This window comes from Erithacus rubecula, assembly GCF_903797595.1.
Source record: "Erithacus rubecula genome assembly, chromosome: 17".
In the NCBI taxonomy this organism is placed as follows: domain Eukaryota; kingdom Metazoa; phylum Chordata; class Aves; order Passeriformes; family Muscicapidae; genus Erithacus; species Erithacus rubecula.
In genome coordinates, this window is record NC_136669.1 from 2,712,475 (window position 1) to 2,856,653 (window position 144,179).

Below are 144,179 nucleotides of genomic sequence, written 5' to 3' on the forward strand. Positions count from 1 at the left end.
GCCAGGTTCATCATCTTCTTCCTCTTCTTTTCTCCATGGTGAAAGATGGGTGAAAGCCAAGGCAAACAGCAGCCATCTATTTGCAAGCTTTTTTAGGGACCCTGTTTGTGAGGAATTGTTATCAGCATTTTTGGCCAAATCTTGCTCACATGGCAGCCAGAGCAAACCTCTTTTGACCTGAATGGGAAATGAGTCAGGCTTCTGATACTTTTATAAGTTACATAAAATATTGCCTCTCCTCTCAGATATTTCTTCGAGCAGTGAAAAAACAAGAAAGTGTTTCATTTCTGTCAGGTTTCCAGCTGAAGTCCTCTAAGTGCTTTAGAGCTAGTGTGGATTTGGCCTCACAGCATCCCTGTAATTCTGGTAGCACTCATTTCAGCATTATGGATGGAGAGGTGAGAGAAGCCACTTGACATTCTTAGGCCAGAGCTGTAGGAGCACCAATCTCCTCTTCTGGCACTGCTCCCACAGTGCTATTTTTTCTCCTTGGCTGTAATGTGTCTCTACTAGCAAGTTGGATTTTTTCCCTCCAGTATGGGCTCTTGAAACAGCTGAATAAAGCATCTCAAAATCGTAACTAGGCCTGAGCTGCACAGACTTCAGCACTACATGACCCTTAAGTGCTGTCAAGGAGTGCTGCAGAGAAAGGTGATCTGCTCACCTGGGAGGCCAGTCTGCAGCAGGAAATAAAACAGGTGAATTTTGCCACACTCTCCCCAAGTTCTAAGGAACACCCTACTGCACATACTTATTCAAGCTGTCATCTCCCTGGAAACTCCCTATTCAGATAAAAAATCCCTTCAGCTTAAAATACGAAACAATATCCTTTACTGGTATAGAATGAAAGCCAAGGCTCCCATAACTAAATGATCATAGGGACTATAGCATTTAATTTCATGAAAGGAACTTGAATTTGATAACACAAAAGTGTTACAGCTGGTGAAAGATTGCTGGAATTTACATTTTTTATTTTCTTTGTAACTTGTTAATCAGTCATTTCATTGTGATTTAGCCTGTGTATACCACAGATGTGGGATTCTTGTAAAAAAACCATTTTGGATGCCTTTCATCCAGACATTCCACTTGTGTTTAGTTCATGGAGAAATCAATGCACTTCATGCACCTTCTTAAACATACAAAGAAGTGTTTCAGAGGGGATGAGAAACACCATTGTCAAGTTCTGGGAAAAATGCTGGCATCCTGGAAAATGTGTTTTCTGTAAACAGGATAAAACCCCCACAACCTGGAGGTTTTGTTGTTGTTCTTAAACTGAAAATAGCAATGAAGCAATTGCTTCTGGTTAACTGAATGTTTTGTTTCCATTTAAAGATTTTATTGTGAAGTCTTGAGTTGTTTTTGTTTTGTTTTGTTTTTCTTTTTGCTATAATCAACAATTTTCTAAATACATTTCATATCAAAAGAAAGAAAGGACCACAAACTTTCAAATGTGTCAAAGTTACTATTGGCAGCATAAGCCACCTTGAGCTGAAGTTTCTGGGCAAACCTGTAAACAGGCAAACACTGAAGCTGCATGAAAAGGGTTAAATAGGAGGGGAAAAAGAAGGAAATTTTGACTTGGCTCATGCTTGTGTAGTAGTAAAACCCTGTGAAAAGTTCAAGTCCTCCAGCACAGACCTTTAAAGTCATACAATCAAATTGATTTTCATGCAGGGGGAGCTGCCTTTCACATGGAGGAGATGAGCACATGCTTCATAGCACAGCAGAAAGTGGGAGGATAACTGGCAAATTGAATTCTGCTCTGAGCCTGATCCTGCTGTGACACAGTGGGGATGCCCTGTCCCTTTCTCTCCTGCTGAACAAAGAGAACTCACACAGATTATGGGAGCAGAATGCCTGGAGTAGTGGATGGTGTAACTGCATGTGCAAACCTGTTGTTGGTTTAACCCAACAAAGAGAAAAACACTCAGAGCCTCCCACCCACTGCCCCTGTCCCCAGTGGGATGGGGGAGAGAACTGGGGAAAAAACCTTAACATTCATGGCTTGGGATGTAGATTAACAGGACTAAACCAAGACAGAAAATAATGATAGAAATGATAAAAGAATGATAACATAAAAAACAAGTGATGCCAGCCAGCTTTCCCCCTGTCTGGGGGGCATGATGCTGTGGCATCCCTTCCAACCCAACTCAACCCATCCCATCCCTTCCATCCCAACCCAACACATCCCAACCCAACCCATCCCTTCCATCCCATCCCTTCCAACCCAACCCATCCCAACCCAACTCATCCCATCCCATCCCTTCCATCCCAACCCAACCCAACCCATCCCTTCCAACCCAACCCATCCCAACCCAACCCATCCCATCCCTTCCATCCCAACCCATCCCATCCCTTCCATCCCAACCCAACCCATCCCATCCCTTCCAACCCAACCCAACCCATCCAATGGTTCCATGAGGCTGCACATGGAACCAACCCCTCTGTGACATCAGCCCAGCAGGGGAGGGATCCCTGCCTGCCCTGGAGGTGACAAACCCTCCTTCCTGCAGTGACAGGTGCCACTGGCAGTGGTGGCTCTGCTGTGGACACCTGTGGGTGAGTGGGAACTCCTCTCTGGTGGGGTGGGGAGAGCAGCAAAGCTCTCCAGTGCTGCTCAGCAGCAGCTAGAACAATGCTCTGTTATCATTTTTCTCATCCTAATTACCAAACAGCACTATGCCTGATACTAGGAAGAAAAGTCACTCCATCCCAGCTGAAACTAGGACAAAATGTCAGGCAAAATTGCAAAAAAAGAAAAGAAGGAGATATTGATTCAGTGCTGTGCACCTACAGTCTGCAGTGGAATTTTTCCATAAAAAATATGGCACAGTCATGGCCTGTGGCTGCTCTCTTTTGCTGCCACTGGTGAGGTAATGGGATAAGGCAGAGAAAGGAGTTTATATTTGTTTTCCTTCTGTTAAAATGAGATTTATCCTTAAGAAAAGACTCCAATACTAGATTAAAAGAGCATCTTGAAAATGATGGAAGTGAAGCAACTTGTGAGATAATATTCAGCTCCCTCTCTCACTGCTGCTCACAGTTAAATTCAATCCCTTGAGAAGCTGTGTCCTTGTAGCAGTGTGTTTTAACAACACATTGCCCTGGGTTAGTAATGAAAATGTTTCCAGTACTACTGTGCTTGGGCAAAATGGTTTCAATAGCAAATCCCCAGCAATTCTCAATGTCTCCAGTGGCTGAGGTACACAGGTGTTAGACATGCAATGTTAGCCTGAGCTTGGTCTTTGATGTGTCCTTAAGGAAATGGGATTACAGCCACACTCAGTATGTGAAAGCCCAACACCTTCTCCCACAGGTTTTGAACCTAGGCTTTGATTTAAGCCATAATTGATGGAAAGTGGACTTGTCCAAAGTATTTAAGTTCATCCATCATTCTTCAGGAGACTAGATGATGATGGGAGGGCAAGACCTTAGAAATAACCTTTGCATGCTCCCCAACCATAGGAAATGGTTTATTTGCAGGTTATTAAATATGTTACAATCCTCACAGGAAAAGGTGACCTACATCACCTCCAGCCACATATATCTTTGCATGTGATCTGCTGAAAAAAAAAAGTGTAGCTGTGAATTAAATATCTTATTCCATAGAGCAGGATGAAATAGTGAGAATGTTATTCAAAAAACATCAAAATAATTGATCTGGTCTTTTTTTCTGTGAAATTCAAAATGGTAATAGGATATTGCAAACCAGCCAGTTGTCGTTATTTAAGTGATTAATTCAAATTTCTTGGCCAAGTTAAATCCTTTTTCCTTTATGAATCCATTTTTTGATTCTCCATATTCATTGCTTGAAGATGATCTCATGCCATTGCATGGATAAGACAAAAATATCATTTATCTAGGGCTGATCCCTGCCTCACCCTTTTCTCTGACTATTGATTTCTCCAGGTGTTTAATTTCTGGACCAGGTAATAAGATAGTGATCTGATTAAGGGGTGATGAGAAAATGAAACACTTTGATATACAATACATTCAGAAAAACCTGAATGAGAAATAAAAGGAAAGTATAGAAGTGAGCTCTTCTCAACATTGACATATAAAGAGAAAAATACAGAAAATCTTTTAAAACCCTCCAAATCTTGTTATCTAACAGAGGTCAGATTAGCCACTTTAGATGTAAGCTTGTACCCATTTGACTTTTTCCCCACTGCTTTTTGAAGTTGTTAAAGGACCTGTTGGTAAGTGAAAGCAGTTGAGTCACTGTTCTTTTAAAATGTGTTGGGTACCTCTGAAGGAATTTTTGTTAGAAATTACAATGCCTTTTAAGTCTAGCTCTAAATATATTTTAGAAAGCTACAGAATGTGCAATTCATTTTTGTGCCTTCATAAAAATGATGCTGAAGTGACAAGCAGGGTGACTCTTCCATGTGTGCAGGTTTTCCTAAACCCACTGGTGTCAGAAGGTGCTGGTAAATAGCTCTGTCTTCAAAGCTTTAAATAATTAAATTCCTCGGGCTAGCAAATAACCTTCTAAAAACTTGGCAATGCTTGAACCTTTTAGCAAACCTGATGTTAAAATGACACGATCTAAACAGCTAAATCTGAATTTAACTCCTCATGGCTTGATGGGCAGTTCTGGTTAAAAAAAATATGTCCAGCCAAAATATTTTCTCTGTTGTCAAGTGCATCGATTTTTTGGATGTGCAATGCCATTGCCAAGAAATAAAGCACAAAAATAACCCCTTAGAAAAACAAATCAGTTGTACTCCCTGCTCACACTAACAAATGTGTTCTGCCAAATCCTTGAGAGAGCAAACAGACCCCACTGAGCAAGTCAAGACACTGGCAAACCAGTGCATGTCCATGGGATATGAGGAGGGTTTGAAGGAACATGAGAAAGTGTTTGGAGGAACACAATAGTGCCATGAAACTGAGTGAAATGCCCCAAGCCAGAGAACCTGCTCAGATTTCTTTAGCAAACAAGCAGGCAGTGAATCTTCTGAGCAGTGAGATGCTCCTAGTTAGCTTTGCAGGAATAGTACATTTCCCTATGCTTAATTATTTAAAGGAAGCTGTATAATGGGTCTTTGGAATTGTGTGACCCACTAATCAATCCTTCCACTTTTGCAAAATGCATGTGGCATCGTTGTTTTTCCATTTCAAGATCACTTAGGAGGAGCTTTGCCAATCTGCTCCTTTGCAGTGCAAACACCAACACAGAGCTTGCAGTGCTGTTTGCCTCCTGTGCTTGTTCAGAGCCAGCTGTAAATGTTCCCAACAATTAGCATTTAGAGAAGAAGCAAGGAGTCTGTAAATTCCCAGCTTTGAAATCACTTTGGAGCTGGGGGAGGTCCCTTCCCAGTGCCGAGGAGCATCCTTGCTGTCAGATCCTAAATGGGAGTGAGCTTTGCTGTCCAACTGGGATTTCCCTCCCAAAACTTCTTCTTTATTATATATCTGAAAAACACCCCTTTTGGACACTGAGCTTGACCTTCTGGACTAACTCCTGCCCTTCAAATCCCATGATGTTATCTTAAGGAAGGTGCTGCCCATATTTAGTGCCTGTACCAGCCTAGCAGAGCTCAAACTCTCCATTTTCACCCTTAGGGAAGCATCTCATTGTGTCTCCAGAAGGAGGAGGAGGAGGCTTAGCTTTGGAAGGTGTGCTCAGGATTTTGGACATGATGTTGCTTTCCATAAACTCCAGGAAACTGTGTAGGGACTGAGAGGAGGATATGGAAACCATTAATTAAATCAATATATTAGATGCCTTTTAGTTCTTTAGTCTGTTACTAATTCTCTAATCTTGTTTTTATTGTATATAAAGGATGCAGGAGATTGCCCCAGTCCATTGCAGTCCTGCTAGAGACAAAGGGCTGTAAACATCCACTTCTAGGAGTATATAATATTAAACATCTCATGGCCTTGCAAAGAGGGAGTCAAAATTCTGTTTGTCCTGTGGCATCTCGGGAACTGCCTTTATGAACCTCAGTACTGTCCCCTGAAAATTAAATAAAATTGTTCACTCCAGTTAGAGCAATGCATAATTGGATGATACAATGTGCTATATTTTATCCAGACCTACTCTCCATAGAAGTGCATCTGGGATTATTCAATGAATCGATATAATAGGATCCTTTACCTACAATTGCTGATTTCTAAGTCTGGGCTGGACAAATAGATTCTATTATTATTATTATCTATGTTATAGATAAATAGACAGCCTGCCCTGTGCTGTGGAGGTGAATACAAGGATTGTAAAAGGGTTTGCCATGCCAAGATGCCTGTGCTGTGTCATGGGTAGTCACACAACTCCTGGTCTTTTTTACAGCTGTAATCACAATGATTATTAATGAGCTGTATCTCTTCAGAGCTTGAAGTATTTGAATGTATATTTTAATTTAGGATTATCTGTGCTGGGTAGGTTTTTTAGATAAAATCTTGGTCCTCACTGAAGTGGAGTTTTTGTCATTGACTTTGTAAGTACTAAGACTCTACCCATTATATCAGGTGGTAATGATAGGTAAGTGAACAAGAGTTTTTTCATAAAAAAATGCCCTGCAGTGCTTCTGAAATGCACAACACACAGAGAAATATATTGTAGCTTTAATGATTTATTCAATGAATGTAAAAGCTGGTTGCATAAAGGAGATTTAAGTGATTATTACCATCTGTCACTAGGTTTCACTGTGCTGCAATAAAAGTGTGTTTCAGATTATCAGCAGCTCAGTCACATAAAAACCCAAAACGACCAGTTTCTTGTGATGGCATTTCCCAGCTCTGCCCTTGGAATTGCCTCTGCAGATGGTGGGTATGTGAGGGCAGAAATGCACAGAACATGGATGAAGCTCAGCTGAAAAATTCCAGAATGGAAGGTGAAAAACTATCCAGGGTGAAAGGGTTGAGCTGGATTTCAGACAGTGGGTACATTCCATATCTAACTTCTACAGTTCCCTAATCCTCTTCTATCCAGTAAAATTATAGAGACATTTTTTCCCCCATCCACCTTTTTCCTTCTTTTGGTTTTGTTGCATTACTTATCATTTTGACTTGTTTTTTTTCTTCTTCCCTGGCTTGCTGAATCTTTTCTCCCAGATGCAAATACAGTTCTGGTAGGAGCTGCTCCACCACTGCCATGAAAATATGAAACACAGAGAAAATAGAGGGAAAGGGGACAAAATCACTGGCAGGAACAGGATTGAGTTGAATTTTAAAAAAATGAACTAGCACTTTATTTCATATCTCCTTTCTTCCTCTGATTTAGAATCTAAAATAGGAAAACTTGAAAGTAATATAACAATACCAAAGAGGAAAGGAAATGGTTAATAATTTTGTTTTTTTTTCATCTTAGATCAAAATTAGCAATACAGAAGGTTAGTGTTTTGCTACAAGCAAGGGATGAGGACATCAATCATGTTCTCTGTGCCCTGGGAAAACTAAGGAGGAGAGAGTGATTCTGAATCTTACCAAAGATTATTAATGAGTAACAAGCCAGAGAAACATGGAAAAAAGAAAACAACAACAAAAAAAATGCTATTACTGTTACATAGTTCTTATCTGACTTCCACTGAATCCTTTTCTTGGTACTTTTTTGCCAATTTCCTAGAACTGGGCATTTTGTATTTTCTCATTTTACTTATACCTAATTATTGCTTTGTTTCAATAGCTGTTACATTCCATGGATTTCTGTCTCTGATGATTGTGAGGGACTTAAGGATTTTGATTAAGGATCAATATTATACATATAAATAATATTTACTATTTTTATTGTTCAGACAGTTTTTTCAGCCACAACCTGGGCTGATTCTTTGGTGAGGTATTCTGCTTACATGTGCCTATCCCTGCCAATATTTTTTTCCCCTGTTGGGTTTTATTGAGCCACTTTCTTTCCTTGTGTTTGTGCTTTGCTCCTCTCTCTGTCCCCACTGTCCTTCCTGAAGACAAAGATGTAGGAGAGATTCATCATCTCTTCATCTGTCTGCATGAATGGAAGTGCTGAATAACTCTGACAGTCTGAAAAAAAGATCCAGTTTTGGTTCTGTTGTGAAAGCTGGAACCCTGAACAAAAATCTGATTATTTCTGATGTTGGATCAGCTCTTTGTGGTTTGCACAGTGAATATTGTTGAAAATCCTTCCCTTGGCTGTAAGTGCTGGGCTTGGGCTGTTGTCACTCTCTGCCTTTGGTCAGGGCTGCAGGTACCAAACATCTCCCACCCACATGGTTTGATGGTCTGACTGGACACAAGGAAACATCTTTGTGCTAAAGAAAATTTTTACAGTTGGAGGATTGAAATGGTTCATGGTTTCTGAGGCTGCAGAAAGATGGTGTTTGCCTGATTTTAATGTCCAGGCATAGTATTGATATTCCCCCATGGTTTATTTAGACCTCAGGTGTCTGAAATATATATTAACTATACATTATATATTTTAGATGAATGCTAAAAGCTTGTTACCATCAAAATTTGCTCTAGTGGTCCTATTCTGATAATAGCTCCACTTAGCAGACCACATTTTTTTTTAATTGCTTGAGCAAATACATTCTCAAGGATGGAAGGAAAAGGTAAAAATGTGTGGAAACCAGAATCTCACCAGTAGGTGAGTGCACAAGTGTGGGAACTTCACTTGGGACCTGGAATAAGCTGTGGTAGAAAATCCATTGTGGGCTTGATCAAACAGTGTTCTAGCAGGGGCACAGCTGGATCTGGGGTGCATAGAAGTGACCATAAAAATATTCTACTTCAAATTTTACAGTCTTGTCTGCAAGGGCTAAATCAACCTGCAGTAAGGAAAAAAAAAAAAAAAAAAAATCAACAGAAGTATTACTGTTTCCCCACTGGTATTCCATTAATGTATAATATCTTGTATACCTTTGTTCATGAAGAAGTTAGGCAACAGTCTAAAAATACACAGCAGGGGAAATGGTGAGCTGAATTTTTTATTATTTGTCATAATATTTGTGCTGTAGTTTAATAACTTTTCTATTGTACTTCAAAATTCCCTCATTGGTGAGAGAGCACAAACTGCAAAAGCAGCTTGTTAGGAACCTGCTTTGCTTATCCCCTGCATGTACAGCATTATTCTTCCAGATATAAGCTTGAAATGGTCTTTCATTTTGGGATATATATTTAGGATTGGGCCACAGATAGTTTTCTGTCAGCTCTGTGAAATTAATACTTCTTTATGACAGTGTTTTACTGCTTGCTGGATGTAATAGCTTCTTCCATTGGCACTTATGTCCTTTGCAGGGAAAGAAATTTGCCTCTGTGACAGCACACTTGGAGTGTCATTGGCTTTCATACTGTCTATTAGAAAAGGTAATTGTGAGGAGCAGATCAGACCTCAGTGAGGCCTTCTGAACTGAACCCATTTCAAGGGGGGGAAGCCAGAACTGTCAAGACTTTGACTTCCTAATTCCTGGAGAGATGTTAATTTGCTTGGCTGCCTGATCTACAGGGAGCAGAAATGAAACTCCCCTCGCACGACCTTTGGTGTCAATCATTATGGGAGGCATCTGCATTTATATTGTCAGTGCACAAACTTTCTTTACTTCCTGAAGCATGAAATCACCTTTCAGATGAAGAAAGAAATATAACCCTGCATTCTCAGGAGATGTAGCAGCTCCATCTAAGGCTTCTGCTGCACAGAGAAATGTTTAAACACAATATTCTGACTTCAACATCAACCAATCTCTTGGAAGTTGTTGTTTTTCAAGTGAAAGTTACACTATATTTTTTTTAAAGAGATCTATTATTATTTCATATTATTTTAGGACTTTTAATGCTCCATCTCTAAGCCAACAGGAGGTTTATCAGTAACTTTGATGCTGTCAGCAAAACTTGGCCCAGAGTGTCTCACATGAAGTTCTCAGTTAAATCTGTGTTCCTCTGGCACAGAAAAAAAGAAGGAAGTGTATATTTTAATGAAATTTTACAAAGTGGAATAACAGGGCTGGTTGGTAAGCTGCAACAGCAGGATATACAGCCTGTGCCTGTGATATATGGTCCTTTAATGCATTGAATTCACTGGGATATTTTATGGTGTTTGCTACCAGGTCTTTGTGATCTCTGCTGACATTCATTTAATTGGAGGAGTCACACAGAGAATTTTGGGGTATCTCACTGAATTCTTTCACTACAAAGTTAGCAAAATGAGACATACTTGTGCATTTAATTACAGTCATTGGGCAGAGACCATGAATTGGTTGCTGGGGCTTGTTTCTTGCTGGCTTTGTTAATACTCACGTCAAACTTCTCACCCATCACCTGAATGAGTCAGAGACTTCCTATTTGCCCTGAGTTTGCTTGCAGCTCTAAAGTTCTGATCCTAAAAAAAGAACTCAGTATGCTTCCAGTAAAAGTCTGTAAAGGCTAATTTTTAGTTCCAGAGTTGAGGAGATCACACAACAGACGTGCCAACTTTCTCATTCTTTGAAGCACAGAATTATTTTCTTCACTCTAAATGTGCCAACTGGAGCTTTGTTTGTGTCAGTACAACTTATCTTAAATACCTCTGCCAGACTGTGGCTGCTCATCCTTCTAGGTAGAGACTCAGTCATAAGGTGTGCTTCAAACTGTGTCAGCCCTCTAAAACCTATCCTCATTTTGAAGTGAATGGGAGAGAAATTTGATTCATTTTCTATTTTTTTTTTTAAATTTTGTAAGCTGTGATGTATTTCTGTGTCATTTTGTTGCCTGAATCATGTGGTAGAAAGACAGATAAATTAATACTCAGAGGTCACTGGAGATGCCACCATCAGGTTTGGGCCAGTGCATGGAGTAGAAGTTGTAGCCTCAGTAAAAGGAGGGAGAGTGGAAAAATTGTCAAGAAGTTCACTGCACAAAAGTGTCAGAACTTTCCTCTCAGAAGGACAGCTGTGCTGAAGAACAAGATTGGACTAATCCAGAGTCTCAGTCCTCTCTTGAGCCTGTTTAATAAATCTGCCACCTAGAGCAGTGACAGAGCTTTCAGGGCAGGCTTGGAATGTGAGGAAATGTATAAGCTTTAAAAATGAACCTGTGATTTCAGTTTCTGTCAGATCTCACAAGTGAACTTGCTGTGCTTGTTAAAATGTGGCTATGGAAAGACAAATTACTTAAAAAATGGCACCTCCTTTACAGAAATGACACTTTGGGAATCAGTCAGGATTGTTTTAATGCCCAGACCATACTCCTCCTGATCTTGGTTCTTTGCTGCCATTGGATTCTGTAACACTCTTGTTCCTTCCTTCCTGCTCCTCTATTGCCAGATTTCCCATGGGATGCTCACAGGCTTTTCATGAAAGATGGAAGTTGGTAAAGTAGAGAAGGTCATGTTTCCATGACAGCAGCAGAACAGGGAGCATACAGCAAAGAGCTGGACCCAACTGGGATGTTTCCTTATCATCTCCAGCATCCCCAGGACCTGTGCCCAAGGAAAAGGATCCTGTGAGCATCCCTGCACAGCAGTCTCCAGGGAAGGCAGCCTGGTCTGAAGGGCTCTGGGAGGGTGCTGGAAGGGAATGACTTAGGATTCCCTGCCTGGATAATCCAAGCAGATTCCATGGACTGTGTCTCTGCATCCTGACTAATCCTTCACATGAAGGATTAAACAATTAAACAGGGGAAAAATAAAACCCCAACAAAACAGTGCAGAAGAGATTTTTGGAAGTAAGAAGAGTAGAAGAGTCAGCTTTCCTTACTCTCTTCTAGGTCATGATGCACAGGGATCATGAGTCAGCCAGGAACTGGGAGGATGATGAGATTTGAAAGCAGGTTGTTTTGTCTCTGTCAGCAGGCTGCAAGATTGTTTATGAAAGGCACAAGTTGAACTGAAGTTTAAATCTGCCTGATTTTTTTCATCTCCATCTGTTGATAAGGACTGGCACAAGCCCAATGGCTTCATGGCATGAAGCTCTTTACCATCTCAAAGAAGTCTGAATTTCTCTTTCTATCCCTAGAAACTCTCTATCTACTAGAATCTAGAAAGAATAAGTATATATTTTTAGAAGCTCAAAGCTTAAAAAAAATTTGTTCCTTATTCTTCAAACCAGAAACCAGTTGGCATGACCTACTTTCCTATTTCTGATATCAATAGGATATGAACATAGATAGGCACAATCCTTTGTTAGCAAAGATAGCACGGCAAAGGACAAGAGAAAAAAGAATTTACATTGCAGGATTAACCTCTTTTCCCCCCTATCAACATGAATTCTTTCTGTGCCAGTTTTGTAGAGGATTTTCCATATTGCATTGCAGCTCAAGGAGCAGTTCCATACCTGGTGTAAGATGCCCTGCATCTCACATGACAGATTTTGGCAGCTTTTACTACATTTCTGTATTACAAGCACAACTTCTGTTGTCTCCTTGGCATAATGAAGATTCACTCAACCCAACAGTCCTTAGGTAATTCTGTATCTTAGCCTAATATCTGTCAAGTTTAGTGTGACTCCATGTTATACATCTTTTTACAAAAGACCTATTCTTCCTAGTCAAATAGTCTGGGTTCTATGCTTATTAGCACATTAAATAACCTGCTTAAAATGTCACCTGAAGCACTGCAGAAAATCATCAATACCAACTGTGAATTTAGCCCAGATGCTTTGAACTTGTATCTGATATGCCTCATGTCTAATATGTTCCACAGGAAAATTCAGGGAAACATCAAAGTAGTGCTTTCCCACGAGCCCTCACATCCTGCAGAGCCAAGGCAATGGAAAGCAGCCAAGTAACTTCACACTGCAAAGCTGGAACTCACTTTTCATTGAGTGATGAGTCCGTCATCTCTTGCAACTCACAGTTTTAAGAAGCAGGAATCCTTCAACCAGACCCCAGGAGTGCAAGCTAGTGACCCTGTTAATCTCTTCTCTACTTCAGTGGCATCTGTCTTTTTTTTTTTTTTTTTTTTTTTTTTTTTTATATAACCCATCTGTACATCCTGGCCAGCAGGAAATCAAAAGTGCAAAAGTAACCTGTCTCTTCTCAGTAAGTAGGGCACCTTCCATCATGTGAAACAAAGCAGTTGTTTTTAAACTGGTGCCTGAACTGGAAACTTGAAGATATCATGAAGAGTCTTTGTGTGTGGAAAGCTCTGTGCACAGCCCTTGTCATCACCCCAAATGTTCACCAAACTGAGAAAAGCTGCCCTTCATGCTGGGTTTTGTTCTGGTGGAGGAACTGGGATAGAGGGGGAGTGGAGGTGCACCTTCTGAGTTAGAAAAACCTGGAAACACACGTGAATAAATTAATATATGCATCTAGCTTGCAGTTATATGCATCCTCTTCTGTCTGGGCAGAATATGGGTCTGGTCCTTCAAAATTCCTCATCTGGCTGGAGCCTTTTGCTGGAAGACAAAGAAAACTGTAATCCGTCTTTGAGATGGTTTTGAGTTCTCCCAGTTCTGTCTCTGCTGCATCTCTCACAAGGGTCTCTCTGGGTCCACACCATGTTCAGCTCACTGTGATCTGTATTTTCAAGCTGGCCCTTGGCTTGGGACAGAAACTTTGCTCTGGAACATGTTGCAGGGTACTCACTGCCCTGAGGAGCAGCTCTGTGAGAGGTGCACGTGCATTCCTTTAGGAGAATTTGGGTACACAGAGAGTCTAAGCAGTCAGAAAATCTCAAGTGCTTTCAGTTACACTGAGAATTTTCTAATGTATAAAGAAGATATGGTCTCTTTTGTGCCATGATTATACTTTGTCATCTATTGAGTTTAGGAATTCTTTTGCCATTTGAAAGAGAAAACAAACCAAAGCCAGCTTTTAAAATTAGTGGCTTCTAAGACCTGTATTTTCTGTAATAATCTCCCATATCAGTACTGAATACAGATTTGTGGTCTTCTGGTGCAGTGAGTTTCAGATTGACTTCTTGTGTCTGTATTGCTGGAGAACCTGATTAAAGACAAACTAAATATGAATTTCTTGTTCAGGTCATGGCTGAGCCATTGACTGCTTTGGGACATGGAAAAATGGTTCCTCTAGCCCAGGCTGCTATAAAAATACTTCACCTGAAAAAGTACAGAAGTTTTGAGGCTCTTTGAGGTACATATATTATAGAGGAGAGTAGTGAATGGAAAGTAAATATTAAAGGTTTTTTTGCTAAGAAAGGAAACATTTGCCTAGGGAAGTTGTGATAAGAAGCTTGTCTGGAAGAGCATGAAAGGTACTCACAAGCTCAGCATCAGGCAGAAGAGCAAAGATACTGGCCTGACTCTTTGTGTACATTTTTATGAAGATGATTGCTCATACTGAAAGCTCTAAATGCAACAGGCAAAGCATGTTTATGCAGGATTATGTAGTTCTTGAAAGTCTATTCCTCATCAGAAGTTAAACATAAAATTTCAGCATTATCAGTACAAACAGAAGTAAAGCTTTCCACTCAGATAAAAAAAAAAAAAAAAAAAGAAAAAAAAAAAGAAAAAATAGAGGGCCATTTTTCTTTCTTTGTAAATGAAAATGGAAAATAATTTGTTGGCTTTTAGAAAATTTTTATTTTTTTACTCGAGTGCCTTTCTCTCTGGGTATCCTTTATGCAGAGAACAAGAAGCTCTTTTTGTCCTTGCATTATTTAGAAATCACAAGGATTGAGAATCTCAGAATGATGTCAGAATTACCAGTTGATTTTTCTGTGTTTTTTTTTTTTTTTCATAATGCCATGTAGAAGATTCCTGAAACTGGCAATAAAACAAGAATAGAGCAAGGACTGAATTCACACTTAGTGCTCAGTTCTTGATAGTGTCCTGCAGCCCCAGTGGTGTAAATTGTGATTATGGAGATCACAATTATGGATATTATAGCATGTATGGGAAATAATCCCTGGAGAGGGGGAGAATGCTTAGTTGTAGATTTTTTAATTAGCAGCCTATATTGTCTGTTGATAACAAAGTCTTACTGACAAAGCTGGAAACATTTCTTGAGCTCCAGATGGCTGCTGTTCTTTATGGCTTGCTGTAGGGCACAGACTTTGATTTTATATATTTTGATAATCTATCCTGATTATTCAACTAATACTCATTGTTCTCCCTGTGCTGCAACAAAACCCTTTGAGAAACTGCAGCATATGGCTTGGTGAGGGAAATCTCAAGATCTAGAAAAATCTTATTTATCTATTTTTCTCATTGTTTTGCTTCCTTTTCCTTAGAGCTAGGACCTGTAACTTTGATAATACTTCTTTAAATGTTTCCTAGAGACAATATGTGAGATAAAGTCCCAATCCAAACCAAGCTAACAGCAACAACAACAACAGATTCTGATTTTCATAAACCAATATTTGCTTTGTGTGTCCCAAACATGGATGCAGTTTTCCTAATTGTTTCAAAATCCTGCTGCTTTCCAGTAAAACTTTCATTCTGGAGTGGGTCACAATGTCCAAACTCTCCTGATTAAAAGCACTGATGTAACCCTTAACAAATTGGGAAAACCAAAATCTGTGGACAGAGATTCAGGAGAGACCACTCAGTATAAATTTTTCATTTGTTTGTTTCTATTTTGAAAAATGAAATTGAGCCAAAAAAAAAAAAAAAAAGGTGCAAAATATTTATGTTCCTTCAACTCTACAGTGTTGTTATCAAACTTCTGCTGTCAAAGCAATCAAAAAATAATGATTATCATTAGTTGATGAAATGGGTCTGTGATTTATGTACCATATAAATATTTTGGCATTTGCTCTTTATTCATACTGTGAAATAAACTTGCTGAACCTCTGCATTAGAACAAGAGTGAAAGGCAACATAAGGAAAAGTTTACATGGACATTGTTTTTCTTAGGGAAAAGTATTTCATTTATATATTTATTTTCATATTTTCTACAGGTTGCCTGGATAAATACAAATGCCATTCCCACCCAATTTAAAATATAGCATAAAGAAAAAAAGGACAACTTCTTAAGAAAAATATTTTACTTCACTGCACTCCAGGTGTTGTCTTGACCACAAGAAATCAATTGAGTTATTTACTATGGAGAGAGACATTCTTTGTTGTATGGGGCTTTAGAAAGTTATTCTGCACTGTTCAGCTGCCATTTAATTGTGTAAACTTTTGCCAGCTGTCTGCAAATAGGAAAATTCGATTATAGAAGATGGGAATGTCACTGATCTGAGTACAATTTGACCCAAAGAAACACACAAGGTTAAATATTTGAGAAGCAATTTTATTCAAGAGAAGATGGATAAATGAGAGGGCAAGCAAAGTTCAGTGGAGTAGGCACCATGTATTTATTAATAATATCTGTGTTGCTCTCTGGTGGGCCAACATGAATTGTAGGATCCTTGAATATTTGGCTCTTGGGAAGATGTTAAATCCCAGTGCAGGATTTATATTCTCTTGATGGCTTTGCTCTCAACACTTGCATTGCAATGGAAGAGACAAAAAGTTCTCTGCCATCCATAATATTCATTGAAGGGACATCACAGTGATTTTGATCAATTTTAAGAAGTTGTGCTTAGTTCTTGAATATTTTCTGCTGCAGTTGTGCCAACTATGAGAAACATGCAGACTATGACTAAAATTGTTCATGTGCCCTTGCTGGTGTTGTATTTACATTCCTGTGGGTGAAAGGACAAACTGTGTGTGATTCTCAAACAGGGAACACTCAGTGTGGGTTTGTCCCAAATGGCTTTTTCAGAGACATCCCTATAGCTGTGACTTCAGAGAACTTATAAACAAAGTGTAAATGAGCATGCAGCTGACTTGGCTGATGTATGTGTACAGCTTAATGCTGAGGTTTTTCAGTTAGTATTCACTTCACAAATGAGAGATGTACGATGTTTAAATTAAATGAATCAGAAAAAAAAATTGATTCCCTCCTTTCCCTCCATCTTTCTTACTAAAAGTTTTTGGCTCTTTCACATTAGTGGCTGTGCTATATATTGGCATTTACACTAATGAAGAGCCCATGATGTTTCCTAAATGTTCCACTACAAGGACCTTGTTAATAGCTTTCATTTATCCAGCAAAATAGGAGCTCCTTGCAATCTCCAACGCACTGTGCAATAAGCCAAGGACATAGAGGGGACATGAAACTGTCCTTAACTGTGCCATCCTTCATTCCAGCATGGCCAGGTGCTTTGTCCAGAACTGGGAATGCAGGGTAAAAGAAGCTTGGCCAGTGATTTTTGCTCCTCTCCAGTGACAGAGAGACAAAAAATTGAGATTTCAATGTGCCCTGTGGTTTGTTCTACACTGGTTACTGAGAATCTCTCTGATCATGTGGAGCTGATCATTTACCTAACACAAATCTGGGGCACTGATATTGGCAATTCCTTCCTTGCCTTGCCAATCATCCTCATTCCACAGAATTTGTGCCTAACCTTGGAGGTTTTGATCCAGGTGATCTTGTGCAAATCCAGTCAGGCAAGAGAAGCATTGCCAAGGATAAATAAATCACATGTGGTTCATCTCCCAGCCTGTGCTCTGATAGCTGTTGAACTGAAGAGTAAAAATCCTTTTCATACTCCAAATGTGATATTTAGTCACAAAGAATAAGAGTAATTATTTTATCTATCTTTTAACAATTAGTCTTGACACATCATAATGGGTTCTGTAGTCTTCATCTAATCAGCAACTTTAAAATGATCATTTAAAGACTGTGAGTGATGAAGATTAAAAATTACAAATACTAATAATTTCCTGTGATTTAAAAAATCAATTGGAGAGAAAACTAATTTCATCTCAGTGAAATTGCATTGTCTAAGAGAAGTCATAAAGATATACAAATATAAAGTAATCAGTGCCAAAATTTAAAACATCTTAAGGGGACATTAATATTATTTGCATATATTTGGACTAATTTGCCTTTATTATGCTGCAGAATGCAGTCTTTTAAGTTCCTCAAAATAATTTAAAGGTTGTCACTGAGGCTGCTGTTTTATAAATACTTGTTTTTCTTTGAAAGTAGAAGTACTTAGGAATTTGTGATCTTGGTTACTGTGTTAGCATCTATTTTCCTAAGAACAGCAAAAATAATTAAACACACTCTAGGTTGATCTTTAAAATTTTCTCTTCTGAACAAAGCAAAGTTCAGAAAACAGATTCATTTTTGGAGAGTGTTTTTGCTTGTTGTTTATTTCTCTCAACTTTATTAAAATAATAGGACAAACCTCTGAGAGTTCAAACTAGTCCTTCATAAATAATGAAAATCTCAGATATTCCACTGTGACTTCCCCATCCTCTGGTTTTGTTGGGCATCACTGTAAGGTGTGAGAGCACAGCAAGAATGCACAACTTCATTGTTTTAAACTGACCTGAGACAACCCTCTGGCTCTTTTTTATTAATCCACAGAAAATCCCTTTTCCCTCTATTTTGAAATTAAATGGAAGCCATGGAGCTCCTTGCAGGCAGGGCTGGACTTTCCTGTGCTCAAAAAGGAGATAAATTTGGGACTGAAGAAAGGGATTCTCATTGCAATATATAAAAAAGTTTTATTCATAATGTAGTGGTAATTAGCACAGAACTCTTTTACAATGAATCAATAATGGAAATAAATCCTACAGTGCACTCAATACAGGAGGAAATGAGGAAATTGCTATATCATAGTTTAGAAAGAGCAGGAACAATTTCTGGAAGCACTGCCAGATATCCCCAAAGGTTTCAGCTGCCTTTGCTACATGCTAGAGGCACTAATTTGAAAATGGAGCCGAATTTCTGCATTCTAACTCTCACTTTTGCAGAACTGTAGAAAGGTTCCTGTTTTGCTGTGTATCAAACATAGCATAGTTCTGTTGAGGCTGTGACACTGTTTTCTCAAATCTACAGTCAGTGCTCCAGATAATTTAAATTAATATGAGCTGCATGTTTGAAGAGAGAATTCTCTGAAAGCAAAGAGAACCCAAACAAAATGAAAGATACCATGTCCTTGGATGTTTACAGTGACTGACTGCTTTTCTTTGGTCAAAATTCTTGAAGAGCTAAAACCACAATTCCTTGCAGGACAACCTCTTCCTTTGGTACCTGCAGGAGCATTTTAACATCAGATTTGCTGGATTGGTAATTCTGGAATGTTGATGAAACCTGCTGGTGTAACAAAAAAAAAAAAAAAACCAACCAAAAAAACCCCCAAAAAAACAGATGAAAAGAAAAAACTACAACACCAAAAGTTTGACACTGACTCAGCTGAATGCTTTCACAGCCTCCTTCAGCATCTTCTTGGTCTCTTAGTGGAGGCAAAACTCCATATCCACTCTTGTCTGTGAACACATTCCAGACTTGAGCTGTGTTAATGAATTCACTTTAGAATATCAGCATTTTTAATTATCTAAAATTTGTCTTGTGGTCTAAGGAGTGTCTTCCAGTCCTGTGTCTGTACAAGTGTGAGGAAACACTGTCCCTGTAGAGGCATTTCCACACTTGAGCTTCTATAAAAGTGAATTAAAGCAAAATCAGCTGAAAATAAACTTCAGCTGGAAGAAAATGGGCTGACTCCATTTTTGACCAAGTTGAATCTAAATCAATCCTACACAAGCCCTAATTAGGCCAGATTTTGTTCACCTCTCAAGGCCAAGTCCCACATTTATTTTTGATTTTGGAGCTGCTGTTGCTGTTAGTTTGCTGAGCAGGGTTAGATGTCCTTGTGTGTGAGCAGGGCCCTGCTGAGGTTGATGCACCCTGATTATCCCAAGTGTTCCATTGCCAAGTGATTTTGTTATTTATCAATTTATCTGGCTTTCCTACAATCCTGGGCTGCTTCTCTGATAGCCTTGAACCTCAGCTCTGTGGAAGGAACAGATGATTTATTTTTGCTGCAGGTGGCTGCTGAAGTTGCTCATTAACTGTTATTGATACTTGAACACTTTTTGCTATAACAGACTTTTTTTGGATTATTAGATCTCTAGGAGTTTCAGGATTATTAAGGTTCTGAAGAGCTTACTCTTTTTTTTTTTGGTGTCTCTAACATTTGGGGTTTTTTTAAAATAATTTGTCCCATTTTTCTTTATTTACTAAAATGTCTATTGTAATCAAAAGATCTTCTATTTCATTTTGACCTTCTGGGGAAGATTTTTTTCAGAAGTTCCAATGATTCTGTAATAACTTGTTATAGGAGGTTCTATGTGTGGTCTGCTTCTAGGACACCAACTTGAAATTCTCAAAATGCTTGAAAGTTATTATATATACTGTCCTCAAGTAAATCATGTACAAATAATGTGTGGAGATGAACCAAACCTATTGTGATAGATAAAATTGACTTGGAAAAACAGGTTTTTGCTCCCAATCCTGAGATCTAAAGGAAACCAATTTTAAAATGAAAACGTGGCATTGAGCACAGCAGGTTTTCCCCACCAGCACTAAGCTCATCAGTAATAATTTTTATGTTATTTCTATTTGTGTTTTATCTGACTTCTGATTTTAGAAGTGATTAGAATTTTTCAATTCGTTTAAATGGGAACAGGATTGGACTAAGAGCTAGAGTAAACATACATCTTCTTTAGGATTTAGGGGTTTTTATAGCAGCAGTGATGCAGATAGGAATTCAAAACATGATGCAGCTCAAGGACTGATGTATCTGTCCAGACTTTGAAAATTACCCCTTTAATGGCAGGACAAAGCATGATTATACAACTTTTGAGACAAGCGTGGCTGTTTATTTCATGAAAAGCCCTTTTTTTTTTTTTTTTTTTTTTAAATTACCATTCATTTCTGCCACCAGGGAAAGCTACAGATCCTAAGGTATTGTGCAGATGGTTTGACTTTCTGAGAGCTGAACTTGGTTTGTGTGTCAAGATTGTGACATATTTCTCAGAAATTTTTAGTGGGAATGACTTGCTGGCTGACAACAAGTAGGTCTATTGCAGGGAGAAGATTAGAACAGAATTGTTCTGCCTCATGGCCTGGGCTTTTAACTACCTCAGAAAGCAGCAATCTTCCTCGTTCTGTAAAGCTGTTATAAAAAAATCCTGGTGGTTTTTTATTTTTGTTCCACAGCTGTCAAAATGGTACTTAGGATGTTTATTCAACAGACTGTGAACTGGAGGTGTAGTCACTGAGCTGATCCTGTTTCAATCATTGACCTTAAGTAGAAAGAAGGGAAAGATCAAACAAATATTTTTTTTTTCTGATCTTTGAAAAGCTGCCAAAACTAACGAAGTTGAATTCATTTGGGACAAGTGAGATGCTTTTGTTTTTCTACCTCTTTCAGCTTAGTTGTGTTTTGGATGGCACTCAGCTGTTGCAGCTGGAATACAAAACAACTGCATCAAACCCCTGTGAGAGCCAGGTCTACCTCATGTAATTGCAGAGCCACCCAGGAAACACTTGTTTGGGTATTTTTAGTGTGTATTTGCTCTTATCTTCTTGGTAAATAGCCCAAATTTACACAATGGGCTTGGTTTTGTATTTGTATTTGTTTTGCTTTGCTTTTGCATAGGGGAAAGAATTGAATAAATCATTTTCCACACTTTAGCTTTCCCACAGGAAATCAACCTAAATCAAGGGCTGACCCAAATACCTCTACTTTAAAAAATGACAGAAGTTAATTTTTAACTATGAATATCTTCCTTTTTTGGTATCAGGCAGACTACTGATATGAAACCCCCTGGAACAGTTGGTTGTGTCCTTACTCTCAATTCTTTGAGGAACTCACGTGTTCCCAGTTTGGCAACCTCTTATCCATCCACATGGCACAGCCTGTCCAACATTCACCTGTTCTCCAGGTTCCACATGCTGGGAATAAACCTTAAAGCAAATCCATGTTTCTCAAAAGGTCATTAAAGCTTTCCAAATGAAAATTGTCCAGCCAGGTTCTTGTAGAGAGTGAAATGATGCTGTGTTCGTGATGAATGTAATTTAAATAATGTGGCCTTTTAATGGCCCAAGACAATTCCATCCCATCTTGTCTGCTGTTGGAATTTGCTGCAGATTCGAGTCTGGCTGTGGCTGCTGGCTCTCCTTGAGTTAAGATGATTTTGGAGGTCACTGCTAAAAATGGGGGTGGATTGTTCATTATTGGAGAGGTTATTAACATATTTCTGCATGAATCGATGTGAATTTATTCACTGAATTGCAACTGAAAGAGCATGAGACTCTTAATCTCAGGGTCGTGGGTTCGTGCCCCACGTTGGGCGCCAACTGCTATAAACTTTGACTTCTTCCTATGTATCCATAAGAAGGAGCTAGGCTTAGCATGGAGATAAACACAAGGTTCAAAAGAGGCTCCTTGCCTTTCTTATTTCATGGTGGTCCCAGGGAAAAAGAGGAAGAGGATCTCAGGTCTTAGCTTTTTTTAGGAAAGGATCAGGGAGGGGTTATTTGGCTCTCTGCCAATAGGATAGGGACAGTAGGGAAGAGGTAAGACCTTCCTTATACCTCTGGTATCGGATTACAACAGAGCTCAGCTGCACCAGCCTTGTTTTCTTAGGTGCATTACTCTGTATTCTGGCCCTGTGATAGAATAATTTGATTTCCCAGGAGTGTAGGCATTTGTAGGTTTAAATAAATAAACCTGATATTAACACAAATACATGAAAAGCATTTAACTCCCTGAAAGTTTCATTGATGTTAAACCAAATCATCCCACAGAGAATGTGGACTTTGGAAAATTAATTTTATTCTGGAAAGTCTGTAGCAAGCCTTTTCTTCCATTGAACCTCAGTATTGTGTTGAGGAATAAGATTAATACAGTTCTGAAATCAGTTATTTTAACCTGAAATGTAAGGGTGTTCACCAGCAGGAAACAATTTTCACTCACCAAGAATGAAACTCATACACAGAAAAGAAATATTTGTAAAGACAGTACTTCAGAAATCTGATAAAATGTGTATTTTCAACTGAAATTTAAGAAGCTATTAAGTGCCTGTAAAAATTTTCTGTTATGTAAGTATTGCAAACAGACTGGGTTATTTTTTTTTTCTCTCTTCTGACCTCCTTCATTTAAATTTTTATCCCTCTGTATTGCACTTGAAGTCCAGACAGACTATTGTCTGTAATGGGTTGTTTGAGAATTCAAAGACCTTTCAGTTGTATTGAAACCAACATGCCTGGTTTATGGATATGTCTGTTCCTTTCAGTCATATTTTATCATTTATTCATCAAAAAAAAAAATCAGCCTGGAGGAAAACAAAAATTATTTTAAAATGGTTTTGGCTGAGTTGCATGAGGCAAAACATTTTTTAAAGCTTTAAGGGTTGTTCTGTATGAGTGCTGATTTTTTGGTATAAATTTCACTACCTTATAAGAGTCAAAGGATAGAAGTTGCCTTTGCATGAATGTGTGTGTGTGCTCCAAGAGAATTTGGTTTAAAAGAGCATTAATTTAAGGTTTGATAGAAATTCTCTTAGGGCAGTAGAAAAACTTCTATTGGTTTCAATAAATTGACTCAATCCAACAGGCAATTAACTCAGGAACCAGACCCAAGTTTTATGGTATTTACTAATTGATCATATTTGCATTTTGCTTGCTGTGGATTCAGAGACACTGTGCTTGTCACCCTCCACTGAGTTCCCTTGTCTCAGCTCTATCTGGTTCCTTGCTTTTCAAAGTTGAAGGGTGAACAAGAAGATCAGGAATTTCATCATGAAAGCTGCACGATGTAAAAGAACTGACACCTGGAAAAACCAGCAGAGCTAAACAGGATTTGACAGGTTGCAGAAAAGAGAGAGTGAACAGGATGGGAACAATGAGCAGCAACTAATTATTATTTCACTGGTCACCACAACACATTAAAAACTTCCAAAGGCTATGAAATTAATTGCATGCAGAACAGCACTCAAGGTGCTTAATATTTTGTCTCTCTGGGACAATTTGCTGCAGACATCGTTTGAACTACAAATACAAAGCAGGGAAGATGGGCCTCTCTCTGGCTGTGTCATTCTTCATTTTAATGAGGAAAAAATGTCACACAGAGCAGTGTGAATTTGAAATATTATAATATGTTTCAGTTTTATGTTGGAGTAAGTATGTTTCTTAAAAGAGCCCTAATGATTCTAAATTCTAGACCTTGTTGACAAGACATCTGCTTACTTGGCCTGTGGTTTGTGTCTCATCTAGAAGCTCATTAACATATATATTAAAAGAAACCTATTAAAATATTTGCATTTTAAAATGAATCATAACCCCCCCCTCCCCCCCCACTTTCCCTCCCACCCCCATCTTTTAGAAACTTGTTCTGGTCTTGCAAAACATTCCACTAGGGAGAGAGAAATATTTCAGTTATTTTCGAATCATTTAACATTTGGGTAATTCTTATAATTACTTTTCTCTTTAATTGTTAAAGCTGGAAGGCTTATATAATATTACTTTCAAAATTCATAGTTCAATGTAAATAATCTTTTCTGTACCCACAGACTTCTCAGCTGGGTGCTGACTTGATCCCTAAGGGTGCTCATTCTTTCTTTCAGTCTTGCTTATTATTTTCTTCTCTCCTCATCAGTTTTCTATTATTCTCTCTCCTGCCTCTTCATCTGTCTAGAGGCACATACACTGGGTGAAATGGCACTTGAAGCCATGCTGCTTGTTTATTTAAACAAATCATATTGAGATGAGGAGAGCAGAGGAGTGCAGAGATGTAACAAATCTGGTAGAGAAGCTCAGCAGGCTCTGGAGAGGTCTTGGCATTTTAAGGGAATCTCCCACCAGGATTTGTGGCTCAGAGACCTTTCAGCACTCCTGGTCTGTCTAGTTTGGAATACCACAGGTTTCACTGGGAAGAGCATTTCTTGGTGGCAAGACTAGCAAAGGACAATTTTGGCAGCTGAGGTTTTCATACCTGACAAGGAGATATTTCTATTGCCAGATACTCCTTTTCCAGTCTCCTCTTAAAAAACTTTTATAATATCAGTTTCTTAAAATATTTTTAGTGCCTTCTCAGGCTTTTAAACCATTTTCTTGCATATTGAAAGCAGCTCTATGGGGAAAGGAAAGCTCCTGCTGCTTCTCAAAAGCAGAGTGTGTAACATCACAGTGGGAAATAACATGTTTCATGAACTTGATTTATCCCCTCTGCTGTGCAGTATAAATCCTCCTCCCTCTGCATGGCCTGCACAGACTTTTTTGGAGGCCTCATCCTGCCTGGTCCTGAACAAAGTGCAGAGGAAGGATTTGGTTAAAAGCAAATATTTATTTTTGGGAACTGTTAACTCCTACACATACTCTGCAACCTAGCAGGGGGAGGCACTAGGCAAAATCACAGGAAACAGTAAAAATATTTCCTACTCACTGGGATTATTAAATATTTGCAGTACTTAATGTATTATTTCGAAATCACAATTATAACCCATGCAAAGCAGTGCAAGACAATGCCTCACTTAAGACAGCGTGGTCTGTTTGTTCTGTTTCATAAAAACTAGTGGAGGACAACCTCCCATGGCTTCTATTTTATGCTGGTTTTTTCCTCTTAGACAGAGCATTTTGATGCCAATTTTAATGGCTGCCAACCTTTTTATTTTATTTTGTTTTTAAATTTTAATGGGCAGCTGCTCAATCCCTGTTCTTAGAATACCTGAGTTCCTCACAGCCCTTAGCTTGCTTTTTGTCTCCAGTTTTAGTGTTTGTAATTTTCACAGAATACTAAGGCAGGGGAAAAAAATCATAATGTATGTGAGAATGTTAAATTAATAAAATCTGTGGGAGTTAAATATTTTCATCTGAGTGAGTCACTTGCTGTCATGCAGGACCAGAAGTAAGCAGTCCCCAGATGCAGCAATGCTCCTGCCTCCTGGCCAGGCTGCAATTTCAGTCCTGCTGCTGTCTCATGGCTGTCTTTGGATGACCCCATTGAATATCAAAAGCCAGGGAAGTTGTTTGCTGTTTCTCACCTCAGAAAAGCTGGTTGTTGATTTAGATGGCTCAACATCTAGTCCTGCAGTGGGTATTAAACACTGAGTCACCAATCCCTGTCTCTCTGTTGTGAGCAGTCTGTGCAGTGCCATTGTGTTTATGAAGGCAGCACCCAGACCATGACCAGAATCCCATCATGGTTGTTACTGCACAGACCCCAAGAAAGATGCCCTTGTTCTGGAATTTGAAATCTCTGAGATATTAAAGGGGTGAGAAGCTTTGCTGGAACTTTGAGGAGCTGAAAGGTGCTCATTAAATGTTTCACCCATCACATGGGCAGCTTGTGGTGGGGCTGAGAAACACTTGTGTCTGCAGTCTTAGGCTGTGTCAGAACATCAAAGCTCCTGTATACAAACCTTATAGATTTATAGCCCAGTGACAGTCACTGATTTAAAAAAAACCAAGCTGTTATGCTTTATGAAGTGTTGGAGTATTTTATGTCTTTGTATCTGTTGTGGTGTCCTTCCCTCTCAGCATGAGAGGGAAAGGGAGCAAGATCATCCAGATAACACTGTCCTTGTTAATGAGAAGTTCAGCCAAGCATGTGCTGGCTTTTCTGTCTCTGTGCTGTGGTTATCTGCAGAACAGGAATCAAATATCTAATCTTTAAAAAGGGCTTTGGAAGATTACTTCAACCTTTACCCTGCCCCAGCTGAGCTCCCCTTAAATCCTGAAGGGATGTAAATATCTTGTGTTTTCAGGATGGACAGTAGTGGACCATGCTGGAACCATCCAAAGCTAGCTGGTGAGAGAGATTTTCACATCAAAGTAGAACTGGAGAGTGTTGCCTTTTCAGCTTTCTTCTTTTTTAGTTTGTTTCTTTTTCCTAACAAAGAAAAGTGGAACTGTGTGTGTTGGAACAAACCAGTGGGAGTGAGTGAAGGTCAGATGAGGAGGACTGTTCCCTGAATATTAACCAGAAATGCAACTCCTAATCCAATGTGGGCTGAATTCTTTCCCCATGTCATTGTGACTTCATGGACTCCCAAACAATTATTTGGATCTTGATTTTCAGTGACACTTTTAAGAAATTAAGAGTAAATAAACCTTTAGTATCTGTGGGGATTCTGCTTAGATTAGCATCAGCCTTAATTAGTCCTGCTGCTGGAACATGTTCAATTCTGGTCTCCTAAGACAGCCTTTCTCCTTCAAGAGTGTGCTGACAATACAACCTGACTTTCAGGCTTACAAGGATGAGGTTGTATGACCTTGTGGCACTGCCTTGCACATATTTTCTGGCATTGCATTTAAAGCCTGGAAGTTACAGTATGGCAGAGAGAAGATGTAAAATATCACATTCCAGAAGAGAGGGAATGTTTCCTCTGCACTGTGAGAAGAAAGCAGACTAAACTTATGAAGTTTGAGGTTTGTCCTTTAAGCTCAATGTCTGTTAGGAGAGAATTGGTTGATTTATGACCACATTAATTAGATTTAAATTCAATACTAATTTCCCTGTATTTTCCCTCAGTCTGGGCTGTGCTGTCACACACCTTTAGGAGCACACCCTCTGCCCTCTCACAGCTGGAAGAACAATCCTGGAGTGCACTGAGCAGCCAATTGCAATGTCTCAGGATGTTGCAGTGAGATTTATCTCAAGTGAACACAAAGTGCCTCTGGCATCTCCACTTCATGAGGTCTCTACCTACACTCTGGGTGCTGTTCTGAGTGGCTCAGGCTTGATGTAACTGCAACAAAAACTGGATTTGCTTTTATGTCTGTACTTCTGGATTCAAAGCACTGTCTTTCCTCTCCCCCAAGCAAAGGCAGAGCAATGAAAATAACTGTAGTTTAACAGGTGCACGATGGAAATTGGGAATAGCTGTAGCAGCTCTCCCATCACAGCCCTGCCCTTGGAACACAGGGGCTGGGGAGTGCCTGCCATCACTCACAGAGCCTCAACAGCACCTGAGGAGTCAAAGGCACTTCATTCTTCACAGGAGGGGTTTATGGCATCAGTCTCCAGGGCACTGTGTGAATTAGAAAAAGGATCATGTGTGTACCTGTCCTTGCTGTTAATTACCTTGCCATTGAATAAAACAGAGCAACATAAAATGGCCTCAGGAAGTATTTAGACTGGCTGGAACATAAGGTTAAAGGTTTCTAATCTGCTTTATGATGGATGGTCCCAGTAGAGCTGAGAGGCAGGAAGCAGTTCTTTCTCTTTTTGGTTATAATATGGCTTGAGAATTTTCAGAGTGCAAACTGCCAGCACCTCCCCATCTGCAGTGCAGCTCCAGTCCCTCCCCCTGATGTTTGCACAGTATTGCAGAGTGTCTTGCTGCTGGAAGAGCAGAAGTAAAAATTCCTAGGGAAGCAGGAGCATGTATTGTCTCTCTGTATGTTCTCCTGAGAAGTATAAATGGCAGCTACTTTTTTCTTTATCCATCCTTATAGTTTAACTATTCACAACCAATTTCACTCTATAGAGCTCTCATGTATGTTTCAAAAATAGAACATCTTTAAATGAAAGTGAAATCTTGTTTTTAATTTACACAAAGGTTAGTGCTTCTCCTCCTAGGAGGTGTCTTTGAATTGCTGTGAGAAAGTTACCTTGTTCTTTCTAACATGCACCTATATCTGACAGCTGGTCCCCCTCTAAGAAACTTTCCAGCTCACTAATTTCAGTAAATAAATGATATTCTATGAAAAGATTGTCTTCTTTAAAGACAATCTATTAAAAAAAAAAAAAAAAAAAAAAAGGTCTTTTTTCTTTATGTGAAGAAGTTTCTTTGTGTATAGACAAGAACTTCAGTAGTGGAATAATATTTCATATCACATTTAACTTCCCTCAGAGTCCTTGTAGATCATAAAAATATAATTCCAAATTCTAAAATAGATTAGACATAACTGTGCAAAGAACCAGGGCTCTGGTTTTGAAAAAAAATCCAAGGTCAGAGGGGAAGAGTCTTCTGAGTAATACAAGGCAGCATTTTTCTGCTCAGAGCTGCTTGGACATTCACAGTGCAGAATGTCAGTCATTCCCTTTCCCCCTCAACTCTTCCCTCTTTCTCTTTTTCCATCAGCAGCTTTTAACTAATAATCTTCAGAGCTCAGTGATTAAAAAGTCTTTGTGAGCAGCATGAAGACACTGCCATCCTTCATGTTAGGCTGTGAACATCAGCAGTGATCATTTCTCTAAAAATGTGCACATTTTGTTAAATGCTGTCATTTATTTCAATGCATTTATTGCCATAAAACTTCAATGACAGTTTAATTAAGAGCTTAAATATTTTATACTACAAAGTAGAAATATTTATGAAGGAGCTTGTCAGAAGCAAAATATTAAAAGAAAACAGGTGCTTTTGCAGAAACACAAATAAAATGTCTAACAGCAAACATTAAAAAATAAATTATTGATCACGGCTCTTTTCATTACTATTGTATTGCCTTTTGAAGATGTTGTGCCTGACAAAGTCTGTGGATGTGGAAAATTGTCTTATCCAACCACTTGATTTTGCTATCTGTATCCTGTGGTGTGGCTGGACAGATTATTTTCTTCAGGAAAACATACCAGGACCAAGCTAAGGTGAAGGCTGTGAATTAATGTTGTGCAAGGAGGGGCTGAGAACCAGAAAGAGCCAACCAGACACCTGCAGGTGTGAAAAGCTCTGAGAGGGCACCTGAGTTGCCAGGGAGGTGTTTTTGTTGCTGTAGGTGGATCTGTGGATTTGGCAAGAACTATTGAACTGCCTGGTACAACTAAAAAAACCTTTCTGAGCAGGAAAAGCCTCCAAAGGGATAAGGGGTGAGGGTTGATAGTTTGGAGCTTTTGGGGACTGAGGCTGAACATTGGGGAAAGGGAGGTTTGCTCACCTTGGTGTGTGCCTGTGGAATTGTTCTTCCCTTGAGGATGATCCCTGACTTTATCTGGAGTTGTTTATTTTTGCCTTCTGCCCTTTGTATAAAGCTAAAAACACAGAGAAGAAATGTTATCTAAAGGCTTTACTCCCACAGTTAAACTGATTTTTTCCTGCCAAATGTTTTCTGAAACAGTCAGAAGGTAAACTAACCTTTGCTGTACCTTCACACTGATGGCAGAGTTATTTTTCCAAAACATCCTATGCCAGGTAAATGTCCTCTCTTTCACTGATGCATCATCCTGTTCCACTGTTACCAACTGCCAAGTGACTTTGTTTTCTCACTCCAAACTCCTAATGGAGCCATTCACATTTTTTCCAACAGCTATTGTTGAACTCAGTGGGTGCACTCAGCTGGCAGAATTCCCACTGGCTGCACTGGAGGCCAGATTCCACATATTGCTGCTTCTCTCTTAATTAGTGGATTTATGTTTTTTCCCCTTTCCAGTCTTCACAAACAATTGAAGGAGCTGCAGTGGGTGCTTCTCATGCTGTCTGCTGCTTAAGAGAGTGAGGGAAGGAATTAAAGTGTTTAAAACAAATTTATTCTTTGTGATGTAAACTCAATGACTTAATTCTAGGTACAAACCAGCCAGGGAGTTGTTCTGCCAGCCTTGCCAATGTCTCAGCACATGAAATAATGAGTGCCTGAAATACAGAGGGTTCCAGTAACTGAAACACAGGAAACAAATTAAGTGTAGCTCATGACTAGAGGCTCAAAACTCTGCATCCAGTGCTGGCTCTAATATCAATCCTGTCTTAATCTCGAATTAACAAAGAAATTGGGCTATTGGTTAAGAATCTTGCTGTCTTGAGATTCAGAGCATATTCCCCTCTTAATTCTTCCCTCCAGGGATGTTTTACACCAGTGGTGTAGGCTTCTTTTCTTTTTACTAAGCAGTCCTTAACTTTCAAAATACAAAAATACTTTCTCCTGCTTTAATGTCCAAAATCTTTACTGCTGGAAGTCACAGGGATTAAGTGGCCTGACTCAAAATAAAGGGTGAAGCTGTGGCTCCACTGGTGGGGAAAGGAGGAGAAAAATAGTTTTTGTCAGAGAAGCACTGGTTGGTTAAAAATAGGATGCTGCATAGTCCCACCTGAAGAGTTCCTTCTTACAACTATTTATTTTAGTCATCTACTCTAAGACAGCCAGTAAAATAAGGTGGGAGAGCCATGTGCCAGTTAAGAATCATTTATCCTGTGGATAATGTGCTCAAAACTCCCCCAGGATGGCATTGACCTTAGTTTGAGTCAATCAAAGAGCCCCACATGATTCCCAAGCTGCTGTGGGCTCTAGGTGTGAAGGGAATGCACTTGAACCTTGCTTATCTGCTAGCAGTGTAATTAATTAGGACAGGTTTTAGTTAAGAGTAGTATAGTGAAGATATTCACTCATAGGTTATAGTTTTTTAATTGCAGTACATCAGATTTTTCTTTCATCTTGCCTCTACTTTTCAAGCTCAAAAGCCATTAAATGTAAACTTCTTGTTTCCCTCCCAATCACCTGCTGTTTCAAATGCAGTTGTACTTTTAATTACCCACCAGTGCTTGCTTGACCAGCCTGAAAACTTTTCTTTCTTGTGATGGTGTGTTTTGAGATATACCTTATTAAATAACCAAAGAAAGGAAAATCTGTTTTGTTGAAGTCATTTTGCTGGACCCCACCAGCAGAGCAGTAATTTTAGAGCAGTGCTGGAGAGTAAAATGTTCCCTAATCTGAATGGGAAGAGTGGGCTGACATCAGAAACTTTTTAAATTTAATTTATTTATTTTTTTTTTTCCTTTTCATTCCTCCATGGTCTGCCTGCCTTCTAAAACTGAAGCATGTTTGTAGCCCTGGGAATATTTAGCTGTTGTCAGTAGAGTGTGTTCATCATACTTGGTGGGTTTTTTAATGAGGACTTTTTAAAGAAAAAAAACCCAAACAACCCAAACCACCCTTACTATTGTGTATGATTTATGGTGTCAGAGGAGCTAATTAAAAATAATAGGGAGGAAACTACTCAGAAGAATACAATTGGAATTAAATCCAAATGGAAATCTGTTCTTGGCCTGTCTTGTACTTTCTCCTGAATTTTGGAGCTCTTATTTGGGCATTAAGGAATGAAATTTATTTTATAATATATCTAAAGTAGAATAAGGAATCCAAAGTTGTCTGACTGTAGAATGAGTACAGAACTTTTGTGACTTTTGTATCTCCATCATTACAACCTTTTCAATGTGTTTTTTAACTCTTTAAATACTTAAAAAAATTGCATACTTGTAGAATACAGTTTTACAGCAGCTATAAGAGGAGTTTAGATGTTACTTTAGGAAAACTTTCTATTCCTATCTCATTAGCACTAGCTGCTCCTGATGTTCCTTGTTGCAATTTCTGTATAATTTCACTGTTTGTTTTCATTGTAAACCTCTTGTGTTCCTCCACAGAAAGAACAAACGAGCTCCTCGTGGGCTGGCAAATGACAAAGTTCTGCCCTCTTTACTTGTATTTCTGAGAATCTATTTTAGATGTTTTATGAACAGAGAAAACTGTATTTAACAATGACAATAAACCAAACTGGGAAGCTCCCAGGCACGTAGACACTGTGCCACAGGTTATAAATATCTGAGACATTTCAGAAGAGGGAACAGTGTGGACTCCTTTGCAGTTAAGAAAGAAAATTCTTGTGGCCAGTGGTAATTGATCCAGCTGGCATTTGGATTAGCTCTAGATGAGAGACTTGCATTCAAGGTTTTTATTGCCATTGCACAAGCTGTCCAAGGGTTTATGCCACGTCCCCATGGAAAACAAAAGATGATGTATATGTAATTTGGTTCTGGTGTTTTTGCTGCTACAATGAGTGCACGTGCTGGCTTAAAATGAGAAAAAAACATCAAATGGTTAGGGCTTAAAAATGTTACTTAATAACCTATTTTTATCAGTAACCACGTTTATCAGGCTTTATAAAATGCCTTTTTTTAATATATGTATTTTAAATAGCTCCAAAGACTCCAGCAGTGAGTTCAGAATGCAAATTAATCAAGGGTCCTGTGGATAAAATATTGTGTGATCATATAATTAGAACCATTCCTATATACAGTGGGGCCAAATTGAAGTTGCATGGGCAGTTCTAATTCTGGCAATTCTTAATTTTGGAGTGCTCAGCTTAGCAATAAAATGCTGTTTTATTGTAGTTCTTGGATGTAATCAAAAATCCACTGGAAGATGAACAAGTGAAGTAGGAAACAACACTGAAGATAATTACAAGCAGATCTTAATTTCAAGCAGAGAAGTTAATCTTCCTTTGGACTCTTGGGTCTGTTTTAACAGGGTAATTAGCCATGGACCCTGTGGCTTTTGACTCCCAGTCCCAGCTCAAACCTCTGTGTCCTATAAATGAGGACACACAGTTCTGTGACTGAGAGGAGCTGCCAGAGGCACATGTATTGTACAAGTTTGAACCACAGGGAGAGCACTGGAGTGAGCTGAACTCCAAGGATGTGCAACCAGCTGGTTTCAGTGAAGGGAAGAACTGAAACAATTTAATTAATATGCAGGGATGAATTATTTTAACCCTCTTTCTTGTCCTTTACTTTGTGCTTTATTTGTAAAAGTGTACAGTAATGGCTGCATTCAGCCTGACAGAGCTGTAACCAAATTAATTTGGTTTCTGCTTTCTTCCATGCTTTCTTTTTGGGTTCTCATATTCAGCTTGTTCCCTTTACTTAGACATTGCCAGAGGTGAGTCACATCTGAACATCCTTTTGTTGTGAATCTGTGCAAATTTTTTTTCTGTCTCCCTGTTGTTCAAAAGCAGCTTCAGTCTTCTAGATGTTTTTCCATTTGCCTCTGAGCCTCAAAGGCCCTTCCAGGAGGGGTTTCTTCAGAAGATGTTTGGGGGAAGATGAGATCTGACCACCACCGTGCTGTAGGAAAGGAGTTTGTGGTTTTGCACTAAGAGGAAAGATCTTTGACTATAGATTGCTGGCCCGTTTCAGATGATCAAATCTGGCCCTTTTAAAACCAAATGGACCTAACATTGTGGGGAGATTTGAACTGTATGATTAGTGGGCTTGATTGCTGCAGCCTGTGCTGACAAGCCCAGCTGGATCATTCTGCAAAATCTATCAACCCCAAAGTCCTGGCTTTGGATTTTTCCCTTTTTCTTTTCTACTATACTTAGAATAGGAATGGGTAAAGATGGAGGGGAAAAGAAAGTAAGGATAGTTTGTGACATGTATTTCTCCCAGGCAACTGGAAAGGCTGAGCCAGAAAGATAAACAGTGAATACAAATTTTGAAAGTTGAAAGGGCAACCTAATAGGGTAGAAAAAACAAACATTCCTCTCAGCTTCCTGTGAATGTTAACATTTTCCTCAGGTTTACACAGTGATCAGTATTTAACACTGGCTGATCCTTATTTTAAAACTGTTGACATGAGCAAGCAATGTGGGGCTTACCATGAACGTCAGTGGGACCAGGCTCAAACAGCCACCACTGCTCCAGCTTTGCTCTGCTCCTTGGAAGGGGGAAGAAGTCAATGCTAAAAGCCTCCCAGTGGGGCTATTGCAGTGAAAACCAAAAGAGCTCCTAGTTCTGTGGGAAGATTATTCCCTGTGGCAAGATGTGTGTGTTGAATAATCTACAATCCAGCCTTATTCTGCTCCCAGTTTTCTTGCAGAGAACTCGCTGAGCTTTAACACTTTCCCTTTTCCACTTCATTTTGAGGGATGCTGCTCTCAGTCCTGCAGCTAAACCAATGTGCCATCAAAAGATGATCAGCAGAAACACAGAAGCCAGTGCATCATCTGTCCCACTCTCTCTCTCTCTGGGGAATTTCTTACCCTTCTGTTCCTTAGATGTGTCAAATGTTCTGTTCTGTAGGTAGCAAACTTCAGCACACCCTTTTCCAAAGGAAGCTCTGTTGCACAGCTCTTTAAGGCTGCAGGAATGCCAGTTAGCAGACACAGTTTGCAGCTAAAGAAATGTTAAGCTGCTTGGTTTTTCTTGTCTGTGTGCTATAAATGGAGGAGGAAGGACTAAAACTTTACACAGTCTGGAGGTAGCTAAATCTACTAAATATTGTATGACTGTCTTTGCCATCAATAATTCAAAGAGCTTGAGTCCAAAATGACAAAAATCTCCCTTGGACAGCTGTAGCTGCAGGCACAACAAAGGTTCTGAGCTAGTTGCAGACTTGGTGCTTTGTTGGCCATAAAGGTTGAAGAACACCTGATGTCCCTGCAGTCATTAAAAGAGAGAAAGGTAAAGCAGAATATTGCTTCAGAAAAGGCAAAGTACACTTTGGCATTTGCTACAATCGTACTGATAGATGTGAGGGTTCTGAACATCTGCTGCAGCACAAGGAGTGCTACCCTGAAATGCTGGATTAATTTAGGAATGTACTGAGCCCAATTATATCCTTTTTGTGTAGTGACATCACCCAGCCCCTGCTGTCCTTTAATCACTGGGCTGGATGCAGAGACAGGAAGGTGGAGCATGGATTTGTCACCTGTGGGATGCAGTATTGATCCCTGTGCACACAGTGCCAGCAGCAGGATGGAGAGCTGTGACATTATCCCAGCCCTGCAGGACTGGCTCAGGGTGTGCACAGGGATTTTGGGCTGTGCTTTCCTCCCCAGCCTTTGCTGGGGGATGCAATGTTGTAACATGACTGTCCCAACACCTGTGGACCTCAGCCTTGATGAAAATGGTGCATGGATTGTCAGAGATGTGCCATTGCTTGTGTACTCCATTCTACTGACTACAAGCTAGAGCTTGAGAAAACACCAGGGGAAAATGAGTGAATTCTAGCAAGAGGAAAAAATTGCTAACTAGCTAGGAAACATGGTGGTTTTATGTTAAGAGCCTGATCAGGCTTCAGTCCTCCTTGGCTCAATAATTATTTAACTGAGAACTAATTCCATGTTCTGAAACTTGGTTATTGACAGATGCAAATTTAATTTCCATCTGGAATGGGTTGATGGGTTGGCCCTAAAAAATCCTGAAGTGTTAAATCCAGGAATATCTTCCTTTTTATTCCATCTATTCCTAGAATTTCAAATGAACCTTGTGCCCAAAAGAGCAGAGTATTGACTTCACAGCTCTAGTCTCCATCATCAGAAATTGTTCTTGCAATATTTCTGGCTAAAGTGAGCAGACCATAAAAGCCTCTTCTCACAAAATTTTCAGCCCAATTTTATGTTACTGCACAGCCTGGAGCAAGTTTTTTTCTTTTCTAAAGTTCTTATCTGAACTTCATTGATAAAAGTTTGGATTTTTTTTTTTACTGACTACTAACTTGCAAACCTCCAATGTATATGTGAGCAATTCCATTAAATTTAAACATCAATGAAATTACTCAAGTGAATAACTTGAAAAGATCACTCCCTTTAAAGCATGTAGATAAAATTCTGATCATACTGCAGAGCTCTGTTTGAACTCAATGACACTCCTGAGAGCAGAGAATGAAATCCTGGTTGAACATGATTGACATTTTGATGCCATGTATTGTCTGACTTCCTCCAATTTCATAAAAAGCCCAAAGAAAAAATGGGATCAGCTCTTAAGTGTGTGGAGCAAGCTCTCTCTCACTTCAGGGTGAGAGTGGGTTCAATTTTTCCCCTTCTTTGAGGTCCTGGACCAAATTCTGTGAAGTCCCTTGGATTTTTAGAGTGATGTGTTGTCTATGTAAATCACAAATCCTGAGCTGGGAGGGAGCCCATGAGGATCATGAAGTCCAACACCTGGCCCTGCCCAGGCACCCAAAAATTAGACTGAAAAGTAATATGTTTAAAACTCAAATTGTCAAAACTTCCCCTTTAATAGTCTTTCCATTAATATTCCATTTAATATTCTTTACTCCTGTTGGCATATTGCTGGCTTTTAAGTAAATCTGTGTTATGTGAGTAGCTGATGCAAAGAGCAAGTTTAATATGAAGCATTTTCCTTTAAGCACCATGGCTAAGGATATAAGCAGTGTATTTAATGTAGCTGCATTATATATTTCACTTAGATTTTAATATAATTATAGGCACAAATTGTTCACATTTGGTTTTATGAAGCCCTGAAAAGTTATGTCTTATGAGTCAACATGTAATTTCCTTCTGCACAAATTGCAGAATTATGCATTGAAGCTAAGTACATTGAATAATGGTAATTTAAAATTGAATTCCTATGGATTTACATATTACAATCACATTAATGCTGAAGGAATCTGCAATATTGTCAAATAGGTTAATAATGGTTACTGTTAGCACTGAGAATACCAATGGAATTAATAATGATTAACCACTTACCTTAAATGTATGCAAAATTATGCTGCTACTTTGAAATTACAAAATGGCAAAATGTCATGGAAAATAAAGGCTGGAAAGCCAATTAAACACATGTTAATGAAGGGTTACCCAAACACAACTCTGGGCTTTCCTAGGGAGTTCTGTTCATATCTGAAAATTACTAAAAATTTGACTCACTTGAAACTGTAGAATTTTTCCTTTTTTCCAATGTGTTTCTTGGAATTTAGAGTTGCAGTTCTGCTGTCTGCTCCACTCATCTTTCTCATGCCTTTCTTGCAACACCCAGTGCCAGACTGACAGAATTATGCTGCTTATCCATGTGCACCATCCTAAAAATCCCTTTCCACTATTTCTTTGCTGTTTAAAAACCAAAAAAGTTCAGTGAGAGACTCCTTACTTAGGCCCCCTCTAAGAAGAATTACATTCAAATCCATTCAGGAGATAAATGACACTCCAAATGAGTGAGGCCTGTTATTTGTACAGGCATTAATATTTAACTGTCCTTTTTCACAGGCTATTACCACTTGAATTTGTAGGATGTCAAAGTTTTTCTGCTTTGGATGAAACATGGATTTATTCATGGCAGACTTGGAAAGGTGCTCAAGTTTTATTTTCTCAATCACAACATATCCAGTGTATTTGAGACATGTTTAAAGCCACAAAGAATCCAGCCCTGGGTCTTGGCTTTGCTCTGCATTTCATCTTGTTTGATTAGCTGGGGGAACAGAATCCTTCAGAAGATGGGAGATTTTGTATGTGAGTATTTATCAATGCTTCAGTCAAAGCAGCAAGTGATTTTTGCTCATTGTCTCAGTTCTTTTGTAGTGGATGACCACATCCATAAAATAAGGGGATTGAACAAAACAGTGAGAATTTCCCCCTGGTTTTTAAAAAGAGATGGGGAAGGATGAAATAGGGAATGTTTGTTTCTTCTTCTGTCATTTGGAGTGAATGATTGCTGTCAGCACAAAAAAGGAATATTGAGAATGCCTTACTGCCAAAGTTGGTCTTGAAAAAAAAATGTAAAATTATTTTTACTGCCTGGTCTATGTATAAGCAAATGGTTAATAAGCCACTTCCAGAAAGAAGTTGGTTTGCTTTCTTTAGCAGAAAAACAAAAAACATTCTTAAGCTTGGATTTAGGACAACATTTTGGTGAACAGGAACAGTATAAGGAAAAATATTCTAGTCAATTTGCACATTTTATGTGGATCTGTCTAGAAGGTGGCTGTTACAGGAAGATAAGGATTCTAATTTTGTAATTGAGTGCACTTTGAAAAGACAATTAGGAGCTAACGTGATAAGTAATTGTAAATTATAACAGCAGAAGAAACCTGATTCACGGTTCTCTGTGGAAACTGTATTTGTGTATTCAAATGCTGTATCTGTACTTTTATTTCCCCTGCATGTACATTTGATTTAATAAAGCTAGAGAAGATTTCTGTATGGTTTGGTTTAAAAAAAAAACAGGAATTAAAAAAAAATGCAGATGCATCTCACTCAGCTTCATTATAATCTCAGAGCAGTGCTGGAACTGTGCGAGGTAGGATTTGGCAGCTCTGCCACTTATGAAGAATTATATGGATGTGATGCCTGCTGTCTGCTGTCTTGTGGGTTTTACAGGGTTTTTATCTGTGTCTCTGTCTGGGATAAACCCCCCAGCCAGGGGAGAGCAGGAGGAAGTTTCAGAGTCTTTTTTATGGCAGGAGCACCAAGCTGGGGTGTGTCTGTAAATCCTTTTGCTGCAGGTCCCAGGGGCTGAGGCTGCAGGCTAAGGAAGATGATTCTCTGATTTTGGTGCTGCTGCTTCTATTTCTGAGTTTATTTCCCAGGGAAACACTGTGGTTTTTAGGGAGATAAGTGCTCCATGCCCATGGACAAAGTGTCCCAGCTGCTCTAGAGCTGTTTTCTCTCTCTGGGTCTGCACTGGCACCCTGCAGATGGTTCTGCTTAGAAAGGTTTTGGTGACACCAAACTTCATCACACTTGCTGCTTCAGGCAGAATCAAAAATTTCCAGGACCCTCTGTCATACACAGGTGGAGCAGGCAGTGTTTGAGATCTTTTCTGCACTCTGAATTTTTTAAATTTTATTTTTAATTCTCCTTGATTCTATAAATGAACTATTTGAGCACCTTCTCCCAAGGGTTTTATCATAAAGTAAAATGGACTCAAGGAGCTGGAAGTTTATTATGAAAAAAACAAGGGTCCTGCTTTCTCACCCTAACTAACTGAAATGTTGATCTGATTTTCATGAAGTAGAGCCCTTGGATTTTTTTAAAGTTGAGAAATAACAAATATTTTGAATTCTTGGTCTACAAGGACATTTTTGAAAACTTATACCCTATTTCCCACATGTTGCTGTAACTGCAGTTGATGGAGTTTTTGTATGCAACCACAAAATCTCTAGAAGTAGCTAGTTATATGTAGTTTGTTGAAATATCTTTGATTTTATCCCTATGATAAAAAAGGTTCTCTAAAAATCTGGAGACAGCAATAATTATTAAATTAATGAAAGTGTAACTTTTTCTCTTGTCTTTGTAAATGTCATGGCCTTTTTCAGGGCATATTAATAAAAACACTTTTTGAAGTGTCTGATTTATGAAACTGTCAAAACAATTAATAAATTCGCTGAAAGGGAAAAAAAAAAAACCCCATGTAAACAAAATTAAATACTTGCATGAATGACCTGATGTGAGGTTTAGGAAAGGGCCCATAAGAAATGAAGCTTGACTGTTGAAAAGAAACAAAGAGTAAAATTGCTCTGGAGTTCTCACAGCCAGGTTAGTCTGAAAGTCATTTTTGAAAACAAAACAATTCTTGGGCAGGGAAGAGGGAAACTATGATCAGTTTATCACTGCTGAAATCACCCTAGTGCTAAAATCAATCAAACCTGTCATATTATTATTCTCAATTTCCCCAGCCTCTAGACTCAGATCTGCTTCACACACAGCAATGCCCATTTAGCAGGTGCTAAACCTGCAGTAATTTTGTGTATCAGCACTTTTTTTCCACTTGATAATAAAACTTCCACACCAGTTGGAAGCTTCTAGTACATGGAGACTTTAGTGCCACCATAAAAACAGCATTGTAGGAAAACTGCCTTGAGGTGAGGATGGATGAGCAGCTCCAAAGTTGTTATACAATCCTCTAAACAGAACCAGGGTGGGAGTTTTGAACAGAATCCCAAATGTTATCCCTCTCTGGAGTTTTGTTGATATAGTGTGAAGGACCACGGTGTGATTTAGTGGAGGATGTGCTGCTGTGTTGCAATTTGTCACATAAAGCCAAACTTCCTGTGAATTGCATGCAGTTCTTAGTTCAAAGCTCACTAAACTGGTATTTACTGGCACTGACTGTCCTCTTGCCAGGCTTGCTCTCTGTGATTTGTCCTATGGGGTCTCTTCTGGTGAATATTCACTAGAAAGGAAATAAAGGAAAGCAAGACTGGGAAGCTGATTTTGCTAAAAGGAATTATAAGTTACAGGCAGACTTGGCTACAGAAACTGAAGGCTTTGGAAATCCTGAAATGATTTATCAAGCTGGGGATTGTTAACCCTGATTTTGGTTATTTCTTGAGCTGACCTCAAAATATTTCAGAGCTTTTATTATTATGAGGTCTGGTAACCTAGAACTATTGCTGGACTCTATCCATACAGATAAGGATTCAGTATACAGGCTTGGCAGGTGTCTGGAAAGCAATAAATACATATATTCCAAATGTGCAGTTAGCAGGATAGATCTATGCAAAGCAGATAAAAAGCCATTGTCATCTTGCAAAGAGCAGTGGTATTAACATATATAAATACTGTGTTGCTCTGGAAATCAGGTTTAATACTTTATTTCTGTACACATGTTCAGATTTTTCTGTTGAATGTCACTGATTCCATCAAATATAAATCCTGACCTCAAGCAGCATCCAGTCAGGCACTAAGTGGGGATGTGTTAACATTTCTGAATCCATAGCAGCATTAAGGTTTTGCATGTCTCCTTTAAAAACTAGGGGCAGATTTGTGCCTGTTAAATGGTTCCTATCAAGTTAATATCATGACAATTACCTGAGTATTTTGGTGACTGTTGCTGAGTATCAAAGTCAGTAAGGCTCTTCTGTGGCTGAAATCAGAATAAAAGACATTGCAAGGGTGCTGTTCATAAATACATGCAATAGTTAATCAGATGAATTTTTAAAATATATATCAGTCTCATTTGACCTAGACAGACAAAATAAATCCCAACAAAACCAAATCTATCAAAATGTTTTTCATGAATATTATCCAAATCCCTGCTGATGAGGAAATTGCCATGTGTACCTAAGAGCTGTGGTCACTGCTTTTCTCACGTGCTTTTCACTGACATTACTTTATGAAACTCATCAAGGAGCACTTTGTTATTAAAACCTGTGTTGATTGTAGAGTGATTTAATTACATTCAATTAAATATCTCTTGCTAAAAAGATTAAAAAAATCGCTTGTGTGAAGAATTGCAATTCTCATCTAAAAATGCTGCTGAATCTGATTCCTCTGGGACATTCAAATCGTTCAGAGGAGCTATCTGGGATATTGTTTATTAAACAATAATAGCTTTATTAGTTCTTTTTCAAGCAGGTAAAAGCCTTTTGGCAATTTTACACTGCTGAAATTCCTGTCACGTTCAGAACCTCACTCAGGAAACTAAAATGTCAGTAGGAAATTAAGCATTAAAATTTAAAAGGTTTGTCAAGATTCTGCACACTCAGATTCTTGTGAAAATATATATATTATCACACATGCACTCATAAATATATGTATTTCAAAGGAATGTTTAAATTCTCTTGTGGAGACATATAAATTTAAATGTATACACAGACAATAAAATAATCATGATAGGGAGTTCATTCATTTCCATACTTTTTTTTTTGTTGTTTTTAATTCTCAAATTCCTAAACCTGGCTGCTTAATTACTCTGAAACTTCTATTCTTTTTTACAAAAATAATTGCTGGAAACTTACACTGAGGATATGAAGCAGCAGAAATTATCCTGAGTGTTTGATGTGGTGTTTGTTTGGAGCTGGTGCTCACTAGAGGGATGTGATGCTTTGGGTAAGGCACAGATGAATTCCCCTCTGCAGAGCAGCTACCAGCTGCCTCTCTCACAATTTAAAAAAACAATCACTCACTGCCAAGCCAGGAAAACTCATTAGTATGTTCATTACCCAAACCAGGAACTAATAAAGAAGAGGGTTACTTCTAAATAAAATTTCAATCCATTACCACCCTTCTCTTGAAAAGATTACCCCAAATCCAAAAAACCCAAACCCATCCAAACAAAAAAACAACCAACAAGAAACAACCCAAATCCCAGAAGAGTTTTTTCCACTTAGAATTTGAAGAAGGGGTTTATGTTTCTAATAGCTTGAATTAAAATATTTCTCTGTGTTTTTAGCAGTTCCTATCAATCTCCCACTCAATAATTAGCTGTCTGCTATGCCTCAAACAGGAATTTTCTCACTGTTCACCTGTCCTTAGTGTCACTGCAATGGAAACCAAAATCCCATTTTGATTTTTAACCACTGGGGCTCCTCTGCTGCCTGCCAGTTGTCACCAGATCAGAGCACCAGGCTACTGCTGAGGAGGTGAATTGGGACTGCTGAGCTGGTCTGAGTGTGTGTCCTGTCTAAAAATATTAATTTGTATATGTGCCATGATGCTGCAGTGAGAATAGAAGCTATATGTGATAAAAAAAATCCTTGCCAGTTTGAAAAGCTGCTTGTGAAAATCAATTATAAATATTTTGGATGGATCTTTGGAAATTAATCTCTTATATGTGTTTTGTTTTATACTTTGTTTCACTTGGAGAAAGCGTCTCTGGCTTTTAATGGATGTCCTTGAAGAGAAGTTTATTAAACTTGTTACATTTCCTTTCAAATGACCTAATAATCTTTTTTTTAAAAAATCAACATTACATGTTAAGACACTGTTGTTGCTCATTTTTTAGTTGATTATGCTTTTGCTTTGATAAGCTCCTGATGTTGTAGGCCTCTGTTTTATACCTGAAAACATATAAATCCCATGAATAGAACCTGTTATTGTAATTGTGATTCTCTAAAGAAGGAATTATGAGCCCAGTCATTGCTGCCCTTGATTTATCTAAGCACAGTGTTCATCCTGAGAGTGGAAATAGCTTCAAAGGAGTGAAAAAAAAAATATCCCTGACTCCGAAAGACAAAGTGGAAAGATTTTTTTTTTTCTGTTTTAATAAAACAGAAGAAACAAAATTTCTCTAGAAACTATCACAAAAATACTCTACTGAGTGTGGTGAGTGATGCAGGAAAGAGTTAAATAATGAGATTTTTGGGCTGGAAGCAAGGTGTGACTAGAAAGTTCTGCAGCCTCTTTCTTTTTGGGCCACACAGACAAAACTCCATGGAAAAATATTTTCAGTGCTGTGTGAATTTCTGTGACCACTCTCAAGGTTTGTGTAACTTGGATCAAGCTTTTGTATGATATGTTTTTCTATTCACACTGAGCAAGGAGGAGAGTCACCACTGAAAGTATGTCTGGGTAATGAAACTGATCATGTTGGAAAAGAAAAAAAAAATCACTTCTAGAGGTGCCAACAATGCAACAAGATTTTCCCAAACAGTGACTTTATTTTGTACCTGAATTTTCAGAGGAAAAAGCAGAAGGAAGTGGAAGAGGATCAGTGCTCTAGGTGACAACTGGTTATTCCCTGCTAACAACAGGTTTATGTTAACATATTTTAGTTTAATAGGGTTTTTAAATGCCAGCTAATTACTCCTTTGTATTATTAGTGTTTTAGCACTCCAAACGTAAATTAGGGTATATTAAAATTTGAAGCTCTTGTGTGGCTATGCAGGTTATTTGTTCAGGGTTTCATGAGCATCAATTTGGTTCACACATCTAATTATAATCATCCTATCAAGAGTGTATGGAATGTTCCAGCACATGAATCTCTAATATTGAGTAATTCCTTATAAAAATGAGGCAGCCCATATGGGTGAGCAGATGAAATGCTGATAAACACTGTGAAATAGAGCAGATGCATGAGTTACACCAAAGGTTCCTCACTCCTAATATTTGCTGTCCGTGAGGAGAGAGAATTAATTTATTGCACCCATCTGAAATTCTCTGCAGTAAATACAACAATGGCTTTGCAAGCCAGAATTACCCAAGGTATTTCTAGAGACTGTGATACTGTTTGAAGGGGTTTTTTTTTTGGGGTGATGGTGTAAGGCTGGTTAGAGCAATAATGAAGGGAGGGTTGGATTGTCAACCTGGTGAATGCCATCTAAATAATGGAGCAGAATGCTGCTTGGACAGTGCTCTCTGTAATGACATTTTTTTCTTTGTTCAGAATAATTGATGTAAATTGAACAATTTTGTGTAATGTATATTGCAGCTGGAGAAAACCAGTTGCTTATTAGAGCCTGAGCATATGCATTTTTGGTGTTTATGAATGACTTGATGCATTTGTAATGAGTTGCTTTAGGCAAATACAGTGGATGGGTACATAGTCTCTCTTGGCTTGTGTGTAAAGAATGAAAGGTTCATGAATAAAAGGTGTTTGAAGTGTTTGTAAAACTTAGGTTTTGCATGATTTGGTTTTGTAATAAGGGCCAGTACCTTGCAGGATGATACATAATTTTAAGAGGTTTTGGATGGCAGCAGCAGCATCACCAAGCCCTGGCTCTGTTGGCCTTGGGCTCTGTCACACTGGGTGAATATTTCTGTTCACCTGCAGCTGCTGCCTGTGCAGCTAGGGCTGAAATGCACTTTTATTCTTCGCTACAGTGAGAAAAGGTTTAATTAGTGAAGCCCAGTACCTTGTTTGGACCTCAGTTGCCTCACACCTAAGTCCATAGATAATTGCATATTGTTTTAACTATAGATTAAACTTCCATGTGGTTTTTTTGAACAATACTGTAAAATCTTATGGTTTGACACATGCAGGTTTTAAGACTACAGGTAACAGAGATAGAATCTGGATAATTCTGCTCTTTTAGAGTCAGAGGAAACTCAGGCTGCCTCCCAGCAGTCAGACACAGACTGCTTAATGCAATAATCTGATTGACTGAATTTGATATTGTTCATGAAGTCTTCTTTGCCACAAAATTGGAAAGGGTGTTTTGGGATGTAGATATTAGAAGTGTCTCACAGCACACCCAGATAGTGTTTCTATAAGCATTAGAGTCAGCAAGATTTATTTCAAAGATCCAGCTTATTGGAGAAAGCCAGCCTATTAAATGTCTGTTACCAGTGATGGCATTCTGGAAATGGAATTGGTTTTGCTCAGCAAAGAAATAAAACCTAGATTGTTATATGCAGGCTATGATAGGCACTGGTTTCTCAGCATAAAGACTGCTTGGTTGCTTAGGATTTATTACTGTTTAGTTAAAATATGTTGAGTGAAAAGGTTGATCTGTCCAAATGATTTGCAAGAGAAAGAGATGAAAGTGTGTTTTATCAAAGTTAATGAAAAGCAATGGGGAGATAACTTGAGAATAATTTATTCATGAAACTTCATTTTCGTTCATAAATTTCTTGCAAACAGGTGGCAATAGTCTGATGTATTTGAATTTCTTTTTACAACTTATTTGACTAATTCTTCATCAGGGGCTCACTGCTAAGTTGGATGAATTTTGCATGATTTGAGCAATGTTGATTGGCTCACCTGAGTCACTGCAGATCCTGCTCCCTGGTGAGAGACATGAAATTCTTGGTGCAGAGCTCTCCATTCAAACCCTGGCTCATTCCCTGTGGTATTTTCCCAACCTACTGAACAGAGATGGTGTTTTTATCTGAGGGCCAGGCAGGGATCAGCAGAGAAAAATTAATTAAACTAGATGTGCAGAAGAGGGAATGTCTTTATTTCCAGCCTTCCCAGCTTCCTCTCAAGGTGAAAGCAGGTGAGTGGCACCACTCAACATATTTTAACTAAACAGTAATTTTCACTCAACACATTTTAACTAAACAGTAATAAATCCTAATAAATAAATAAATAAATCCTAGCAAATAAATCCTCACACAGAATGGAGGGCTGTAGCCAAAACCACTGGCAACACTTTGACTTTTCAAATAAGCATTTTCCTGATGCCAACTGATTTTCTGCTTAATCTACACCCTGCACAATAAAACCATAATCTGGGATTCCTGCTGCTCCTTGTGCCAGTCAGTGCATGTCAGAATACTCCTTCAATTGGTTTGTTTTTTGTTTTTTTTTCCCCCCTCTAGTAATGAGTGCACAATCTTTTATGTAGAGCACTCTCTGTCATGCTAGGTTGTTTACAGCTGCTTCCATATAATATTTAATAATACCTCTGTCAATATTGCTGGAGAGATGTATGTTTTGTTTTCCTGGAGACATTTAGGAAGTGTTCAGGAGTAAGTAATATTTCCATAATCTGAATTCATGCTCTACCCAAGAGGGCCGTGTCTCAGGTACACAGAATTATGTCTCACAAAATATGTTTATTGCTACAAAGATATTGCTATATCTTTTTTTATAGTTCAGTTGTTAAGCTAAGTAATGATGTATAGCTGCTTACACCAACATAATAACAATTCTTTCACATCCTTCATTCTTACAATCTCTTGCTCTCCCCCTTAAATATACTCATTGAGGGCTCTGTTAAATGAATTCTCAGTGACATATTGGTAAGAGTTTCTCTTTTAAAACAAACAAAACCAAACCAAGAAAAAAAACAACCTTCTAGTTACTGTAGCTGTTGCCAAAAGAAATGAGACAGCATAAAACAAAAGCCTGCCCTGAATGGATTTTTAAAAAAAAAATTCAGACTTTTAGAAAGCAATACTGACATAGGAAAAAATGGCTTGGACCCCAAAATAAAATAAGAATGAATTTCTACAAGGTAGTCACCTCTGAAATGGGACTACAGTAGAAATTGCTCAGTAATATTTTGCTTTTTTATTTTACTGACAAATGTAAAACCTTGAGACCAGGTCTTCAGCTGTAGTAAAAGGGAACAGCCAGTACTTGACTTGTGCTTGTGTTGCACTTCTGGATCATCCTGAGTGCAATAACTACTGAGTTTCAGAAGTCACACGGGGAAAATCTTTCCCTTTTAATCAAGGGAAGAAAACTTAGAGGTAAAAAGAAAAGGACTTTCTATATTAAAAAAAAGAGCATCCTACTGGTCTGACAGTCAGTATTGTTCTCACCAGTCGAGCTAAACCAATTTTTAGATTATTTTTTCCCCTTGGATGGGGTCAGTGTAAATGGCACATATGAAGCAGCCTTGGTCATGGTGGCCTAAGGGCTTGGTTCCTTTTGGATGCAATTGGGATTTTAGGAGGTGTTTGTGTGAATTTCCCTGTGTGTCTCAGCAGGAGGACATGGCTGGTTGGGGATGGCTGAATTGAGATGAGATGAGATATGAGATTTGAGATTTCTCCTTGTTCTAGTGCTGCTGCTGGTTCTGAGATGAGATTTCCCCTTGTTCTAGTGTTGGTTCTGAGGGGTGACCTCATGCTCCTTCAGCCCCAAACTGAGTGGCACCAGGCACCAGCATCTGGAATTTTCAGAGCTCTGTGTGTGTGACAAGAGTGATAAATCCACTCCCACTCCTGAGGCAGCTCCTGGAAATGGAAGAGCTTTAACTGACAGTGTTTTCAGTAGCACAGGCCCCAGGGAGCTTCAGACAAAGGAAATATTCCATGAGACTTTAGGAAACAGAGTCCTATTCAATTATTCATATTTTCACTCGGTTTTCATTTCTTGAGAATTGCATAAATTGTTTGACACAAGGCTCGGTTTAGTTTTGAGGATTGTTGTATGATTTCTTTTGTTTAAAGGATGTTAGAAACATTGTTTGAAATGGAAACTCTGCTGTGAATTTCAGAGGGGTTGGGGACTGCCTGGAAGTCAGATGGAGCTGGGAACTCAAACCCTCAGGCAAACTCTTAGTTCTCACGTCCATCATTAAAATTGACCTGTAAATAGCTTAAGGGCAAACACAAGGCAGTTTCTCCCCCCTTATTTGCTAGAATATGCACATATAATTCAGGAAAGGGGTACATAGACTGAAAAGGAGAAGCCAGTATCACAGAATACTAAAATCCTTTAGGGAAAAAGAAGTGAGGGGGGATGATGCTATTATCAGTTCACAGTATAGGTGAAAAGCACCCAGAATTTTGCATCACCATCTCTTTGTTTCATAACTTTCTCCGCAGTTTTGACAAAACCACCAGTTTCATCCTGTTAAAAATGACATTTCCTTGGCTTTATGGTGCTTGATGTCTGTGTTTAAAAAGCATCATCTGTAACATAGAGCCATCATGCTTTTCTGCTTTGAGTTCTCATTGTCAGAAGAAGAAATTCTTGGGGTTGACATATTTTGGTGTAGGCATGAGGAGTAGGAATGGTTCAGGGGCAGCTGTGGTGATGATTGAGCACAACTGGGGAATACCAGGGTAATGCTCCTTTACTGTAGAACATGTGAGTTTATTAGAGGGGATTTCCTAACAGGATGGGAAAAGAGAGGAATGCTGGAGATGGGAACTGCTTGTTGGAGAGCAGAAACCTCAAGTTTCCAGACTCTTCCTGAATTTTGGTTGAGGAGGAAACCCTGAGCAGTCACAGATGTGAGGGGGGTCAATCCCTCTCCTGTGGGAGGTAGTGGAGAGGATTTTCTTGCCCAACACCAGAGAGTCTTGGAGGGAGATCTAGATATTCACACACTTCCTTGGATTGTTTGGAAAATTAAGGCTGCCTTGGCTATCCCCAGGAGACAGCAATCTCCAAGTAAGAGACATATGTTAGCACTGTCTATTTTAATATTGTCTTTCTGTTATGTCTTGTTCCTACTGGGAGAATAAACTATTTTGAGTAAGAGCAGATTCTTTGTTTATGGCACGCAGCAGGAGGAGCAGCCTGGATCCAACAGACATGGAATGCACAGGGAGCTTGTAGGACATGGTGGAAGCATCAAATATAGGGAGAGACAAGCACAGAAAAGAGCAAATAGCTTTGAAAACAACAATTACAACCCAAACTTGTTTGCATGTCCCAGTTCTGAGGACTCACAAGGTCAGAGGGAATTTTTATCCTTGGAGGCAGCATGGAAATATGGATCCCCTCTGCTCCCAGCAGCCATCTGACTTTTGTCTTGTTGATTTTGAAACTGGGTTTCTCTGTTTTATGAAGGATAAGTTTTAAATCAGAATGGGGCAAATGTATTTATTATTGTAGAACAAATGCAAATATCATGCCTTGAAATGCTGCTGCTCATTTATGTGTTATGATCTAATTATTTAAGAAACTGCATCTGACTGTTATTGCAGTGTGCTGAGGTTTCCTAGTGGAAACCATAAACATTCTTATGATCCCTCCTACATTTTTCTAACATGCCAATGTCTATTCCCAAGGTAATTTGGAAGTTATTAGTAATTCCTGGAGTTTTTTACTTTGCTTTCTGCTGGGTGGTAGAGCTGTGCAAGAATCACCAGAGCTTGAGAGCTTGCCTTTTTTTTTTTTTTTTTTTTTTTTTTGTTCTGGTAAATTAGAATTCTGGTATTCCAGCCATGGAATGACAAAATGTTTGGGATGGCTTAGGAAGTATTTTCACAACAATATCTCTTAATCTGTAAACTAGTTACTGAGCTAAAGGCATCTTCTCATCCACTTTGGGCAGGAGCTGTGTAGGTTAGCATTGGTTTAGTTCTAGTTACATGAGTACAAAATAAACCAGAAGACTCTAGGGTGTTGCAAGCTGCACATCAAAACTTGCACAATGTAAATTTTTCCTGGATGATTTAGATGTTTTTCATAGCCAGCACTGGAAACATCTCCCACTAACCACTTTGTAAGGGTTCCTGTAAGTCATATAAAATCATTTGAGAAGCAAACCATCTTGGATTTTAGCTGAAACATATATTTGGTGACTCCTCACAATTTAAAGAGAATTCTTTCCTGGTATGAAACTCAAAATTTTTAGAAGACATATGCCAGGAAAGGTGTATTTGTATTTAGATAGGATTTGACTGCTGTGGAAAACATGGAAAAATGTATGTCTGCTGCTGTGTTATGGCCCTTTAAATTATTCTTCTTTGTCATTTTAACACCAGAGAGAGATTAGCAAATTAAACTGGAAATTCCTGTGCAAATCAATGTGTAGATTTGTTATATTTTCAAGTTAGGGTGGTCTCAGGAGTGAGAAGGCAGCACAGAGCACCCTTAATAAAATTGCAAGAGTCAACCTCAACATTTCTAATATCTGACCTGTGTCAAAAGATTAGAGCAGGAAAAGAGAGAAGAAAGCCAAAGGAGAGGCAACAAGGTGGAAGAGAATGGGAAAAATAGAAGGATGAGGCAAAATAGAAAAGGTTTAGTAGCAGTAATTAAAACTTTTCTGGGTGAACATAATAAGATGTTGTTGAAAAGACAGTTAATCATTTATTGTGAAGTGAGATGAATTTATTTTGTGAGATGAATGGAAGTTGAAGAGTGTGTGGTGTCCTGAATAATGCTTCAGCATAGAGGCCATAATTAAATATGGAATCTGGAAACCAAATGAGTTTGGTACCTGTGCCCTAAACTCCAACATCTCTGGAGTTGATCAAAGGCAATGCCATTGTCATACCTCCTGTGCCAGGCAGTGATGAGAAATTATACATTGGTTTTGCTTGAAGTGCTTGTGTGGCTGGGACTTCCTTTTTACACACAGGCAGCATCATAATCAACTTTCATTAAGAGTAATGCTGACTGTTGATTTACTACAAAGAGAATTTCGATTAAGTTTAGCATCCTGGATGGGACATGATAATTAGCTGGTGTTGACATTCAATTTTGTAGGCCTGAAGTTTACAAACAAATCCCACATCTTTGTTAGGCATATTAGCAATTGAAATACCCTCCTAAATCACTGTCTGTATAAATGGCAAATCTCTGCAATCAATCCTTCTTTTCTTTGAAAATAAATTTTGGAGGAATTTGCATAATTGGCCATGCTTGATAAAAGTCTGATGTATAATGTTGTCTTTTAAATGCACTGCTACCTGAAATCATGATGAAGTATCAACATGCAGGAGGTAAATATAAAACAAGCATTTAGTAAAGGATGCAGCTGATCTCATGAGGTGAGAAATGGCATCTAGTGGTGTTATAATTTGAAGTGTCTTGATGTAGGTATTTTGCTATGAAGGATGTGAGAGAAAAGGACAGAGCTCAATCACATCAAAAAGCTTTGATTTGCACTGAACTTTGAAGTGAAATCTATGCTGAAAAGTGCTTTTAAAATACAGTGAGAGTGATGCAAATGAATGTCTTTGCTTTGCTGCAGATGAAGAGCTGACTGTACAGAGCCTGGGTTTCTCTGGGGCTCGGTGCTGCCCCAGCTGTGCTCTGCACCCTGAGTGGAATCAGGAGCAGGATTGCAGCAAGGTGTGCTCTGGCAGGTTATGTGGGGTCGTGTCCTGCTGCTGTTTCCATCCTGAGTGGCACAGCCAGCTCTGTCCCCTCTGCAGCTCCAGCTGTCACTGTGAGCTCCCCACTCCCCTGTGGCCAGTCCATGCTCCCCACCACAGCAAAGCCCTTGTGAGGCACCAAGTGCCACATGTCAAAGTGCTGCTGCTGTCATCTGCCACGCTGTGTTCATGCCCAGCAAACACCCCTGTTAGTGGGGATGGGCATCCTGGGGATGCTGAGATGCTGTGCCAAGGAACTGACCCAGAGCTACAGCAGGAGGGATGGATGTGCCTGCTGCTCACCTCTCCCTTCCCTGGGGGTTGGGAAATAGATGTAATGAGGGATATCTGCTTTCCTGTGCTCTGTGATGGATGTGTTATCACCTGCTCTCTGCAGGTGCTGTGATGTGCTTACTGTAATATGCCTTGGGCTTTTACTTTAAAAAACCTGCTGGAAAATTTAGGAATCTGTATTTGCCCTCTTTAAATAGTGACATCTGCTACACTGAGTGCTGCTGCTATTCCAGCAGTTTCTTTTGAGAAGTTAATAGAGTATCTTGCAGCAGCCTGGCCATTTCTAAGGCATGAGTGCAGGGTCAGGAGTGACTAATGGCACGTGAGCAGTGATGTGCAATGCCCTCAGCTGGGAACTGGGAAGTGAAGGAGCTCAAGTAACACTGCAAGTGTGATTAGATATTTGATAATGCTGACAGTCAATTGTGCTGCATGTGGTATCAGTGTGGGGATCTTAAATTACAGGAGTAGCACAAAGCACTTAATTTCCATTCTTCTGCACTTCTCAGGGAATCTTTGACTTCTTGTGAATGGTGTTCACACTGTGGGCAGGCATTTCTCTACTACATTATAAAAATTGCCTATTGGAACCCAGGAACTATCATACAGCATTATACACAGGCAGAGTTTGGATTTTTGTTGTTGTTGTTTTACATTTGAACCATTATGGTAATATTAAATAAATCTTTTTTTTTATTATTGAAATAATTAGCCATGCCTGTTTTATATTCTAATTCCAGTTCTTTGTTTTCAATATGCTGGAGTTTGGATGTGCACAACACAAAGAATTGAGTTGCTGGGATTTCTGTCACTTTTCTAACATAAGGCATGGCAAGACAAAAACTGTTTCTGCAATGTTTACAATATTTTGTGGAAACATCATTGTCATCCTGCCACAGTAAATGCTGGCACATTGTTATCACAGCATTGCACAGGAGTGTATAAACTCCTGTATGCACTGGTGTTTTGGGGAGGAATGACAGAAATTGTGTGTGTAGGCAGATGGGGGACAGAGCCCACCAGAGCAGCAGCTGCTGTTTTTGGGGTGGTTTTCCACACCTCACTAATATGTGTGCACTGATGAATCAGGAAGGCTTGTGAGTTTTTGGGGATTCTCTAAAGCCTTAGTGAAGGATTTTTTTCAATCCCTTTCATTCTGTTCCCATGAGAACAAGATGACCCACAAGGAGCATACTAGTTTTTAAAATACAATAGGTGATTTTTTTGTTTCTGTTGAGATCATACAAAAAAAAAAAAAAACAACCCCAAAAAAAAAACCCCAAAAAAAACCAAACCAAACCAAAACAAAAAAACTTGAATGCAGGCAGCTTATTTTCCTTTTATTTTTTTCTCTTAAAATCATAGTTGAGTAGACTGGCAATGTCAGCAGGCTTTGCTGAGACAGAGGTGGAGGTCAGCAGCACTGCCCTGCACAGTTTTGTGCTCTCAGGTTCACTTTGCAGCTCTGTCACTTTTGGATGAGTTGGAGCAGAGAGCAGAGGAGGGATGGGAGTTGGGGAGCAGGCATTGTACTGTCTTATTGATCAGGGATTTCATTAGTTCTGCAGATAGAAACACTGATGGCTTCTCTAAGAATCCACTTCACTTTCTGTGGCTGCTAACACAATGGATTTGGGGGAAAGACTTATGGAAATGAGAAGTAATTGGTAGTATTGACAGAGATGCCAACTTCCACTATTTTTTTAGCTCTCCTATTGACTCTGACTGGCTGTCCAGGCCAATTAATGCTCTGCTTTTTTTGGCCATTTTCTTATTTCTGTAGGGCAGGCTGCAGGAATCTGCCTTCTCCTCTGGTGTAAAGGAAGGCACATGAATATCTCTGAAGCACTAATTGTACTCTTCATATTTTAAATATGTGGGTTGGGTTATGTGATTTCGTGCCAGAAATATATTTTCTCTTGTCATGTGTGCAGTCAAAGCTGCAGAGGGAATCTATTATCTCCTCACAGGTAAAGTGGTGCTGAAAATTCCATAGGCTCTTACTCATCTTTTCTGTCCCTTGTTCACTTGAAAGCTTGACATTTGTACAAGCAGAGATGTGCAAATAAGGAGATGGTTTTTCCTTTTATGTTGGTTTATTTTGATGGCACAGCTGTTTTATTATCTGAGTTGGGGATGAACTGGGCCAATAGAATCATGGAGTGCTTTAGGTTCCAAAAGATCTTTGAGATCATCAAATCCAGCTGTTAGCACAGGCAAGTCAGTCACCAAACCATGTCCCCAAGTGCCACAAATACACATTTTTTAAATATCTTCAGGCATGGAAACTGGACTAGTGCTAGTGCTTGACAGCCCTTCCAGTGAAGAAACTCTTCCTGTTTTCCAGGAATCTATCTGGGATAAACTGGCAGCACTGAAACTGCTCTGATGCTTCTGAGCAGAAGTCCAAAATCTTCTTTGAGCACTTTTGTGGTTTTTGTGGAGTCTGAGTGGGCAAGGCAACTACTGGTGTGTGTTAATTTGCTGTGCTAAGACATGCTTTTTGGCAAATATTCTTTTGCAAGACTGGGATTTTATTTATTTATTTTATAATTGAAACAAGGAAGTGCAATTTGTGGTGACCTGTGCTCCCAAGGCAGAGTTGGGCTCGTTGATCTTTGTGGAAATGATGAAAACATTTTCTAAAGAGGAGCAAGAACTGGGAACTCCAGAGATTTCTCTGACTAATTCTAGGGTCTAAAAGGTGTAAGAAAGGAACATAATCTCCATTGCAGTGCTTTGCTTGATGAACTTGAATAGATTAGTGCATAATATTCCTTCTTTCCTAATTACAGTCAAACAGAAATACTTCAACAGGATATAAGTAAGACACACAGGAGGCAAAGCACCTTCTCAATGACCTCAGTGCAGTGAGTGCTGTGAGATCAATGTACAGCAGAGCTGAGTATCAGGATGGCACTGCATTGATTCTGGATCACAGCTAAACTGTAAACACTCTCATTTGGCTGCTCACTCTTCATTGGGATTGTGAGCAAACAGCTTTTTAAGGACATGTTTGCTGAACCTTTGAACTTTTCACACAATGTGTTTGTTTTTTTCTTTACCCATCCATTTGTATGAGTGTGTGGAAAGAGTTCCTTTCTAGTTAGTTAAAATGTGCATTCACTATGGACACATTTACTTTTCAGAGAGTTTTTAAAAGTTTTTTTTGCTTCCTGATATCTCTGGGATTGAGTACTTTTTTGTTATTATTATGAATGTACCTACAAGTATGTGTGCTGACTCCCACTGACTTCAAAGGAATTTAACCAGAACAGAGGAAACTTTCTGGATCAATTCCTTCTTAAGCTCAGTGATCCTTGCAACAGGTCAAAACAAGATGAAGTGAGGCACATACTTTAGGGTGAACAACTTTGCATTTTTGATCTCTTTACAGCCTGTACTAAATTCTGAGTTGGAGTGGCTAAAACAAATGTTCGAGCTATATTTTGTGCAGAAAAATAAAAACCAGTGTGTGCTGGGGCTTAAAAGTGGGAATGATTACTTAAATCACCATTAATTTTTAATAATCTTCATGAATCACAATATCCTTGACTCAATCCCCTGACAGATTGTTTATGCCACGGACTGCTTGGGTCCTGCCAGGACTAGATGACTTCTTTGTTCAGGTTATATTCAAAGAATTTAATCCCCTGACTGTGAAGAGAAAACTTTAAAACCATATTAAGCTTTTCACAGTCAGAGACAGAACACTTACTCTTTTAAGAATTTTCAAAATTGACTGAAGATAGTTATTAATGTTTGGGTTTTCTTTTACCTTTGTGCTTTCATTAAAAAAAAAATCTTTTTTCTGTGCTTAACCTCAGTCAGCAATGGATTGATGATGTGAAGACAAATCCCTTTTCAGTGTGCTCTGCCTGGGAGTGAGCAGAAGTTTTGGATAAGTGGAATTACCTGCTTCAGCTGCATAGATCTTTACATGTCCCACCAAACTGCTCTTCAAAAACATCTAATGGGTGTGGCAGGGATTTTTAAAATGAGGTTTGTCTATCAGATTGCTTCTTGCTCTCAAATCAAATTCTAATGATGCAATGTGGTGGCCATCACCTTGCTCTAGTTTTCCTATATATATCCTATATATTATATATTATTTTGTGCCTTCATACTGAGCACACCACTTCTTCTACTTAAACTCTTTGGGTTACCTTGAAATGGTTTAAATGGAAAAGGCTGAACTGGCCCTGAATGCCACTCTGGCAGGTTGGGAGAACAGGGATCTATGGCTCTGCTGGAGTGGAGGATGATTGCAGCTTGAGGTGCTCCATCAGCTCCAGATTTAGTAAACTCTTCATTGAAGTGACTGAAAAAGGGCAATAATTCACCTGGGTGTAGTTTGGGGGAAGTAAAAGGGGCCTCCAAGACTGGGATGCTGCCCTCAAACAGAGTAATGAGTTCTGTTGTAGTTAGAATGATCTTAATTGCAAGCAGTGACATTTAATGCCAACCAGCTGATCCTTCTTCAAGGGGATTCAGAAGCAGGCAGGAAAATGTCACCAAGTATTTTTCTAGGAACAAAGGGCACACTTTCAGCTCTGCTCTCTGTGGCCACACCTAATGATTACCCTGAGGAGCCTTGTCTGTCAAAAACATGCCACTCATCACTGATCTCATTTAGGCTTTAATAAACCATATGACCCAAAGTCTTTCAATCCAGCTATGCAGATATGATGCCCTGTGCATTTAATTAGGGAGCTTAAAAGCCACAAGTGTTTAATTCTCTAACCTAGTTTGTCCCCTCTCCCATCCTTCCTTCTACAGGTGGAACTGTAGTTGTATTGTGGGGAAAGCAGATGGGCAAGATAATTGAAGGGCTGAGATGGGTGGTCCACTGCATGTGTCTATTTTTTATATTTTCATATATATATTTGGGTATTTTTAAGTGCAGTAGAGGAGGCTGAGCTAAGGAAGTTCAACCTAATATAAGTGAGACAAGGCAGGTGACTGGAAGTGGCACAGGAGAGTTTTGGAGTGCTGGAAGACTGAAATAAATGAGAATTTTAGTGGAGGATTCTGTGTTGGTTTCTTTGCAGATAAAGGATCCCACCTTTCTCACTGCCTAAGAAAAGACTATTTTAAATTAAAGTACAATTTGTTTAAGCTGGCAAGTGTTAGAGTTTTGGAGAGAATCAGTAACCAATAATTAGTCAAAGTAATTGAGGTTAGAAACAACAATCTTTTCACAAGAAATGGAAAATCATATTTTCAGAAGATTATGGGTAATAAACATTTCAGGAACCACTGTCTTGGATTTACCAACCAGGCAGAGTGTTGAACTGATACTTCTCCACATCTCAGTAATACAAAGTTACATGCATTAAAAGTGCTATATTAATCCTTCTTTCCCCCTTTTTTGACCATTGTAAAATTGTTCCCTGCAGTTTTTCTCTAATGCTTTTTCTGCAGTCCTCTTTTAAATGATGCAATTGATAGGCTTCCAGGACTGATTCAATGCCTGAACTGCAGGTACTAAATCTCCTTGAACTTCTGCCTGAGCAGCAGAATTGAGTCACGATTCTCATTTATTAAAAATTAAAGGCCAGATTTCCTTTGCAATTTGCACCTCCAGAATTCCTGTTGAATTTATGCCTTCTTTTTCTTCTTTTTCATTTTTTATTTCAGTGTGAGACTGAGATTCTTAATGGGCTTCATGTCAAGTTAATAATATTTTTATCAAAAACTTTGCCTAAATCTTTAAGCCTAACATCCTGATTCTGACAGAATCTGTGGTGGGCAAGAGGAAAGTGAAACAGCAGCAAGCTGTTTTCGTTTTTGTTTTTTTTTTTCTCTTTTTTGGTTTTTTTTTTGTTTTTGTTTGGATTTGTTTTGCTTGTTTGTTTTTCTACAGAACTTTTTTTCAGTGGAATTAGAGATTTCTGAGTGAGTTGTATGGAAGTGCAGCTTCAGAATCAGTCTTTTGGCTTTTGCTGAGGTGCTGGGAAAAACTTTGATGTTTAACTCTGGTTCTCCCTGTAGAGCAGATTATGAAGCTGTGCTACATGAGAGGGGAAATATCTGTATCATTCAGTGAATTTGAAAAGGACAAACACTCTCAAGATAAGCAAATAAGTTAGTTCCAGCCATATCAAATATAAAAACTCTTCTATTTTACTTCAGAGGCTACATTCTGAAAAAAAAATATTAGTGCTGTCTGCCAGGACATGGAGTTGCCACAGCTAAAAGGAGCAAAATTTCCTTTCCATGATGTGACTGGCACTTCTGAGGTATGGCTCCTCTGCCACTGGATGATCAAAATATGATAAAGTTACATGGTCCTAGTCAATAAATCTTAGTGCCTTTTATCCTTGTGATGATCCTTGCTGGTAGAAATGAAAAAGGAAGGCAGGAGATGTTCCAGACTATGCCTGAAGTGCTCAAAGACTTTTTTCCTCCTGAGTCTCATCTCCTGCAGCTGCTGGGTTTTTGTGCTGACTTTCATAGTGGGCTTTGGAACTGATCCAGAATTTATTCCCATTTTGGGAGGCTTTCTGTCAACTCAAGATCACTGCTTGTTGCCAGCCACTGCAATAAAATGAGTGATAGTTCACAGGTGTGGGAAACCCACTCTATTCTTGGAGTTTTCATTTGATTACCTAATTGTATGGTTTTAATTTCACACACCAGAACTATCACACACAACCTTGAATTTTAGAAAATAACATAGCAGCTGAACATTAGGAATTTTGATTTCTTTTGTATTTTTCATGATGAGATCTTTTTATTGTAGTTAAATTTTTTTGCTTCAGTATCCTATGCATATGTAATGTAGAGATTGCTATTTCCTCAAGAATTATTTGAGAGGGGTCCATTTAAATATAAAATACAAAGTCAATGGGATTAAATTTATATTTTAAAAGATGGCATGACTTTTTAAAAGCAATACGCTTTTCAGGGCTGCTGTTTTCACTTTCAATAATAATTTCAGATGGTGACATAAGTTGCTTGTAAACTACAGAGCAGTGTGGTCATGGAATATGATAGAGAAAGTTCAAAATTACCCTCACAGCCATCCCCAGCATTGAGAGAACAGAGAACAGGCACAAATCCACCCCTTGTGAAGAGAAATACATTTTGGAGTTGTTATTGGGAACCCCTTTGAAATTCTCTGTTCACAAAGGAAAAGAATATAAAGTCTTTGCTTGGGGGAGAGCAGAGAGCTTTGCCTGTGATTAAATAGATAAGAACTTGAGGGAGCTACAAAACCCATTTAGGAGGGTTGGGGGAGGAAAAATAGCATGAATGTTTTAGTCAAAGAAATGTTCTTCATCCGGAGGGGGTCAAAGGAACTTGCAGAATTCAGGGCACGTGAGGATGGGAGCTCTGGCCTGGAGGTCACTGTGTGTACCCCAAAAGATGGATAGAGACCACAGGAATGCAAGAAACACAGAACAGACCAGGGAAAGACAAGAGAAAAACCACAGCTTTCCAGGTTGTGTCAGAAACTTAACAAAGAGTCAGGATGAAATTTCACCCCAGGTATCAATCATTTGTTGTCTCAATTTCTGGGCCTCCCAGTATTTCCAGGGATGGTGCAGACCTAATTTAAATTGACTGGGGAATTGCTTTGGTTAATTTTCTGTTCTGGAGCACTTGGGAAGTATTTTGCAGACCCTGGTGCCCTGCAGTGTGCCAGACCCAGCAGCTCCAGAGTCTGTTGTGAGCTCTGAGACAGATAAACCATCAGATTTGGAGAAAATGTTGACTGAAGTGCAGGATGCTGGAGTTACCTGACCTCTTCAAAGTACAGCACAACTGTGAAGTCCTCCTTTCCCCTCAAGGACAGAAAATAAGATCCTGTGGAAAATGGATGCTCTTTTACAGCTGCTGCACCTGGTTAGTGTCTGCTGCACAAAGGCCAGAGCAATAACAGTGAGCAAAAGGCCAGGGATCAAATAGCTTGTTATAATTTTCTCTTCCATCTCTCATCAATCAATGTACCAGGGTTGCAGATTTATGACTCTCTTTGCTCTGTGTGCAAACCTTCCCAAAGTTCAGGGTTGGTTGGATGGAGCAGAGAGGACAAGGCACTGATCTCTGGCACTTGTGAAGAATTCTGTCAAGGGAATTTATCTGCCTGCAGCCTCAGGTGCTCTGGAAATAATCACCCTGTGCTGGCCAGTAGGGTCAGGGTATCCAAAACCAACCTCAAAAATCAGCCCCTGGCAAAGGCACATTAATGAAGGAGATCAGAGCTGGGGCCATGTGTTTGGAAATGCACTGCTATTTTGTGCTTTATGGATAATCTGTACCCATTAGCCTATCAAAGTAAATAAGATGTGTGCTACATTTTTGCCTTGAAAACAATCTAAAAAAAAAAAGAAAATATTCCAGGAGCAAACAGAAAAAAACTCATGCTGCATTATGCTGAGTTTTCCCCTGACTTTATTGCCTTTATTCTGCTGCAGCTACAGAAAACTCATTTAAACTATGAAACTTCTTTGGCATGGATTCTTTATATTGATGAAACAGAGCTGACTTTCTCTGGAGAGCCAGAATGTTATTAAAGCACTTAACCTAGCACTGCTGTGGCTATCAATTATGCCCTTCATTTACACTATACAAGGCTGAAGGCTTATTTGAAGTTCAAGAGGTTTTTTAATGAGATGTTAATTGAGTACACCTGCAGTTGGCTAAAATTTTCATGGACAATTAAGTGTGATCTTTTGCCTTCCCGAATTCTTTGTTTTTTCCTGGGTTTCAATACTGTATTTCAGCAGGTGTGTCCAGTGTAGAAGTATGGACTTTTAGTACACAGCAGCCACAGCAATGATCAATGTTTGTGATTTGTGATTAACCCTTTAAGCTTATTGCCCAAGTCTTCTGTGTTGTGGGTTGATCCTGGCTGGACAACGAGAGAAAATATAATTCAAGGCTTGTGGGTCAGGATAAGGACAGGGAGAAATCCCTCACCCATTGCCACCACAGGCAAAACAGACTCAGCTTGGGAGAAATTAATTGAATTTGTTGCCAATCAAATCAGAATAGTTTAATGGGAAATAAAACAAAATTTTACAACATCTTCCCCCACACCCTTCCTTTCAGTCTGTGAGGAATTTTTCCTTCTGGACTTCCTCTGTAATTCTGCAGTTCAGCATATCTGACCTAGTTTGTTCTAAATTAAAGGGTAAATTTAGGACAGACTGTCTGCTGATAGGAGGAATTTTGGAGACAAGAAAATTGATCTATTAGACCAAAAGAAAAAAAAAAAATCCAAGGCATTGCTTTTTAAAATACCAGCTTCAAACAGATGCTTTCATGCTAAACAGTAACAAAATAAAAGTTTGTGAGTATTTCCATGTTGCATGAAGGAACTTTTAAGAATATTTAAGCCTGCAAGGATTTATGCACCTAAAAACTTTCATGTCCACTTTCTTTATCAACTCAGATGGAAACAGTTTAAAAATATTACTGGATTTACCATTATTACCTCACAGATCCAGTTTCCTAGGTCTGAGTGTCAAGTGACCATTTGCAGTGCAAAGGGTTTTTAGCAATGCACCCATTAGCTTCCAATTAAGAACATGCACATAATGAACTACAGAATGATGGAGATTGGAAGAGACCTGCAGAGGTCATTGGTCATTCTGGTTCAAGCTGTGTGATGCAGCATCTCATTTTTACTTTTGGAACCTGAGGATTAAATTGTTTTCAAGGTCCTGTTATGGAGATAACTGCAGGATTATAACAATTGCATTGTCTGAGAGCTCATGGGACCAAGGGTTGAAATATTTCTGGTTTGGCTGATGGGTTCTAGGTGTCTCTACAGGGCTCATCAAGGCCTTGGGTGTTTGGTAAAAATAAGGTCTTGGTGTCTGTCACTATTGAGCTTCAGATAAACTAAAGCTGCAGACCACCCTCTCCCTCTTCTTGTCTCTGAAAAGTTGTCAAATTCTGCATTAGGATATCATATTTCAGAAATGTATATGCTCATTATTGGGGAATAGCATGAAATAGCAAGTGATTTAGAAAGGCCAAGAATAGGTCAAAATATGGGGTGAACATAAGACTAGGACCTTGAAGCAATGAAGACTGAGTGAAATTAAAGGCATTCAAATAATGAAGAAGATGCAGAAAGGGTGTATGAAGCACTAGATTAAAAACTCATGGTGAATGATTCTTAATCCCTAAAAATCTTTAAATAGACTGGATGGTTTTTTGGCTGGGTGGTGAATGAGAAATATGGTTTAGTCAGTGCTTTTTTACCCTGAAAAATATTCAGTGGACATCCCAGCTAAAAAAAAAAAAAAAAAAAAAAAAAGAAAGAAAATTAGGCATATTCATTAAGTATGTCCTTAATTTATTCTGATTTTAGCTTCAAAGCATTGTCATGATCAGCATTATTTCCCTGAATTGAGTTATGTTTGTAGGGCAAACAGGTTGTCCCTGCAGTATCCCAGCATGGGATTTTAGTAGTTGTCATAAAAGGGGTCAGGCAGGGTTTTTGGTCATAGCAATTCCTGCTAAACTCAAATTACAGTAATTGACACAGAGAATTTCTGGCACTTTGTAGTGATTGTATAATCTGTGTAATAGGGGAATAGCATTTGTTAAAGCAAAAGTCAAGTGAAAGAAAGACTTAGAGAAAAGGAGGGCTTAAAATTATTTTTAGGAATACAATGGTTTTGCATAACAAATGAGCTTGTTTTGCATACATTTACTTCTTTATACTGAGAAGTCAGAGACCACTTGGATAAATGTGATACTTAAATCAAAAACACAGTGGGGGATAAAAAGTTGGTGTTGGCATTGAGAGAGCTGCATGAGAGAGAACTAGAAATAAAGCTGAACAATTATTTTTTGGGCAACACCATCAAACTTTTTGACTTGAAGTTGCAAATATTAGGAGGAGAAAAATGAGAAAACAATAAACATTTTGAACACTCAACACAGTAGTCTGATAAGTACATTTTGTTATGCTTTTGTTTGCATTAAGTTTTCATTTGAATGAGAAAATTTATTTGAGCCATACAAACCTGAAATTTATTTTAATTTTTGATGTGGATGTCAACTGAAATTTGAGTAATTTGTGAAATCCTGTTTCCTGTATCACTCACTCTGGTGAGTGTGAACACTGTAGTAAGGGAGAAAAAGTAGCAAATTATCTGGGATGGGAATTTTTATCTTTTGCTTTATGCAAGTAATTTTTGATCTGTGGTCTGTGGACTTTCTGAGGTTTCTTGCAACCTTCCTGAAGGGGTTCAGGAAAAGCAAATTTCCACATTCTACAGAATGTGAATCTCCTGTGCTTCCACTGGAACATTTTTTAGGGTCTGTAAATCAAGAGTTTGAAAATCCCTTCTCTAAACATACTAAGTGTACAGTAATTTTCCACAAGAGAAGGCTAAATTGCTCTGGTACAATGCAAACTAATTTCAGCCCTGGGTTCTCTGGAGTGTTTCCTGCAGCTCCCTGTGCCCCTGGAACAGTGAGCAGGGCTCCAGAGCAGCCACTGCTCATTTATATTCACCAAACTCTGAAACATAAAATAAATTATTATTTTTTTTTATTTTAAAAGGGAACCATTGCCCATCAGTTGATAATTTGCATGAAAATGCAAAATTGCACAACTTACTAGATATGTTAAACAGGATTTTTTTTTTTTTTTTTGAGAAGGGGACATAAATGAAAAAAAACAAACCCAAAACAAAATAGTCACATGCACAAAACCCCCCATAAAAACCAGCCCAACCAACCAAACACCAAATCAAACCAAAACACCATGTATGTGTAATATATATATTTATTTTGTGGTTTTTGAAGGTGCACTGCTACAGCCACTATGATTTAAGTGTGAGAGAATATATATTTTCAGATCCTTTCCAACTCTCTTTGCAGAACAGGAGAGAATAAGTGCAAGCTCACTTTGAGGATGAAGTGGGCAGAAATAAATGGGAAGATTTCCCAAAGTCCAGTGCCCTTTAGATGGTGAATTTTAAGGTCAGTGGTTCTGTAATTTGGGAGGTTTTCTCAGTGTTCACTTGGCCAAAGCCATGGGTTGTGTCTTCTGCCTCTGTTTGTTGCCAGTAGAGAGATTTTATGGTTTTTAGCTGAGCTATTATTATATTCTTTGTGCATAGTGAGTTATTTATTAATATTTATAGCAATCTCTGAAAATTAGTAGGTGATATTTTTGTTGTCTATTGGCTTTAAACAATTTTCAGGTTTTTTTTTCTTTAAATTAGGTTGAGTGTTGTCAGATCCTACTGCTTGTACTCTATTTTTCCTGCTCTGTGGAGGGTCAATAGTGTTTTCCACCCTGCAGTCAGTGAACCCTGTCACATTGAAAGGAAATTAGCTACTGGAACCAGTAAAAATTATTGTTGATTCCCATTTTATGTGGAAGAATGACTCTCCTGACAAAGACTTTTTTTCGCCTGGGCTTATAACAACCATCAGGATATTCAGATTGTTACATTTCCTTTCTTTCTCTTCATTTCTAGATATGAATGTGACAGAACATCACAAAGATGCTTCACTCTTGTCCCTGCCATTCTTGTACTTTTACTAAAATTCAGTCATTGGAAGAGTGAAGAAAAAAAAAAAATTGAAATCAGAACTCTGCAAAAATTTCACCAAGGAGCACAACTTAATAACTCAGCGTGGGTTCAGTGAAGAATGTTTGTGCCCTTTAATTGGACAAACATAGTTATCTTAATGTCACCATTCTTCTAAATTAACTTTAAATTGCATTTGTATTAATGATGATCATTATGTATTAATGAGAAATCATTTGTTCCTTCAATATTTTCTAATTGTGCCATGACTTCCATAGCTGCCAAAATGTTATTGGTGGTGGTGATTACCAATTTGAAAAAAATAAATAATCCTTTCTAGAAGAACAGATCACTTATTCAATATGACAGAAAGGATAAAAGAAGGAATAGATCTTGCTCATTTGCTGGGTTGTAATTAGAACCATTGCACATTGAGATCTAAATGTCTTGTGCCATGTCAGTCTTTATTTCACATGAGAGAATCTATTTCATGTTGTCTTGATCCATCACCCTCACACTGCAGGAAAACAACAGCAGAGACATGAGCCTCTGCTGCTGTGTTGTTAACTGCTTCTAAACAAAACTTTTATGGCACTGAAGACAAAAACATGCCAAGATGACTTAGCCTTGAAGCTATCTGGCTCCAGCTCCAGACAAGCCTTTGCTGGTGTCATAAAAAACCAGGAGGAGGATTTGCAATGTGTCCAGGCTTTTCCTGAGTGATGCTACCTCAGCTGGAAATGGATGCTCCAAGCCAGCCAGGGGATCTGATCCAAAGGAAGCCAACCTTAAAACAAAGCTCCTGCAGCTCCATCCAGCTTGGACTGAGACCCAGGAGGAGATTGTGGAAGCTTCAATTTCCTCTGGATGCAAAACCAAATCTGCTGGTCAAAAATTGGATTGGATTAGGAGAACAGAGGTGTTCCTCACTTGCTGGTTAATTTGTGACCTTGTACACTGCTAACCTTGAGACAGTAATTTAAAATTATTTATTAAATGGTAGGAATATATCAGTGAAATTCTTGAAGATAATTGCTTTCAGAAGGGTGAGGATTTTTTTTTTCCTTGGCAGGAAAAAGCCCCTGGGAGGCTTAAATATATATGGGATAAGTATATTGTGTGGGGTGGGATCAATCCTTGTCTCTGGCTGCAGCCTTGGATGGGACAGCAATTTAGCCCAATAGATAACAAAAAATAACCAAATATCAGTAGGGGTTCTTTTCCAAACAGCTTGATTTTCAGATACTTGAAACCTCTGCTGAAATCCTCTGGCAACTACATTTTGCAGGCACTGCTTTTTTTTTATTTTTTTTTCTGCTGGGAACAATTTCATCTTGTAAAAACAGGTTGCTTCAGGGTTTTCTTTCTGTTTTTAAAGATAGGTTAATATTTTTAAAAGTTTGTTTGGTGGGGTTTTTTTATTTTTTTTTTTTTTTAATCACTATTGGACTCCTAAGCTAGTTACCTATGACAGAGACTTAAAATATGTTAATTCTAAACATTTTCATTAACAGTGCCTTGTGGTCTTGCACATCTCAGCCATTCATTGTCCTAAATAATATTTCCTATATCCAAACAACCCAAATTCCTGTTTTCTGCCAGGGCATTGCCCTGCAGGCATCAGGAAAATGTCACATTCCCTACCAGGTGGGTGTGTCTTATTTAAAACTGTTCCTTTAGGAGTTTTCTGGACACTGTGCCCAAGCTAAAAAATCTGATTGAGTCCTGAAAAGGAAACAAGTGACCCCATTGACTCTGTTCCAGACCTTTTCCTGATTTCCCCCTATTACCCAGGTCACATATGGAAATCCAGATGTTCTCTGGAGAGCCCCAGATGTTGGCATCAGGGGATGGCCCACAGAATGAGAGGGCAGGTGGGAGGTCAAGGAAATAAGTAAAGAAATGGGGCAAACAAACTCAGCAAGGTCAGCAAAGCAAAAATCCAATGTATTTGTGGAAGAGCAGCAATTCTTGTGCCTACTGGGAGAACTTGCTGCAATTCCTCTTCCCAGCCAGACTGAGTTTATCTCATAATAGTAATAAAAGGCTTGTGCCCCTCCCCTCTGGTGGAAAGTGCTTTAACTTGACTCAAAGCTTTAACCCCCTTTTTTATTTTTTGTTTTTCTTTTGAAAATTTCTGAGCCTGTATGGCAGCTCCTTTTTCTGGTCTCAGCTATTAAAAATGTATCATTTTTTATTGGTTGCGTGGCAACATGCAATCCTTTTGTTCTGTTTTGTTTAAACAGATGCTGAGAACTCTGCCTGTCATAATAAGTAAAAGCTCTACCCTCAGGCTTCCTTTAAACTGAAAAACAGGGGAGTGTATGGGCCTTGAATTGATGTTCCTTCCAAAAGTAAAACTTTGGGTTGCAGCAAGGAACAGACCTGCAATTCACTTAAATATTTATGCTTCAAATGTACTCTGGTGCCATAACCTGGCTGATTTTGGAAGGTTAACTGATACAGACCAGGATGGGAGATTCCAAATGAAAGGCCACAGCTCCTCTGACCAGAACACTGCTTTTCTCTTAAACAGCTCCTACTGGGTGTTTTACTGGTACCCAGATTTCCTTCTGTCAGACCCTCTGCAATTAGTTACCTTTTGATTACCTATTCTGTTGTCTAGAGCCACTGGTTCAGCTGCATTTTGAAATGAGAATGTGAGTAGCAAATTTCACTGTGACTGTCCCAGCTGGTGCCAACAGTGTATGGAGAGAGGGAAAAGGCTCTGCCTTGGGGTGATTCCCTTTCTGCTGGGGGAGGGTAACACAGCCCAGGAGAGGACCTTGCATCCAGGAGAACATATCTGGAAGGGTTTTGTTGATGTCACATGAGTAATTTTGAGTTTGCAGGGGCATAGGTGAGATTGTTGTCTGACTAAAGTGCTTTGCAGAGGGAAAGCTGCTGTTTCTTTCTGGTGGGAACAGAGAGGAGCACAGAAATGTGGTTTCTTTTTTTTGCTCTGCTTTTTACCTCAGTTGTTGTAAGTGGAAGTTCTGCTGGAGGGAAGCTTTATCTAGAGTGCTTCTGAGTGTCATTTTAAAAGAACACATTTGTTGTCCATTCAGCTCAAAAAAGTGCAACAGTTTGTCATAAGGAGACAGTTCATCCATTGTCTTGACTCTCTGTATGCCCCCAATGTCATTACATTATCTAATTTACCAGGTTTCATTTTCTTTCTCTGTGCTGTGGCACTTCTAATAAGTTGCTTTCTAATCCCTTTGTTACATAAGCCATATCTCTAAAGCTTCCCTGAACTCTCTCTGGCTCAAACATCATCTGCATCTCCATTGCTCTGCTTACCAGCAGGGATTTGGGGGTCTCCCTCTCAAACTGAGTCCACCTCACACCTATCTGATGCCCTGCAAGAAATAACAAAGGACCCCCCATGTCACAGCCATGAAATTGTCTGAAGACATCAGGTAAATAAAATAAAAAAAAAGCTGATTTATTCTGATATGGAGGCATTGTTAATTAAGTCATGCATGGTAATGAACACTAAGCAAAGAATGCCACCTGACATCAGCAATTATTTTATTGATGCCTCCGCATCTCAATCAAATGCAGCTCCTGACAGGTGGTGTTTAGCAATGATGGGAAAATGGTAGCTTGGAGAGGAGGGGAAGTGGGGGGTCTCCAGTGAATGATGGATTAATTCCATTAGAATCAGATTTTCTGGATACAGTTTTAGTTGCAAAGCTGAGTTAACTCCACCTGGGCTGCTGCACGAGTTCATTGCAGAGGATAAGTTCTGAGCTGAAGCAATCCCAGGTATTGATCCAATCCTCAGCAGGATTTCCTGCTCTATAATCATCACAGCAGCAGCTGCTCAGGCCACCAGGTTCTCCAGAACCCTTCAGCAGGAACAGTGCTTATTTCAAAAACCAGTCCTTGATGGGCAGACAGGAAAAGCTCAAATCCTCTATTCATGCATTTATCCATCTTCAGTATGAAAGGATTCCCAAAAATCTAACTCAAGAAGGAAGCTGAGAAAGGCTAATAACTTTCTGACCTGGTCCCAACTATTGAGTGCTCTCTTACTGGAAGTTCTCACAGCACTAGTTCACAAAGCCTTTTCTTTAGAGGGAGGAGTAGAAGGTATCCCATGCAATTGAGAACAAAATGATCTCTTGTGTTAGTCTGGTGCTGCCTCATGTGTCTCTGTTGATTTTTGAAAGCAGCAAACCCTTGCCAAATTAGGCAGCTGGGTGTACCAGAAATATGTAAGTGCTTGCTGAGTTAGAGAGGAAATAAACTCCATTTAGATGATGTGAAAACTCTTTTGGTTTCATAACATAGCTCAGTGGAGAATCAACAAAAGTCTGAGAGCAAGGAGATGCTGATTTACACTTCTTTGAGTATGTCTAGAAAGTCTTTCCTGTGAAATGTGAGAATTCAGCAAAACCTTTTCCCAACAATTACTAGAACCTCTAAGGCTGGTTGCTGGTAACTGTTAACACTCACTCATTGATATCACTGTATTGTGCTAATTTTCTTCAAGTACAGGCAATATGTTTACTGGAAACATTTTCCTTTTCTGTGTTACTTTTGACCATTTGATACTTCAGCCTTTGGAGGAAGAGTGTCATTTTACAGTTCCCTTTTATTCCTGTTATATCTAAATATTTCCTTCCATTGTCTTTCTTTTTTCCTTTTCTTTTTAACATGGATAAAAGGAGAAATCTATAGTCTTTCTGTATATATTTGGCATTTTCTGTATTCTGACTTGCATTAAAACTGAGAACTTTGCCTTTTATGCATTTGTTATATATATGGTTTATACCTGCTTCTACTGCCCCATAAGCCAACTTGGTTTTTAGTTGTTACAGCTTTCTTTGACTCAGACTGTGGTTTTTCTGGACATCCAAAAAAATGTCCTTAAGCTGTTCCCAATTATTGTAACATTTTTCTTATAAAATTCTTTCTCCCAGCTGGCTTGGCTCTTTTGTTCCCTTTTCTCCTCTCTTAACTTCATGAAATTGATCCTTTTTAAGCAGCAAACCTGTACATTAGTAGTCTTTGCAAAGTAAAAAAGTTTTTTGTTTGCACTTGAAAAATGCAATCAAGTAATGATCACTTCTTTGGATAATACCATTTTTTGTGATCAATTTACTCCTTATCACACAGATGAGCTCTAATATAGAACCATTTTTTGTGATCAATTTACTCCTTATCACACAGATGAGCTCTAATATAGAATTATCTGTGTTGGATGCATCTTTTCTGAGTTAAGACTTTGTCATGCATAGATTCTTAGCAATAGCAAGGGCAATTTAACTCTGGCAGCATGAGTTCTCTGCATAAATCACAAATTTGAGCATTTTTTTTTCTTTATATATATTCTCATATTGATTTTTTTTCTGTGATTTTCTCTCCTTTTTGGGGAGAGCATCTTTTTAGTAATTACTTGTAAAGGGGGTTGACCTGACATGTTTTTACAATAAGATCATTTTTACTTTTAGCCCTGAGTTCAAAACAAAGACTTTATTACATTTGCATGAGACTGTGCTAAACCTAACCCCTGGCTTCTGTAGTCCTTAGACCTATCCCAAAACACACCCTCCACCCTTTAAAACAGGTATTATTGACCTCCTGACTGCTGATACCTCCCAGAAATCAGATAAAACCATCCTACAGACAGTCTCTGTTCTTCATGGGGGATTTGGCCATCCCTGATGAACTCTGTGCTGATCCTGAAACAATGAGCTTCTTGTTCTTTACATACTTGGAGATTTTTAATTAAATTGCTCTGAGAATGGAGAAATCTAGCTCAGCCCAGGCTGTGTGTTTGGCTTGCTGGAGCAGTTCTGCCTGTTTGGGAGAAGCTGCTGTCACATCTGTGAGCACTTCTGGCCAATCCTTCATGATTAGATGGGACTGGATCCTTCAGGATTCCTGCCTGGATCAGGATGTCTCACTAATCTGTGCTTGCTCTCAAACACATTCCCCCCATCCCCTCAATAACTAGTTTTCTCTGCTCTTTAAAACATGTTTCTATTAACATCAACATACAGAGTAACATGAAGATTTGTATCTGAAAAGAGTAACTTGGGGTCAAATCCTAGAATTATTGCTATGGTTGTTTTTAGTATGTGTGTGTGTTGAAGTTATTCTTGCAATCACCCAGGAGACACACAATGCACTTCATGCACATTCCTTCCTTGGAGAATACAGAACCCACACCAGAATTAAAATGCTTATTAAAAAAGGGTAGTTAGCATTAAATTTCTAAAGGGATTTATGAGAAGCTGTAACAAGCTGCCTAAAGAATATGGATTTGGCTGTGAAAGAAGGAAGACCCAGAATTGACATGAAGGCTTTTATTCTTAGAAATGGTCTTATGTAATGGAGATCTGTGGTATTAGCATGTTCTTTTTTCTTTCCTCAGGAAATAATTAAGCACTCCCTTCTGATCATTTTATGGAATCAATACTCTTTCAGCAGCGTTAGCATTATTTGTCTTTGGGAAGTGCACTGTTATGGATGGTAATAATTTTTAAATTGCTGACATTAACTCTTTTCCCCTGGCAGAGAATGGCATGAAGGAAGGGTGTTAGTTTCTCAGCACAGGCTGCCTCAGCTGGGTGTGAGAGGCACAGAGGTCCAGCTCCCTGATCTTTGATTCTGATTCAGGCAGGCACTTGTTCTGTTTCTTCCTGCAGAAGAGCAGGAGAGGTGAACCCTCAGTGTCTCACAGGAGTAATTCTTAACCTGTGCAGGTGTCTGAAATGTCCTGGGAGCATTGGGGGGATCTGAACAAAACTGAGCATGAATGTGGAGTGGAATAAACTGCTGGGAGCAAGGGAAATAAATACAAGTGCATGGTGGATTGCAGCAGAGAAACAGTGAGTGGCTGTTTGGAAACATGGGCAGGAATGAGGAAACAGAACAGTTCTTCCCTTGTCTTTTTCTTGCTCCAAATTCCACAGGGACAAATTAGTTTCTTCCCACAGCTGTTTGCTTTGCCAGCTTTCCTCAGGATGCAAAGGGATCAAGTGGGGAGGGCTGGAGAAAGATGGGGTGGCTGTGAGCACATGGGGGGGTTCCTTTGGAGCACATTTTCTGCTCCACAATTGCTCAGAGCAGAATCTGCTGCTGGCAGAGGGAAGAGCTGAGAGCAGGAGGCTGGGGAGGAACCCAGGGAAAGGTGCAGGATGGGGATGCAAATATCTGATGTGATCTGCTGAGCAGTTACCATGTTGTTCTCCCACAACCAGGGCTTGTCTTTTCCTATTGGGGGTGAGCTAAAGAATTTTCACGCTGCAGTTTGTCAACCTTCCACACATCCAGATTCTCACCATGGCAGTGACTTCTGCCTTCCTCTGCTGCCCCTGCATGCAGGGAGACAACAAGAATTTTGTTGCCATTTCTACTGTCCTTACCCTTTTGTGGGGTTTCATTCTCTTCAAAGCTTTTAAAAAGGGACCCCCTAAAATTGTAACACTGATAATTATCTCTGTGTTTTGTAATACTTGTAAATGAAACTTAATTTCCAGCCCGTTGTTGGAATCTAATTACAGGAATTCACTTGAGATGCAAGTTTCTTTGAATTTAAAGTTGGAACTGTAATAAAAAAAAAAATAATCACTGACAAAGAATGCTTTCTGCTGAGAAGAAAGTCTGACTGCTTCCCTCTCTGCCATGTCTCCCATGCCTAGCACAAAGCCAATATGTCTTTGGGATCTCAGATATTTTACTAAACTCTCTGGAAGATAAAAAAGGGCACTGGAAATACTGTGCTGTTCTGGCTTGATTCCCTCCTCTGCACAGAGACTGCTTTAAGAGTCTGCTGAGAGTGAAAGGTCTTTAGCTCCCACGGTGTTAGAGTTCCCATTTATCATGAAAGCTTTTTTGTGAAGCTCCATTGTGTGTGGAACATCCAGAGCTTCTCCTCGGGGCATTAACTCTGTGTCCTGCCTCTGAGAACATGCTCTGGGAGCCTGATGCTCACCTGTGCCAGGGCAGGTGCAGGGAGAAACAGTGAGTTCCTCACTCCAGTTTATGGGGGCTGAGCTGGGCAAGCAGATCTTGGCTGTTTTCTGTTCCCATTATGGGATGTAAACCTTGATTTTCATGTGCTGTGTCCATGTGATGGAGAGCAGCAGGGGTTTTACAGCTTGGCTTTGAACAAGAAGGAAATAGCAAGACATGGAAAGGAATTTAAGTGCAGTAACATGGAGACAAAGCCAAGAAGGGAGAAATTCTGCCAGGAATACAACACTGGGCATGTTTAAGAGCTGGTGTGAAGGGGGGGAAGCTGAGCTCCATGATGATGATTAAGCTGCTCACCTGTAGCCCTATTAGGGATATAGCAGGGAAACTGAGGTGATGCTCAGCTGAAGCAAGAGCAGAATAGAAGGTTTTATGTCCATAAGTGATGAATAAACCAGCGAGACAGTTTGAGAAAAGTTTCTGCCTCTCTGTTCCCAGCTGTGCTGTCAGCCTGGCACTGGCTGCATGCCTCAGAGCCTGTGTGTGCTCAGCCCTCAGGAGCATCCACTGGGGGATTTCTGTATCCATGGATGCTCCAGGGCTGGGCATGGCTGCCTCTGTCTCCCACTGACCTGTTTCTTTTGGGATGTGCTGCTCTGCTAATTCCCCACACTGTGCATGGTGCAGTTGCTTTTTCCCAGCAGTGTGGACCAACCCTGGGTTTCTGGACAAGCATTTGTTCCCTCCCAGTGAGCTTAAACCTTCCCTCAGGCTTAGCACAAATATGACATTCTCACCTGCCAGAAATAAAGTGCTGGGGGATGTGATTTCCCTAATCCCTTCAGATAAAATAAAATAAAATATCAGCAGTTACTATGATCTCAGGAAGCCTTTCTCAGTCAGAATAGTCAGACTACACTGCAAGAAACAATTCCTCTGCTGGCTGCCACTGTGCCCTGTCCACAGCAGCAGTCCCCCAGAGAGGAGGTTTATGCATATTTGATAGCATGCACTATGGAAGTGATACTGCAGTTAGTGTGTTTAGATAGCAGGTTTTTGATTATCAGTGAAATTTAAATGGCATCCAAGCTAGCTTTGTAATTCCTCTGAATCCCTTCCACAGAACTGGCTATTAAAATGTGGCATGACTTGAAGGGAAGATCTGTGGTGCTTGTCAAGAAATTTATCAAACAGTCATTTATTATTATGACTCAATATTATGAATACACAGGCACATAATCTTTCCATTTGCAAGACACTACAAATTTATCTCCCTGCTGAAAAAAAAACCCTTCCAACTCAGAAAGTGTGTTGGCAGAAAGAGAGAAAAAGGCTGTTAAGTGAATTAATGGCTTAATGATGATTGTTTATTATCTGCATTACACCAGTGTTTAAATTGAGACTGGATCTTTTATGTGTTCAGTGCTACACAAAGGCTGATTGCACAAGTGGCTTCCCCAAAGAGCTAAATGGAGAACAGATAAAAGACAGAAGAAAAATAGCTTTTCCTGCATCTAAGGAGTGGAGGAAGGAGCTGCCTTGCCTGGGGTTATGCAGCTAGTCTATGGCAGAGCTTGGATGTGAACCCAGATATATCAGTACAACTCTTCTCACACAAATTGATGTGGCATCTTGATTTTTATCTACTATTGCATTAACTACTTAGTGTCACCCTGGTAAAAGTGTCTGTGCTTCTCTGCCTAAAAAAGTAAAAGTTTTTGTGTGTGTACACAGGTATAGAAAGCTGATATTCATGTCTGAAAACATCTTTAATCTCTTATTGCATATGCATGTTTGCTAAGAAAATGCAGGCAAGTGTGAATCTGGTTAGTAATGCTGGTTAGATGCAAACTACTCCGTGTCTTAAGCCTGGCTCCTGCCAGGTGGGATTTGCTCTGGTGATGTGCTGCAGGTTAGGTTTTGGTTTGTTTTTTATTCTTTTCATTATTTTTATCACATCTTTCATCCTCACAGCACCACGACCATCACCCACAGCCAAACTAGGTCACCAAAATCCTTCATTCTTGACCTCAGCTGAGCTGCAAAACCTGAATATCTCCTCTCTTGCTTGGCTGCTTGGAAACCAGTTCCCAGGGAGCTGGAAGGGAACAGGAACAGGAGCACCCTGTGTGTGAGCACAGGTAAGAGCTGTGGGGATGGAGCAGGTCCTGCCAGCACACCTGGGGCAGGAGCAGTGGTGTTGAGCATCAGGGATGCTTGGGCACAGCAGTTTTGGCACTATCCAGCTTGTGAGTGAGGAAAGAGCACTTGTTCAAGGATGGGGTTTGCCCCAGATTTTCCAGCACCCAGAAAAGATCAACCTCCCCCCAGCACTGGCTCCCCAAAGCCTCTGCTCCAGCCCTCTGCCAAAAAAAAAAAAAGTGAACTGCTTTTTATTTCTGTGTTGTGCTATTCATAGGATCTGATTCTTGCATTGGGCTGGGCAGTGGGAGGGGATGAAGAAATCCTTTCATTGAGGGTTTCCTGGTGTTTGCTGCCACTTTGGCTCTGCACAGTTGGCACAGCAGTAATCTCTGCTCCATGGTGTTCTCAGTCTCCCTGGCTGAAACAGCCATTTCACTGACACTCCAGGCCTTGTGTTTTTGTTTTTTCAAAAAGAACTGGCTCATTTCCCAAGGCAGAAGTTGCTTTTAAGAAGGAGCTTCCTGCCGTGTACAGTATTTATTTTTTAATTAGTTGAGCTAATGTGCAATTAATGTTTATAATGCAAACCTGTCTGGGGCCATCTATTCACTTAATCAGGACACTTTTAATAGTTTAATTTTCTTTAGGATTTTTTTTTCTTTGAGAACAAAACACTGTGGCTGCATAGCAGCATTTTTCCAAACCTTGCTGTATGCTTGGCTGTCCCTACAGCATCTTGTCCTCCAGAGACTTTGATGAAATTTTTGTTCTTTGCTGTCTAACAGGTTTGTAGCCCTTTCCCAAAATACAATCAACCAGCAACAAAACATCTCACACTAACAGAAAAATTTTTAATCTGTATGATGCTTGTTTTTATTCCCAGCTCTGTAGCTCTTGCTCCTCTAATTTTGCTCAGGTTCACATCCCTCTGATCTCTTCAGTGGCAATGCAATTTTTGACCTCAGTATAATTTTTTGGCCAAAAGTCTATTGGTGTTGGGATTTAACTGGTATGAATGTGGTGCTCTCAAAATAACACCAAATTATGGAAATTGTGAGGGAAACCCCCCACAATATCCAGGATATTTATCTCCCTTCAGTGCAGGGAGTGAGTTAAATGGTTATTTTTACCCTGATGCCCCTCAGTTCTTTAATTCTAAATAAACCTTTGGAAGTAATGGAGGAATTTGAGGGTATAATGATAAAAAGGACAGAAATAAGAAGAATAGAGAAATAGAGAAATAGAGAAAGATGACAGATATCAGGGATTTGAAACTTTCAAGACATATTATTTGGTAATATCCCTTCCTATTTCAGATTTAATCCTGTTCAGTGCTGGGCCCAGTACTGTGTAAGTGAAAGGCAGAGATTCCCACTGTGCATTAATAAGTGTGGGGTCCAAATTTCTCCTCACAAGCCCCAAATTCTAGGGCTTGGCTAATGTCCTGTAATCATATCCCCTCTGTCCTGCTCTTACTGGTGAAGAGAGTAAGAAAATGACAGAACAGGAAAGTTGTAACAGCACCTGGAGCATCAAGTGGCCTCCACCTGGGATTTTTTGAGCTCTGCAACATCACTGCTGGTTCACCTTTTTTAGATGGAGATTTTGGTTCATCTTGAGATTGTGGTAGTGCCCTGAAGCAAGGGCAGATGTGTAAAGTAGAGATCTGATTGTACAGCAGTGAATCATGTTCATGCTATCAGTTTCTGGGCTGTTAATTACAGTGAAGGGTTTCATGGTAGGAGCTAAAGTAAAATCCATTATGATGTTGATCAGCATGGAAGTAATTACATCCTTCTGATTTGGTCTGCAGTGAAAAAAGGGCTCAGTAAAAGACTGATTCTTCTTCCTTCTGAAATAAGGATATTGCAAAATAATTAAAACTATCCTTGTCAGTGCCTTAATGGAGGAGAATCAAGCAAGAGACAAAGACCACTGGATGGGTCAATTTGTAGGGCATTGAAATCAATACCCAATTATCAGACAGTGCTTTAAAAACACTGGTAAAAAATTCAGAAGCAGGGACCTTAATGTGCAGTTAATTTGCTCTTATTAATTTTAGTAACATTTCTTCTGAATGGACACATTGAAACTCAGCTGAGGGCATTTATTTCAGGCATGCTTATGGGCTTTGTGAGTATGCAGGGAAGGAAAAAACCATGTAGGTTTTTTTTTTAGCTCTTGGTGCAGTTTTTCTGTGTTGTTCTGTGATAGACTGGGCTCTTGCATTGGAGAGATTGTGCAATGTGTGGCTCCTTGAGATGATACAGCCAGAGACAAGTCAAGCCCTATTTTGAGGGAAAAACAGAGAAAGTTTTCTCACCAAAATAGGAAAAAATTAATAGGAAAAAAAATAGAGCAAGTGTGGATATGCAGTGCTTCTTTCAATATATTTCAGCTCTTTCAGGAAAGGCATCCCAAATGACTTAAAAGAATTTTCTCTGCTTCAGAAGGAAGTGGAAAAGCAAACAGGGCTGTAGAGCATCAGACAGGTGCTGCCATAGCAGGGCTGCCTGTGGGGTGCAGGGGATGGGATGGTGAGAGGCTCTTGGGGTCTGTAACATCACCCACAGCCCCATGTGGGTCCCTCTAACAGCATCTGTGGGATTGATGCAGAAAAAGGGAGAGAGGATGGTGGAAACACAGCCATGGGTGGGAGGCCAAGGCAGCACCTGTGGCAGCTGCTTTGTTGGGAGGAGCTGGTAAAACTCCTGCACTGGGGACATGCAGGGATATCCCAGTCCAGGGGATTTCCTGGAGGGTGTGTCACACCTCTTTGAGGTGGAAGATGTGGCCACAAATGCTCCTGTTTCCCAGCATTTCTAGGAATCTGAAAGCCAGTCACAGTCAGCAGGAGTTTCTGGGATCCTTTATGGCCTTTAAAATATCAAATGAATGCAGTAAAGCAAAATTCTGATACATGTTATGTGGGAGATGCTAAGAAACAAAGAGAAGGAATAATAATAACTCCAACTAGGAAAATGGAATTTGTTCCATATGCCAAAGCAGCAAGGACAGAGTACAAACCCTGAGAGAGGCACAGAGTCCCTGTGAGCTCACTCAGCTCTCAACACAAATGCACATCTCATTTCTTTTATTTATTTTTTTTTTTTTTTCCTAGTGCTGTTTCCTGAATTTCCAGGGAACAACTGTAACAGGGGAAATACAATGATTGCTCCCATATTATCACTGCTTTAAAATTATCCCCAGATGCCTGTCAGCTCTAAGTGGTATCTCTGAAATGAGTGTGGGCTGAAGAGCTGGGTACAAATCAGGGTCAGAGCAGACAGTGCCAGACCCTGAGCTGCTGTGGGGTGGAACAGCTGCCCTCAGATCAGAAAGATTCTCTTTCCTTTTATTGGGTTGTGACAGGAGTAGGCTTTTTGTATTGGTCAAATTTAGAAGCTATGTAAATTAATTTTTAAAAAATTTATTAGCTGATGAATAAATGTTTTAAATTTTTGCACACTTTTGCTTGCTTCAAAATTCCTTTTAGTGCTCAAATGAGTGATTTTTTCTGCAGGCTTTCGATGGTGTTTAATTAAAAAGACAAGGTTTGGAGCTTGAACTTGCTGATTAAATGAAATGTTGCTGTTTTAAACAGGTGTCATAATCAGAAAAAACCCCAAAAATCATTAACCACTGAAACAAAGCTTATGCAAAAACACTTGGCTTCAACAATGATGACTAGTGTCCTGTCTAATTTTAATGCCAGGAGCATCTTTTCAAAGCAATCATGCTTTGAATGCTCAAGACATTACCAATGAGGAAGGATTAATACTACAAAATATTACAGCTTGTTTAGATTTCCATAGAGGCAAAATGCTTGTTTGCTGTAAGAGTTGCCCATCTTTTATTGGTAGCAGTGCCACTAAATCACAGCTGTCAGACTGAAAAGAAGCTCCCAGTTCTGAGTTCTTGCTTTGACTCCTTTCTCCCAAATCACAGTTCCAAATCTGCTGGGGACAGGGGCAGGATGAGAAGTGAGCTCCCCTCCCAGTAAAGAGTGCTGTTTGTTGCCCAGTTTTGGAATAAAAACATGCAGAAAAAAATGTCTCCATACTCGAGGGAGAGCTCTTTACATCCCCTGGAGGGCCAGAACTGTGAGACTGATGGGGCAGGCAGCAAACTGTGGAAATACAGACCACAAGGAGCCCCACCAGCTTTTCACTGCCATCCCATTGAAGCACAGTGAATTCCATTTCACTGTTTGTTTCACTGCCATCCCATCAAAATCCAGTGAATCCCATTTCACTGTTTGTTTCACTGCCATCCCATCAAAATCCAGTGAATTCCATTTCACTGTTTGTTTCACTGCCATCCCATTAAAGCCCAGTGAATTCCATTTCACTTTGTTTCACTGCCATCCCATTAAAGTCCAGTAAATTCCATTTCACTGTTTTCAGCTCAGCTCAGGGGAAAGCTGAGAACTCACAACTGCTGAGGGGAGGAAGATCAGTGATCCTGTGACATGCAAATGAATCAATTGAACCCTTGCTATATCTAATTAATTCACAGTTGTTATGAAGAATCTACAAATGATCATTATTGGGAATTAAGCAATTGATCCAAAGTATATAAACCAGGCAAAAAAAAAAAAAAAAGAATAAGATGTGAAGGCTCCATGTCAGATCCTCCAGCCACCAGCAGCACTTTAATGACCTCAGTGGGGCTTTGTTGAGTAACATCAGCTGAGAACAAGGCACATAAAATTTAATGTTCCTTGAACTGTTTTAGGATTCAGTAATAATGTAGCTTATGTACACACCTACGCTGAAATTTTCAAAACTACCCAGGGGAGCTAAATGCTAATTGTAATGGAAATGGGCACTCCAAATCCTTAAATGCCCTTCCAGATCTCGGTGTGCAGCCATTCCTAGTACAGACCCATTGCCCAGCTCCTCTCTGCTTTTTCTGGGTCTGTGGGGTTTTTTTTTCAATGAGAAATCAGCACTTTTTTCCTTCCTTTAAAGAGTCTGAATTGCAGTCCTCATGACACAAATATTGGATGCTTTGCTGTCAAACCTGTAGGTTGCTATGAAGGGCAGTGTAATATAAATTTTCCAGTTTTTAGTTTTAATGTGGCTTTGTAATTTAAAAGATGATTCAGGAGAGACATTTTGGGGAACTCATTGCTTTTTGTGGTCCCACTGCTGTTTCTTTTTTAACTGTTCAGAATTCAACCACCATATGAGAAAGAGAATGATACAGTTTAGTTGTACTATAAATTAATTTATTGCACAATTCCATTAAAACTAATGGAATAATGTCAGGATTAGTTTTGGCCCAATTTAAAATTTTTTGACACAGGGAAAAAAAACATATTATGCTTGTCATGAGGTGAAACAAGTCTGATACTACATTCTCAGAATTTGTGCTTCATCCTTTATTAATGTTAGAGGGCAATGATGTGCTGTGTTACTTTTCTAGCAGCTAAAATGTTATGCTGTTAAAAGTGATTTCATCCAGTCCTTCAGGGACATTTGCTGCTGCCTGCAGCAAAATTGGATGAGATGTGCATATATAACTGTGCTTGCATATGGGTAAACACACATATGTAGTTGTCTGTGAACACACAAAACTCCAGGAAAGCTCTGCATATGGAGGGTTTTTAAATTTTTTTTTTGAAGATAGATATCAGCTTTGGTGATATTCAAGCTGGTTCTATTTATTGAATAAGCCTTACAATTAAGAGCAGAATAATATCCAAACATGTTGAATCTTAGTATTCATCAAGCAAGATGAATTCCTAATGTTTAGCCACTTAGCTGTGCTGCTACTTTTTTGGATCTTGAGGGAATTTTTATTAAAATGCAAATAGTGTAACTTCAACACTGCTCCCTGATTAAATGGAAAAAGCATCACTTAGTACTCATTGAAGTCAAATGTAATCAAGATGGAATTGATTTTATATTCTGTTCATGTAAACACTGCTTATTCTAGCTCTTAAAAATCCATAAAATAACAAAAAATGCCAGGTTTATTTTTCAAATGGATACAAGGTAAAGAGAGAACTGCTTATATGAATTATGCATTTGTAATGGAAATGATGCTAGCCTAAGGTAAGAGCAAGAGTGATACTCCTCCACTACCACAAACTTATAATCAAACTATGGTTGTGTGATGAAATTTTCACAGCCTGAGTAGAGTTGAGACTTTTCAGCCTATTTCCAGCTTGAATTGAGTTCTTCATCCATATATTTCTTACCTGGGATTAGCTCTTCTTACTGGGAGGGTCCAGCTATCTTGAATTGCCTTGCAGGTATTGTGGTGGGGAGATCTTACAGTGTGCACCAAAAAAATCAGACATTTCTGTCTCTGTGTCTCCAGCTTCGGCTTTTAGGAGTCACTTTGTATTAAGAAAAAGAGTATTGTGCTTGCTAAGCAATGTGGGTGTTTTGCTTATGAAGATGTAACTGCTAAAATCTCCCTTAAGTCATAATATCTGACGAGCATGTGAATGGGAGATAAAAGCTTCTATTGACGTTGTGTTAATGCAAACCCTGGGAAATGTTTCTGAAGTTCTGAGTTCTCTGGAGTGTTAGCTGGCTTTTGTGAGGTTTGCTGTGTCATGAGCAATATTCAGTTGCCTTGAGTGCTGAGGAGGAGCTGTGGTGGAAGAGCACAGGTGGATGGTTTGTGTGATCCCATCACAGGGTGTTTGGGACAGGACACTGCAGAGATGGGAAAATCTCCCCAAATCTCTGCAGGTGGCTGCTCTAAGCCCATTTTCCCAGTGAATAACCCCCCATGAGCTCAGGGTGAGGGCAGAGCAGGCAATGAGCTGAACCTCCCTCCCTGCTTGCTTTCCTCCTTTTTTTTTCCTGTATTAAGGACAGCAGTTGAGCTTTTTGGTTGCTGCCTGGGGTTTTTCTAAGCTACAAAATAAAATACAAACATTAGTATTGATGCTATGATGGTCTTTTAGTAGCTAAAATTAGATTGTCCAGGAAGAAAATAATATTTTGAATTACTGTGAATTCTTGTGGGTTTATGTATTTAGGGTTTTTCCCTAGATGACAAGTCCTAATAACAACCATTATGCACATTTTGCAGACATTACACTGAATGATTTAGACTTTAAGAAATTTCTTTTTTAGAAGCCAGTCTTTAAAAAGAGAGTTGGAGTGTTGGATCATTTTTGCATAAATGGTAAAGTGCAAAAGAGGATTAATTCAGTTTGCAAAATGTGTTTCAGGATGTGTTTAAGCAAGTGAAAATCAACAAATCAAAGGTCAGTCTTAGAAGGTGCAGAAATGGGAAGTGAGTGTCTTGGAGAACATCTCCTAATTAAATCCCTGTGGAGGAAATCATGGTGAATTTAAAGACCAGTCATTGCATCTAGGACAGGTCTGCACATCCATTATCAAGATGATTTTCTTATTAGCAATGACTTAAGCAGAAGGTAGCATATTTAGGAGTAGCAAGATGTAATACATTCATAATATCTACTAATAATAACCTGTTTCACTCCAAGTTCCCTACTTCTATTTAATATGGCATCCTATTTCCAGAGATAATAGTGCTGCATTATAAGTACTGAAAATAAATGTCATTATAAAAGAAGTGTCATTAGAAAGGAAGGTGAGATCTCAGAGAATCACATTAATTTGTTTTCACATCTCTAATTTCCTAAGGCAGCATTTGTACCATGAACAGGTCTCAAACCTCTTGCCCTCTAAGGAGATCACCAAGTTAATTGTGCTCAAATCTTTCTGAAATTTCAGCCTGGAAACCTCCATTTTAATCCTTGTTTGGATTAGTCACTATTTGACTTGTGCTGTCTCCTTAGCTGAACAGGTTAAACACTGTGTAAATTTTTAAAACACACCCCCTCAAAAAAAAAAAAAAAAAAAAAAAAAAAAAGAAACTATGAAAACTATCTTTTTTGTTTGTTCATCTTCGAATTTTGAGCTTTAAGCATTGGCCTTGGGGAGTACAAAAAGCCCAGATGGTTTCTATAATTTGGGTCAGGGTTTCTTTTATTTTAAATCTCTTTAGGCTGACAAGGACCTGCCATCACCTTATGTTTTTGTTGCTCTTTTTGTAAACAGGTCAGTAGCACAGGTAACCTAAAATCCATGAAAAGAAGAGAAGAGCATTATCTGTTTCATGAGCTGAACAGAGAAAGATGTGATGAAATCGTTCCAGAGGCAGAGAGGAAATGTGATTTCCATGCTATTTTATGATTTATAGTGAAACATCCTCTGTGGTAGCTCAGCAGCAGATTGAGCACAGCACAACTTCTGTGGGATGCATACATGCTTTTTTTTCAAAGGAACTTTTCCAAAATTGTGGAAGTTTTACTTTTAGAATTGGTTTCAGTGGAGGATATTGGTTTCAGTGGAGGATGAAACCCATTCAGTCTTATGGAACTTGTCACTTGTTTAATGAGAGTTAATTGCAAGTTGAGTTAAAGCATTTAGGCTATTTCTACAGTGATGTGTGTTAAATCACAAGTTTGAAGGAAGGGAAACACATTTTTAGTTGGAAATCTAATGTTCACAAATTTAACAGGATTGTATATTATTGCCTGTTTTGCACAGGATATTCCTCAGATCTGGGCAAAGAGCTTTAAAATGTGAATTCCTTGATCCACCAAGATAGATGTCAAGAGGGAATTTTTACTGTCAAGACTGACTTCACTAGCAAAATTCAGATCTACAAGGATAAAACCCTCTCATACATTTTCAATAATTTTGATTTTCAGTCTTAGCATACTCAGGGTCACTGACAGACAGAATCAAGATAAAAAACTTACTCAGGTCATCTTTTCCATAATTTCCCAACTGTATTTTTTTTTTAAGACTTAACAGTTTTTAATTTTTTCTGTATTGCCTCAGGGGGCAAAATTTCCAGGCTCATCTTCATCCTGACTGTCTTGTGCTGGCATTTTTTAAAGTTGTTCTGCATCCCTGCCAAGGTGATGCTGCAAGCTGGGCACAGGACTGTCCCTGGAGTGAATAACTTCATGTGTGTGATTCTCACAGAGCTGCAGAAATTTTATTCTATTTAATCCCTTGTCCACTGCCTAATTAACATATTAAAAACCAAAATAATTCCTTAATGTGATTGCTCAACCTGTTTCATTGAAAAAAACATCAGATATTTTTTTCCCTTCTTTCTGGTCTTGGAGGGAAAAAACAATTTGAGCCATCCCAGCTCTCTGTTGTTGCTGGAAGTGGAGTTCTCACATTTGTTGTGTTGCTAGGGAGTGTGTGCAGCTTTTGTTGCTTTTGAATTATAGCTGCTAGCACTTATCTTCTCCTCCAGCAAAAAGCATTTATAGCAAGTTCTTTGAAAGCAGTGCAGTCATTTGTACTTAAGACAGAATTATGGCAGCAGCAAATAGTTACAGGGAAGAATGTAGCCTGATGCTGCTTCCACACACAGGAAACTCTGCTTACATTGCTTATTCATTTTTATAAGAACAGTTTTCTTAACTTTCTGGAAGGGTGGAACAATGGGTTTTTGCTAGTGCAGGTGGAATCAAAGAATTTCCCTTTACCAAATATGTTTTTTTGTTAAGCTGTAGTGTTTTGTAAAGACAGGTAGGTTGATAATCCACTGAGGTGAAGATCTAAGGAGTAAAAAAAAAAAGGGAAAATTGTTTTACTGCCATCCTGATCGGGGATGAGAAACATTCTTGAATTTTCCATATTCCTTCACAACAGCTAAAACACTCCTGGATCCTCTTTCCAAATGGAAAGGCATCTTTATTCAGAAAGTGGATATTATGCCTGGTTTTGGTGGGGGTTTTTTTGTTGTTGCTGATTGTTTTGTTTGTTTGTTTGTTTTGAGTTTATTTTTTTTAATGGCAATATTTTAAATGGATTTCTTTTTGCCCCCATGCTAGGCAGAAAACATTTGGAAAGTATTCTCCACGTTTTGTTGTGGTTACATTGAAAGTTCTTACAAAATGGAATTGTTGTCTGGTTAACTGTAATTTGCTGGAATTCAGAAATTACACCAGACAATTGCACATCCCTGTTCCTGTTTTGTGCACATCTTGTTTCATATTCTAGCAACATGTGTTTTATTCTGTAATCAAGACAAGAATGGATTGAATAGGAAGGGAAATATTTTGTTCAAAATTCCAAATGTTTGGTTATCCACTGGGTAGAGAAGTTGGTGCTAAAAATTTCCCTAGTGAGGGATGGACTCAGTTCTGATCTCTTCCTTCCTGTTGATACATAAAGATTGTGAGGACACAGTGAATTTACCCTGATGAAAAAGAGTTTTCTGACAGAACAGTCTATATGAAACTGTGGGTTAACTGAAAGGTTTATTGTTTGGGCTTCATATTCTTTTCAGCCTTTTTTGTTTTGAAATGCCAATCACTGACTTTGCCTGTCAAAGTTGAAGAACTTCATGTTCTTTTCAGAGAACCATTCCATCAATGGTTGCTTCAAATATTTAACCCATGTGGTGTAAATCAAGTGACAATGCAAGATTCTTTTTATTTTCTGTCCAAATTATAACAAAACCAAGATATAATCTCCCCATAATTACCCTAATTAGTTAAAGGCCTGTAAAAATAGCTGATGTCTGCTTGTGTTTTGGGGCTTGGTTTTTTGCTGGACTTTTTCAAATTTTTTTTCAGCAAACCATCATGACTTTATGATGGGACTTTAGAAAAGCAATCTCCCTCTACTGACCTGATCCATTCCAGAAGAATCTATCTCTATTAAAATTCACCTCATTCAGATCTAAATAGTGATGGTCATGATGTAATTTAGGAACTGGGACCTTAAGGGGGTGAAGATCTGTGTTCTGTATGTTTTTCTAAGTTTTGGAAGGACTTAGAGCAAAGAAACCCCTCTAAAGTGGAGGTGGTGGTAGCTGGGCTGGGTATTCTGGAAGGGGCAGTTCTGTGGCCAGTGGAATAATCTCTTTTGTAACAGTAAAAATAAACTGCAGGCAATGTATCTGGTATGCATTTTTCTTCTTTACTTATACCCTTGGGGACATGGAGTAGAAAGTTTCTCATATAAATTATCTGACATGCCAGAGGGGAAAAGAGCAGGGAGGACTTGGGCAGTATGATATGTGATCAGAAAAATCAATCACATCATCATCTTTCTGTTTGAATGGCTGAGGATGCTGCTGGCAGGGTACAGAGGGAATAGCTGCACCCCCTAACTCTGCATTAATGATTCCCTGTGCTGCCCTGCCTGCAGTGCCATGGGGAACCCACCCAGAGCTGCTCTCCTGGCTGGGAATTCCCTTTGGCATCCCTGTCCCCAGTGCAGGCTGCTGCCCCTCTGGGGACAGAGAACTGCCTGAGACTGCTGGAAATGCACACAAATGTTTCCAGAGTTGCACCTCACTGTGAAAAGTGCAGTGCTGGCTCCAGCAAAACACACAGATAAAACTTCTTGTCGTTTTATGTGCAGCTCCTGCTGTAATATGAGATTGGAAAATGAAACCTGCTTGAAGCCAGTGTGCAGTTCTCTGAATATTCAGGGAGTAAAATAAGCTTTCTAATTAAAGGTGTCTGTAGCTGCAGAGACTTTGGATATCAGTTCTATGAAATAAACTTTTTATCACTAAGTGTAGTTTATTCAGAATATCTGTGGCTGTATTTTTCCTCTGTGCTGCTTAGAATTTACAGTAAGTCAGGGCAGATCATCTGGATTCTCCACAGCACATCTGTAGTTGATGCCCATTACCTCCATAGTATTTTTATATAACTTGCAAGTCTTGCTCTAGATTTTTTCCTTATTTCCAGAGCTTTGGGATGCTCTGGAAGAGAATGTGACCTTCCAGAGAAATTTGAGTTCTCTAGAACAGCAATGCTGAAAAGGTATTTTCATGCTGAAGTGCTTATTTTTAGGCTCTACTTAGTAGAGGTGTCTTAGGTATCTTAGATCTAGATCTAGAGATACTGAAATAACAGTTTCTATATATTTTTAATGATTTTTGAAATCTCTGTAGGGCATTCAGCACATGCAGTGTGTTACCTGCAGCCATTGCTTTTCCCAGTGCTTTTCCATACAGCACAGACTGCTTGGCTGATGTTTCTACTTACTATTCAATTCTATTCCATATTATACAATATTTGTATATCCCTGTGTTAAACTAGAACTGCTATTGCATATCCTGAGCATTTTTTTTTGTGGCTCTCACCATGTTCCTCTGCCTGAAAACACCGGAGGAGCTTTTGAAACAAGAAGTGAACCCAGGAGAGAAAACTGCAAATGTGAGGATTAAAGGCTCATTTAAATGGAAGTAAATAGAATAAGGAGCAAAAGCATTTCTCATCTCATTTTCAGGTGTGTGGAGGCTGCTAAAGCTGGGGATCAGGAAGGGGGGACTTGAAGTCTCTAAAGCACAGTTTTTAGCTGTTTTCAGAAGAGGGAGGAAAATGCCCTGAATGTTTTGCTTCTCCCCTTGATGTGGGAGTGAATTTAAGGGAATGGGCAGAAATTGTGAACAGGTCTGTGAACAGGGTGGGGTGTCCCAGCCTGCAGAAGGACAGGGGGGAATGAGCCAGCAGAGCTCCCACCACCATGTAAATACAGTAAATACAGCAAATACAGTAAATACAGCAAATACAGTAAATAGAGGGCCAGGGAAGGGTGAATACAAGTAAATACAGTATATACAGTAAATACAATAAATACAGTAAATACAATAAATACAGTAAATACAGTAAATACAGTAAATAGAGGGCCAGGGAAGAGTAAGATGTGGCATTGGCCCTTTGCTGCCTCCAGAACAGTCCCCTCATTGCTTATGAGAGCAAAGAAGGAGCTCAGGTGAGGCCATACCTTGATCCCCAGAACTTGTCACCCTCTGGAAGTGGCAGAGGGGACTTTGTGCTGAGCTGTAGCATCACTCACCCATGAGGATGTGCAGGCTGCTTGAAGTGGACTGATATTGTCATCTTATGTCATCATCATCAGCACACATCCTGGCATCTCAATTACTGACTGAAATAATGAAAGGAGTTGTCAGGTCAGATGGGTTAGATGAATTACCTAGCTCTGTTATTCCTATCTAAAATAATCTGTATCACTTACTGAGCGTCAGCATGTTGCTTACATGAAAAATTGCACTTTAACACTAGTTTGTCTGAGACATAAACAGCCATTAAAGAATTCTTTGGGGTATAGGTACACACGATAGAAAATGTCAAACCATTTCTTTGGAAAATATTTTAACATTGGCAAAAGATTTAGGAAAATAGTAGAGGGAAAAAAAAACTACTATAGAGAAAATAAACCTGCTCACAAAACAGGAATTTTAATAAGAGTGAGCACAGTGATTTCTGAATTTCCCTTTATTAAAAAAAGTGGTTGACTATGCAGTTTAAAAAATATGCAGCACAGATCCTGCACCAGGGAATCCAATGGCACTAATGCTATTATAGTTCATTTTCACACTCTGTTGTGTTAGCCACTTTCTGAACCTCTCCTAACAATGCTAAGCTTTGTATGGACAGGTAAGAACACAAAGTCCTCCCAGGTCTGCCAAGCAAATATTCAGAGCACTGCAAGGAGAGCTCACATGTCATTTGTGAGGAACAGCAGAAAAATTTAAAAAGTAAATAGAGGAATTTTAAGAAAGAAAGGCAGAACAAATAGAGAAATTGCAGATGATGATTTACTGTAATAGGTGAATGTTTAATTTACATTTATTATTTGTTTTTTAGTCATGCTAAAGAGAGTAGGAGCACTTTGGGTTGGTGCTATACAGAGGCAGCCCATCCCTAGTGTGTCACATGGATATAACACCTCTAGAATTCTGCACTTTCAGCTGCAGCAGGATTTACCTGAAGATTGGTGCTGCAGAGAGATGTGGGAAGTTAAACATCAGTTAGAGTCAGATGGCAATTTTTATTTGTGATGGAGAAAGCAAAGAACACTGATTTTTTTTTTCTTCGAAACCCATATTTTAGAAAGAAAAAAAACCCTACAGAGATATTTAGATTAAAAAGTATTTCCATCTGGATTACTGTTGAATTCATAATTAAAAAGAGTATAGCATTAAAGTATTTATTTAAAAATAAAAATGTTTCTGAAATGAAAAATCAGTTTTTCACAGTCTTCTCCCTAAATAAGAATTTCACCATAATTTACATTTTCCTAATAACAATGCTGGTAATAATGAGAGCTGTAATAATGGGCTGACATTTATTGATAAGGAAATGTTCCCCTAGAAGCTGGCTGTTCTGTGGCTCAGGGCATTTTTATTTTTCCCTGTTTCAGAGGTAACAGAGTTCAAGCTCTGCACAAGCAGTGAGGGCTGGAGGATGGATTTAATCCCAGTTTCCCTTCTAACAGGATGGGAATGGATGTATGGAAACCAGCAGTCCCTTCCCTGCTGAGCCATGTGGTTTTTGTGCTAGAGCAGGGTTGGTTCAGTGACCCCCCCCCCCCCCTTCTCTTTCCTCTCTCTTGGAGGTCTAATGGAATTTTAAAAAACAAACAAAAATTATTTTTTTTCCCATATATTGTATATGTATATTGTATGTTTTCTGTCACTGCTTGGGTTTTGTGCTGTTGGTAAGGCTAAGAAATGTCCAGGTTTTAGTTAGGGGAATATAATCCAACACAGGGAATAGCTCAACTTGGTTTTGAGGAGGGAAGGACAGGAATTCTTAATACAATCTAACAAAGTAGTACTTTCCTACTTCCAATTAATGTTTTTCTACAATAAAGTTGCCTTTCTCTGCAGTCATAGTTTGGAGAAACTCAAATTAGAACAGATGAATCTGAATATCAGTAATGTTCTGAGCTCTGTGGGATGCCTAGAAAATGAAAAACAGAGTAGATTAGCATTGGTCAAAGCATGGCTGAGAGAAGAGCAACAACTTCCAAGAGCAAATGTAACCAGATAACATCATACTTGAAATGAACCAAGGTCAGCTGTTGACTAAAACAGTTTAGCAAAGATAAATGAAAATAATTGAGACTTTATGTGACTTTATTGCATGAGTCTTTAAACTACTGAACTGAAGTAAAAGGGGCTAAGAGTCAACAAGTTGGCATTTCATATTACTGAGTGATACAAAATAGAAAACCAGAAGGTGGGTTTTCATCTCCAAAATGATGAGAATCTTTTAGTTCACAGAGGTTATTCCTCTGGTGGCTTTCATGAAATACAAAAAATGCAAAATGTCAAAAGGTAACTAATTTGACAAAGCAGAAGGAAAATTCAGGTGTCAGGAACATCTTAGGGAGATGAACATGAGTGTGTGAAAAGAGGAAAGCTGCTTGAAAAGATGCACAGAAATACACTTAAGAAACCAGTACCAGTAACCAGCCCATCCTCATTTCCATTTTCAACCCTGAATGCTAATTCTTCATTACACAGTTGTCCTCAGTAAAATTCAAAACAAGATAAAGTTGGAGTTGCCCCAAGGACACCCCAAAATCTGCTGGACACCCACACAGGCAGGAAGGGGCTGCTGAAAAAGAGGTTTGCTCACACACTGAGGCTTCAGGGTTGTTTTTCTGAAAAGCTGCAATTAGGGCGAAGGGATTGAGGACCTTGGAGGTGCTGGGGTGCTTGTGGGCATTTCACTGTGCTGGTGGGGTGGCACAATCACAACAAGCTTAGGAAAGCTCTTCTCACCCTGGGTAATCAGAGTGATTCCTCCCTGAACTTCAAGGCCACAAACCAGGGACAATCAGTGTCCTGCTGTTCTCACTCTGATAGCAGCATCAGGCAGTGAAACATGAAAATATCCAATAATCCCAGTTTCTTCTCTCTGGCTGGGTGCAGTGCCAATTGTGTGCTAGATTGTGGGGAAAAATGTATAGATTAGAGCTTCAAAATGAGCACAACGCTTGGCTGCACTGGCTGACAACCCTCCAAAGTGCTTTACCAATATTTCTTACTCAGTCTCAACACAGGCATGAGACAAAGATGCTCAGTGTGCACATTTCACAGTGGGGTGCACACAGGCTGGGAGGGATGGCTCTGGCAGATTCACATCGAGGTTTGCTTTGTTTTATATTCATGACTGCTGCAATTATTGCTCTGATTGAGATAAATTCTTATATATATTATATATATATTTGTACATATACCTCACACTAGCAGATGGCTGAGGATGCCTTGTGTAAATCCAGCTGATCTGTAAGTGAAGCCAAGTCACAGCAATGACATGACACAGGTCTGGCTGCACATTTTCTCTAGGGAGGAGCTGAAAACCTTGTGCAGGGAAGCAAAGAACCTGTCTGCAGACAAGTGGTGGCTTGCTGGGAGCACAGCTGAAGCTTATGGGCTGATCTTGCCTGTCAGCACCCATAGGGTGAGTCTAAACTGTCATCAGAATGAATTTGGGCAGCCATATGTGTCCTGTCCCATAATAGCATGGTGCCTCCATCCCTGGAATCCACACTGTTCAGTGAACAACATCTCAGCTGCTGCAGGAGGCAGCTCTCCACTGGAGTTAAATTGATAGAAGTGCTGCTTTCTGACGTTTTCTGGAGAAAACCTGATTTCTCAAGCATTAACTTGATCCAAAAAACTTTGTCAATTAGCCCCACAATCTTATTTTTATCTCCAAATATGAGGAGCACACACGTGTGTCTGGCTGCCTGACAGCTGCAGACCACTGGGGAAAATCAGAAGACAAAAAACAGAGCTGGGATTTTTGTGTGACTGAGCAGATGAGAATGATTTATATGTACAAGCTATTTATAGAAAGGATGTAGCAAGCTAATTAATTGTTTATAGGGAGAAATTTAAAGTGCATAACCTGAGATCTGACGTTGTGTGATAATAATAATTAGAGATGAGCTGGATTCAAAAATCAGGATGTGAACAGAGATACATTTTGGGAAAGTTTTGAATCTGATCCAGATCTCAACTGTGCAGCTTTTTGTAGCCATTAGGATAGGCCAGAACAAAACCCTGGGCTGGAATTTGGCCTTTTGTGTTTTGGTGAAGTGCAAAGCTCATCCCATTTATGTGATAAGGACCAGCTCCTAATTAGCATCTGGCATACATGGGGAACAGAATTAAATGGGGTTGTTATGCCTTTATTGGTACATATTTGTTTGGTTATTTTGGTGTGTGTGGGGGTGCTATTTTATTTTATTTTTGTTGTTGTTGTTTTCTAAAGTAACTTAGAAGGGCTCACTGAGTTACACATTAGGATCTTGAAAAGCTGTTCTGGACATTCATAAGGTCATTGTCAAACTTGCAAATTATTACATTCCAGAAATAACCTAAAGTCCTCTTGAGCTTCTGATAAAGGAGTGGTCTTTACCTTCAGCACCAAATTCTGCTAGTTTGGACTAAAAGATGTTGTTTTCCCTCATGCTGGTCACAGTTGGCATTTTGTGTCTTGGGGCAGCTTCTCCAACACAAAACTTGTTTCTGTGAAAACATTCTTCCACCCCAGGGACTTGGAAGGGTGGTAGCTGTTGTTTTTTTGTTTTTTTTTTTTTTTGCAATGCCAGCTGAACTGCAGATGTGAAGCACATTTCTGCAGAGTTCTGCTGCTGCTCAGGGAACAATCCATCAGCTTTGTCTTCTTCAGTGAATTTACCAGTCTGTCTGATAAGGACCTCACACACAATATTTATTTATGAAACCTTGTATTTATCAATGGGAGCTGAGACTTTGACCTTATTATGCAAACTTCAGTATTCCCAAGACATGTTGAAATCCAGTTTACTCTTGCAGCTCAGCCCTTCCAAACCTTTTGCATTTTCATAGCACTTTTCATTATGTAGCTAATTAAGCCATGCTCGTGTATAAACACCATTATGCAGTTTAACAGCTAATGAAAAGTTCTCTGATATATATATGTATATACACTGATATATAGTGTATGCAGCATGGGAATTTTCTCCTCAAGTAGGTCACAGTAGGTTCAAATCAAAATGACATTTTACTAATGGCATTGTAGGAAGACGGATTAATACAGTCTAACTGTGAGATTTCTTCTCCCTCTGGTAACAAAATGAGAATAAATTAAAGCACACAGTATATTTGCTCTCTTTTGGGCTTCTTATGTGCCTAAATCAAAATTTCATAGAATACAAACATGCCAAAATTGAACTAGCATGTAAAATTGGATTTAGCTATGAAAGTTAAACCATGAACAGCATCTCATCCACACACAAAAACTGAGTATGACATTGTAAGATCCTGCTCTCCCTGAGTGCCCTTTGCAGAACCTTTAAAGGCAGGAGGGGAATCTGTGGCCAGAGTGACTTGCTGTGCAAACCTGCAGCTTTGAGTCACACCTGGGCTGCTGTTTGCATCTGCTCTGTCCTGGATCACATCACAGCAGCCTTCTCTTGTCTTTCCCGTGGATTTCTAATCCAGAGATTTAAATTAATCTAACTTGGCTCTTCAGGCAAGTGTCCAAACACTGCAAACAGAAAACCAGAATTTGGTTTATGAGCACACTGTGAGCTGAAGCATGCAAGGTTTGTCTGGCTTTAGTTACCTGTTTCCAGGGATACTTGAATCTGCTTAAGTAAACCTCCATGTTTCTAATTTTCACTCTTCTTATCAAGAGAATTGTGCACATTAGGTTTCTTCTGCTGGCTGCAAATACTGCCTGGGGGATGAATGACATTGAAGTTCAGCTTCTGTTAAAGAATATAAGTGTGTTTTGCATGTTTAATTGTCTCCATGAGGGTACAAGGTAGAAGACCCACACAGCTAAATGCACCAAGGGCAAAATATGAAGAATAGTCTGTTGGATTTGATGCACTGTAAATAAAGCTCACTAGATTTATCCTCTATGGTGAGAAAAAGCAATGTATGTAATTCCCAGCATAGAAACACTACCTTAGGATATTGTGTTAAACCATGGGGTATTTATTCACAAGCATGAGTCCAAGTGACAGACTGCAGGGCAGGGACATGTGCTGCTGTGTGCTCTTACACTGGCTGTGTACTCAAATAATTCTCTCTCATCACTACATTCTCATGGGTATTAGTAAAATAAGCCCACTAATTTAACAATATTCTGCAACTTTGCCTCAAGTGCATTTCTTGTTCTGCCACGTAAAAAAAAAACAAATGAAACACACAGAACAATTTCTCATCACCACTGGGACTATGTGCCAAGATGATTTGTCAGAACTCCTACAGCTTCAGTGCCTTTCTACCTGTTTCTTACACCTTTCCCCTTTTCTTTTATTTTTTTACTTTCAATTTATTGTTTTTCTTAATTCTGTGAGATAACACACTAACCTCAGGGGAGGAATTTTACACCATTTCACGGTGAAAATGGAATTCTCAAAGTTATGCTGTTGCTTCTCAGCTTTTAAGGAGCATGTGTAAAAAACCAGGGTAATGAAAGTCTTTAACCAGACTGGAGTTTCTAAACAGCCATGGGGCAAAGTCCTTGAATACCATCAGGAAATAAAGGGTTACACTGTTTTAGACAGAGGTACCAGGGAACTGTGAGAGATCTTAATACCTGATTCTGAATTCTACTTTCTGTAAAAGATTGTCTCAGTCTCTGTAATTAAAACCTGTGACATGGGAACCAACTTTGGTAAATATTGCATTTTCATGTAGGTGGATGTTTTCTGTAGAGGATGTGAAAAGAGGTAAAGACAAAATTGGAGTCACACAGAGAATTTATTTCTGGCAATTATTCACAAATATGGAGAATTTAGGATTTCAGGAAAAATGGCAGGATTATGCTTGTTACACTTCCTTCCAAAATCAGATGAGATAATACATGGAGCAGTGGATTTCAGCACAGGTTTTGTTTCAGAGTGTAATGAGGATTGGAGAACCAAGAGGTGGTTTTCATTGAAGAAAGCAGTGAGATATTTCCCACTAGGGAGGGCAAAAAAGGGCCAAAAGCTAAGGTTCCTTTGACATATTTACAATAAGAACAAAGGAAAGAAATTGCCAGTATTGGGTTATTTTTAGATTTTGAGGGGTAAATACCTTGAGTGAAATACCAATATTTTATATAAAACCCCCAGGGTTAGGGTAATTGTTGAAGCAGAACTTCCTGAAATTTTTGTTTGTTTGTAGTGATCACATTCTGAAATTTTGTTTGCCCTGGAGCTTCATACAGCTGATCTCTATCAGAAGAAACCAAGTGTTTTTAGGTTTGCTATAATTTGATTATTTGTACAAAATTCCTTCAACCCCTTATAAATTGTGTGAATGGGGAAAACAAACATAAGCTCTTTGTTCTAATCCTAATTGAGTTGTAATACTCTCCCACTGGGTACTCCTCTGTCCCTGCAGGAAATTAAATCCCTTAAAAAAATCTAACCCCTAATCCACTTAATTTTCTTTGGAAAATTAAATTTAGCAGCCAAGTTGTACTTTTGGATACCTAAGTGCCTTTGTAACCCAAACCCAGGTGATGTTCTGAAGTGATGCTGCAGTTGTGTGTCCTGCTTAGCCCAGGTCTGAGCTGTTTGCTGCTCTCATTTCTTCCTCCCTCCCTCCTCCTCCTCAAGGTTCCCTGTTTCCTGTGCTGGTCAGAGCCACTGGAGGAGGAAAAGAGAGTTGTTTTCTCTGCTGCATGATCTAAACCACATCCCTGCTTTTCTTGTGATGTCACAACAATATTAAGGCTTTGTGGACAATGATGGGCTAAGAGATGGGGGAAAAATGAATTTTGTAGGTGTTGGTATCAATTTTTATTAAAGCAAGTGCTTAGCTGGACTCTGCCATGTGTTTGCAAAGTTGCTGATTTTGATTATCAAGTTACTGAAAGTTGTTTCCCCTCCATGTTAACCTGGCCCTGCTTTCCTTAGAGCCAAATCAGCAGGGACAGTGGCACTTAGAGCTGATGTTTGAGCTCAGTTCCTTCCACTTGAGGATGTCTCTCTTTCCCTACAGAGCAGCCAGCCCCTGAGCTGCAGTAGATGGGCAGTAACTCACTAAATTTTGGATGGAGGATTTAAAGGCTGGAAAAGAGGGAGGAGAATTGTCTGGGGATGGGGTGACCCTGGCTGCCAGGCTGCAAGAGAGTCCTTGGAATGAACACAGTGCTGAGTGCCCTTGGGTCTTTAACTTTTGCTGTTTACATCTCTAATTAGGCATGGATCTAAATCCTGAAGAAATTTGGAAGGCTGCAGTGGGAATGGGGTGGCTTTCAGTCTCTCTGGCTTCTGTTTTGTCACATCTCTTTTAAAGGCACCCTCCTCAAACCTGAGTTCAAGTGGAGAGACAAAAGCACCCTTCCACTCTTGTGAAACTCCAGCCAACCTTTTTCCAGCCAGGACTGCACGGATGGGCAGCTCTGTGGGTTGCTGAATTGTCACTGCAAAGGTCAGTGATGTGAAAACAAATGAAAAAACCATTTCTCTTGGAGTTCTTGGATCAGTGCAAAACATGTAAGGAGCAATTGCTAACTGCTCTGCAGTTGAAGGTGATGCCAGAGTATGAATCTGCCTGGGCTTGCCTAGCAAGGACAGACCTTGTCTGACAGAAAGGTCAGAGTTGTAATTCCTTGTAAGAGTTCAAATCCCCAGTGAAAGAGGCCAGGGAACATCTGTATTTGGGCAGAGGAGGTGTGGTGCTGGTCCTGCACACCCCAGACAGAGAGGTTTGCTGTGCCTGTGCCACTGGGACATGCCACTCCTTTTCCACCTCACTGGCCCGTGCTGATAACCTGACTGCAGATTTTCCTGACAGCACCAGGGCTGAGCAGCCCCTTTGTGACAAACAGCAGGTGAGATGTTCAGCTTTCACTGCTGCAAACATCTCCTTCTATCACAAATCTCTGCCCTACAGTCTCTTTCTGTAGCCTTGTGACATTTGAGGTGTTTGTCATTACACTGGTGCTCTGAGGCTCGTGGTGGTTTTTACAGCTGGGCTGGGATTTGCCTGTAGCTATCTGACATGTCAAGTTGTTTGGCTGAAATGTTTGCTGTGAGAAAAAAAAAAAAACCCAAAGAAACCCTTCTGTCTGAAGGCAGGAGGGATGATCACCTTTTGGAAGCACTTGTCTCTCAGTATGAACTGTAGGAGCAGTTTGTGCAATAAGATTAGAAATGCCTCACACCCACTGTCTCAGCAAAGTACAGCAGGCACAAAAGTACCCTCAGAACTCTGCTCTTGTGTTTAGTTCACAATGTCCCAAAGGAAGCATGTGGGAGAAGAGGGAATTGTGGTGTTCTGTGCAGGAAGAGCTGTGATCTGAGCAGCCTGCACCCCACTCTGCCTGCAGCTCACTCAGGGATTTAACCCCCTTGAATCATTTCAATATTGTCACACTGCTTTAGTGAACCTTATTGATTTTCTTCACCTCTGAGCTCTTTATAGTTGGGACAGAAAAAGTCATGAAGTATGGAGGTATGCTTGTGCAGTAATGAGGCCATTTGTGTCCCTTCAAAGTGCTGTTTTCATCTTTGTGTTGAAAAGATGTTTATTCTATTACTGGTTGTGGTCTTACAGGCTTCTGTTTTTCTAACCACATGTTTAACATTAATTACCAACCTCAGAGGGGATATGATGGCCTGTTTCCAACTGCATAAACCACTGCTTCATGTTCAATGGAGAAGTGGATTTTGGCAGATTTATACAAAAAAAAAGGACCTTAAAAATTTGCATTTCAATACAAAAGTACTCTTATTGGCTCTGAGTCATTCTGGTGTTTATATATGCATCTGCAGCTCCAAGAGCAGTGGTTCCAGAGCTAGTTAACACTTGCATAAAATCTCTATGATTTAGCTGAATCACCTCTAGCAGTTAGTGGACAAAATTCAGCTCTAGTCTGGTGCAGAAACTTTCAGGATTTCACCCACACAGGGATTCAGGATTTAGGGATAACCCTGTGTGCTGCAGGATCCCTGTTTTGCAGAAACCAGCCCATGAACATGTAATTTTTTCTTTTAATCTGCTGAGATTATTACAATTGTATGGAGATTCCCTATCTCCTCTGAAAATAAATAAGGTTCTTTACTTATCCTTTGATGATCTATGTATAGTATGGGCTACCTCTCCTCTAATTACATTTGCCTGATTCTTCAGCAAATCTTTTAAGGCAACATTAATCAAGTGAATTTGGAACAGAGAGCACCTGAGATGTCTCATGCAAACCCTCAGATTGAATTTAAGTTGTGCTCTTAGAAATGAAAGGCAATATCCAAAGGATTTTTTTAAAAAAATTAACTTCAAAGCCTCCCAAGTATATTTTATTTTGATAGATCTCAAAAAACAAAAAAACCCCAAAAAACCACAACCAACCAAGAAAAAAAAAACCAGAAAAAACCCCATTTTTATTGCCAATATATTCTGCTCTTAGATATATTCAGTTTACACCAGGAAGGCAGACAAGAATCACTGCTCCATCAAACAACATTTAAAGAGTTTTCAGTAGCCACTTGGGAACAATAAATAAGCTCCAAGCTTGTTGCAAGAACATGTATTTTATATATCCATAAAGCAAAGATCTCTCCTGGCTAAAGGGTTGTGTGTTTCAGTACATATTGCTGATCTGGTTTCTTTGTTTTGTTGGGGTTTTTTTCTGCCAAATTAGGCAAAATCCAAGTAATTTTACACTGGGAAAGAGGCAGCATGGAGATTCACTTTGCAGTTTGACAGCTGCTTCTCAGTAAGTTTGCAACAAAAGTCTCATGTGAGAATTCATTACAAATTCCAAACTCAGTAAAAAATTGCAGCCAGGTGTTTCTGAACCACCACAAAATTCAAGAGAAGTTACCCTTTATGTGAAATATTAAACCTGGAACATATCTGAGGGGTTTTTTTTGGTTTTTTTAACTTCTTAAAAATGATGGATTCATGGCTCTTAGGTTCAAATAAACTGTATTACTGAAGCACTAATTCTTCTGCACTTCCATCATCTGTGTGCCAACAGATCTAGAAACAAGTGGCAGAGAAAACCATGTAAACGTGCCTGACACAACTTCTATTCCCCCTCTTATTTCTTTATTTTCTTGGGTTTATTTTCTTCACTCAAGAATGCATTAGTGCTCTCAAAATAAATAAACCCAAGCACTTTTATAATGACTTCCTGGGCTTTGGTGTTTACTTTTCACTATATACATTTCTAAAGAGGGCTCACTCGGTGGTTTCAGCACCCTTGGTAGTATTTTGAAAGTGTAGCAGTAAAATTGCATTTTTTGGGTTGTGTGGGCAGTGTCTGCTCCAGTGACTTGCATCTACTAAGTGAAATGGAAAAAGAGGGTGTTGGGGAGCTGAGCTGTGACCTGGCTCAGGGAATGTGCACCCAAAGATTGGGAGAATTGTGCCCAGGGTATTAGAAATGTATTGATGTTTTCAGAAATAATTCACAGTGCCATTTGTGCTATTTAATGGTCCATGAAGCCAATGGATATGTTAGAGCTGGCTGTGTGCTTCAGTAGCTTTAGATTAGAGTATGTTCTATTTGGTTTTGGAAAAAATAGAGATTTTCACATTTTGATAGCAGCATTACAATAATTTGTGTTTGTTATGCCTTTACTGCTTTGCCTCAAGAATGATGTGGATTGTGCTGAAAGCATGGCATGACTGAGCTATGCTAAATGATGAAGTCTTAAACTGAAATTACAGCTTCTTGTTAGACATCACATGAAGGGGTAAAAAATGATCTTTGTGCACCTTTTCATAGAAGGAATGTGTGAGAAATGCAGGTTAAATTTCACTCACATTCACACCAAACCCCACTTGAGTTCCTGTGTGAACCAGGCTTGTGAAAAGTCGTGTTTATTCCAGGGCAGCACTCAGTTATTTGTAAGTGCAGGTGAATCCCAGCCCTGCAAACAAAATGCACCTGCACATCTGCACAGTGGCTCTCACCAGTTTTGTTTGTAAAGATGATTTTTTAAGCCCTGTGTAGGATCTTGACCTGACAAAAGCTGCAGTGTGTGTGCATTAACTACTGCCAGCTGTAGGTACTGGGGTAGGAAAGAATCCCACAGTAATAAGTGTGTGCATGTTTTGTACACAGCAAAATAATAACTTTATCTCTGTTTCCTGACTTGAGCAGTCCCAGATGTGGGGCAGCAGCTGAGCCCCAGGCTGTGCACACTGAAGTGCAGCCTGCCCTCCCTCCAGTGCTGGGCTGTGCCAGATTCCACTGTGCTCACTCCAATTCACATGTTTGTGCAGGGATGTTTCATGAATTCTGCATGCCAGCTCACATCACCTCTGCCCATCCCCTTGGTCAAATGCAGTTATGTCAGCTGCTGAAGGGAATCAGATATTTTAGGACTGTGTCCAAGATTTGTTTATTTCCATATTTTTCTTTTTTTTTTTTCTTCCCATTTCTTTTGTAAAAACCAGGAAAGAAGCCAATTTAAGCTATGCTCGTACTGTGTCTGGCACCAGAGAAATAAATCAGTAGGATTTTACTGAGACAATATGTAAATACAGCTCAACCTTCCTCATACTGATCACTTGATTGCCAATTTGGCCTCTGTGCAAGTACAGTGTGGCTGAAATGATACTTCTTTAAACTCACATGCTGCCACCATCCAGCTCTCCATATATAGAACATTTTTCTGGTTTTAATTAGCAGCTCTGATATTAAGCCAATTGGCAAATATTTATTTTATGAAGATTCTCCATTCATTAGCAAAATGAGAAAAAATGAATCTATAATAACATATAACTGCCCCATTAAGCAGCATTAGCTATCCATTTGAGAGATAATAATGTAAAATACAATTTTCCGACCACCAGATGTTGATGAATAAACTGGTGATAAATTGGTGGCACTAAAGCAACAAAGGGGTCAGAGGTCAATTAGTTCCACCAGAAAGAAGCAGCCCAGTGGGAGAGTGGCAGCAATGTCCTGATGGATGCTCAGGGGGTGCCTGGCTGGTGATTTATTCAGAATAATGAGCAGGCAGCTGAGAGAGACTGAGATTCAGGATAAATTGCTGTTTACCTTTATGGGTTACTGTTCTTATTGCAGCAGGAGATCCCAGCATGGCCTGGGGGTTTTGGCAGTGCTGTCCCTTCCCCAGGCAGATAATACTGGATGAAAATTTTCAGCAATAGCTGAAAAAAAAATCCCCTCAGCCCCACTGAGTCTCATAGAGTGTCTTGTCCTCTACAGATATCTGGAGATTGTTCAGCCTTGACATGCTCAAGTGAAAGTCACTGTGCCTCTCCTTAGGGGCCAGTCAAAGAAAAAAAAAGATTTATTCTAACACATAATCCCATCCTTCAAGAGAAAAACACCTCAGAACATGCTGAGCTTTGATTTTTGGGTGATTGGAACAAAGGAAGATGAGGCAGCTGATTTGGAGGAGCCAGCAAGGGTGTGTAGGGTGGTGCTGAAGTGCAGCCCCACATTACAGAAATCACTGAGTGTCCCCTCAGTTTGTAGGAAAAATGCATAGTTGAGCAGGGAGGATCACAGCCCCAGCATTATTCTTTCACTCTGGGTAATTAAGATATTCACAAGCAGTGAGTAGAGTCTTCTGTTCCAATAGATCCTTCTCAGAGAGTGCCACAAAAATTAATCAACTTTTTTTTTTTTTGAATCATCCATTTTATTCTGACCTATCACCTTCTCTTACAGCACTGGCATGTAAAGCTTATGCACACTGTGTTAAACTATGTTAATATATTCCACAAATCACTCCCAAGGTTTGCTGCATTATGTTGAGCAGAAATGTGATGTGACAGATAATAGAGAGGAGAGAACACAGGCACATTCCCAGAGACACACTCCAGCTCTAATTAAGTGCAAGTCTTGGAAGATGCTCATCACTACAAAAAGTGCTCTAGTCCTTGTGTTGGCCATTATCTCCATCTTTGACTGTCCCCTACAAAGTCCTGTCACCTTATGACAGTGCTGGAAACCAGACTTGAGGGCCAAGAAAGAGAAAATATCCATCACAAACTGCAAACTGAAATTGGTGGTGAGCTGGCAGCATTCTGTTCATGTTACCTGCAGAGGGGAGATGTCAGTGATCCACTCTGCTTTTTGTGCTGAAAATCATCTTAGTTATATTCAGATGTTTCATTCTCTGGAAAAACAGATCACTGTTTTTTTTGTCTGAAATGCTATTTCCTGCTCCTAGTATACAACACAAAAGCCATCACTTAAGTATAAAAGCTTCTCATCAAATCTCTGCAGGATTTTCTTTGCCCAAATCTGCTCTTTGAAGACACTTTTTTTGCAGTGCAATATGTGAATTATATCAGATACGTGACATCTTTTCTTTTTCTTCCTGAAATTAGCAGCTCTGAGCAGAATTTAGAGTTGGGGTGGACAATAATCTGCTAGAAGTGGCTCGGCAGAAAATGTTGTGGAGTTTTCCATGTAAAATTATATGGGTTTTTCTGTTTTTTTTGGAGCTCCCCTGCACAAGGTCCAGCCCAGGGCTGTGTCCTGGGGGCCAGGGGGTGTTCAGGGCTCTGGAAGCTGGGCTGGATCTCTGGAGGTGCCTGATTTCAGCTGCAATTCCAGCTGGGTGTGCAGGGATGCTCGTTGACATGCATGGCAGCAAGCACTCTCAAATGGCCTGTGCAGTTTCACTCTTTTTATTTCTTTCTAACTTCACTGAAGAAAATCACTTTCAGAATCTTTGTTTGAACATCATCTCCCTTTTCTGTCCTGTTATTTTCTCTCGACTGTGATTTACAGAAAAACCCATGTAAATATTTTATGATAGAGCAAATTTTATTCTCTCTTCTCTCTCCTTAAAGAAAGCACCAATAAATGTTGCTTTGTTTTTGATTCATCCTCTGTAATAGCTTTCTCCCAAGCCTAGAAAAATCCTATACACAGACAGATACACACTTTATTTCTTTCACAGAAGAGATATATTGACTTCTTAGTGTAGAAAATTGTCTTTTCTTCTTTTCTAATAGCATGGTCTTGTATTGTCCTGATATTAGCATCTGGATATATCTTGTTCAGTCAGATGGGTTTGCTGTTTTGAGTCAAACCCGATGTGAATGATCAAAAAAATTATTTTAAAAAAGGAATTAACATAGAGTTATTAATTTACAGTTCCATTTGTTTCCTTTTTATTTTAAATATCTATGTGCTAAGGCATACACACACACATGTATGTACATACAGAAAGAGTACCCTGTAATTTTAGCCAGTATTTCTCAGCAGATGCACACAGAGGAAAAAAAAAAAAAAAAAAAATTTGCTGATGCAGAGTTACAAGTCGATGTTAGTTTGAGCCCTCAGAGCTCCAGCAAGTGTCCTGGCAGCTCACTTGGACTGTCCTGTCAGCTCACATATGTCACAGGAAGGGCTGGTGACAGCTCCCTCTTGGTCATGACATCTTTTGCAGTCCCCTTGAACTCTCCTTCTGAAAATCCCGGCTGCTCTCTCCATTATTGATGCAGAGGGAAAGGGGGAGAAGTCATAAAAAGTATGTGCTTATTCTTCTCTGTCACCTTTTTTTTTTCATTGTTTCAAATTTGTGAAATGCAGGTTCAAAGAAAGGGTAATTACTTTCTGCGAGGGGCATTCATCTAATGGGAGAGTCATTTGCAATGAAAATATTTTAAGACCGGGGTGAAATGCTGCTAATGGTTTGCTCTGTCAGGTCGTTAGGGAGCTTTCAGCTTCACTGGAGGTAGCAGAAGTTTGTTCTCAGCATGACCACTGAGGAAGCATTGCCTTAATTGGTGATCATGTCACACCTGCTTTTTATAGGATGGATTTATAATCGTAATTTTGCCTCTTTGTGGGGGACAGTGGTGGGAGAAGGGGCTGCATTGCTGGGCTGGGGACTGGAGCTGCTCAAGGGTTCTTGTTGCATTAATGGCCTGACTGCACAGTCCAGAAATCTCTTTTAGCCTGCTCCTTTTTCTTTTTCAGTATTTTTGGTTGTTGTTAAGCTGTTGTAGCTCAGCAGGCTCTGGCTGCTTGTGTGCCAGGGGGTTGTTTGTACCAGAGCTGCTTCCCACAGGCTGTAACTCTGTCAGACTGACAGAATTCTGTGTAATTCCATCAGACTGACATTCTTACTGAGCACTGCTCAGGCCTCTGGCACCCAGTTGATTTCAAGGAATAAATTTTAGTATAAGAATCTCAGATTTAAAACATCTGCAAAGCACAAGCATCTCTGTGCCTTTATGAAAAAGTTGCTTACAAGGAGAAAAAAAATCTGGAAGTGACACTTCACCTGTACCCCTGCAGCCCCACAGGCAGCCCAAACCCACTGGCAATGTAAGAAATTGCAATTATTTAATTTATTTTTCTAACATACTTATTCTAAAGCACAGTGAAATCAGGTTTCCAAACATAGTTTAAAACATAACAATCATTTGTCACTCAGCAGCTTTGGCCAGGCTCCTTGAGAGGGAGCTGTGGGAGGGTGCTCAGTGTCACCTGGATATTTGTGATGCTGAACTTGCACAAGCAGAAATTAAAAACACTCAATTAACATGGACACATTGTGATGAGAAACTTGCTTTTTAGCCATGGGAACTTGAAAGATCTCTCACAATTTATTCCTGGAAGATAAATCTTCTGTCCATTCTGTGTCCCTTAATCTTTCTCACTCCTCCCCACTGCCTCCCCTTTTGTTTGTTATTCAGGTATTTAAGTCTTTCTAGGATAAAGGTCTAAAGAAATAATAGAGGTGAGAAATATTACAAGTAAAATACAGGATTAATGTGAATATGCTATTAATATTTTACAATTATTTTCCATAGGAACATCCATCAGACTGTTCCCAAATAGCTGCACTTGGGTGGTTCAGATACTGAGTACAAAACTGTTTTTAGAAATACTGGAAAATTTCCCTTTATCTTATTTAATCTAGTTAGAGACCTTGTCCTATCATTATCATAGTATGTTTCCTTATGGCTGGATCAGGCTTCACTAGGAAAAATGAGTGCATTTTTACAAGAGAAAATGCACACAGAAAAAAAGAGCATTTGGGGCAATGCAAGGAAACACCAGATTTCATGGCCTGTTTTCTTTTATTTACTTCTGTTTCCAAATGAACTTGCAGATCAGGCTGGGTATAATGTAATTTAACTCCTAAACTCACTTATTTCATCTCTTGTCAAAGTTGTTCTTTAATGTCTATCCCCAACCCTGGTAAAATTAAAAATAAAGAGTGTTGTCAGATCCGGAAATGTAACTGTTTCACTTGTCATTTCTTGTTAGTCCTTTCCTTCACCCACCATCACTGAGTGGATAAAATATTTAAAAGAAATGTGCTGTGTGTGTATCAGCAGAGTTTGAGATGAGCAACAGGGGCTGTCAGCAGAAGAGGTCATCAGGCAATTTCACTCTCTGCTGTCTGCTGGGGCCTTTGTGAGCCAAATGTTCTGAAAATGGGCCAGTCACACAAGGATCTGTGCTTTAATACACAGTGAGTGTTTCCAATAAGAGAATTTGGCTTGGATCCCAGGAGGACTTATTTCTTATGTGTGCTACTTCAGGTCTCTGGGAAATTGGAAGAGCATAAAAGTTCATTTCTGTGTGACCCAATGTAAGCAGTAATTTAAGGGTGGATTCAGGTTTTTGTGGAGCAGGGGTAGAGTGCAGCTGCACTAATTAGGGGATCTGTACCCACAGCTGGGTGACAGCAGGAGCCCCTGGTCTGAGAGCTCAGGATGGCTTTGGTTTGAGTCACAGAGATGCTGAGAACTTATTTCAGTGGTCTAGCAAGGATGCTCAAAGCTGAGTGCCTCAAGACAAAAAGCCATCAGTGACCAGGTAGTGTCCCATCCTTCAGGTGCTGTACACTGCTGCACCTTTGTTGTGCAAAGCCAACCCTTCACAGACCTCTTCTTGACCTTCCTTTGAGCAGAATTATGGCTCTCCTTAGGGAGCTGCAAAGATTTTTGCATGTCATCAGTGTGGAGAGTCAGAGCTGCCACAGATGCTGCTGCTCACCCCAGGCACAGAGGGTGAGCTGTGACCTGCTCTGCAGGCAGAACCTGGCTGAGCTGCCTGCCCTAAGGACCAGGGACAGGAATCCCACTGAGATCAACCCCAGTCACCCTGGCTGGTGTCAGGATTGACACAACTCCACTGTGCTAATGGCAGGGCAGGATGCTAAGCTGCATTTTGTCTCAATCTGTCTCCCTCTGCCTCGTAAATAAATGTTTTCATGGGCATCAGCATTATTTTAATACTGTGCTGCATCCTGGATGTTTTTCCTTTTTGAATAGTGTTCTGACAGCTCCCAGTAGTACCACAGTTGTTGACAGCATCATTTCCATTTGTTCTTTTCTAATGCCTTGGGATTTACTTATTTATCTATTTATTTATTTAATCAATGGGAACCTTATCCCAGCCGAATTCTCTCATTTTTTTAGTGAATAACATAAATCCCTTTTCCCTCTCTTCTCTTCCCACCCACCCTGCCTCCCTGAAGGTTGTGCCTACCTTGGAAACAAATCCCAGCTTTTGATTTTAATGCTGTGAACCAAACTCCTGACAGCACTGGGACACCCAAGTGACTACAGCACCCCAGACTATTCAAATGCACCATGACAGATGCCAATCCAAGTGCAGAGGCAGCAAGAGAAATAAAGGATGTGAAGAAATTAACATTGCAATCAAGTAATCAATTCATTGGCAGAAATGAAGCTTGCACCTTTTCTTAACTTTCTTTGTCCCTTTCTTTCTTAAAAAAAAAAAAAAAAAAAGCATAGTTGGAGAATTTTCTGTCCCTTTCTCTCCCTCTGACTACTTAAGTACAATCTTTGTTTCATTTTTCCTAACAGATCTTCCCACAAAACAGAGTAATTATTGATAATATTCTGCATTTTCAGTCAGTCTTCTTTAGATTTGGGAAGTTTAGTGAGTAAACCCAGTTTAACCTTTGAGTTGTCCTGCTCCTAGCAAACAGATGATACCCCTGAACAAAGCTGTTCTGCAATTACTGCAGGTGCCTTTTAACATCCATTCTCATGGCAGCAGGGATCACTGTCCAGCCTTTGAATGGAAGGGTCACCTGGATGCTAGAAAAATTATATTTATCTCTAAATATTAATGAGAAATAAGGGAAGTGGTTTTAGTGTGATACCTATCAATATGTGTCCTGCCTGCCCTAAGCACATTCTCTGCTTGTCAGGATTTACTTGAATATTGCAATTATACAATTAGCATATTTACCCTATGCACATAATTATACATAGTTACTGTAATCATGATAGGAAAAGAAAAAGCTTCTGTTTAATAAGTCCCAGTGAAATTCAGATGAGAAACTCAGCATTAAAAGAACATTAAGTACTTGATCCAACACCGAAATGATTCATATTCAAATGCCAGAGAAGAATATGAGATTGCCAGAGAGCTGCTGGATTGAAGTATTCAGATATTCATTTTCCAGTGTGAATTTCTTTGGCTGAGTGCAATTCATGGCAAACTTCTTTTGGGAAATAAACTCATGTGCAGTGACTAACAAATTTGTGTGCATATTTTACAAACATGCACAAAAGAAGGTGTGTTCAGGTGTTCACTCTGAGGAACTCATAGGAATGGGAACCAAGAAGGAAGGTTCTGCCAGCATTCACCTTCCCTTTTACTTTTTTTATTCAAAGATTAACTGGTATGGTTTTGAGTCTTCCCCTTGCCTGAGGAACCCTCAGTGGAGTTCTAGGAAGAGAGATGCAGCATAGGTGTTCTGGAAAGAACATCTGTGCAAAAGAATTTATGCTAAACTTGTGTTTTACAGCTGAAATTCTTTATTTGGAGGTTATAGTTGAGTTTCTTCTTCAAGAGATAATAATAGGGCAGGAGGGAACACTGAGGGTCTCACAGTCTGGGTCTGCCCCAGGGCAGCCTCAACTAGAGCTGAATAGGGCATGACACAAAGTAAAAAAGAATAATCCACTTTTGGGCTTCATTAAAATTGGTATTAGAAAGATATCCTTACCATCAAAGTGAAATACATCATTGCTATTTAAACTTGGTGTTACTTGTCCCTCACTTTGGGAATCTACCTCAAAAACCTTGGTTATGTCTCCCATGAGGATGGAAGGTAGAAAATCAGCAGCAGAAATCCCCAACATTGCTGCTTCTACATCTTTCTAATCAGGATCACTCTGGTGATTTTTGCCTTCTCCTTTTTTTTATTTTTTTAATTTTTTTTAATTTTTTTTTTAAATTTCTACCTCTTTTCCTTTATCTCCTTCATTTATCCCAAATTTCTGCTTCTTTGAGTGAACAGCACTCAAAAGGTTTCTGGAGTGGTAAGAAGGCCATTTTTAGGATACTAAAGCCACTTTTACAACTGTGAATTAGTTGTGGAAATTCAAAACACTGGTTCTTCAATATATCAGTTTGGAGATAAGCAAGGCACACTTCTGCCTTGCTTAAGAAATTCAGTGAGAAGAGGGAAGTGCTCCATGAATCATTCCTTGCAGAGGGACTGAACCTCGATGGTGTAGTCAGATTACTGTCACTCAGATTTATGGGAATATACCTAAGGTGAAGATGGATACAAGAATTTAGCTTAGAAATGCCTCCCAGAGGTGAAGTGGACTTACACCTGCAGTCAGAGGTGAAATCTGGGAGATTAAATATTTCCCTCAAATGTAGGGCATAGCTGTAACTAATTTTCACAAGATTTACATGATTTACATCACATTCTGCATGGCAGATACCTGACAAAAGCTGAAAAATCTCCTGGGTGTTGAAAGCAGAGTATGGGATGCTCCAGGCAGATCATGGGAGTTTTATGGTGGCTGCTTTTTGTTGATGCACTGGTGAGCAGAAAGCAGCCAGCTCTTTCAAAAATCTTCCTTTAGGGATTTGTATTCTTACTGTGGAAGTGTTAAACTGAATTCCAGGTTGTGTGTCCAAATCAAGCTGGCTCAGATGTAAATACATACAGTGCCAGGCTTTTGGTTTTTTATCACAGATCAATCTCCCATCAGGAGAGACTGTTCTGAAATAATCTAAAGTCCTGATTAGCACTTTTTAGCCACTTTTAATGACTTGTCTCCAAAGCATTGTAGCATCTCGAGGCTATTCCCAAACAAGATGTTACAAGCTGGTTGCAGCCCCAGCTCAGAAAACAGAAACACAGACATTGAATGAGAAGCAGTAGTGTTGCAAATTTAATGGGTAATTAAAAGTACACTTTGTGTTCTGTGACCTCAAGGTAAAGCACTCACAGGCTAAAATGTGACTTGTTTTGACCAACACCGTTCTGGTGTCACCTGTGTTTCAGAGTTACAATTTTAACTGGTCACTAGCACTTGCAGCACCATAAAATAAATATTTAATGATTCTCATTCATTGACTGATGTCTGTTACATTATTAATTTGTGTCTGGATGTGTTGTCTTGTTTGTGTTTGAGATATTTAGGTGCCCAGAATTGCAGTTTTGCCTCCTATTATCTCACTGCAAAACACTTTTGTCAACTATGTCTGTGTTCCAGTTTTTCACCTCTGTGAAAAATGCTGCCTGTTTTAAGTGATATATAAGGGATTCTATGTTTTCAGAAGAGAGTGTTGTGTGACAGTTTGTACCTTTCCTTAATGACCAGCCTTAATTTGGATTAGAGTTTAAAGACCAAGAAGTCCTATCCCAAAAATCTCAAGAAATATATAAGTGAGAAAAACATCTTCAACTCTCATAAATTTGTACAACTCTGTAATTGATTCCAGTGCTCCCTTATGTCAGCTGAGGGTCTGAATATTGACTGGTGAGGAGGAGGAGCAGCAGTTCTCAAGGAATTGCTGAGGAGCAGGTGGATATTTTTCGCCAGGCTGCCCATCACTCTGAGCAGCCACTTGGGGAAGAGCTCTGCAAATGTGCAAGTCTCCAGGAAGACTTTAAGCAGAGAGAGTGCATGTGGTTCAGCAGCCAAGCAGAAAAATATATTTAAAAATCACTATTCTGTTTACTGATTACCTTTGGGAACTCAGGAGAAGTGATGCTTTTATGGAGCAATCAGCAAAAAAAGTTCTGTGGTCTCAGGCAGTTTTGCTGAGTTGATATAATCCTAGAGAAGGTGTTTTTCTGTGCAGGTTTCTTAGATTCCCTGTAGGAAGAGAAAGAAAAAAAGTCTCAAATCCCTCCTGACCTGATTTTCTGATTTTTAGCATTTCCCCCCACCCCTACATTTGGGAGCTGATGAGTTAGATTCTTGCTGCAGCAGTTTTCTTGTCAGGAGTGAAGCTGAACTTGGTGTAACTGCCTGTCTCTGTAGCAGCATTGAAAAGAAAATTAAAAAGTGCTTTAGGTAACTTTTTTTGCTTTGTTTGAATTTTAAAGGAGTGAAGCTCACAACAGAGTCAAATGTGGAGCATTTTCACCCTGATCCAGGTAATTTCAGCTTCTGAGCAACATTTCCTGTGACTGGGAGGTGAAAGGTCCAAATGAGCAAAAAAAGTCAATTTGTTAAGAATGGAAAAGCCTGTCTGACTCCCTATGTGCTTATCATGTAGTTTAGTGTCTACAAGCTTAAGTGTCCTTAAAATATTCCCTTTCACTTCCCTGTTTCTGGGTAAGGTTATAGAAAACCAGATCAGGAGTTGGGATTTCTCAGTGAAAGGAGGTGAATCATCCTCTCTGCAGCTTTTCCTGTGTGTACAGGCAGGTTAACAATGTTTATTTGACTAAGAGCCTTAAGGCTGAGTTATTATCTCCAACGTTTGGAAACTGGAAACACCTTACCCAGTTATATTTTTATTTTTACTGCTAGTAATGCTAAAAAAAACCAAAACAAAACAAAAAGGGAGCAGTAATAAGGCAGCTGGCACTCACCTTCAGCAATGCTTCATACCTGACTCCTCAAACCTCATTTACCAGCCCAAGAAATGAGGGATCCTGTGTCCAGGGATTCCTCACCTTTGTGGCTCTGAGCTCCAGCTGCCAGCAGGGCTCAGTGGCTCTGGAACAACAAGGGATGACCTGGGACTTTGAAAAAATGTAAAAAAGAAAATGTGTTACAGAAGTCAGGGTGATTTTTGAGAGGCTGAAACTGGGGCTGACAGCAGAGACAGCCATGACTTCTGTGTTGTGGCCAGATTAAACCTGAGTCTGAAGAGTTGTTGAGACATTTTGGATGGTTTATGTCATAATTATTCTGAAATGTCATAAATATTCCAGAATATTTACCTGAGACTCCCATGTGCACAGGGAAATCTCTCCTGATTAACACTGATAAGTTGCTCTGTTTCCTCCAGGAGCTGAATTCACAGGGCAGAAAACTCTCTGTTTTTCTGCTGAGCCAGGGTGTGTTCTCAGCTGGGAAGCACCACAGATTTACATTTGTTAAAAGTCCAGCATGAGAGCTGGAAAAGTCCTTTCATAAGCTACAATTGTGAAAGAGCTGGTGCTCTGGGTATTTATTTATGCTTTGTTATTGTTTATAAACTTTTCCATGTGAGAAAGAGCCTTGGAAAAAAAAAATAAAAAAGAGATGTTTGGAACAGCTCAGAATAGTTTTGTCAAAAAGGCTTTTTTAATTACAAAATTGTTTTCTCCAATATTTGGAAAATCAATTTTGATGACATTTCTTTTTGTTATAAAAGCCTAAGGGATTAAGTGCTTTGATTGTGTCAAAAGCCTGTTTCAATTTTCGTGGTAGAAGAACTTCTAAAACTCCAAATGAACATTTTAGCAATGAAGTAGAAACATAAATATGTTCTTATGAGCTTAAAAAGCTGAAAACCATCCCCTAACATACTGACAGATCTCAAGCCAAAGTGAAAAATATAAAAAAATCCCAGAAAATAAATTACTGACACTGCCATTATTGCCACTGGTAAATACATGGTGCTGCTTTTCAAGGACTAAAAATCTTTTGTTTTGAACTTGCTGTCATTGAGTGATCAGCACAAATACTGAGCAGGGAGAAGGTTTCTGTGTCAGACAGAGCCTTAGGCTGCTCAGAGCATGAGGGATGTGAGGGGCAGACACTGCAAACACAGCTCCTGCCACCTTCCTTTTCCCCAAATGCACTTTAGATGTGCACCAAAAACAACCCCCCGTGCTAAACCCTGCAGTCAGGATTCCTCTGGGACATCCATCACACTGAGGTTACCAGCAGGAGAAATTAAATCTCTGTGGTCCAGGGCATGAAGGGAAGAAAGGAGGGTTTGGCTGGCAGGATTTTGGTAAAATTCTGCATAAGGGGGGTGTCTGCCTTGAGTTTTTTTTCTTCTTTCTGTCCATCTTTCCTGTGCTGAAGAATTCTGAGGCTTCCTCCCAGTGCTGCAGACCTGCAGATTATTGTAAATGATTTGTTTTTAATATAGACTGTGCCTCACTCCTGATCCCCTGTGGGATACTGGTGAAAGCCAGGCAAAAAGCAGCTTGAGTTTTCTCAAGCTACTCAAAGGAAAACAGAAAAGAAAGAATTCATAACAAAGATTAGCACCTGCTTTTGTGACAGGAGAGTGCATGAGAGATGTGATATTTCGGCAAAAGCATATTTGCAAAAGGTGTTGCCTCCCTTGGACCAACGAACTTGATTCTATCCTCAGTTCTGTGATCTAATTTATAAAAGTGTGATTGCTTCTTTAACAAATTGCTTTCTTCTGCCTCTGAAGGAAGTCAGTGCTGCTGTCCTTTTGCTGCTTCCTGGCTCTACAATGACAATCCCCTCACCTTTTCCTCCATGTCCTGGGAGGTTTCCCAGTGTGAAGCCCTTCTTGCCTTTCTGGCAGCTATGATAATTTTTCTTTGCAGTTTTTTGTTTCCACAAATGGGGTTTGCATGCCATGGAATGCAGCAGTTTATGAGAGTTTCAGTAACAAGTGTTTTTGTCTGCAGTGGTGTTAAGCAGTTAGGGTTCTGATAATGAGCTCAGAGGCAGGTGATGGATCCCAGGGCATTTGTAAGAAATGGCTTGAGGTGCCTGAGGAGCTTCAGCCTCATCTCTTCAACCTACATCAGGAAACAAGCCTTTCCCAAATTACCCCAATGGTGTGGCCTTGCTGATCCAGAGCATCACCTTCTCTCTTTCAGTGTCCTCATGAACAAAGGCAGCTACCCTCCAAAAAGAAGTTTTATTTCTCCATGGATACATTTTGGAATAATCATTTCAGTTAGTATCTCAAATGAGAGACAGCCTGATTTTTACAGAAAGTCCAAATACTGCTGAATGCTAATATTTGTAAAAGCTTTGGAAAATCTCACCCTTTATTCTCTGTCTCTTTCTGACTTGGCTGGAATGTTGTGCATCAGTAAACAGCTGAGGACAGACTTAGGAAGCAGCCTGAGTTTGTACTTTTCTGCCTTTCAGAGGTTGTACTTAAAAGGTAGAAAAATCAGACCCACTTCTCAGTCTAACCTGACCTGCACTAAACCACTAACCACATTCATCTCATCCCCTCAGTTTAGATATGAGTGGATGCTTACTCATTTCTTTATATAGTTTTGCTCTTAAATGATTCATATTGTTTTATCATTTTCATAGCACTTTATAGAGATTTGGCAGAGGCCTGGGGGACCTTTACTCTCTCCAGCTTGTCACTCCAGATGGCTTTGCATTTCTACAGCAGATGAGATGCTCTGGTCATGGCAGTGCAGTTGCCTGCATTTACTAATCCTCTTTGCCAACCTCCCAGACCCTAGTAGGATGCTTCTGTGCACTACATTTGAAGAGTTTGCATTTAAATTAGCTGTTGAAATTCATGTTTCATTTTCTTATTTTAATTACTGTCTCTGTTGCACTAGTTACAGACTCTGCTGGAATACTTGGGGACTGTAGAAGTTTCTTGTGATTTTGGCAATAAATTTAGATCTGATATTATTGCTGCTATACCAGGATCTAAATAATTTGTGATGCCATATTTATTTGAGTAACACAAGAACTCTATAATGAGAATAGGTAAAAGAATAGTGTCTTCACTTGATGAACTGAATCTCTGAAAGATTGATTGATTTTCTTCAAGATGCACAAATGACTGTACCAGAATCTTGGACCTCGTTTCTTTGGGGCTTGTATAACTTCTGGCTTAAAAATTCATGAAACCTTGTGGGATCAGATGCAGAGCAGCAGCCTGAGGAGCTAATCTTATGCCTGAGAGTCAGTAAAATGAGATTCCTCACAAGTGCAGTTTCACTCACACAGTGGAAAAATGTTTCTGACTATTAATTTACTTTTCATCTCCACGAATATATTTGAGTCAAAAGTGGTATGAAGTATTGGGTCATTTGCAGCTGGAGTTTGTGCAGTGTCTGGGTCATCCAGGAAAGCTGTGCTCAGCACATTGAGCCTCTGTATTTCAGCAACCTCCTGTTACTGGGTGCCAAACAGTCTTCATATTCATAAAGTGTTGTTTTTCTGAAAAACAGTCCTATTATGTTACTCTGAAATCTACTTAAAGCTGTGGTCCTGCTGTGTTTCTATGAGTCTGTGTTTGGGTAATCCCCCAGCTTTGCCTTGGTGCATGACAAGTGAAACCATGCTGTGACACTGGTGGTGGCAATTTGCTACTCCTGTTCTGTACCCAAAGTAAAGACAGCAGATTGATCCTTGCTCTGTTTAGTGGCTTTGCCACTTCTGAAGGGCAGATTGCATCTCATTCCACTTTCAGGAGCAGATGCCTTTTCCCATTCTCTGCAAAGGGTTTGTCATCACAGGCAGGGTGTGCACACTGCTCTGCTCTGGGGCTGTGGAAAGGGAGGAAAGGACTCCTCAATTCAGACTTTTTAAAGGAATCAATCAATGTTGAGAGGTTGTGAAAGCAGCAGAGCCCTGGTGGGTGCTGTAAGCAGATGTGGTCAGCTCTGTGTCTGTCTGTCTGTCTGTCTGAGCCCCACAGCTCCTGGTGCATCACTGCAGGGAGTGGGCATTGCTGAGAAGCTGTAATGAAGAAGAGACTTTAAATGTTGAAATTCTTATTCTGAGGCTAGTTTTAAGCTGTTGTAATGTTTAGAAAAGGGAAATTTGGGGTGATTGTGTTTTGTAATACTTGTGCAAAACTCTGTGGGGCCAGTTGGGAACAGCTGTTGTGCTCTGCAGTGCTTCACTTGCAAGAAATGAATGTTTAGAGCTTGGATGTGAGTAAAGCTTCTCCAGGGCTGAGCTACTGCTTGCCCACTTGGCTCTGTCATTTTGTAGTTCATTGCTGATGCATTTTGAGTTTGAATTTAGGGCTAGAATGAATTATTGACCATTAAAGTCAAAAGAAGAATTTTCAGCTCAAAGTTTCAGGCTGTTTACCTTAGCTCTCTCCCAGTTAGAGGAAGCAATAGTTAGATATATAGTTAGAAGTGCTCTAAGAGTTTTGGGCTGAATTAAATTATAATTAACCTGGGAACAACAACATAAGAAGGAAATCTGAATATTTTTGAGAAAGGATAGACTTGGTGGGCATCTCAGACCACTTTTTCAATCCTTTTCAAAACTTTTAAGAGGATTTCAATCTTTTGTGTATTAGATGATTCCAAGCAGAGATGATTTATTTGGTAAGCTCCAAAATCTTCATTGCTCATCCCTGCCTTTCTGTGACACCTGAACCTGCCAGGAGATGACAGGTATATTGAATAAAGTGCCCATGGAGAGGAGAAGGGTTTTAGCCAGGCAGTTCCATATTTCTCTGGTTGTGATCCCCAGCAATGCTGGATCTAAGATCGCGGCTGAGCCTAACCCTGGAGTTATGCACTCAGAAAGTCACAGTCTGTCAGAATAGCATTAGTGTCAATCCCAGCACCTCACCCACCTGCTGCCACCTCAGATCATGCCTGAAATATTAACTCATGTCCTCCCTTGTAGTGATGAAGGGAGGATGATCAGCTCCTTGTCAATCAGACTTTCCATCTGAGCTCCTAGCGTGCTTATAAATTACACTACCATTAGCTAAAACAAAGTGGGTGTTTTTTTTCTCATGTTTCTCATCTGTTTTCCCATTGGAGAGAAACCCAAGATGACACATCCATGCTCCAGGCTCAGAGGTGCTGCAGAGTGGATTGCAGGAAGCCTTTGGCTTTTTAGGGGTGGATGCTCACCAGTCTGTGCCGTGGCTCTCGACCTTGTGCGTGTTCAGGGGTGATATCCACATTCTTAGAAGAGGATGCATCTCCCTGTAACTAAGCTCTGGGTATTTCTCAGCAGTCCTGCTAATTGCTAATGACAGGGACCTTGGAAGTCTCTGAAAGATCACAGCATTTTAATTTGAATTTTTCTCTAAGGAGGGAAGCTGACAGTATGTGAGCAGTCAGCTCTCTCCAGGCACCTCCATTGGGAAGAGCAAGAATTCACCACTCCACTAAAACATCCAAAGCACTCAAATTTCACTCAGGATATTGTTTGTTGTATACTTTATGTCTGAGATAAAAGAAAGCAAACTAATTTTAAAATGACATCCCTGGGGGAAGATAAGGATGCCAGGTTTATTGACTACAAGGAAATCCCTCAGCTATTTGAGCAGTGATTGTAAAACCAAGTCTCTGTCAGGTGCCCGTGTACAAGTTTTTAGCTAAAAAAAGACTTGTAAAGGAAATTTTCTAAGCAGCACAGACAATAAATAACACACCACTGAAGCCTTGAAAAGGGTGAATGTGTTGCTGTGTCAGGGCTTGTGCCTTTGGGGCACCTCAAAAATGTGCTGGGACTCTGGGCAGTGGCAATTGATTCATAAGCTGACTTTGCTGCTCTTGATTAGTTTGGTGTTAATTACCTAGTGATTCTTTTTTTATACAAATCTAGAATTTTGCCCATTTGGAGGAAGTTCATAGAGTTGTGCTTTAATTTCCATTGTCTGTTAGCAAAATACAGAAAAAAATTCTTTTGGTCAAGTTTTCATCAAACTAATTAGAGTTTCTGTTTGGTTTGAGACCACAGTGGTAATTGATACAATCTCAGAGCCTGGTCTACTTAGAAATTTTCAAAAAGAGAAATAAAATCTTTTTTTTTTTTTTTAATCAGAAAGTGTGAATCCTTAGTCCCAGCAGCTTTTGTGTGGGAAAAAAAAATTGTCTGCTCTGACACAGACAGTCAACAGATTTCTGATGGAACTGGAGCTGTTTCACCCTCATCATTATGTCTTCGTGATACTAAACTTTCTGAAATAACTTTATGCTTTATTTTGATTTTCTTAGCTTTAGAAATTTTCACCTAAGTGCAAGTGGTAGCACTCCTGATTGTTCCAGACTAATTTGCAGTGTGATTATAGAATCAATTAAAGGGTATTAATTAGAGATATCTCCTGTACTGTTTCATTTTATGGTTATTAGGAAGCAACTTATGGAACAGTTACCATAGTCACAACCTAAAAATAAAAAATAGGGGCAGTTGCAAAGCTTGTGAGCTAAAATCCTGTATTGCTACATGCATGAAATCACAGATAAGTGTGACAGGAGTTGACATCTCAGATACAGTTTGACTTACCAATGAGGGACAAGGCTATGATAAGACACACTGCCTCTGGAGGGGAAAAGAGATTCACTGTGGGAATCATTTTGATTGTTGAAGGAAATCACAGCGCTTCAGAATGATTGTGCTGTAACTGCTGCAACACCAAAGCAAGGATAAACTCCTGGAAAACTACATTTGCAGTGTTTCCCTTTAACCATTTAATAGAGTCATGGGATGAGTGGGTAAAACACAGGAACTGCCCACAGCAATGACTGTGAACACACACGTGGCTCACTCCTGCTCTCTGTGTGGTTTGTAGGAATGGGGATTTCACCCCCAGCTTCCCCCCTGAGACCTGCTGTCCCCCAAAAACCCCACCTCTTATAACTGCTGATAATGTTTTCTTTACAAGCCCATGGCTGTGAATGCCATGTGGAAAATCTCCTGCACAGAGCAGGCAGAGAAACATGAGCCTGAGATAGAGCTGGGCTTTTTGTGCAAGGGCAGCTGTCCTTGTGTCCCTGTCCCCTCTGCACACTCTGAATGACCCCTGAGACCAGGCTGTCTGTGCCTTCCTGATCCAGCACATCAAGTCTGCACTGTAAAGGTGCTAAAGTTTATAATACCATATTCATGGGTATAGGCTACAGAGCAAACAAAAATCCAAAGAAAAGGCAGCTGACAAGATGATTGAAATTTTGGTGTTAAGACTGATACACCAGAAGTAATCTGAGCCAATGACCTCTGGGTCAGGGTCAGTCTGGGCAGGGGCAGCCTGGCACATGTGAACACTGCTCAGAAAGCCAAATTAGCAAGTGATTTTGCATGATCTGTCTTCTGCTGCCTGGGCATTTTCCCACAGTGCTTGGAGCTCTGATTAAGGCAGTCAAGCATAAATCACTAAGGCACATGTCAATGAAGCCCTCACGATGCCACTGGGGATAGAGGAGTCATATCTTCTCATTGCTTTAATCATCAGGCTGGAGTCCATTAAAAATCCATTTAAATCCATGAACTGGTGCTAGTTTGAAACTGGTAATTTATGTCCAGTGGATATTAGCAGCATTTTTTCCCCCTATATCTGAACTGTTGCCAACAGCTGCTCTAACTAACCAATGCTATTCATGTTCAGGCTTATACAATATAATCTGCTTCACTTTCTGGGTCTGTATCAGCAGCAGCAGTAATGGGCATTGTCTGAATCAAAGCCTCTTACAGAAACATTGCAAACCAAAATGAGAAGACTGGAATAGCATACCATGAGTACATGGGAAGTATTCTGAACTGGGGATTGATCAGTGGATTTTCTGCCATCATCTTCCAAACTGCATTTTGGAAGGACTCAGAACGAGCTCAGTGGAATGTTCCTGATACCCAACATCCACCTACCAGGATGAGCTGTACAGTAATAATGAAACAGCTGCTTTTAGCAAACAAGGGTACATCCAGTCTAGTTAATTACTCTGTTGATTTTGGAGTCTGAGTATTTGTATTCATCTGATTTGCAAAAGGTGTTCTGCAGGGGAAAAATTCACACACACAGTATGAGCCCTTTTCCCCCAGTGCTGATGCCTGGTGGCCTTTCAAGATAGGCAGGAATTCTCCCACTTCTAATGTCCAAAATCAGATTCTACTGAAGGAGTCCAGTTGAAACAGTGCAGAATAAATGTGTGCTGTGCTGTTAACACAATAAGAAGCACTACAGATCAAAAGCAGCAGCAATGGCACAGCTGGCACCTACATTATTGTGTGTACATTTAAACAAAGTAGAAGCAAAGACTACTTGGGCAAATGTATCCTGAGGCTGGGGCAGTTCTGGCAGCATTTGAACAGGGTCATGACCCATTTAAAGTAATCTGACTTCTCTCCTCTACACTTTAAAAAACCACTAACTGTTCTAAGGCAGTTCCCATTTTGGTTTTCTTGCAGAAATGAACTTTGGAGCACAGATGTCAAGGTTTTCTCGTTTACTCACAGTTAAAAATATTTGGAATTAAAACAAAGCAGTACAAAATCCTTTGTTCCACTCCTAAAGGACATCCCCCAGGATGTGGATATTTCAGGTATCACATCAGCATCAGCACAGGGCCTTTTCCACCCCCAGCCCCAGGTCACTGCCTTGCTCTGAGTTCCACTGCCCACCCCCCTGTGGTCCAACCCTCTGAGCTGCCAGCAAAGCACAGATGTCCCCAGGCAGTGCCACAGGGACACGTGGGGCAGAGGGGAAGGTTCTGTATGAGCAGGGCATCTGTCTCCAGCTATTCTGCCCATCTGCTACAGCTCCTGCTCTTAGCAGGTGAGCACCTGGTCCAGGAGCTCTGCAAGAGCAGGAAGGAGCTGGGACTGGGGGAGGATGAGATCAGCAGAATGCTGGATGCAAATGAGTGGATCTCAGCTGGAGATCCATAAAGGGATGTAGGAGCAAATGTCCAAAGTTGTGGCAAGGGATTTGTGTTCTGCATGTGGAAATGATGGTCAGTGCAGTGGGATCAGCCAAAGGCAGGCAAAAAGTAGCAAAATCAAAATAGGCAGAGGCTCAGATATTTCTAAGCCAAAGTGCTGGTCCTTATTTTTCAAAATGAAATTAATTCATTTCTTCTGGAACCCTACCAAACTATTTATCCTTACTTCTGGTAGCAGCAGCCACAGAGGCAACCAGAAATCTCTAGGTAGTGCAGGTGTTTGCTAGCAAGAGCAGCTGTTACTGTTAGAAAAAAACCCAAAAGGTTCCCTTCAGTTTCAGCTTCATAACCCAGATGACACGTTCTGAAATGAATTTAAGAAAAAGAAAAAACCTCCAACAGACGCTTCATCAAAACCTGGCTTGGCTTTGCTTGCAGCTGTTTTGCTCTTTCTGGGGCTTGGCATGGGATTGCTGGTGTGGGATCTGTGTTCACCCTTCTGCATGTCCTTTTTTTGACTCACCTTCCATTTGGAAGCCAGTTCCTTTTTTCTCTTCATTTTTTTGCTCATTAGTGCAAAGGAATCAACTGTTCTGCTTCCTTAGCTGCTCCTCAGCCAGACAAAAATCATCTTCCTTAGGTGCAAGGTGTTTGCTTTGTACTGGAAACTCACTGGGACAAAGAGTAAACAACAAAAATAACTTGTTTCCCCCCCCCCCCCAATATCTTTGTTAATTTTCTCATGCAAGGGTTCTCCTTTGAAGTGACACTGCTCATTCACTGGACTTGGAGGCATTCACATAATGCCTCAAAAAACAAAGTTATTTTATGTCAGCAGCGTTGGGGAAAGTTAAACTTGTGGATATAGGCAATCCAAACTAAGCCAGGAAGCTTCTGTTTGATTCAGACAGCTTAGAGCTGGCTATCTCTGAAGTCTGCATTGACAGCTGCAGAACTATTTCCTTTTGATTTTTCATGTACAAAGTCCCATGGTTCAGAAGAGAGGAGCAGGGTTTCATGCATATGACTGAGTGGAGAGAGCCAGGAGCATTTGGAAATTATTCAGTGCAAGTTGTGGTTTGTTCTTACTGCTTTTCTTTTTAGCACCAGAAATGGGTGCTGATGTCATTCCCTTGTTGAGTTGCTTAGTTTAGTGAGAATAAAGGACAGCTAAATTGGGACCCTGCAAAATGCAACACCCAGATGGTTGAAAAGGCAAGTGAACAAGGTGCTGAAATGAAAGGCTTTTGTCTTGGGTTTGAAAAAAGAAATTTAGCAAATCAAGCTGCATGCAAGTAATACACATGACCACAAATGGAAGGGAGGTTCATTTGGAGCCTGAATTTTGCATTCCTTCCCATCAAATCAGGCAGTGCTGCTGCACTTGTGGGTTAAAAAGAGAAACAAAGGCAACAGCAAAGCAAGGCAGAGAGAATCAGAGCACAGCCCAGGCTCCTTGGCAGTATTTTGGTACGTGGGGCTGGTGATGTGCATTTCCACACTCTGAGCTGCCAGGAACATCCACCCTCACTGTGATCCATCCATCACCTCCCAGCCAGGTGCTCCAGGACCATCCCCAGTTCATTTCTATCCCAGATCCTGGGTATTTAATGGAATACATTTCAACCCCTTGACAGTGTTATCACTGCAGAATGACAGCAGGCTTGGCCAGTTCACTTATTGCAGATGCTACAACAGCACCTACAGATTGGAGGAGCACTAATTAATAATTATCAGGCAATTACACAGCCCCATAAGCCAGGTATAGCTGCTTTAGAAATGTCCCAGGAGGAAATCAAGTGGAGAGGGAATTATTCTAACATATGGCAGTTTATCAGTTGCTAATGCCACTGAGATTTTGTTAAAAGTTTCCCTCAGAGTTCCCTGTGACAATGTCATGGATTTATGGCTGGTGATGAACATCTCTCTGAGTAGTGCAAATCAACATAAGGGATTACATTAAATGCCTCTGGGCATTTTCTGAACTGGGATACAGGTGAAACCATTTCCACCATAGTGGGTATCTTGTGACAGAGAGCAAATATTTGCTGGTGGTCAGTGTGATTGATAAACTATAATATGCTCAGGTTACTTTACACTGGAGCTGAAGAGAGAGCTGGTAGCCAAAGAACCCAGAAGAAATTTGCTTAGTTTGTCTTAAAAGATACTTTTTCTGTCTGATTTTTCTCCATTTTCCCAGCAGCACTGGTTATATCAGACATAGCAGCATAACACATAGGTGCTAAAATTAACAATGCTGTGTTGTAAAATCCTCTTTTAAAAAATGGTGACTGGTGGGAACTGCTCATGAATAAAACTGAAAAAGAAGTGAAGCATCGTGGAAATGTTGGCAGAACTGCACTTTCAAAGTTTAAAATGTGAAAATTTGTTGACAAGCAATATAGATTGCTTTAGGTGGGGCAGATGATGAGGCTGTTGAGAAAAGAACAAGAGGCACAAGTGCTCTCAGCCTGGCTTGACATGAAGGGATGGTTCTTGGTGGGTTTGGTCAGAGAAGGAAGAATCCTCCAGGCTCCTCCTGCTCTGTTTTGGAAAATGCTCCTTTTATTTGGAAGAAAAGGAAGAGCTTTGGGAAGAGCCTTTAGAAAGGATCATGGCAATGAGGGCAAGAAGGAGGGAGCTGCTCCCTGGTGCTCACCTGTGCTGGGACAGCAAGGTCACTGCTCACTCTGAAATTGTGGTGATCTCCTCACCCACTGCACAATTTTCATTCCTCTCTCCCCCACCACTTAAGAGTTTCTTTGTTGGGTTTCTCTTTGAATGCACTGGAGTTGGTGAACTGATCTGACATGACAGTATAGCTACAATTGCAGAAAAACCAGGAAGAATGGCACTTTTTTTTTTTTTTTTCAGGATACTCTGTCCTGTTCTATGATTGATTTGTCATGTTGAAGCATTAATGCTTCATGTGCTGCAGTAACTGACTTTTTGAGATGGAGATTTTGCTAGGAAAAGCATTTTAGGGTATCCAGCACCAGGAGCATATTGGAAAAGAAGTGGAGAAATTGTTTTTTTGACAAAAACCAGTAAATTCAGCAGTGAAACCTATACACCAGCTGGGCCAAGGGCAGAATTAGTTTCCAGGCACCATCTGAAGGTGATAAAAACCCTGAGAGTGTGACATTCATTTGTGTCCTGAACCTTGTAGAAGATCACAACTCATCCAAGAGCTGGGGGTCCATCTTCCAGCAGGTAACCAGGCACATGATATTTCACATATTTTCTGTAAGGATGAATTTTTCCAGCCTTTCAGAGTGTATTACCTCTAGGAGGTCAAAAGCCTTTGATCTCTGGTTGCCCAAACAAGCAAAGGAGAAAGGGAAAACTAACACAGCCATGAGTTTCCTGTTTGTGGTCTTGAACAGACTTTCCTTGTATTTGTATTTAAACTTCACAATGAATGAAGTTAATTAGACTTGGTTAAGCTGATAACACCACTGCAAGGACCTAAAAGCTGAGCCCTTCTTGTCTCTGTCAAAGAAAATCAGTATTTTCATTCTTCCATAACCTCATTGCTCTGTTTAAGAAACACCAAGTGTGCATTATGCTGAAACTTATGCACATAATTAGAGCTTTGGGAATTTGGAGGTATTTTATCTGTAATTAATATGAAAATTTTCGAGAGTAGGGATTTACTTGTTTTTTTTATTTTGCATTCTTAATTAAAATAAAAAAAACCCAAAAAAACCACACAAACCAAAGCCACCCTGTAAACATAAGTGTCTAAAAAGACTAAAAAGTCTAAAAAGACTCCCATGGGATCTGTCCCTTCCCCATGTCAGTCAGGCCCTCATGCCTTCAATTCTGACCTTCCTTTGCATGGGAGGACACACAAGTGCTTCAATTTCACTGCCACAAAGGAGGCACCAGAAGGGAAAGAGTCCACATGAAACCAGGACAGCACTTCCTGAAAATACCTCACTGCACAAACACCCTAGTGGAATCAGCTCCATATCTCCTGGAGAAGGGAAATTTCCCCCTTCAGGAGGTAATTAGAAGCTTTTTTTTGCTGTGTTTAATTACTGGCCCACTTGGGTGAACTTTTGGGGGAGCAGCTCCAAGAGGTTCCCTGATGTGTGACAGGTTCAGGCAATGTTGGTAAAGGAGCTTTTCCTCATAAAGTGCAGCATCTCCTGCTGTTTTTTGGGACAACAACTGGCTGGTGGTTTTAGTGCTTTGGCAGCACTAGAAATCCTGCCCTGGTTTTGGGTAATTCCTTTGGAAGGTGATGAAACAGGTCCCTCCCTGGGTAGCCCTGCCTTTCCCTGCTGCAGCAGGTGAGAGTCAGAGCAGCACAGAAGCAAACCTGGGGCTGAGCTTTCAGTAAAAACACTGGCAAGAGGTAGAACAAAGTAATTTGACTCGGCTAAATAAAATATTTCTAGTGCTATTCAGAGCTAGGCACAATTTAATGTTTGCATTGCAAACCCAAATATCTTGACTTTTAATAAAAGCAATGTTGTCTGAATGTTGCTAGAATACTGACAGTGGGAATATTTTTTGGAAAAACAGTGAGAAAAACCTGATGTGACTTAACAGCTTTTACTAGAAGTGTGCATAGTGCAGAGAATGGAATAATGAATGTTGTGCCCAGTTTTAGCATCAGCCTTGTGCTGCAAGTGTGAGCAAAGAACTCAGGGAGAATTGCAGGGAGCTGCAGCTTGGAAGGAGAGAACCAAAGATAAAACTCCCAGCAGCAGCAGCAGTGGGTAAAAGTATTCCTAAATTCTCGTGGACAAAGGACTTTTTAGGGAAAACTTCAAGCAAAGAGGGTTTATATCTTATTTATATTCATCCTTGATTCTGTTTGCTTGCAGCGTTCTCTGTCTTACAAAGGAGATCAGCTTTTGTGGGGACAGCTGGGACTGGGATGGCTTATTTTCAAGTCTCAAATGTCAATGACTAATGCTGATTTACATGCAGATTGCCTCTCAGCTTTATTTTATTTGTTTATTTATTTCTTTCTCAGAAATGCTGTCATTTGCCTCTGAGGAAGAAATCAATGAGAGGGCAATAAGGATGTAATCTTATTGCCCATTCAGGAAAAAAAAAATTAAAATACAGAAATAAAAAAGGGGATGAGGGAAGCATTTCAGCAAATGTATAACTGCTGGTAGTTTTTCCATTCAGGTGTTTGCCAGATGTCAGTCTGTGTGGGAAGAATGCATGCACCTCTAGATCCAGAGCTGCTGTTGAGCTCAGGCTCTGTGTTCAGAGTTACCCTCTGAGTTCTTCATTGTTGGTATAAAACAAATCCCATACTATTAGCTCTGTTCCCTGACAGCCAAAAATGTGAAATGCTGTAGCTCTCACCATCTGGCTATGAGCAGCAAAGGTGTGTTTTTTTTTTTTCAATTGAAATCTCTTCTTTCCAGGCTGTTCCAAATTACAACTCCATGCCTTACTGACAAAATTAATCTCTTGTAGCCTGCAAATCTCCTGGATTCAGTGCTGCAATTTGGTTTTTTATTTCCCTCTTCTCTCCAGTCTGTCCCCATCACCTGCTCTCTGGTGCTGGATGCTCTGTGGGGAGGAATCAGCTCTGCTCTGTATCTTTACAGTGACTTTGCAATCCTTTCTTCCACCCTGAGAAATGTTTATGGCCGGTGATTATTTACAACAAGAAAGAAATAAGCCTAATATTTTTACAAATTTCTTGTTGGACTTGACAAGTTAGCATTTGGGAAGATTCAGACCTACTAGCAGTGAGAAAGCACAGCCATTGGAATTGAAATGTCACACACTAGCAGATTTATTCTGCTTGGTAGTTTCCAAAACACAATTGCAGTGTCATCAGTCCATGTTCATGTTTAACTTCCACTGATTTCAATCATTGGTCCCCAAACTGTTCAGAATGACAAACTGCAGGGCAGAAGTAAATGGGTTTGCATACATTTATGCAAATTTGCATAAAGAGGTTTGATGTGGGGAGACCTGGGCTCAGTTCTGGGTGTGCTGACAGCTCCAGCCTGGGATGCAGCTGGGAGGATGAGCAGACACCACAAACAATACAAACACTACAAACACCACAAACCTCAGCTCCACCTTGCTGAGCTCAGCCCTGGGAAAGGTGCAGTGTGGAAGAGAAAAGTCACACTTGTGGTCATCCCAACATAAAAAACCCCTGGATATAGAAATCCTGGTTAGGCTGGGGTAAATGCTTTTCTCCCAGGATTTATTGTAATAATTTATTATATGCACAGCTTTCTAGAGGACCCAGGAAATTTATAAATAAGGAGTTGGGACTAGCAGATAAAGCAACTATGACATGGCCCAGCTCTTGGGGATTTATAGATGAACTGCATTGATTATTATTCCTTTTATTTTTTTTCAATTTGAGTGTCTAAAGTCATATGAAATGATCACAAATTGATGGTGACCCTGAAAATCACTTTCTAATTGTGATGAAAATATCTTATTAAAGATTTATGTGGAGCAAGGAGCCAGGTGACAACTATTTCTGGTGCTGACTGAATGTGCCTCAGAATAAGTAAACATTACTGATGGAATGAATGTTCGTTCTTGAGGATTTTTAATGATTAGAGAATTTTCTTAATTATAGTCAGATATCTAACCACTAATTACTCTGCTAAAGTGTGTGCTGGTAGCAGGAGAAATGCAAAACAAATTTACTTACCTATTAAAATCTTTATGTGTCTATTACTGCCACCAGTCTGTGGCTCCTCAGAAATATAGACTCTTATTGATGAGATCCCAGATGCTAACTAGAATTTAATTTAGTTAAATGGTTTGTAATACAGCTTGCATTTCTCTATGGATATACACCAACAGAACGAGATAAAACCATTAACAATTACTCAGGCTTTTCTTTTTTTTAACCTAATTGCACCCTTCCTTCTTGAATTGTAAATATAAAATATTTATAACAATTTATGTAAAATACTACTTTTTTTTTTGAGTCAGAAAATCTGCTGCCTATGCTATAAAGTTGCTTTCAATGCTGTCATTCCAGTTACAACTGTCCAGCAATTTATAAGACACTACATCTGGCTCTACTTATCTTTTTAGTAGATTACACTAAAGTGAATCCTTAAGGCTAAACCCTCCAATTTACTAAAACACATGCACATAAAATTACAGCTGTCTCACCAAGACTTTCATTGATTTGGACAGAACTGGGATTCATTTAAATGGTTCTAAAACTTAGATAAGCAAACTTCTTTCAAATCCATAGGAAAAAAAAATCCGACAAATAAAGCACCAAAACACCCCCAGCCTGCCAAGCAGCCCTAATTACTGGTTTATTGATTGGCTCATCAGTGCTTTGTTCTTTATCTGTGTCTGGTGACATGATGTTCTCCCAGATCCCTGGGCTCCAGTGGCAGCTAGGTGTGCTTCCCATCTTGTCAGGAAATGGGATTTTTCCTACAGTTAAATCACACTTCCACTCTTAAGGGTAACTGTATCAGTCATTGTGTAAGGTTCACCCCTCTGAAGCTCAACAGCTTAAAAATTAAAAGTTTAATTTTCATACTAAGCTGCAGGCAGGACAATCTTTGACTGCAAAGCACAAAGAGAATGTAGATGGAGACATTAAAACATTAACTAGTTTTATGCATCTAAAATTAAGATAAGAGGTTGCTTCCTCCCTGGCATTCCTGCTATTAAGTCCCACTCTGACTTTCAGTATTTCCCCTGAAAATTACCAGAGAATCTCTTGCAGGAGGTGTAGGAGCAGCTCCTCTTTGCACATCGACTCAACTCCACCCATCCTTGGTTTTACCCCAGGTGTGGAACCCCCTCAGCATCCCAGATCACAACTCACAGAGCTCCAGAGGAAACATGGAAAACAAAATGTAAGACATGCAGCAAAAGGGAAGAGAGTTTTCTCTGAAGGCTCAGTCAGAGGCTGTTCAATTATCTTCCCAGGAACTAATGCCCCCATTTTGCACTGTAATTCTCATTACCCAGTCCTGTCACCCAGCTCAGTGCAGCAAAGTGTTCAGGCATTGCTGCTGAATGAGAGGGAAAACACCAGAATCCAATTAACCCCCCCCCAGCACTATTAGAAACCAGGAGCTGGCTTTTAGGAGTAGTTACAGCAGTTTGCCTGGAAATGTGTTGCATTTCCCAGTGCCAGCCTTCTCCCTGCTGACAGGCCCTGCTTGCATTTCCAAACAATATCTGCCTGTGCAGTGAGCAGGTACAAATATGGTGCAAAATTCCATGGAAAAAAACCTTCCAGCTCATGTGACAAACCACGCTAAATGATCAAAGTCCATAACCAACCTCTCCTCTGGCTTTTCCTTTGGGAGAGTGGATGTGAGAGCAGCACATGGCAGATGTTGCTTTGCTTAGTGCAGTGCTTACCATCTCTCAGTGCACTCATCTGCATGGCTGGCAGGTGCAGGAGCTGCCTGCTGCTAATTCCTTCCTGTGTTTCCACTGGCAGCACTGGAAAGGGTTGATTACTTCAAGGGAGGTGGTTGGGAAGAATGTTTTACACTGGGTGGTTGTAGCATTTTGCATGCCTGCAATGTCAGAAAGCAAAGTTTGTCCAAGGCTTCCCAGCAATGTTTGTTCCCCAAAGCTGAATTCTCCATCAGCAGCATGGTCAGGTGTGTTTGTCATTCTAATTAGAGAAAGTGAAATCAGAGAAAAATAAACAGTCAGGAAGATGTGTTGGTACAGGTTTTGCTCCTTGGGTTTGAGCCTTTCTTCAGCATCACCTACTGCCCATCACCCTTTCTTCACCTCAGCCAGGGCCCTCCCAGAAGGAATTTCCTACTAATACCTAATCTAAATCTTCCCTCCATCACCTTAAAGCCATTCTCTCTTGTCCTGTCACCCCACACCCCTGGCAGCAGCTCCCTCTCCCTCTGAGCAAACACACCTGGTGTGTGCCCCAGGAACAGGATCTGGGCACACAGGACCTCACCTGGGCACAGAGGGTCCCACCTGGGCACAGAGGGTCCCACCTGGGCACACAGGGTCCCACCTGGGCACAGAGGGTCCCACCTGGGCACACAGGGTCTCACCTGGACACAGAGGGTCCCACCTGGGCACAGAGGGTCTCACCTGGGCACACAGGGTCCCACCTGGGCACACAGGGTCTCACCTGGGCACAGAGGGTCTCACCTGGACACACAGGGTCCCACCTGCAGCCTGGGACCTTGTCCCCTGCCCCTCCAGATCTGCAGGGGAAAAGCTCAGCTCCCACCTGGGCAGGAGGGATCTGTTCCTTTCGTGCCTCTCTTTTTGGGAGCTCCATTTCCCTTTCCTGTTGCTTCTGCCATTTCCCTTTTGGCACAGGATGAAAGCTAAAATAGGAGCCAAATGTTATTTTCAGGCTAAGGCAGGTACTGTGGTCCTGCCTGGCCTCCCAAATCTTGTTGGAAATGCCATGGAAATGTTCAGGAGCAGGACTGGTAATCTTGCAATGCTACTTCAAGCCCTGCTTCAGCAATAAATGTTTGAGGATTTATTTAGGTATTGTGTAGTTAAGTGTGTATTTAAGAGTTTTGCTTAACCAGATTTTTAGCTTTAGAACTCCCAGTTTTACTGCATTTTTGTAAGTAAATTTCAATAATTTCCTCTACGTGTCCTCTGGGCATCTTGATGTGCTTTAAAATAGCTTTAAGGATTTTGTTCCAAAGCTTGCTGTCTACATCAGAAACATTTGAGACAGCTACTGAAATCACAGGGGGAAAATGGACCTAATAATTTGCTAAAGAGATGATAACTTGTTGGCAGAAGGTGGTGCTGTTACCTGATATTGCAGCAGATATCTGACTCCCATGTCAGTGAACTCCTGCTAAACCCAGCCCTGAGTAGCAAAAAGATTTTCCTTTCCCCTTTCCCCAGCCACAGATGTGATAGTGAACAGGCACAGATGAGGTTTCCTGGTCTCTGAGATACAATAATCTTCTTAATTAACAGGCAGATGGCCATGCCATTGTTTCCACATAAATCAGAATATCAGGTGAACTTTGTTCTTCAGAGAAATAAATGCAGCCACACCATGGAGTGGCTGATTTCACTGGCACAGACACGTGGCCTGAATTTATCAAAAGCACAAAATGATTGATATAAGGGACAGCTGAAAGATTTTAAAGAGAGGAGGATTTTTCTTTTTCCACCAGCAGCATGCTGTCACACTTGATAATATCAGGTGACAGGAGAGAAAATTTGAAAAATCCAAAGGGAAGTTTTGGTTGGGAAAAGCTCTTTTAAATCCTGCCTGGAGCTCTGATAAAATGGTTGGTGCATGAGCTGACAGGTGATGCATGGCAGGGCTGGGTGCATGGAGCCATTCTCAGGTGCAACACATAAATCACCTTTGGACCTTCAGAATGACCCCAAACCTCCCAAAAAATACCAAAAATCTGTTAGAGATGAAATGCAGCAAATGATAAAATAGATGAGTCTCATTTCGGAAGCTTCAGAATATATACAGATCATGATATCAAGCTTTACACCATAATAGTTAAAAACTTACTTTGTGTTTAATCAAAGTTGATTTTGTTCAGCTAATCCTGTGGGATTTATGGCAATGCAGTAAGAGGAGGAAATACAAAAAGTAACTGCATGTTTTCTCATAAAAGATATTGGTTGAGGGGTTAGAAGTTGTGAAAATTGAATGTTTTACCTACTTCTGGATTAGAGTAGTCAGAAATTATTGTATTTTTACTCAACTTACAGTTCCTAATTTAGAAAATATTAGAACATGAGAAAGGCTGTTCCTGAAATTAGCTCACTAGAAACTGGTGTCAGAAATTGCAATCTGTGTTCTAAATTATTTTGATAAATTTTCACATTCAAGCAACTTGGAAAATTTAGATATAGATTCAACTTTTTATCCTGAAGGGAGACCAGATTTCAAACTTTTGGAAGTCTCTTTGCTCCTTGCTTATCCTTCAGTGATTTAAGATAATTTTAAATACAAGCCTCTGTAAAAGAGGGAAAAACTTCATATGTGCACGGAGAGAAAATAAAACTGAAAAAAAAGTCCAGATAATGAGACAAATCTTTCAGGATCCATTAGATTAGCTATCAGCAAGGAAAGCACTGGTGAATTAAGAAGGGTGAGAAATGGTTTTGCTCCTGTGGAGGAATAATAATAATAATAATAATAGCAATAATAATAATAATAATAATAATAATAATAATAATAATAATAATAATAATAATAATAGTAATAATTTGGGTTGGCAGCAGGGGCTTGTGATAGCATCAGAGGCCAGAGCTGAGAAGAAGAGATGACTTTTTTTTAAAAATTTTTTTTTGCAATTGGATTTCATGGTTGAAACTGAGTGCATGAATTCTGCAGACATTATCAAACTTATCTGCCAGTGTGTTCATAAACTGAAAAGTTCATAAGGTTGATAGATATTTCCTAGTTTTATGTGAATTTTGATGCATCTCTGGACAAATGGGTGATTTTATTATTACTTTCCCTCAGAGCACAACTCCAGTTTGGGGGCCTAAGTTAAAACAGAACTCCAAACCCTCAATTCTCCCTTGTCAATGGAGGAGAAAAAAATATCAGCCCTGTAAATAACACCCACTCAGGCCCTGCTCTTGTGGAACACACTTATATGTCAGCTATGATCATCTCTTTTCCCATTTTTTTTTTTTTTGTGTGTGTGAGTTGCTGAAAAGCAAACCTTTCCCACAGCTAATTGTATTTGCTAATTACCTGTGAAAAAAGCAATTATCTGCAAGTGATACAAAAATGGGGGTGGGGAGATGCTCTTGTGTGGATGCTTTTTTCAGGAATTTCTTTTTTTTTTTTTTTTAATTTTTTTTCCCCAAATATTGTACCTGATGTATCACATTAGACACATCAGATTGGGTTGCATCAGCAATGTTGCATTACATCACATCACCGAGGTAATGTGCTGTGGCAGACTTGCAATGCAATGTGTCAGCTGGAAAATGGGGAAAGATGTGATTTCCTGAGCAAAATGCTTCTTAAGCTTTATGGTATTTTCTGCTCCTCTAACTAAACAAGTGGCTGTTTGTGTATTGGGGTATCTCCTAAAAGATTCAATTGCCTGGTGAAGGATTCTGGGCATTTTCTGGGTTTTTGCCTCTCCATTATCAGGTCTAAAATGAAAGGTATTTTTTACTATTTACACTTCCATACCCAGATTATAATATATTTGCTGCCCCATAATTTCAGTAAACTGAAAAAGCACTTCTGGGAGGAATGCTCTTAACATTTGTATATTTTGTCCAGGGCATGAGCTTTTACCTTGGCTTGTAGACCTTGCCTCCTGTGGGGAATACCTGGTGAAGAATTCTGGGGATTTTCTGTGTTTCCTGCCTCTCCATTGACTCTTAATGGGTCTAAAATAAAAGGTATTTTTTACTATTTACACTCCCATACCCAGATTATAATATATTTGCTTCTCCATACTTTCAGTAAATCAAAAAAGCACTTCTGGGAGGAATGTTCTTAACATTTCTATAGGAAGATTCTGCACCTCTCATCCTTCAGGGATGTGTAGGAAAAATTGGCTTTGGCCAAGGTGTTTTTCCAGCCCTGAGTAAAGATGACTTGGCTTGCCCAGGGGAAAGGACAGAGGTCACTGTGGTCACCTGGAGTGGTCTGTACCCATCCACCCTCCCCAAACCCACCCTGGCCACCTGCACCTGCTCTCCAAATGATTTCTGGTCAAATTTAGCTAGTTGGGTGTCTGACAGAAGACTTGGCTATGACTCAGAAGAGAGCAGAGAAGTTGGAAATAGATGCACTTCAGGTGGAGCTGTAGAGGTGGGGGATGTAGAGATGAAGCTGGAGTGCAGATAGAGAAAAACTCAAAAGGAGGAACCATAAAATCCACGCAAAAGCAAAAATCAAAATATTTTTTGTGTGTTTTCATAATCTGCACATCCAGCAATAATGAATTGCAAGTTTGCTTCCTTTTCTAGCTATTGCTTTTAAAAATTGTCCAATTTTTAATGAGCCACTCAGTCTGATCCTGAGCATCCTTTCAGGTATACATTATGCTTCAATGCAACACCAAAACCAATCAACAGAGAATTTCTGAAGAGGGAAGTGCTATACAATAATGATGAACATATTGTCCTCAAGCTGTGGAGGTTAACAGCCCCAAATTGCTTTGCTATTTGTACATATTGAAACAGGAAGAATTTATATGTTTGCTCTCATTTCAGTGGGCTCTTGTGATTCATTCCATTGGCACTTCAGAGTTCAGAACAGTCACTTGTCTCCTGCAGCACCCTTAACTGTGTTACTATTTGGTTGCTCATTATTGTCCCAGTTATTTCTTTTTTTTTATTGCTGCACAAATACACTTTGGTTTCACAGTAACTTGTGTCTAATGCTGATTTCTGTAGTGTTCATTGTAGGAAGGATCAGGGTCCTGGTGTGCTCAGAAAGAAATCAGCTAAGTAAATCTTTAATAACTTTGCTTTTTAAACAATGTCTTGGACCATTAAAACTAAAACAAAACAAAATAAAAAATTAAGGCTTGGTTTTGTACCTATGGATACCTTTGATTTTTGTTCAATAGGTTTTTAATGAAATGGCAACAGACATGTAGAAAACACTTGTTAACTTTACTGTTTCCTTGGTTTAGTCTTTGAGGACAATACAATCATTTTACAGTCTGTCCTGAGTAAGGGAACAGCTGAATTGCTGAGAAACAAATTGTGAGTTGAAATTCTCTAATCTTTGCCTGCCAACACACACTCCTTGCTCTAAGCACGTATTGAGGGAAGGTATTCAGGTGCCTAAAGATGAAAATAGGTTCACAGTGTTTTTTCCTTTGTTTTTGTTGCTCATTTGGGTGGGTTTTGATGTGTTTTGTTGTTGTTTTCTCCCCAGAAATGAACAGGAGACCCCTCCAGCCCTCTGCCAAACTGCTGCATGCCCTATTGTACCCATAAATTCCTCCAGTACTTCTGCTGACCTGGGTGTTTGGTGTAGGTGCCCAAGCTGGAGCCAATTCTTCTCTGCTGGAGATGAAATGCATCCTGAAGTGCCTGTTGGTCCCTATGAAGTGCATGAGAACCCTTTGGGACAAGCACAGAAATGGATATTTCCAGTTTTTTAGCCCTATTTGCTCAGGAGAGCTTTACTTTACACAAAGGGTCAGCCTTGGTGTTCCTGTCACTTCTTTTCATCAAAATGTTTATTTTCTGTCTATCATAGGTATGTCATTCAAATCAATAGCAAACACTCTAATCTTATCTTTTAACCAAATATTAGCCATGCTTTCTATTTACAAGCTGACATTAACTCACACTAACCCTTTTTCTGCACACAGCACTCCTATTCTAAGCCTTTTCTCTAAAGCTGTTACTAATTCTGCCTTTTATGTCTAAACCCACTACAGCAGCACAATTAACTGCTTTACTTAACATGCAAGTTTATGAGAGATCTCCATGATACCACTGACACAAAGAAAGTAAGTGGGGTTAAACTGGCTCTCATTACAAGCTGATCTTTGCACAGTCTTTGCTTGGTAGAACTGGCAGCAGACGTGTAGTGCAGAACTAAAATTAAAAGTTACAAGAACCACGGCTAGATAATGGTGAGATCAGATGAGAGTGGGGGAATCCACACAAGTCTTTAATCTCCATCAAGCCAAGATATTGTTTTTGCTTTGTTCTGTAGTTTAAAATAAATCCCTAATGATGCTGTCATCATCTCATTTTGTGGTCTTCGTTTCCTCCTGATTAGAAATAAGAATCAGGTTTCCTTCAGCAGGACTGGGAGGTGGGGGAGTTCAAACTCTTGTGCTCACAGCAAGAGCTGCTTTTCCCACTGCAGTGCTTCAGATCCTTGGACTGAGGCAGCTTTGATGGAGAGTTCACAGGGACACAGAGTGTTCAGAGGTTGTGTCACATCACAAGAGCTGCGTGATGAGGAGCTCTGCAATCAGGGAGCAGGCTGGGGACAGTGCTGGTGAGTGCCTGAAACAGAGTTCCCCTGCCCAACAAAACACACCTCTGTCAAAGTGCAGCAGATAAACAGGTAAGTGAGCTAATTCTGTGCTTCACTCAGTGAAGAGCAGGAGTTTAACACGATTTTAAAGTAGTAATAGCAGTGGCTGAGACCACAAGTGACTAATGCATGACTAAGGTTTCTACAGGAGATGCAAGGTGAAGGCAATGCTCAGTTCTGCTTAGATTTATGAAGGCTGTGATCAGCAGGTATGCCAAAATGGAGTGATGAGTTTCAAAAAGCTTGAGAATAAGGCTGGATTCCAGGGCTGCAGGGCAGACACCATATCTGAGTGAGATTTGTAATAGCAATGCCAAGGACATGACAGAAAAAAAACCACTTGAACCACCCACTCCCCTTCAGGAAGATTTTTGCTTTTGAAACTGCATGTAATAGGCAAGTACTGAAAGAATTCAGTACATGGAATAGCTGCTGAAGAAGCTGCAAGAAATCACCTTTAGAGAACCAATACTGAAAGCAGCAGTGAGATCACTCTCACTGAGAGGAATGGGGAAAAGCAGGATTAGAGAAAATGAAAAGTTTCCACCTGGTTTGTAAATATTAATGTGAAGAACTCAGCACAGCAGTGTCTTGTGAGCACCTTCTTTAGCACCCTCTTTTTTCAGCAGGCTGCTGGAGATTTGCATTGCTAATGTGCTTGCATGAAAGTCCTCCCAGGGAAAAAGAGGCAGATGTAATCTTTGGGGCAAGGCAATAAGGTGCTTGAGTAATTTTACCTCTGCATCCTAAACTGTATGTAGTGGATGTGAAGCCTTGGGGTTTCTGGGTGGAAAACACCTGAACTAAGCATTCATTAAAGAGAGCTGGTTTCTAACCACTGTATCCTGGCTAAGAAGCACATCAGTAGGAGGGCAAAATAACAATTGCTCTAGGCTTGGAGACACTTTTGCATTACTGCTACTCCAATTATTTCCTTTTTTTACACATGTTCAGCAGTCTCTCGCCTCTGTAATTACCACACTGAACACTTCAGCTATTAGATACAGCTACCAGACTTTTAACAAGACATCATTGCACTTGCTATCTTGCAATTTAGTCTTTGAGACCAGAGTAACAGGCTCACAGAACTGTGTATGGACTCATGCTTATAAAAGCTGACTGCAGCCAGAGATTTTGCTAAGAAACAGAAAAGAAGCCAAGGATAGAGCACACTATGGCCCTGGCTTGGATGTTCTAGTTAAAAGTCCTTTTTAATATCTGTATTGGGCAAATTTTTCCTTTCATTGAGAAATGGTGGCTGAGGATTGAATGGCCAAATTAGAAAGCATGTTGAAAGCCTCTGAGGTTTTATGGAATGTCAGATGTGAGGGCAGCTGTGTATCAGCTGTCCTTAAACACCTGAGCAAAGGGGAAAGGCAGGTTGCCTTTGCCCAGCTTTCCCTCTGTTTGGCAATTTATTTCTTGTGCTCTGTGCTCTTGTGATGGTGCAGAATACCAAAAAGAGGTAATTTTTTGTAGACTCAGGCAAGCAGGAGCATGGTGGGCCAGGTTACCTGATTAGCTGGTGGATTTTCTGTGCTAACCCCAGGTGGCCAGGCAGAGCAGGCATTTAAAAACTCATCCATCTCTTGTCTTACTCTCTTTGAATTTGCATAATTAAAAGTGAATTACTTGCTGTATTTTTAATATATGCAGTGAAAACGCATGAAAAGCTGAAAAATTACAGCAATCCAGTAATTCATGTCATGTCCCATTCGGAATTACAGCTTTCCAGTCCCAGCTCAAACACTGAGGATTTCCTGCCACCATAAAGCTGTAATTGCTGAATTAATAACAGCAGGTTTTGAAGAGTGGCTGCACAGGCTCTCTGACCCAGGTAATAGAAATACTCATGTTAAAGTGAATTTGATACATGTGACTTAATCTATTTCATATTAGGCTCGGGTAGTGAAAATCATTGCTGTCTTTGCCACAGGATGTTATGAGAACCACAGCAAGGTGTTTAGCTTAAGGCAGCTGTGTTGCTAAGCCAGTGGGGACTAGAAATCAAATTTCAGGGACAAGTCAGGCTAGCTGTGCTTCTACCAGGGAACTTGAACCCCAAATCTGTTAGTCTGCTCAGAAGGGAGGTGGAATTCTCCACCCAGCTGCAAAAGCATGGAGAACAGGATGCAAAGGGAGATGGTGCAAGGCTTTGCTAAGGTTTCAGTACTCCAGGAGTTTATTATCAACTACTAGAAAAACCCCAAACTTCCTCCTCACCTTCCAGTTTGGAAACAAATTTTGCAGCTGCTGCTGCTTGCAAAATGTGATGTCTGCTGTTTCCAACAGCAGGACTGGGATGAAGGACTGATGTATCTAAACAGAATGATCAGAATTTAACTGAAATGGCATGATCCCAAAGGTTTCTTTTTTCCCCACCTTCAGTCCTTGCTGCTGTGGTCTGGGTTTTTTAAGGGTTACTTATGTATGGAAAGAACCTGGTGATCAATTTGCTGTAAATTCCCCAGGCTGAGACCCTGATGCAGCAGCCATTTGAACCTAAGTGCCTGTACATTTATTTCAGCAGGTTTTGGGATTCTGGGTCACTGCTATAATCTGATTGAAGCTGTTAGAGATCAATTGGCCCATGTCTAAGGACCTGCTTGTACCTTGGGATTGATTTAGTGAACAACTATTCATGTTGCAACGTTCAGCTGCAGCAAAAGACAAGATGTATGAGCAATCAGAAACTGAACTCAGCTCAGGGTAATGTCCTGTTCTGGGGATCTTTGAAATTTTCACATTGGGATTGTATGGACATTGTGGATAAGATGAACTGGCAGTTTCCAGGGCTGGCAATCTGGTTCCTTTCATAAGAATTACCATCATTAATTAAAATCTCTTTTTCTGTCTAATTATTTCAGCTCTAATTCTCTTGCAGGTTCATAAATAGTAACATTCCGTTGTCCTGGAAAAAAGTTCATTTTTCTTCTTTTCCTTCTCTTTGTCACTGCCCTCAATTCTCTGCCCTCTCATGGCTTAAGGTAATTAAACTTCCAAAGTCTGGTCACCTCTCTGAAATATTTAAATATAATCAAATACATTTTCAGGTTTCTTTTGTGGGCAAAACTCCACTGGAGTCTTGAACCAAAAGGGTGCAAATAACAGGACCAAGGGTCCCAGGTTCTTCACACTCTGGTTCACTCTTACCCAAACCCTGTGAGTTACAATTCTAAGGGCAAACATTTCAAGCCTTATGGCTTGTAGGGATTGTGAAAATATTTAACCTGATCTTTGTAATTGCCTCCTTGCCATTTGACACTAAGCATTTACTGCTGGATGTTGCTAATTCTCTGAACTTTTGCATTCAGCAAACGATTTTTGCAGAATATTCCTGTGGAAGATATTACTGAAAATTGTACATGCAGAGTAGCTTGGGCTCACTCACATTGATGGAGGGAGAAAAATCCCCCCAAAGGCAGGTATGTGCAACACTATTACCCAAAAATCTCAAGGATTTTGAGAGAGAATCAGCATAAACAGTGGTGCTAAGGCAGAATATCCTGCTTTTGGGCAACTGGAGGCTGAAGTAGAGGGGATTTTTCCAGGCTCTCAGCAAGGGGATGGTTTTTATCAGCCCACTATGAGATCTGCCCTTCCTGTGGATGTTTAGGCTGTGGCTGATGTTTCCTTGAATTTTTCTTTATGGAGTGTTAGGCTTTGGTATAAGAAAATATCAAGTGCAGCTAAAGGTCAAAGTAAATCATGAATGAAATTCCACAAACGGTTATACAGCAAGGGACAAAAAGCAATGTCAGAGGCTAATTTTGGTTGACACAAATATTCTCCCTAATCAGGGACCCTCTGTGCCCTCCAGCCCTCTTGGAGATTCAGGTCTGCCAGTCAAGATAGGAAGTTTAGAACAGGATTGGGATATCCACTAATTTCATCATTAGAACAGAGGGTGGTACCTGAATCATTGCAGGGGTTTGGAAAGCTTTTCTCAACGCTTTTATTTTGAGGAAAAAAGTAATAAATTCAACTTCTTCCTCCAAAACCACAGAGATGCCAGTGATAGAAGTATGTGTGGAGGTTTCTGTTCAGCAGCAGCTTGGTTGACACCAGAGAACAAGCACTAGACAAGGACTGCTGCTCCAGCTGTTTTTTTGTTTGTTAGGTTATATGATGAGGGAAGACAAAAATCAGGGTCTATTGCCTGTTTTAAGCAGTTCCACCAGTGGAACAGCTCCCAGGCTGGGAGGGTCTGTCAGAGCCCTCCTGACCATCAGTTCATGAATCCCTGCTTGGGCCAGAGTGCAAAACCTTTGTGGTTTCACAGTCCATGCAGTTGCAGTTGTTCATGGTTTACAAGCAGGACTTCCAGTAACAACATTTTAATGGCTGTGAGGTTCTGATTCAATGTCTATCAAATCAGCTGAATTCTGCTTAGAAGCAATTAGTTCTGTGAGCTGCAAAGACAACAGGATTTCCAGAGCCTGTGTCCTGCATCCTGGTTAAATTCATCTCCTTACCAAGGTGCCTACTGCACAAAATTTGTAAGAATGTTAATAGCTTGACTTTTTACTTATTGAGAGAGGCTTTGTGATCACATAAAACTTAAGAAAGCATAAAAGGAATCAGTTTTCTTGGATATTTGCAGTGCTGGCTGTATCAGAAAGGAGTGGCAGAATGGGAGTGGAGGAAAAATGCATGTCCACAGCTCACAGACAGAAAAGTAGGTGTTTTGAAATATTTTGATGGTAACACAAATGTTGTCTCCTCTCTTTTGAAAGCTCACTAGGCAGCAAAATGAAATGTGTTATGGCTTTGTCAAGCACAGCACAGCCACTGATATTATACTTGCAATTTCATGACCTGGTAAACAGATACCTTTGTGCTTAAGGGTCTAAATGTCAGTGGTGTAGAAAACTGATGATTATGCTGCTTTGTGAAATGGGAGCTTCTCCATGAGAAATATATCACACCTGAAGCAGCATCACTTGATATTTGCCCTTGTAAAGCATGACCTGGTGACCAGGGCTCCAGTGAGATAAAGGGTGAAGGAGATGGTGGGACAGCTGAGCTGCAGATATGTTTATCTCCTGCATCATAGAATGTGTGTTTATCTCTTTGAATGCAGGGATTCAGCACCACATGCTCTTATTGGATTCTTGCCTTGGTCCAGTGTACAAACTTGCTGGGTCTCAACACAGTTTCAGCCAAAGCTTGCCATTTTTCTGTAAGAAAGGAATTCAGGAACAGCCCTCTTAGGGCTGTTGGCTCTGAAATTATGGTGTCCATCAAAACAATTGATGAATTTTCTTGATGGCTGCATCAAACCATCTGCCAGTCCTGGTGTAGCTAATTTTATAAATGAGTCAAGGATAGGGGAACATGGTTGTGGGAGATGGGAGCCCCTGGCTGTGAATTTCCCCAGAAATCCTTTTTGCTTCCAGCAGGGAATGGTAGCTCTGTGCTATTCTCACAGTGTCCTATCTAATGTGTTATTGATGTCATTGCATTTGCTTTCAAACACAGTCATTAGAACATTTAATTTGCAGCAGCTGTAATTTATATTTGTAATTTTGTCTAAGATCAATAAAGGAAACTGAAGAGATTTATAGTCCCAGTTTCAACTAAGATAAATTGAAACAGACTCTGTTTCCCTGAAAAGCTTTATTTAACCAGCATTTTAAAAGAACAAAATGAATTAGATGAGATATTTGCATGCAAGCTTGGGTAAATAATCCCTTGTGTCTGGAAGAAATATTGGAAAGGGTGAACATGGTCAATGTGTTCTTCTCTGAAATACAAATAAACTCCCAGGAAATGTTACCTTAGTGTGGGATCTAATGGGAGTCAAGGAAGCATTTCAAAATGCTTCTTAGCAGCAGCAGTCAATAAATATCCTTGAGATCTGTTGTATTAATACTGCATAATAAGCCTGTAGCTGCATGTTTTAAATACTGTCAGGATCAGTCTGAGAGTGGAAAGTCAAACCCTGGAAGCACAGCTCTGCCTTATTTTGCAGCAATCCTTGGACATGGATTGCAGAAATCTGTTAATAATTTTTGAAAATCTGTATTCCTTTATGAAATATTCATGTTCCAAGCACTGCCTCATGCCTGGGAAGAGGTGCCTCTCCCATACAGCAATTAGCTGAGGGATTATGCTGAGCAGAAGAGACATGAGCAGTGTCAGGCCAGCTCAGGGCTGGAGGAGTTTCAAGAAGAGTGTGACAGAAGGAAGGCAGAAATCCCTAATGAACCTTTCTCCTTCTGCACAGCACTGGACAGGACCTGGAGTGGCACAAGAGATCTGAGGGATGGCCCAGGACAGGGCACAGCTCACACACCCCTTGTGATTGAAATTTCTTGAAATTTCTGCAATTTTTGAAATTTCTGCAGTTGTGCAGCAAGCTTCATGCTGTCATTTGATCACATCATACCAAAGGAAAATATAATCTGTGGTGTGAAGGAGAAATTTCCACAGTAATACTTTGACTTCCTCCACTGGGCAGGTTTGCTTTTTGTTTTCCTTTTTTTTTTTTTTTTTTTGGTATAGGTTTTTCAACATTGTGGTTGAAAAGGGTTTTGCCAAGCTGCTGCTCCATTTCTGGGCCTCAGGTGTCTCAGAGCCCCTGGATTTTTGGTGCTCACCTTCCCCTGTCAGCCTGGAAAGGTGTTAGCACCTGAGGGCATTTATCCCTGAGGGGAGCAATCCAGGCTGGAGAGTGGTGAAACTAATCTGTGCTATTCTTAGGTTGCTAAAGTGGGTGAGGGTAGAAGAGAGAAGATTCCCATTTTCTGCACTTCCACTTGTCTCCTCCCATAAGGGTCACAGGGAAAGGCAGAGAAGGACCTGCCCCATCTGTGTGCTGCACTTCATGAGGAGGATTTGTCTTTAAATGCTAACTGTAAAGGCAGCTCCATAATGCTCTCCTTTCTGTTCTTGTGGATGGTTGTTAGAATTCAATTAATTTAATATGTTTTTAATAGTGCAGTGCTGCCATCTCTACGGTACCTTGTAAACAACAATTTTTGCTGTAAGCAGTCAGCCAGCACCCTGTGTCTAGTCATTACAGGGGTTGAATGTCACCATTATGATCTTGGGCTTAATGTGAATAATGTCTGAACTGTTACAAAGTGTGTTATATGGGCCACGAGATTGTACAATGCAAAATTATTTCTATTCTTTCTATTAGTAACAGTTGTACACATGTTAAGAGAATTACTAAATTCATCAAGGGATTGTGGTGCCAGGGCCAGAACAGAGACAGAGAATCTGTGGAGGAAGACAGACCTTCTCTGAGATCCTTCTCTTGCAAATGAATAACACAGAAGCAAATGTGTTGAGGGGAAAAAGGAGCTGAAAGTTAAGGCTCAGCATCACACAGTGAATTTAATACCAGCACTGACTAGTAGCCTGTAATCTTGGACCACTGCTAGGCTCACATCATTATCCTGTTCATCCAAACAAAGCCGTGGCACACTGAAGCCCCAGGTGCTTTTTTTATTGTGTGCAATCAGTTCAACTTGTCATTTCACCTACACTTTCTATTACCCAGTGTTTTCCTTAGAAGCTTCTAACAAACGATTCAGGAGAAAGATTTCTTGAATGAATAGCTGTTTGTGAGTCAGTGCATGGTACTGGATCTCACCTGCCGTGGGCTTTGGAAGAGAGAAATTTAGATTTAAAGGACTGGTGGCTTAGTTTGAGGACTTGCCAGTCCCTTGTATCTTATTTTTAGCCTGCTCTGGGTTCAAGCTGGCAGGATGGTCTGTACTCATCACCACTGATGGGACTGGGGGAGTGGATTTCCTTCCAGTGTTTTGGGGCTGTGTATCCTCAGTGTCTGTGCTGTCCTGTGTGGGAGTGCAAGGAGGGATGGCTGAACTGAAACTGCAAGAGGAGGGATCTTCTGAAAGGAGGGTTTGTTTCTACAAGGAGGGATCTTCTAGCAAGCTTCTGAAGAGAAGCTTTCAATGCACACAAAGCTGTGTAGTGTCTCAGCTGCATTTTCCCCTCCACACCTTCACACTGCCCTGGTGGGTGTGACAGGGAGAGAGCAGCTCCATCCCCTTGCCTGGGGTCCCCGGGGTGAACAAATGACAGAAAGGGATGTTTAAGAGATGTATGCCATTAAGGCAGCATTTCAAGTTGCTCCATAACAGGCAGCATTGTGAAGTTCCTCCAGGGAGAAAGCTCCTGGTGGTGCCTCCCTGCTGTGAGTCATTGTGAGCTCCAGTTCAGAGGAATTGGTACCAAGGAAAAAGCATTGAGATAATAACCTTGAAAAATCAGAGGAGAGAAGGGGGGGGAAAGGGGAATTTCTTCCCTGAAAGGAGCAGAGCTGCCTCACCCTAAAAGCATTCTGTAAATCATGGAATCAGGCTTCCCAGAGATCTGCCTTTATCCAAGGCACCTTCCTCTGAAGATTTGGGATTTCAGGACTGTCCATATGGTGCCACACAGCCCAAGCCAGTGGCTGGTCTGCTGCCAGCCTGCAAACCAACTCATCAAGGCAATGAAAAGGTTTTTAAATCTTATGCTTGCAATTATAAGGAACAATAGCCTGTAGTGCCTCTGGAGGAATAGTGTGCTGTGATTGCCTTTCTCTAAGCATGCAGGCCTCTGGTGTTAAGAGCACTAACATCTATTCAAGCATGTTTTACCTTTCTGAGAGCCACAGACAATGCCATGTTGTGTGGGAATTTCGTGGTGTTTGCTTGCTGCTGGGCCTTCTTTTCTTGGAGATAAACATGCATTGTGTTATTAAGAAAGAACCTTCAAGTTGCTGTTCTGATTTATATTCCCTTCTACACTGGTGCATGCATTTATTGTTTGTTAAGGGCTGACAGCCCTGGAAACCTAAGCTCTCTATTTATCCACAGAGTGAAATTCCCCTCTCTGTAGAGGGGATGCCAAAGGCACTAATTGTTGATGATATTGTTGTGCACACACACAAAAAAAATCCTCTCTCTGTTTTCCAGCCAGAAAAATTTTGCCATGTGAGGGAGAAGTCCTGAAATGGAAGCTGATTTGGAGGATATGTCTGACAAAGACAATGGGGATGTAGGCAAGCCCAGGAGAAGGTGAGGAAAAACATGGTGTGCTGCCAGGTAGGAGATTGGTGCACATGATTCATCCCTCTTATTCTTACACAGTCAGAAATGATGGTGAGCCTGCTGCTATTATTCCAGGGACACAAAGAAAGAGGGAGAGGGAGATTTTTGTAGCAGTAAAAATGCTCTTCTCACCTTGCACATTGATTTTAAATGTGGTCTTGACATATGAGTGCATCACAACTTGCAAAAATGAGAATGCAGAGAAGCAACTGACTGGTTACTGCCAGCCTATAAAAATAATGTTGAAAGGTTTTTTTATTTACTCGTTTCCTTCTGTAAAAAGAAGGTGATGCTAGGGAGAAAAACTAAATTTAACAAAAAGCTGGAGTTTTATCTCCTCTGCTGCATTCCTTTAACAATGTGGGCTGCATCTTCCAGCCTTAAAAAATCCCTGAAATCCCAGAGAGCAGGAAGCTCCCATTTAATCTGAGGAAAGATGGTGGCTTGGCCCAGTGTTTGTTTTGGAGGGCATCTACTTCAGGAACATAAAAGCAAGTTTATTTTAATTATATCAATTTATGTTCATTAAAAAGTCTTCTCCATAACTAATCCTGGTATTGAATTGCTTTGTATCTCTTCCTAATTCACTCACACAATGCTTATTCAATTTAATTGACAGTAAGGGTGAATTTATAGGACTATAATTCACACTTCTGGTGAAAGGAAAAAACAACATGGAACTACATTATTTGCTGAAAAAGTGAAGTGGGGAGATTCATCAGAGCAAACTGTATATACAATTTTAATAGTTTCCCTCATCTGGGTCAGCCTGTGTTTAAGGTGTGGGGGGTTTTAGGAAATTTCTGTGTTGCCAGCTGAGACAAGATTTTTTTTTTTATTGTGTTATAATAAATAAAGATAATATGATGCTAAGAATTAATAAGTGGAGTTTATTTGTCCAGGCAATCACCCTTCAGTATAAAAATCAAAGGCACTGATGAACTGTGGCCTCACTGTGTGAAGATTTTACAGTATCATGATTACTATCAGATCTCAATAACTTCCAGTAATGTGTAAGTAGCTCCAACAATTGCTATCACACAATTTCATTGGGCTTTCAGATAAGTATCTAGAAGTAGAACCAGGTTTTAGAGGTATAAAGAATGCAATTACCATTTTAATATCTCTGCACAGGGAACAGGAAGATTAATTTTTGTAGGTCTATTTCTGAGATTTTTTTTTCACAGGTTGGGAGAGATATGTAAAAAGCTGGCAACAATACACTAGAAATAAATTAAGTGCTGCTGATAGCTAATTAAAGCAACACAACTAGATAGCAGAATTACTGGAAAAATCAAAATCTCTTGTGCCTTAAAATCATGCAGTACTTGTGATTGGGTTTTCAAGAAGAAAGAGGAGAAATTTTCATGTTGTTTGCTCTTGTTTCTTAATGAATTCTAAACCAACATTTTCAAAGCAAAGCTATGTCTCAGAAGTCCAAAGACCAGAAAAAAAAAAGAAAATAAAAAGAAAAAAAGTCTT

The 144,179-nt window shown here is 39.9% G+C and overlaps 1 long non-coding RNA gene across 3 annotated transcripts; it reads left to right on the plus strand.

The window, feature by feature from the left end:
* Positions 1-6,381: 6,381 nt before the first annotated feature.
* LOC306809159 lies at positions 6,382-110,242 on the plus strand. Of its 3 annotated transcripts, XR_013776180.1 has the most exons (4): positions 6,382-6,484; positions 12,584-12,664; positions 109,230-109,280; positions 110,144-110,242. It is a non-coding gene; the product is annotated as an uncharacterized lncRNA (long non-coding RNA). The 3 variants fall into 3 exon arrangements; XR_013776181.1 differs by lacking the exons at positions 109,230-109,280; positions 110,144-110,242 and adding an exon at positions 15,746-15,881; XR_013776182.1 differs by lacking the exons at positions 109,230-109,280; positions 110,144-110,242 and adding an exon at positions 13,866-13,968.
* Positions 110,243-144,179: the final 33,937 nt, after the last annotated feature.